The 144,179-nt window shown below is 42.4% G+C and overlaps 3 protein-coding genes across 5 annotated transcripts; 1 reads left to right on the top strand and 2 right to left on the bottom strand.

Annotated features, from left to right (window-relative positions):
• Positions 1-62,832: 62,832 nt before the first annotated feature.
• Positions 62,833-129,874, top strand: LOC147612523 (S-adenosyl-L-methionine-dependent methyltransferases superfamily protein). Of its 3 annotated transcripts, XM_086783157.1 has the most exons (9): positions 62,834-63,162; positions 113,821-113,888; positions 126,381-126,528; positions 127,896-127,976; positions 128,240-128,326; positions 128,695-128,780; positions 128,915-129,035; positions 129,310-129,393; positions 129,498-129,874. In XM_086783157.1, the coding sequence occupies exons 1-8, from the start codon at positions 62,893-62,895 to the stop codon at positions 129,382-129,384; spliced, it is 936 nt and encodes a 311-aa protein (XP_086639283.1). In that variant the 5' UTR covers positions 62,834-62,892; the 3' UTR covers positions 129,385-129,393; positions 129,498-129,874. The 3 variants fall into 3 exon arrangements, with proteins under 3 accessions (XP_086639284.1, XP_086639283.1, XP_086639282.1); XM_086783156.1 differs by having other exon boundaries at positions 62,837-63,162; positions 129,310-129,874; XM_086783158.1 differs by lacking the exon at positions 127,896-127,976 and having other exon boundaries at positions 62,833-63,162; positions 129,310-129,874.
• LOC147612525 (uncharacterized) lies at positions 99,784-104,000 on the bottom strand. The gene is made up of 3 exons (XM_086782866.1): positions 103,922-104,000; positions 100,707-100,901; positions 99,784-100,034 (listed from the first exon to the last, which is right to left on the bottom strand). The coding sequence occupies exons 1-3, from the start codon at positions 103,998-104,000 to the stop codon at positions 99,784-99,786; spliced, it is 525 nt and encodes a 174-aa protein (XP_086638992.1).
• On the bottom strand, positions 106,210-109,825 carry LOC147612524 (uncharacterized). The gene has a single exon (XM_086782810.1). It carries the CDS (start codon positions 107,857-107,859, stop codon positions 106,294-106,296), a length of 1,566 nt encoding a protein of 521 aa, XP_086638936.1. The 5' UTR covers positions 107,860-109,825; the 3' UTR covers positions 106,210-106,293.
• Positions 129,875-144,179: the final 14,305 nt, after the last annotated feature.

The following is a 144,179-nucleotide window of genomic DNA, read 5'->3' as shown; positions in this document are numbered from 1 at the left end:
CTTTTTTCCCCATTCAATTACAGCCGTTGATTCCTATCCATAGAACAATTACTGTCCAGGATTTACTTTATCTATCGTAATAACAAAAGTTGAGTCTCGATTTATGGATCCATCAGTCCAGCCTAACCCCATCCGATCCCATGGGTTAGCCAACCGACCACTGTAGTGATGGGATCCAATTTGGAATTTGGTTAGGTTTTGTCCCGAGTACCAAGGAAAAGAGTTCCAAGGCCCCCTAGCCGGAAGTTCATGCAAACATAAAACTAGCCACACCACTTACACACCCAATATGAAATTGCCTTTTTCTTAGCATCAGCTAACTTTAAAACAATCCTTTAATGAAACCATAGTACCACTAATAACAATCTTCCAATTTATCCGGTTGATTCATAATTTCCCATCATTCCTTCATCAGAGCATCTATGGCATCATTGGCAACTAGAACGCTCACCACCTGTCCACACAGGGGCCTTTTCAATAGTTCCTAGCCCAATGTAATACTCGGCAATATAATCACTTATAAAAATCAAGATGGACTCTCTTTGAAGATCAGCAAGATCAACCACAGATCCATATAAAGAGCCATGGACTCATCCATTGAAGACCAGCAAGGTCAATCAACCAGATCCATGCCCGGTTTCTCTTACTCCTTGTTCCAATATCTTCCTCGACGCACGTGTGGGTATCCTGGGCGACCCAGAGCCCGAGAACCATATGGTCAACACCCTCTAGGATCCTTCACAGGTGACCTAGCGCTTCACTCATAGGCCGCTTCCTTGGTCCCTCATCCACCATACCGGAAGCTCACCATTTTTAATCGAACCGAGGCTGGTCGGTCGACCTTGCTACACGAGACGTCCTCCATTGACTCTCCGTCAGTAGTTGCAACTTTAACAGTTAGGTCTCCACGACCTTAATCACAAGACGTTCAAAATGCTTCCCCAGCATTCTTGACATAAAACAGTCATTTACAAACAGCATTTACAATAGTTTACAAATACAGTTTGTATATTAACTCTCATTTTTCCACATTATCCCTCATTAATCCACATTACTTATTCCACATTCCATTTATATATGTACTCATCTAATCATATCATTTTCCATCTCTTCACTTCAGATTCCTTCACATCACATATCATATATTCACATCCATCCACATCCATACATCCACATCCACATCCACATTCACATCCATACATCCACATCTACATGCTTACCTCCATTTTCACATCCTCATTTATACATCCACATCCCGTATCCACATTCATACATACACATCCATATCCACATCCATACATCCACACCCACATGCATACATCCACTATCACGTCCTCATTCATACATCCACATCCACATACATACATACATCCACATCCACATTCCCATTCACATCTATACATCCACATCTACATCCACATACACACATACATCCACATCCACATTCCACATTCACATCTATACATCCACATCTACATCCACATCCACATTCCCATTCACATCTATACATCCACATCTACATCCACATACATACATACATCCACATCCACATTCCACATTCACATCTATACATCCACATCTACATCCACATTCACATACATCCACATCCACATTCCCATTCACATCTATACATCCACATCTACATCCACATTCACATCTATGCATATACATCCTCATGCATACATCCACATTCACATTCACATCTATGCATATACATCCTCATGCATACATCCACATTCACATTCACATCTATACATCCACATCTACATCCACATTCACATCTATGCATATACATCTTCATGCATACATCTACATCCACATTCACATCTATGCATATACATCTTCATGCATACATTCATTTTCACAATCATACATCCACACTCCCATCTCCACATACATACATCCATTTCCACATTCCCATTCATATAACCCCATATGCCTTCCTATCTAATCTTTTATTACATCACATCCATTCTCGCCTTACCTCATCCCATACACATCTTATCACATCTTAATTCATCTTATCACATCCTAACTCATCTCATATGCATCTTATCACATCTTATCACTTTCCATATCTTTTATGCATACCTCTATGCATGAAATTCAATTATGCTAAAAGTAACACTTTTACAATAAAATAATCATCCTTTATGCATACCTCTATGCATGAAATTCAATTATGTTAAAAATAACTCTTTTTTAATAAAATAATAATCTTTTATGCATACCTCTATGCATGAAATTCAATTATGCTAAAAGTAACACTTTTATAATAAAATATTCATCTCTTATGCATACCTCTATGCATGAATTTCAATTATGCTAAAAGTAACACTTTTATAATAAAATATTCATCTCTTATGCATACCTCTATGCATGAAATTTAAATATGCTAAAAGTAACTCTTTTATAATAAAATATTCATCTCTTATGCATACCTCTATGCATGAAATTCAATTATGATAAAAGTCACTTTTATAATAAAATAATCATCTTTTATGCATAGCTCTATGCATGAAATTTAAATATGCTAAAAGTAACTCTTTTATAATAAAATATTCATCTCTTATGCATACCTCTATGCATGAAATTCAATTATGATAAAAGTCACACTTTTATAATAAAATAATCATCTTTTATGCATACCTCTATGCATGAAATTCAAATATGATAAAAGTAACACTTTATAATAAAATAATCATCTTTTACGCATACCTCTATGCATGAAATTCAATTATGATAAAAGTAACACTTTTATATTAAAATAATAATCTTTTATGCATACCTCTATGCATGAAAACCTAATTATGATAAAAGTAACACTTTTATGTTAAAATAATAATCTTTTATGCATACCTCTATGCATGAAAATCAATTATGCATAATATAAAAATCAATTTCTCTAGGCTTACAATGAATGTCTTTCAATTAATCTAGGATGATAATTCCTAGAATATGGTAGGAAGTCCTCTTTTTATGCTTTGAATGAAATTATTTTATGCGTACTTTTTATAAAAATTTTGCCATAGCTCCGCTGCTATGACTGATAAATCTCAATTTTTCTAAGGGATAAAGCTTATCATTAAGGAAATAATTAGAATATTCTCTAATTGGATCATCAATCCATAATGGATTGAATCATCAATATACATAAACTAAAAGCATAGAAAAAAGCCATTAATTTGGCCTCAAGCATAGCTTAATCTTGGATTAAGGAAAAGCTTTATGAAAAGCTTCATTTGGATTGAGAATGGGTCATGAGTATGACCATTTCTTGAGTGAGAGAGAGAAATTACATAAACCATTAGAATTAAGCATAAATGAAAATTTATGTAATTCTTAACTATCATTAATCAAATTAACTTCAATAGCATTCATCAAATTATGTAACTCTTCACTAACATTCATCAATTAACTTGAATAGCATTCAAAAACCATTCCAATTAAGCTTCTCAAGCTTGAGAGGGGTTGAGAAGAGAGAAACATTGAGAAATTATAGAAAATGATCAAAAATCACTAATTATCTTACAATTTGCTTGATTCTTTGTTCATGGTAGAGGCCCCCAACCAATCAATTGGTTAAGTATGTTGATGGAGCCACCAATGGGGATTGAAGAAAGAGGGAAGCTCCAAAAACTAGTGAATTATTAATGAATTCACAGTTCTTGGCTTAGGTGGAGTAGAGTAACGATGCATAAACACTATCTATTTTTCAACAAGGGGTAGGCTTCTATTTATAGGAAAAATTGAGCTCCTAACCAAACAAACTGATTCTAGAATTTTTCAAATCAGTTTGGTCAATTTTTGACCATTTTTAGGTCAGTTAAGCTAACTTTTTGGAACTAGACTTGAATGAGGAGAGAGGAGAGATGAAATATCTCAATTTTTATGAGTTTAAAACTCCTTCAAGCATGTGAAATATGCACCTCCTTTAAAGAACTCCCCTTCCTTACATATGTGTCATAGTTTTTTTACTAATAAACCTTGTACATTTTCAACTCTTCATCTTATGTGAAATATGCACCTCCTTTAAAGAACTCCCCTTCCTTACATACGTGTCAAAAATAAAATCATTATACCCAAAATATCTCATATTTTTAATATTGCTCATAGTTTTTTACTAACAAACCTTGTACATTTTCAACTCTTCATCTTATGTGAGCATTTACTCATTTTTGGATACCCAAAATATCTCATATTTTTAATATTGCTCATAGTTTTTTACTAATAAACCTTGTACATTTTCAACTCTTCATCTTATGTGAGCATTTACTCATTTTTGGATACCCAAAATATCGCTCATAGTTTTTTACTAATAAACCTTGTACATTTTCAACTCTTCATCTTATGTAAGCATTTACTCATACCCATTTCCAATAAATTCTAATTGCACATTGGAAAGTTCTTTTTGAATTTCTGTTTCAGGGGAACTTATTTTAATAAGATGAGATAATTTTCTATCCAAAAATATTAATAATCTAAATATTCTCTCTCTAGAATATTTTCTCTCTCTAGGTTAAAATAGTTAGAAACAAGGTCTTTATATTTCTGAAGAGAGAAAATATTCTCTCTCTAGAATATTTTCTCTCTAGGTTAAAATAGTTAGAAACAAGGTCTTTATATTTCTGAAGAGGGATTGATTACAGGGGAAGATACTAGACATCAAAAAGGGGGTGGGGGAGGAATCTTACATTCTACCCCACTTAAAAAACGCGAGATGTTCTCATCTCGCAAACTAGGGTAATTTCGCAAGATGCACGAATATAAGACTTAGAGAAAAATTTTAATCAAGATTAACCACCAAGAAAAGTCTCAAGGAGAGCAAGATAAGAACAAGATTTAAACTTTATTCATTCTCGGAACTTATACAGTAAAGATAGAAGAACTCTTTACACTTCCATAAGCCCATCCATCATATGGTCACAAAAGCAGCACTCACAAGCTGCACAAGTATAAGGTAACTCATCTATGGGAATAATTCTGTTGGTTATTGCCGCACCTATCTCAGTGGTATGACGTGATCTAAAAAAAGGACCTCTGAGAGGCAAGCCAAAAACGGGGTAAAGGCATATCTTCTCATGAGGAAGAAAACACGCCAGTAAGAAGACCCGCTCAAAAAACCCAAGATGCCTTGATCTTATGACGCAGTAGTATCGGGGACCCAAACCCAAAGCTTCAATAACCATGGCTAAGCGGACATTGTTACGAAAGTGCTGCTGACCCCAGGGTGTTACCCTAGTTATGTCTTGATAGGTCCGCCATTTGGTCTGAGCTACAGAAGTTCCCAAGTGAGGGAAAAGTGAGCGCTCATACTGTTCTATAAAATCCTTCTTCACAGACTCACTTGCGTCTTGAAGGTGAGAAATCATTATGGATAAAACTAATTCTTGTTGCCAAGCCATGAAGGAGATTAAGAAAGAAAGGAGATCGATGGGAGTAAGATTACTGTGAATGACAAGTAAAAGTTACGACTTATATAAAGGAAGGAGCTAGCGTAACTTAGAAGCCAACGGTAACTTGCCACTGAAGTTTTACCGTCTTTCCATGATTTGGGTTTGGCACATTTTTCTATAGAAGGCATTCAGAACTTTGAGATGAGGAGATAAAAGAAGTTCGTAAGCTAAATCACCTACTTTCTTTGGTCCACAATATCTGGGAGATAACTTCTTATACTTCCCAAGAGATAAAGAACTTCTTTTGGGCCGTACTCGAATGAAGACCAAAACCTTGATATCCAAAACATCGATTCTCACTTCTGAACTCATTGTTCTGAATCCTTAAAACAGGTGGGACTCTTGAGAAGTATTCAGGGAAAAGGTTCTTCCTTTTTTAAACAAAATCTTTCTCTTATTTTAGAGAGAGAATAATTATAAGATCAGAAAGGGAGATTCTTACTCCTGTATACCTCGAAGGCTGGGGGAGAATCTTACATTCTACCCCACTTGAAAAGTGCGAGATGTACTCATCTCTCAAGGTAGAGGACAACTCTTTTTCTTAAGATCCAATTTTTTCCTGGGTTCCTTATATTCTGGTCAACCCAACAGAATACTGGGATAATTATCCCTTAAATGGAACTCATAACAATTCATTCATATCTTTAACATGATAATGGTCCATTAAACCGAAAAATTTCCTTCTGAACATTCCTCCACAGAAATTTCAGTCAAGCAAGTTCTCAATTTGTCATCCCTTAACTTAATCTACCGTCTCAAGTGTTAATAGTAGCAATTTGACAGCACAATCCACTAATCTCATAGTGATTTGTTGAAATCATTATCATCATTCCAGTTATGAATATCATCACAGGGACTCGTCCCATTCATCCTCATTGTGGTTTCGCTCAGCTTATTACATTTCAACTAAATTTCAAAATTCATCATTTTCCAATCAGAATCCAAATCAATTTCATCAGTTCTCAAACAAAATTAAAAATCATATCAACCACATTCGAATTCATCATCTGGATAGCATTAACACTTATAATTTCAAGTCTTAGATTTACTCGTATATACTGTCAGTAAAGAGCTGTAGTATACTCTCAGTATATATGGGTAGTCACGGCCCTTGGAATTGTAAGGTAAATACCATCATGTCTAGGCCTCAAGCAAGTCAGGGATTCTATATAATTGCGGTACTTCCATGTGAAGACCCAATTACCAAATTACGAATTTTAGTTTGAATATCAAATTGTATGACTTATATCACACAATTACAACCTTTTTGTGTTTCTTGAGAAATTTTTGACATATTTGTCTTCTCAGTTGATCTTTATTAACCAAATGCTCTGATACCAACTGTGAGATCCCTGTTCCCATCGAGCAACGGATTCGGGGTACTAGCAGCGGAAGTAGCACTTCTCGCGCGGGACAGGGGCCTCACCCACCACGGATATCCGGATAAGAGACTAATCCGTCGGTTGTTCCAAAATCGAACCCGAAAAAACTTCCTTTACCGGAAAGCACGGGCGATTCCACCAGGATAACTTTTTACTCTAACGTAGTCAAGATCATTTCTGATCAAACTGATCCAATTGCATCTATAAGATATTTGGTCAGATCAAGGAAGAAACTTGCACTTGGATCATTTGGATCAACGCTTTTTTCCCCATTCAAGAGGCACAGCCATTGATTCCTATCCATAGAACAATTATTGTCCAGGATTTACTTTATCTATCGTAATAACAAAAGTTGAGTCTCGATTTATGGATCCATCAGTCCAGCCTAACCCCATCCGATCCCATGGGTTAGCCAACCGCCCAACCACTGTAGTGATGGGATCCAATTTGGAATTTGGTTAGGTTTTGTCCCGGGTACCAAGGAAAAGAGTTCCAAGGCCCCCTAGCCGGAAGTTCATGCAAACATAAAACTAGCCACACCACTTACACACCCAATATGAAATTTCCTTTTTCTTAGCATCAGCTAACTTTAAAACAATCCTTTAATGAAACCATAGTACCACTGATCACAATCTTCCAATTTATCCAGTTGATTCATAATTTCCCATCATTCCTTCATCAGAGTATCTATGGCATCATTGGCAACTAGAACGCTCACCACCTGTCCACACAGGGGCCTTTTCAATAGTTCCTAGCCCATAATACTCGGCAATATAATCACTTATAAAAATCAAGATGGACTCTCATTGAAGATCAGTAAGATCAACCAACAGATCCATATAAAGAGCCATGGACTCATCCATTGAAGACCAGCAAGGTCAATCAACCAGATCCATGCCCGGTTTCTCTTACTCCTTGTTCCAATATCTTCCTCGACGCACGTGTGGGTATCCTGGGCGACCCAGAGCCCGAGCACCGTATGGTCAGCACCCTCTAGGATCCTTCGCAGGTGACCTAGCGCTTCACTCATAGGCCGCTTCCTTGGTCCCTCATCCACCGTACCGAAAGCTCACCATTTTTAATCGAACCGAGGCTCGACCGACCTTGCTACGCGAGACGTCCTCCATTGACTCTCCGTCAGTAGTTGCAACTTTCTCCACGACCTTAATCACAAGACGTTCAAAATGCTTCCCCAGCATTCTTGACATAAAACAGTCATTTACAAACAGCATTTACAATAGTTTACAAATACAGTTTGTATATTAACTCTCATTTTTCCACATTATCCCTCATTAATCCACATTACTTATTCCACATTCCATTTATATATGTACTCATCCAATCACATCATTTTTCATCTCTTCACTTCAGATTCCTTCACATCACATATCATATATTCACATCCATCCACATCCACATTCACATCCATACATCCACATCTACATGCTTACCTCCATTTTCACATCCTCATTTATACATCCACATCCCGTATCCACATTCACATATCCACATCCATACATCCACACCCACATGCATACATCCACTATCACGTCCTCATTCATACATCCACATCCACATACATACATACATCCACATCCACATTCTCATTCACATCTATACATCCACATCTACATCCACATACATACATACATCCACATCCACATTCCACATTCACATCTATACATCCACATCTACATACACATTCACATACATCCACATCCACATTTCCATTCACATCTATACATCCACATCTACATCCACATACATACATACATCCACATCCACATTCCACATTCACATCCATACATCCACATCTACATCCACATTCACATACATCCACATCCACATTCCCATTCACATCTATACATCCACATCTACATCCACATTCACATCTATGCATATACATCCTCATGCATACATCCACATTCACATTCACATCTATACATCCACATCTACATCCACATTCACATCTATGTATATACATCTTCATGCATACATCTACATCCACATTCACATCTATGCATATACATCTTCATGCATACATTCATTTTCACAATTATACATCCACACTCCCATCTCCACATCCACACATCCACATACATACATCCATTTCCACATTCCCATTCATATAACCCCATATGCCTTCACATCTAATCTTTTACATCACATCCATTCTCGCCTTACCTCATCCCATACACATCTTATCACATCTTAATTCATCTTATCACATCCTAACTCATCTCATATGCATCTTATCACATCTTATCACTTCCCATATCTTTTATGCATACCTCTATGCATGAAATTCAATTATGCTAAAAGTAACACTTTTACAATAAAATAATCATCCTTTATGCATACCTCTATGCATGAAATTCAATTATGTTAAAAATAACTCTTTTTTAATAAAATAATAATCTTTTATGCATACCTCTATGCATGAAATTCAATTATGCTAAAAGTAACACTTTTATAATAAAATATTTATCTCTTATGCATACCTCTATGTATGAATTTCAATTATGCTAAAAGTAACACTTTTATAATAAAATATTCATCTCTTATGCATACCTCTATGCATGAAATTCAAATATGCTAAAAGTAACTCTTTTATAATAAAATATTCATCTCTTATGCATACCTCTATGCATGAAATTCAATTATGATAAAAGTCACACTTTTATAATAAAATAATCATCTTTTATGCATAGCTCTATGCATGAAATTTAAATATGCTAAAAGTAACTCTTTTATAATAAAATATTCATCTCTTATGCATACCTCTATGCATGAAATTCAATTATGATAAAAGTCACACTTTTATAATAAAATAATCATCTTTTGTGCATACCTCTATGCATGAAATTCAAATATGATAAAAGTAACACTTTATAATAAAATAATCATCTTTTACGCATACCTCTATGCATGAAATTCAATTATGATAAAAGTAACACTTTTATATTAAAATAATAATCTTTTATGCATACCTCTATGCATGAAAATCTAATTATGATAAAAGTAACACTTTTATGTTAAAATAATAATCTTTTATGCATACCTCTATGCATGAAAATCAATTATGCATAATATAAAAATCAATTTCTCTAGGCTTACAATGAATGTCTTTCAATTAATCTAGGATGATAATTCCTAGAATATGGTAGAAAGTCCTCTTTTTATGCTTTGAATGAAATTATTTTATGCGTAATTTTTATAAAATTTTTGCCATAGCTCCGCTGCTATGACTGATAAATCTCAATTTTTCTAAGGGATAAAGCTTATCATTAAGAAAATAATTAGAATGGTCTCCAATTGGATCATCAATCCATAATGGATTGAATCATCAATATACATAAACTAAAAGCATAGAAAAAAGCCATTAATTTGGCCTCAAGCATAGCTTAATCTTGGATTAAGGAAACGCTTTATGAAAAGCTTCATTTGGATTGAGAATGGGTCATGAGTATGACCATTTCTTGAGTGAGAGAGAGAAATTACATAAAAGCCATTAATTTGGCCTTAAGCATAGCTTAATCTTGGATTAAGAAAAAGCTTTATGAAAAGCTTCATTTGGATTGAGAATGGGTCATGAGTATGACCATTTCTTGAGTGAGAGAGAGAAATTACATAAACCATTAGAATTAAGCATAAATGGAAATTTATGTAATTCTTAACTATCATTAATCAAATTAACTTCAATAGCATTCATCAAATTATGTAACTCTTCACTAACATTCATCAATTAACTTGAATAGCATTCAAAAACCATTCCAATTAAGCTTCTCAAGCTTGAGAGGGGTTGAGAAGAGAGAAACATGGAGAAATTATAGAAAATGATCAAAAATCACTAATTACCTTACAATTTGCTTGATTCTTTGTTCACGGTAGAGGCCCCCAACCAATCAATTGGTTAAGTATGTTGATGGAGCCACCAATGGGGATTGAAGAAAGAGGGAAGCTCCAAAACTAGTGAATTATTAATGAATTCACAGTTCTTGGCTTAGGTGGAGTAGAGTAACGATGCATAAACACTATCTATTTTTCAACAAGGGGTAGGCTTCTATTTATAGGAAAAATTGAGCTCCTAACCAAACAAACTGATTCTAGAATTTTCCAAATCAGTTTGGTCAATTTTTGACCATTTTTAGGTCAGTTAAGCTAACTTTTTGGAACTAGACTTGAATGAGGAGAGAGGAGAGATGAAATATCTCAATTTTTATGAGTTTAAAACTCCTTCAAGCATGTGAAATATACACCTCCTTTAAAGAACTCCCCTTCCTTACATATGTGTCATAGTTTTTTTACTAATAAACCTTATATATTTTCAACTCTTCATCTTATGTGAAATATGCACCTCCTTTAAAGAACTCCCCTTCCTTACATATGTGTCAAAAATGAAATCATTATACCCAAAATATCTCATATTTTTAATATTACTCATAGTTTTTTACTAATAAACCTTGTACATTTTCAACTCTTCATCTTATGTGAGCATTTACTCATTTTTGGATACCCAAAATATCTCATATTTTTAATATTGCTCATAGTTTTTTACTAATAAACCTTGTACATTTTCAACTCTTCATCTTATATGAGCATTTACTCATTTTTGGATACCCAAAATATCTCATATTTTTAATATTGCTCATAGTTTTTTACTAATAAACCTTGTACATTTTCAACTCTTCATCGTATGTAAGCATTTACTCATTTTTGGGTATCTTCTTTTACAAATCGGATTTATCTCCTCCCTACACATGGATTGATGCTATTGGCCCATAGGAACCTTAATTGGCCCATAGGAACCTTAATTGGATTTATCTCCTCCCTACACATGGATTGATACTATTGGCCCATAGGAACCTTAATTAGACCATAATCTAAAAATTTTTGAAAATCTAGACCCTTAGGCTAAGGTCCTTTATACCCATTTCCAATAAATTCTAATTGCACATTGGAAAGTTCTTTTTGAATTTCTGTTTCAGGGGAACTTATTTTAATAAGATGAGATAATTTTCTATCCAAAAATATTAAAAATCTAAATATTCTCTCTCTAGAATATTTTCTCTCTCTAGGTTAAAATAGTTAGAAACAAGGTCTTTATATTTCTGAAGAGAGAAAATATTCTCTCTCTAGAATATTTTCTCTCTAGGTTAAAATAGTTAGAAACAAGGTCTTTATATTTCTGAAGAGGGATTGATTACAGGGGAAGATACTAGACATCAAAAAGGGGGTGGGGGAGGAATCTTACATTCTACCCCACTTAAAAAACGCGAGATGTTCTCATCTCGCAAACTAGGGTAATTTTGCAAGATGCACGAATATAAGACAGAGAAAAATTTTAATCAAGATTAACCACCAAGAAAAGTCTCAAGGAGAGCAAGATAAGAACAAGATTTAAACTTTATTCATTCTCGGAACTTATACAGTAAAGATAGAAGAACTCTTTACACTTCCATATGCCCGTCCATCATATGGTCACAAAAGCAGCACTCACAAGCTGCACAAGTATAAGGTAACTCATCTATGGGAATAATTCTGTTGGTTATTGCCGCACCTATCTCAGTGGTATGACGTGATCTAAAAAAAGGACCTCTGAGAGGCAAGCCAAAAACGGGGTAAAGGCATATCTTCTCATGAGGAAGAAAACACGCCAGTAAGAAGACCCGCTCAAAAAACCCAAGATGCCTTGATCTCATGACGCAGTAGTATCGGGGACCCAAACCCAAAGCTTCAATAACCATGGCTAAGCGGACATTATTACGAAAGTGCTGCTGACCCCAGGGTGTTACCCTAGTTATGTCTTGATAGGTCCGCCATTTGGTCTGAGCTACAGAAGTTCCCAAGTGAGGGAAAAGTGAGCGCTCATACTGTTCTATAAAATCCTTCTTCACTGACTCACTTGCGTCTTGAAGGTGAGAAATCATTATGGATAAAACTAATTCTTGTTGCCAAGCCATGAAGGAGATTAAGAAAGAAAGGAGATCGATGGGAGTAAGATTACTGTGAATGACAAGTAAAAGTTACGACTTATATAAAGGAAGGAGCTAGCGTAACTTAGAAGCCAACGGTAACTTGCCACTGAAGTTTTACCGTCTTTCCATGATTTGGGTTTGGCACATTTTTCTATAGAAGGCATTCAGAACTTTGAGATGAGGAGATAAAAGAAGTTCGTAAGCTAAATCACCTACTTTCTTTGGTCCACAATATCTGGGAGATAACTTCTTATACTTCCCAAGAGATAAAGAACTTCTTTTGGGCCGTACTCGAATGAAGACCAAAACCTTGATATCCAAAACATCGATTCTCACTTCTGAACTCATTGTTCTGAATCCTTAAAACAGGTGGGACTCTTGAGAAGTATTCAGGGAAAAGGTTCTTCCTTTTTTAAACAAAATCTTTCTTTTATTTTAGAGAGAGAATAATTATAAGATCAGAAAGGGAGATTCTTACTCCTGTATACCTCGAAGGCTGGGGGAGAATCTTACATTCTACCCCACTTGAAAAGTGCGAGATGTACTCATCTCGCAAGGTAGAGGACAACTCTTTTTCTTAAGATCCAATTTTTTCCTGGGTTCCTTATATTCTGGTCAACCCAACAGAATACTGGGATAATTATCCCTTAAATGGAACTCATAACAATTCATTCATATCTTTAACATGATAATGGTCCATTAAACCGAAAAATTTCCTTCTGAACATTCCTCCATAGAAATTTCAGTCAAGCAAGTTCTCAATTTGTCATCCCTTAACTTAATCTACCGTCTCAAGTGTTAATAGTAGCAATTTGACAGCACAATCCACTAACCTCATAGTGATTTGTTGAAATCATTATCATCATTCCAGTTATGAATATCATCACAGGGACTCGTCCCATTCATCCTCATTGTGGTTTCGCTCAACTTATTACATTTCAACTAAACTTCAGAATTTATCATTTTCCAATCATAATCCAAATCAATTTCATCAGTTCTCAAACAAAATTAAAAATCATATCAACCACATTCGAATTCATCATCTGGATAGCATTAACACTTATAATTTCAAGTCTTAGATTTACTCGTATATACTGTCAGTAAAGAGCTGCAGTATACTCTCGGTATATACGGGTAGTCACGGCCCTTGGAATTGTAAGGTAAATACCATCATGTCTAGGCCTCAAGCAAGTCAGGGATTCTATATAATTGCGGTACTTCCATGTGAAGACCCAATTACCAAATCACGAATTTTAGTTTGAATATCAAATTGTATGACTTATATCACACAATTACAACCTTTTTGTGTTTCTTGAGAAATTTTTGACATATTTGTCTTCTCAGTTGATCTTTATTAACCAAATGCTCTGATACCAACTGTGAGATCCCTGTTCCCATCGAGCAACGGATTCGGGGTACTAGCAGCGGAAGTAGCACTTCTCGCGCGGGACAAGGGTCCCACACTCGGGGCCTCACCCACCACGGATATCCGGATAAGAGACTAATCCGTCGATTGTTCCAAAACCGAACCCGGAAAAACTTCCTTTACCGGAAAGCACGGGCGATTCCACCAGGATAACTTTTTACTCTAACGTAGTCAAGATCATTTCTGATCAAACTGATCCAATTGCATCTATAAGATATTTGGTCAGATCAAGGAAGAAACTTGCACTTGGATCATTTGGATCAACGCTTTTTTCCCCATTCAAGAGGCACAGCCATTGATTCCTATCCATAGAACAATTACTGTCCAGGATTTACTTTATCTATCGTAATAACAAAAGTTGAGTCTCGATTTATGGATCCATCAGTCCAGCCTAACCCCATCCGATCCCATGGGTTAGCCAACCGCCCAACCACTGTAATGATGGGATCCAATTTTGAATTTGGTTAGGTTTTGTCCCGGGTACCAAGGAAAAGAGTTCCAAGGCCCCCTAACCGGAAGTTCATGCAAACATAAAACTAGCCACACCACTTACACACCCAATATGAAATTACCTTTTTCTTAGCATCAGCTAACTTTAAAACAATCCTTTAATGAAACCATAGTACCACTGATCACAATCTTCCAATTAGCTAACTTTGAAACAATCCTTTAATGAAACCATAGTACCACTGATCACAATCTTCCAATTTATCCGGTTGATTCATAATTTCCCATCATTCCTTCATCAGAGTATCTATGGCATCATTGGCAACTAGAACGCTCACCACCTGTCCACACAGGGGCCTTTTCAATAGTTCCTAGCCCATAATACTCGGCAATATAATCACTTATAAAAATCAAGATGGACTCTCATTGAAGATCAGCAAGATCAACCAACAGATCCATATAAAGAGCCATGGACTCATCCATTGAAGACCAGCAAGGTCAATCAACCAGATCCATGCCCGGTTTCTCTTACTCCTTGTTCCAATATCTTCCTCGACGCACGTGTGGGTATCCTGGGCGACCCAGAGCCCGAGCACCGTATGGTCAGCACCCTCTAGGATCCTTCGCAGGTGACCTAGCGCTTCACTCATAGGCCGCTTCCTTGGTCCCTCATCCACCGTACCGGAAGCTCACCATTTTTAATCGAACCGAGGCTCGACCGACCTTGCTACGCGAGACGTCCTCCATTGACTCTCCGTCAGTAGTTGCAACTTTCTCCACGACCTTAATCACAAGACGTTCAAAATGCTTCCCCAGCATTCTTGACATAAAACAGTCATTTACAAACAGCATTTACAATAGTTTACAAATACAGTTTGTATATTAACTCTCATTTTTCCACATCATCCCTCATTAATCCACATTACTTATTCCACATTCCATTTATATATGTACTCATCCAATCACATCATTTTCCATCTCTTCACTTCAGATTCCTTCACATCACATATCATATATTCACATCCATCCACATGCATACATCCACATCCACATTCACATCCATACATCCACATCTACATGCTTACCTCCATTTTCACATCCTCATTTATACATCCACATCCCGTATCCACATTCACATATCCACATCCATACATCCACACCCACATGCATACATCCACTATCACGTTCTCATTCATACATCCACATCCACATACATACATACATCCACATCCACATTCCCATTCACATCTATACATCCACATCTACATCCACATACATACATACATCCACATCCACATTCCACATTCACATCTATACATCCACATCTACATACACATTCACATACATCCACATCCACATTCCCATTCACATCTATACATCCACATCTACATCCACATACATACATACATCCACATCCACATTTCACATTCACATCTATACATCCACATCTACATCCACATTCACATACATCCACATCCACATTTCCATTCACATCTATACATCCACATCTACATCCACATTCACATCTATGCATATACATCCTCATGCATATATCCACATTCACATTCACATCTATACATCCACATCTACATCCACATTCACATCTATGTATATACATCTTCATGCATACATCTACATCCACATTCACATCTATGCATATACATCTTCATGCATACATTCATTTTCACATTCATACATCCACACTCCCATCTCCACATCCACACATCCACATACATACATCCATTTTCACATTCCCATTCATATAACCCCATATGCCTTCACATCTAATCTTTTACATCACATCCATTCTCGCCTTACCTCATCCCATACACATCTTATCACATCTTAATTCATCTTATCACATCCTAACTCATCTCATATGCATCTTATCACAGCTTATCACTTCCCATATCTTTTATGCATACCTCTATTCATGAAATTCAATTATGCTAAAAGTAACACTTTTACAATAAAATAATCATCCTTTATGCATACCTCTATGCATGAAATTCAATTATGTTAAAAATAACTCTTTTTTAATAAAATAATAATCTTTTATGCATACCTCTATGCATGAAATTCAATTATGCTAAAAGTAACACTTTTATAATAAAATATTCATCTCTTATGCATACCTCTATGCATGAATTTCAATTATGCTAAAAGTAACACTTTTATAATAAAATATTCATCTCTTTTGCATACCTCTATGCATGAAATTCAAATATGCTAAAAGTAACTCTTTTATAATAAAATATTCATCTCTTATGCATACCTCTATGCATGAAATTCAATTATGATAAAAGTCACACTTTTATAATAAAATAATCATCTTTTATGCATAGCTCTATGCATGAAATTTAAATATGCTAAAAGTAACTCTTTTATAATAAAATATTCATCTCTTATGCATACCTCTATGCATGAAATTCAATTATGATAAAAGTCACACTTTTATAATAAAATAATCATCTTTTATGCATACCTCTATGCATGAAATTCAAACATGATAAAAGTAACACTTTATAATAAAATAATCATCTTTTACGCATACCTCTATGCATGAAATTCAATTATGATAAAAGTAACACTTTTATATTAAAATAATAATCTTTTATGCATACCTCTATGCATGAAAATCTAATTATGATAACAGTAACACTTTTATGTTAAAATAATAATCTTTTATGCATACCTCTATGCATGAAAATCAATTATGCATAATATAAAAATCAATTTCTCTAGGCTTACAATGAATGTCTTTCAATTAATCTAGGATGATAATTCCTAGAATATGGTAGGAAGTCCTCTTTTTATGCTTTGAATGAAATTATTTTATGCGTAATTTTTATAAAAATTTTGCCATAGCTCCGCTGCTATGACTGATAAATCTCAATTTTTCTAAGGGATAAAGCTTATCATTAAGGAAATAATTAGAATGGTCTCTAATTGGATCATCAATCCATAATGGATTGAATCATCAATATACATAAACTAAAAGCATAGAAAAAAGCCATTAATTTGGCCTCAAGCATAGATTAATCTTGGATTAAGGAAACGCTTTATGAAAAGCTTCATTTGGATTGAGAATGGGTCATGAGTATGACCATTTCTTGAGTGAGAGAGAGAAATTACATAAAAGCCATTAATTTGGCCTCAAGCATAGCTTAATCTTGGATTAAGGAAAAGCTTTATGAAAAGCTTCATTTGGATTGAGAATGGGTCATGAGTATGACCATTTCTTGAGTGAGAGAGAGAAATTACATAAACCATTAGAATTAAGCATAAATGGAAATTTATGTAATTCTTAACTATCATTAATCAAATTAACTTCAATAGCATTCATCAAATTATGTAACTCTTCACTAACATTCATCAATTAACTTGAATAGCATTCAAAAACCATTCCAATTAAGCTTCTCAAGCTTGAGAGGGGTTGAGAAGAGAGAAACATGGAGAAATTATAGAAAATGATCAAAAATCACTAATTACCTTACAATTTGCTTGATTCTTTGTTCACGGTAGAGGCCCCCAACCAATCAATTGGTTAAGTATGTTGATGGAGCCACCAATGGGGATTGAAGAAAGAGGGAAGCTCCAAAACTAGTGAATTATTAATGAATTCACAGTTCTTGGCTTAGGTGGAGTAGAGTAACGATGCATAAACACTATCTATTTTTCAACAAGGGGTAGGCTTCTATTTATAGGAAAAATTGAGCTCCTAACCAAACAAACTGATTCTAGAATTTTCCAAATCAGTTTGGTCAATTTTTGACCATTTTTAGGTCAGTTAAGCTAACTTTTTGGAACTAGACTTGAATGAGGAGAGAGGAGAGATGAAATATCTCAATTTTTATGAGTTTAAAACTCCTTCAAGCATGTGAAATATGCACCTCCTTTAAAGAACTCCCCTTCCTTACATATGTGTCATAGTTTTTTTACTAATAAACCTTGTACATTTTCAACTCTTCATCTTATGTGAAATATGCACCTCCTTTAAAGAACTCCCCTTCCTTACATATGTGTCAAAAATGAAATCATTATACCCAAAATATCTCATATTTTTAATATTGCTCATAGTTTTTTACTAATAAACCTTGTACATTTTCAACTCTTCATCTTATGTGAGCATTTACTCATTTTTGGATACCCAAAATATCTCATATTTTTAATATTGCTCATAGTTTTTTACTAATAAACCTTGTACATTTTCAACTCTTCATCTTATGTGAGCATTTACTCATTTTTGGATACCCAAAATATCTCATATTTTTAATATTGCTCATAGTTTTTTACTAATAAACCTTGTACATTTTCAACTCTTCATCTTATGTAAGCATTTACTCATTTTTGGGTATCTTCTTTTACAAATCGGATTTATCTCCTCCCTACACATGGATTGATGCTATTGGCCCATAGGAACCTTAATTGGATTTATGTCCTCCCTACACATGGATTGATGCTATTGGCCCATAGGAACCTTAATTGGACCATAATCTAAAAATTTCTGAAAATCTAGACCCTTAGGCTAAGGTCCTTTATACCCATTTCCAATAAATTCTAATTGCACATTGGAAAGTTCTTTTTGAATTTCTGTTTCAGGGGAACTTATTTTAATAAGATGAGATAATGTTCTATCCAAAAATATTAAAAATCTAAATATTCTCTCTCTAGAATATTTTCTCTCTCTAGGTTAAAATAGTTAGAAACAAGGTCTTTATATTTTTGAAGAGAGAAAATATTCTCTCTCTAGAATATTTTCTCTCTAGGTTAAAATAGTTAGAAACAAGGTCTTTATATTTCTGAAGAGGGATTGATTACAGGGGAAGATACTAGACATCAAAAAGGGGGTGGGGGAGGAATCTTACACCCCCGCTATTCAAGAAAACTTTTTGTAGCATGCATTAAGTTTCTTAAGTTTGATAGGTTTTGATTTGATATGTAGCATTTAAATCCATTTTTTTCTAAGGTTTTGAAACTTTTTGTGCTTCACAGGAATGGAAGCTAGCAATGGAAACTTTTTTTCGAATGAAGGTCATGGCTTCCATGAGAGAGATGGTGTGGGTGCAAAAAGTAAGTGTGAGAGGCTGGCTGGTTGGCTGGCTGGCCAGCCAAAGAGAAACGGTGGTGGGATGCTGCCCAGACACATAGGTGGTAGGGTTTTTGTAAGCCTTGGGAGGCTTTTCACATTCGCCTTGCAAAATAATCACAATCCCTCCCTTCCCATTAGGACTCCTTTCTAAAGGCCTCGAGATGTTAGGAAACTTGGGAAAATCACAAATCCCACCTTGTAAAGATTTTTGGATTACCTACAATGGTACGTGTCTGCACACCAAGTGCCCATGGTGGATGCATTTTGTTACTCGAGTTAAGGGTCTCTGTATCATTTTGATGAGCTTGGCTTCCACCTAGATTAAGAATGAGACGTTGTTGGTTTTTAAGCCATCTTGTGCTGGGACAATCTTCACACTACTGTGCTCATCATCAGAGACTTCATCGAATTATAGGGAAGTTGGGATTCCATGCAAGGCTGAAGAAGAGGGTAGTTCTTGGATTTTCTTTTGAAGCTGCTCTTGCTCTTCTATAGTCCGTGTGTGCTCTATCTTAGCTTTTCCCTTATCTTGCTTTTTGCATACCTGTTTTGGTGTGATTTGTTGATGCAAGATTCTTGAGCGTGATGATGATATTGTTAACTTTTCTTTCCTCGCTCTAGGAGGGTTGCATCTTTTAATCCCACCTTGTAAAGAGTGAGAGACAGCTAGGTAAGCCCAGGGATCCCTGTTTGCACCTCTGTTAGAACTTGGTGCTACCCAGAGTTTCGCTCAACTTTTTGCTCAACTGTTGGTTTCTGTTCGAAGAAGAAGACCTGCAGAGGTGGTTGTAGGGTCCATCAATCAGGTTTGGAGCTCTAGAGGCACTCTCATTTTTCAGGCACTCTCATTTTTCATCTTTTTTTCTTTTATTTAAGCCCAAAGTCTTAGGGTTGTTGAAACTAATTTGGTTTTATCTATATGCATAGGACAGTGAATTTGGGTTTGAATCCTTTGTAAGTGGATGATAAAGTTTGTTGGCATTTTTGGGATACTCTCCTTTGGAATCCACAACTATTTAGGCCTTTTTTTCTTGGGCTTTAGCTATTTGGTTGGCTCACAATTAGGTTTCCTTGGTGTCTTCGATACCCACACTTGCTTCATCCTGTTTATTGGGGCTTTTTGAGAAATTGAGGTAGCAAGATTGGATGTATTGGCATTTGGTTTCTTTTATGGAGCCCCCTTGATTTTTGATGAAGATTTAATCCTTTGGTTGGGATTTTAACTCCTTTACTTTTGTTTTTAAGGATGTTGTGGGGGTTGATTAGAGGCTTTGAGTTTACAAATAATTGCACTTACCGAATGAATGGGACCTACTTGTAGTAATGTTAGTAACTTTTGTATGTCAGTACAGATCTCTATCCCAACTCTTTTGTGCTAACTTGATTGTGGTTGTCCTCATGGTCAAATCTATGTTGCAGTCATGTTTAACAATCCATCCCCTTCCAGGGATGATCTCTTTTCAGGTATTATCCCTACAGTTATAACATAAAAACTACCTTTACCAATGGGATAAAAATTGATGTGGAACTTAATCTTTCACATCCCTTTACATTCATTATAAAAACTTGAGACTATTTGTACCAAAGCTTTGGTCAGATCAAGGGCAGGTTTCCCATATGAGGCCCAAGTCTCATATAACTAAGTTTTTTCCAACAAAGCAAGTTTGGCTATGTTTTTTTTGTTCACGAGGAAATCTAAGCACCTCACCAACATGCCAATGTGCTACTCCTTTGCAAGGCTCATATAAGGAGAGACTTTCTCATGAATTTAAGGATCACCAACCTAAGCAAATCATCAAAGAGCTTAGTGTTTAGGGACATGGTGGATAAGGTTGGCTTTTGCAATAAGAAAAATCAGCCACATCTGCTATAATCCATGGAAAATTGGCATCACTAATAAATGCATTCTTTATCTCCAAAAACTCTAAATATCCTTCTAAATAATTTCTAAATCAATCTAGGGTATTTTCTTTCACCTAAAGTTATTTTCTCTCTCTATAACCCTAATCCCTTTTTCTCTCTCTAGGCTTTCCCTAAAATAATTGGAAAGCATCCTATTTTGGATGATTATTCCTTTGATGGCATCAATGGCCCTCCTCTTTATGAGAATCTCTACAAGAACACCCCTCTCTAACTAGATAGATCAAGGATGTACGACAACTTGTGGATGGATCGAGGATGGATAACAACTCATGGACGGACGAGGGATCATGGACGAACAATGGCATGATGGATTGTAAACCATTCGATAACTTCATCTAAGATCAAGCTGTGAGGCTTGCCTGCATGGGGTATTGTTGCACTCCTATTAAGAATGTACATAACTTAATCCAAAAGGATTTAAGTAGATTCGTGTTTTTAAGCATACTCCTTGCCATCTCAACATTAGCACAATTCTTGTGCTATGCAACACCATTTTGCTGCAAAGTGTGAGAGGTAGTGAGTTTTCCCCATAAAGATGTTCTAGATGACTGTGTAGCAGTTTCCCCACCTCCAACGCCCATCCAGGCTCATCTTGCCCCCCCCCCAATGTCTAGACAATTGAAATAAATCATGAAGATCTCAACGATGCACGACTATTGTTTCATGTACCCTTTTCACATAAATACTAAAACAACCTCACGGGTTTTTGACCTCTTCCTCCTCATGATTGTTATGCATTTCAGCCATGTGGATAGGTATAATACCTTTCCTTTGCTTTTCTTTTTTTGCCTCAGCTTTAGCTTCCCGTTGGGATCGTCTCTTCATCTTAGTCTCATGTTTTCTCTTTTTTTTGAGCCTTTGTGAATGGCTTAAATTTATTCATAAGACTGTAAGATTCCTCCCCAGCCTCTCAGGATGTCCAGTATCTTCCCGTGTAGTCAAATCCCTCTTCAGAAATATCAAAGATCTTGTTTCTACCTGGCCTAGAGAGAGAAAATATTTTAGAGAGAGATTATTTAGATTTTGAATATTTTTGGATGGAAAAATTTCTCATCCTATTAATATAAGTTCCCCTGAAACAGAAGTTCAAAAAGATTTCCAGAAGGTGCATTAGAAATCAAGTATAATCCGCTGAAGAGGCATTATCCTGAGGGTCAAGATTTTTTTGAAATTTTAAATTAAGGTTCCTACGGGCCAATAAATCAATCCATGTGTGGGGAGGAGATAAATCTAATATGTAAAAGAAATTACCCAAAAATGAGTAAATGCTCACATAAGATGAAGAGTTGACTATGTACAAGGGTTATTAGTAAAAAACTATGAGTATTACTAAAAAATGAGATATTTTGGGTATAATCATTCCATTTTGACACATATGTAAGGAAGGGGAGTCCCTTCAAGGAGGTGCATACTTCACATGCTTGAATGAGTTTTAAACTAAAAAATAATGTGATATTTTTATCTCTCCTCTCTCTTGGATCAAACCGAATCAAAAAGGAACCAAACTAGGTCCAAATCTAGTCCAAATTCAACCAAACTAAAATCTAAAAAATTCTAGAAATCGGTTGGTCTTGGTTAGAGCCTCCCTTTCCTATAAATAGAACCTGAGTCTTTGTAAAAAAATAGGAGAATTATACTATGCCAAAATTATGTTGAAATAATGCTAGTTTTTACTATTCTCTAAAATTCTCTCCAAATTGAAGAAATTGGAGCTTCCCTCTTTCTTCAATCTCCATTGGTGACTCCATTAGCACACCAAACCAATTGATTGGTTGGGGACCTCTACCGTGAACAAAGAATCAAGCAATTTGTAAGGTAAATAGTGAATTTTGATCTTTTCTATAAATTCTCAATGTTTCTCTCTTCTCAACCCCTCTCAAGCTTGAGAAGCTTAATTGGAATGGTTTTTGAATGCTATTGAAGTTAATTGATGAATGGTAGTAAAGAATTACATAAATTTTTATTTATGCTTAATTTTAATGGTTTTTATGTAATTTCTCTCTCTCTCACTCAAAGAATGGTCACTCTCATGACCTATTCTCAATCCAAATGAAGCTTTTCATAAAGCTTTTCCTTAATCCAAGATTAATCTATGCTTGAGGCCAAATTAATGGCTTTTTTCTATGCTTTTAGTTTATGTATTCCATGAATATTGATGATTCAATCCATTATGGGTTAATGATCTAATTAGGGATCATTCTAATCATTTCCTTAATGATAAGCTTTATCCTTTAAAATAATTGAGATTTAACAGTCATAGCAACGGAGCTATGGCAAAATTTTTGTAAAAATTACACATAAAATAATTTTTGATTTTATGCATAGAAAGATACATAAAGAATTTTATTTTTAATTCAAAAGAGTTATTCTTATCAATTTTGATTTTATGCATAGATAGATGCATAAAAGATTTATTCTAAAAGTGTTAATTTCATTAAGATGGAAATTTATGCATAGAAAGATGTATAAAAGAATTTTTATTTTAAAAGTATTATTCTCATTAAATTGGAATTTATGCATAGTAAAATGCATAAAAGGATTATTATAAAAGTGTTATTCCTACTAAAGTTATCTTTATGCCTAATAAGATGCGTATGAGATGTGTTAGGATGTGATAAGATGTGTATGAGAAGTGATAGGATGTGATAAGATGCGTATGAGATGTGCTAGGATGTGATAAGATGTGTATGAGAAGTGATAGGACGTAATAAGATGCGTATGGGAAGTGATAGGATGTAATAAGATGCGTATGGGAAGTGATAGGATGTAATAAGATGTGTATGAGAAGTGATAGGATGTGATAAGATGCATATGGGATGAGTTAGGATGTGATAAGATGTGTATGGGATGAGGTAAGAAGTGTATCTGATGGGATAAGATGTATATGGGTTGTGATACGACGAGAATGGATATGATGTAAAAGAATAGATGTGAAGGCGTATGTGGTTATATGAATGGGAATGTAGAAATGGATGTATGGATGTGGATGTATGAATGTGAACGTGGATGTGAATGTATGATATAGATGTATGGATGTGGATGTATGGATGTAGATGTGAATGTGGATGTATGAATGTGGATGTAGATGTGAAAATGGATGTATGGGTGTAGATGTGGATGTGGATGTACGGATGTGGATGTGGATATGGATGTGTATGTATGGAAGTGGATGTATGAATGTAGATATGGAATGTGGATAAGGATATGGATGTGGATATGGATGTAAGAATGTGGATGTATATGAATGTGAATGTGGATGTGTGAATGTGGATATGGATGTGGATATAGATGTATGGATGTGGATGTATGAATGTGAACGTGGATGTGAATGTATGATATAGATGTATGGATGTGGATATGGATGTGGATGTATGGATGTAGATGTGGATGTGGATGTGGATGTGGATGTATGAATGTGGATGTGGATGTGGATGTATGAATATAGATGTGGATGTATGGATGTGGATATAGATGTGTATGTATGAATGTAGATGTGAATGTGGATGTAAGAATGTGGATGTAGATGTGAAAATGGATGTATGGATGTAGATATGGATGTGGATGTATGGATGTGGAGGTGGATGTATGAATATGGATGTGGAAATGGATGTATGGATGTGGATGTGGATGTGGATGTGGATGTATGAATGTGAATGGCGATGTGGATGTATGAATGTGGATGTGGATATGGATGTATGAATGTGAATGGCGATGTGGATGTATGAATGTAGATGTGGATATGGATGTATGAATGTGGATGTGGATGTGAATGTATGAATATAGATGTGGATGTATGGATGTGGATAAAGATGTGTATGTATGAATGTAGATGTGAATGTGGATGTAAGAATGTGGCTGTAGGTGTGAAAATGGATGTATGGATGTAGATGTGGATGTGGATGTATGGATGTGGAGGTGGATGTATGAATATAGATGTGGAAATGGATGTATCGATGTGGATGTATGAAATGTGGGTGTGAAAATGGATGTATGGATGTAGATGTGAATGTGGATGTATGAATGTGGATGTGGATGTGGATGTATGAATGTGGATGTGAAAATGGATGTATGGATGTAGATGTGAATGTGGATGTACGAATGTGGATGTGTATGTGGAATAATGAATGCAAAAATGATTCAACTTGAGAACACTCCGAGAGGAAAGGAGAAAATCGTTGAAGACAAGCACTCGTTGAAGCTCCCGCACTCCCCCCGCTCGCGTTGCCTGCACGCCTCTCCCCTCACCCACCCTCACACCCCCCTGCCCTTGCTTCTGCGCCACCCCTCCGCCTGCCTCTTTCGCGCTGAAGCTCGCCCCCTTCTTCTTGCCATCGCGTTCCCCTCCCCTCTTCATTGCCCCGTCCCCCCCCCTTCGCCAGCCCTCTCTTTCCCCCCTCCTCTCCTTTCGCTTTGCTTCCCCCCCCCAGGGTTTTTCCCCCCCTCTGCCAGCCCTCTCTTTCCCCCTTCCTCTCCTTTCTTCGCCACCTTATCCCCCCCTCCCCTTTTTTTTTCTGGTTTTTTCCGCCCCTAGGGGGTTCTATCCTTTTTGTTTAACCTTCCGCTTTCCCCCCTCCGCCCTTTGTGTGCAGCTAGCTTCTTGCAGGTCTCTCCGCATTCACTCTGCCTTCGCCATAGCTTTAGACTCTGATGGAGGCGCTCCTCCCGCCCCACCACAGAGGGACTCTTCCGCAGCCCCCTCGACCGCCCCTGAGGATACCCCCATCAAGCTTTCTCTTTTGCCAGAAGAGGAAGCGAGCCTCACGCAGAGGTGGAACGCCTCCAGCAGAGGGGAGATCCAGGATCTTCTCCAGGCCCGTGCCTTCTTGCAGATGTGGGCAAGATCCTGGATGTTCAGCTACTACTACTGGGCCGTGGACACTACCAGATCGAGTTCGAGACCCAGGTCCTAGCCATGAGTCCCCTTGACATCAGGGGTGCTCGGGCATTCTTCAGACCTTGGCAGCATGGCTTTGACCCAGTAGCGGCCGAGCAGGGAGAGCACCTTTTCCATGTTACAGTTTGCTTCCCTGGACTCTGCCGCGAGTACCTTTCGCTCCTTTCAAGGCTAGGAGCACTAGTGGGCTCAGTGCTCGAGACTGGCCCCACTGCCGCTTCAGTGGGGGCTAGAGTAGCTAGGCTACCTTCGGTCAGAGTGTTGGTTTCTAACATCTCTTCCCTTCCGAAGGTCATTCAGCTAACTCGGATAGGGGGGGATGGATTGATCAGAGAGTGGAGTTCTCGGGGCTCCCGAACCAGTGCTTTATTTGCAGACAGGTCGGCCACCTGCCCTCGCAGGAGACCCCGACCTGTACTGCAGCAGCAGGCCCCTGATGGCCCGCCCACAGATGCGGCTCGGGCGGCAGGCAGCCTCCGGGACACCTGCTCAACCCACAAAGACCTCGGAGTGGCAGCCTGGTCAAGGGCGCCGTCGAGGGAGATAGCCCCAGCAGCACGCCTAGAGACCGATGCAGCAGAAGCAGCCACAGTCTCAGCATCACTGGGTTCCCGTGAGGAACAGTTTTGCTCCCCTCCAGGAGGAGACACCAGCGCCGACTGAGGACCAGGAGATGCTAGCACCCCCTCCTTCGCCCCACCCCCTTCCGCCTCGCTTCCACCTTCGCCTCCACCCGTCCCCGCTCCTTCCCCACCCCCTTCTCCCCCCCTCCTCCCCCCCGCTCGCCTCAGCTACTCGGGAGGCCTTGGCAGTCCCCTGGTGTTCACCTGTAGTCCAGAGGGCTCTGAGCACCGACCTTGCTCGAGCATTGCAGAGGAGACTTACCATGCCAAGTCGGGCTTCACGGATATCCTCTATCCGCAGTCGGCTGAGTCATCTCGACACTAGACAGCGCTCGGAGGCTTTTGATTACTCCTTCAGACGACGTTTTGGAGCAGAGGGCCCCCATGAGCCAGCACCCATCAGAGTGCATGTAGTGATACCTACGGCCCGCGGGGAGGAGGCACTTGATTCAGCAGTGGCCTTCTCGTTCCCTCTCTCTGTGGCCCCATGCGACCGAGAGTGGACTCTCGAGCTCGCTCTTAGCACTTCGAAGACTCAGGCAGTTGAGTTTTCTCATCATGTGAGCGATCTGGAGGTGACAGATGTGATAGGCTGACTATGGGAGTTGGCTCATTTTTTCATTGATCCCGGGAGTGTGGACGCCTCAAGGATTCGACATTTGGTCATTCGCATAGTGGCAGACTTAGCACGGGACCCTGTATATGTATGCATACACGAGGGTGCTCTGTCTGAGTGGGAGGCAGTCGCCATGGGACACAGCCAACCACTGGTGCCTGATTCGAGATTCTTGCAGCACACCGGGTGGGTAGATTCGTAGCCGCTCGGATGGGGACTATTCTCCATCCAAGCAGCTTGCGAAGGCCCGCTGTACGGCTGAGACAGCATCCACCTCACCAGGTCATCCATAAGGATCATCTCATGGAATGTATAAGGCCTTGGCAGTGCACACTATATACGTTATCGTGGTTGCTTGAGGCAGGAGCTTCAGAGATGCCTGGTTGGGGGCAGTATTGATATTTTGATGATGCAAGAACACCATTTGGGTGAGAGCAAGATCCAGAGATATGGTTCGGTGATGCCTGGTAGTAGATGGGACACATTTTGGTCTGCAGGGTTTGGCCCCTTGGGTGGGCAGCAGGGAGGAGTATGTATGGTCATTGCGGATGTATGGCGGCAGGCCATTGTGGATCGCGGGATCATTGTGCCTGGTAGAGCACAGTATGACATTCTGAGGATGCATGATGAGCTCTTTGGCATCCTCAATGTCTATGCGCCCAACCATGCTAGTGCCAGAGCAGAGTTCTGGACCCAGGTTATGGATGCATTGCCAGAGGTCGCACATTGGTGTGTCGGGGGGGACTTCAACATGCTTGAGGACCCGGCCGATAGGGTGGGAGGCAGTCATGTTACAGTGCACGGTACAGAGATTGCAGCTTGGGAGCGATTTTGCATGACACTGAGGACCACTAATGCATGGCAGCATGAGGCCTTCTCCCGCTCTCAGGACAGTCTTAGTTTCTCTCGGTCGGATCGCCCGGCAGGGAGGGACTAATCTATCACGGATTGACCGCTTTTACGTGGGCAACAGGTTAGGGGAGCGAGGGGGGTCTATTGGCATTCTTGCTGGCACCTCTTTTTCAGACCATGTGCCAGTTATTTTGACACTTGAGGAGAGGACACGGGAGACCAGCTTGCAGTTGAGGATCCCAGAGAGGGTACTTAACGATCCTAGTCTCGCTGAGGACAATGAGAGGATATGGCATGATAGTCAGAGCTCTAACCAGGATGCTGCAGGCCAGTGTGCTCAGCTCTTTTTTTGCGCTACAGCCTTGACACGGTTGGCAGAGGCTCGCGGGAGCGTCGGCGCGGCTGAGATGTAGCCTTGCTTCGCTTCAGCGCCTTTAGGAGCAGCAGCCTACATGTGAGAAAGATATTGTAAGAAATCACTCAAAACTGGTTGGGCGAAAACTTTTGTAAAGCCTAATTTCAAAAATCAAGAAAATTTCTAGAAATCAAGATCAAGAACTTCAAGAAATCAAGTAATAAAATGGATTAGGGTTTTGAAAAACTATGATTTATACAAATTTAACTTTTCCCTTTTCACATTTTGGATCTTTCACATTTCTTTTCCCACATTTGGGCCGACCCATTTGACCACCCAAGCCTTCCACACTCCACCATTTTCTTAAGGCCTTTATCTTCATCATTGTTCCTTATAGTTGTGAGTGTTCTTGGAGGACATTGACACTTTTTGGTTATTTTAGTGAGTGTTCTTGGAGGACATTGACACTTTTTGGTTATTTTAGTGAGTTTTACATTCACTTTGGGCATGTTCACATGATATGTCTGGGACATTGGGGATTGTTCACACGCTTGGGATGATGGTGAGTTTATTCATGCATGACTAGAGTTTGGGCATTATTTGGGCTTGTTCATGGGCGATGTGCATTTTGTGCATTATTAGCCTTGATTCACACACATTTTGGTATTGCTAGCATTTTCTCACACTATTTGTGCTTTTATAACTTGATCACATGTGTTAGCACATTTTGGGCTTGTATCACACATTTGGGAGATTTTGTGAGTTCATATACACACCTTAGGCCTTATTGGTGCTTGTTCACCACACGTCATACTTCGGGAATTTTAGATGTTTGTGTGGCACTGAGGTGTAGCATTGCATATGTATGCTATGCAAGCGAGCTATATGCATATCATGATTATCAGATGTTAAGTTCGAATGAAAAGGCAACATTATTATGCTATTTTGATGAGCGCATAGCTATGTACATGTGTGCATCTAAATATTCTTTTGTATGGGATCAAATGAGGAAATATGATGCTTACTTAGATTCATTGGTCGATTTGGGACCCTTTACACACATACTAGCACTTCTAGGAGGAGTGGTATGCATGCAAGTATGGGTTTGATCCATATCATTCCGTCGAGGATGATGATGATGTTCGTGATACAGCTATGGATAATTATATGGGTGATGATGATCATGATGGTCATTCATGGGGAGCATTCATAAAGTCTTGTCATGATAGTATTAGATACTTGGAGGACATTGTGTGGTGGCTGGGGGTGATGGCCTCTAATACACCACCAGCAAGCACACAAGAAGAAGACATAGCGGGATCAGAACTTGGGGACATTGGAATCCCAGCTCCAAGGGCACCTACCAACTTAGAAACTATCCCAGCCCTCTAGTTGACTCAATGGGACACCGTAAAACCCCCCAAACATCCCTCTTAGTCTCAATAGCCTCCTCTGAATGTCCTCTCACATCAGCACTATCCTCCAAAAAGCTTTGATCAGCCACTTAAGATCCTCTTCTGAACCACAGATGATCACCAAATGACCAAACCAAGCCCCACCAACTGACCCCTCGAATTATGACTTATAACATGCTTTAAAAGTTTTCTCACCATAGAAAGAAACCCATAAACCAGACTCATAGATTGTCCTCCATTGTCCCACACCCAACCTCGAAAACTTACTCCAGAGCTCCACTGGGCCTGTCAGTTCTTCCCCTATTGACTCCCTATTGACCTTTTGACCCAGTTGTACACCTTTTCCACCACAAACAAGCTCATGTGATTCTTGTAATCATCCGCTCACATCAACCCAGGGCTCCTATGACCTTGACCTTGACCTTCACTTCTCACACAACCCAGGGCTCCTATGACCTTGACCTTCACTTCTCACACAACACAACTGATCCTCCTCTGATCATCCCACAGTTAACATAAATAGCTTTAGTTAATCCTGAACAAACTAAAATTTGACACAAAAATCATAGTTAACATAAATAGCTTTAGTTAATCCTGAACAAACTAAAATTTGACACAAAAATTCTCCCCTTTGCCACAGTCAAAAGAATTTCCTCCAATCTCTCTAACCTTTATCAATCATCATCTACACTCAAAGTGCTGACCCTTATAGCTTTTCAGAACATGCTAGCTGCTCTCTATTGACACAGAACAAGCTCAAACTTGACCTAGCTGACTCTTGACACTCAGAATTGATCTAGAAATCTTCCCTCTGTATCCTTTGACATCTCTAAACCTTTATACACCTTAGATCTCACCAAGATCCAATACAACCAGCCCCTCTGCTAACTGCTGCTGACAACTTGCTACCATAAAAACACTTTCAGCCCACTAGTTCTAACTACTGACAACAACTGACAGTCCCAGACTGTTAGACTGTTAGACCAAACCTCAAATAGGCTCCAATCAACCCAGATAGACCAATACACATCCTCTCTACACATAGCTAATAAGATTTTATACTTATCTGACTCAATCTGACTCCAACTTCTCAATTAGCACTGACTAACTCAAAACCGACCAGCATATAATAAATATGTCCTCACAGGGATTCCTCCTTCATATTCTCCACCAATACAACACAAATAAAGCGCTATAGCCTCATAAACGCATCAAACCACATAGGACTCAAACACACAACTATATTCTTCATTGAAACTTTCATTATCTCTACCTCTTCTTTCTCCTCCATCTTCTTGTGAATTTGATAGAGCATGTCATGGGTGAGAGATCCTTAGTAGCATTTCAATTTTTGAATTTGATAGAGCATGTCATAGGTGAGAGGTCCTTTATAGCGTTTTATTTTGTTACCATTGAAAAAATCATCCATCTTAATCCCATCTAGGCTATCTATTTCTTTTGTGCCTTGAGTAACAATTTCTATGACTCGGTAGGGACCTTGGCCTTAGTACTTGAGTTTTCATTTAGTGTTCTTGACACTATACATGAGTACCATGTCTCATACCTTCTCCATTTATCTTCTAATTGGTCATCAAATCAATTGCTTGCACTATAGTTAACATAAATATGTAACGAGATTGCAATATTTGCTGACTTAGTTGATCTAAGGCAACTAACCTTGCAAAAGAGTTTCTCTTAAGATTATGCCTCAATGTAATTTGATGACTTGGGACCAAAGTGTTTGATTTGGCATTACTATGTTAAGCCGAAATGTAGAAAGGTGTGCTACTATATAGTCACCTTGGTAGTATAGTAGGCCCATAGAGTGAGAATATTCACCTTGGTAGCTATCTATTTCTTTTGTGCCTTTAACATCTTCGTGAGAATGGTATGTCAGGCGTTTTTCTGAAAGGTGTTTTGGGCTTGTGTACATATGGAATGCATGGTATGCAATAAAACTTGGCCTTGAGGGCGTTGGCAGATGTACAGGGTGGATGGTTTAGTTGTGGGCTTGTGCAGGTTTGTTCGGAACGTGGTCTACTGGAGGTCTGCTGGAGATCAGCTGTTTGGCCGCTTGAAATGTGTGCGCGTCCCTTTAAATTGGAGTGGAAGCATGGAGGGCAATTAAATATTGATGCGGCCAAGGTTGCCTTGAACATGGTGTGAAAAGGAGGGTGATTGTGGCCATCTTCTAGGCCTTAGAAAAAATTAAAAAAAATTATATTAACGTGGCCAACAAAGCAATGACCACGTGGAGGTTTGTTTTAACTGCCAACACCTTGCCAGCACATAGTCCAGAAGGTTGGCGAATCGTGGAGGTGGAGTCGGGGTCGTAAGGTTAAATGTTTTTGCCTCGTTGTGAAAGAGCGACTCTGGTGATTCTGCAAAGATAGATGCAAGGGGAGTGTAGTTGCCGCCTGGCGAGTACAAGAAAGGCGGCCTCTCTTGTGAGCGTGCAAAGCTATAGAGAGGAGAGCTGCAGCAGCGGCTACTGGTCTCAACACATAGAGAAGCTTAGCAACGTGGAGGAGCTTTGTCTATTGCCTCTTGCAACCAACCTACACTTGTCTTTAAAGTCTTCAACATAACAACCATTAGGGTTAAATCGGACTTGCAAACCCTACTCAATCATCTGGCCAACTAAAACCAGATCCTTTGTTATGTTCGGAACATGAAGTACATCTGCAAGGTACTTCACTTTGCCATCCTGCATAGACAATGGCACATCTCCAACATGGGCAATTGGATGAGCAGTGTCATTCTCCCTGTTTCCCCATAAAACCTAGTCTTTCAAGGTTTTTCATCTCCTTGAACCACTCCCCATGACTTGTCATGTGGTTCGAAGCACCTGAATCAACGTACCATACATCATCTTTATGTGCTGCTTTAACATTTTCAGACATGGCATTAACAACATGCTGCATAACAAACAACCTTTCATTATCCTCATTGTTTTTGCTCAAGGATGCATAGTTGTTTTGCTGTAATTTTCCATTTTGCATGTCAACATGCTTCTTATAACAATCTGCCTGCTCTGCAGATGTCCAGGCTTACCACAATAAAAGCATCCACGTGTATCATTATACTACCTTTGTCAATTTCCATGACCTCTTTGACTCCCCCTGCCTCCTCTGAATTGGCCTCTTCCACCTGTATGTGTTGTTGTTGTGAATTCTGGGACTGTTGTTGTTGTTGCGGCTAGCCATAATTCTGATTACTTGTTCGGCCACCTCCTTGGCTGCGTCCACGGCCTCCTCTACCTCGTCCTCTTCCTGAACTTGTGTAGAAGGCCTATTTCTCTGAACTATTTTTGTTTTGTGAAGATTGTTGGTCTTCACCTAAGATCTTCTTGTAAGATTCCTCCCTCCGGCTTTTGAGGTATGCAGGTGTAAGAACCTCCCCTTCTGATCTTAAAATTATTCCCCTCTCTGAAATAAAAGAAAGATCCTTTTATCCTGTTTGACCTAGAGAGAGAAAATATTCTAGAGAGAGATTATTTAATTTTTAGATATTTTTGGATGGAAAAATTATCTCTTCTTATTAAAATAAATTCCCCCGAAACAAAAGTTCAAAAAGATTTTTAGAAGGTGCATTAGAAATCAATTATAATCTATTCAAAAGGCCTTATCCTAGGGGTCCACATTTTTGAAAAATTTTAGATTAAGGTTCTGAGGAGCCAATTAGATTAATCCAAATGTAGGGAGGAGATAAATTGAAGAAATAAAGAAAATCCCCCCAAAAATGAGTAAATACTCACGTAAGATGAAGAGTTGACTAAGGACAAGGATATTAGATAAAAAAGAAGAAGAGATATTTAGAAGAAATGATGCATTTTTGATACCTCAGTGTGGGGGAATTCCCCTCATGAAGGAGGTGCCTATTTCACATGTGTGGTTGAGTTTTAAACTCACAAATAATGAGATATTTTCATCGCTCCTGCTTCAACTAGATCCAAAATGTAAGCTAAACTGACCTAAAAATGGTCAAAAATTGACCAAACTGATCTGGAAAATTCTAGAATCAGTTTGGTTAGAGGTTCAGTTTTTCCTATAAATGAAGCCTCTCCCTTTGTAAATGGTTAATAGTGTTTTATGCACTTTTACTCTACTTCTCCCCAAAGTCAAAAAACTATGAATTTATTAATAATTCATTAGTTTTTGACCATTCCCTCTTTTAAGGAATTGGTGGCCACTCTTGTTGCAAACAAAAGTAGATCCCTCAAACCATCAAGCCAACGGAAAGCTCCCAGAAATTCATGTAAGTTAGAAATCCTACTTTTTCTTATTTCTTTTAATGGTTTTCTAATTTTTTGTTATCTTTAAAATGATAATCTGATACTATGCCTTACTGGAAAGGCTTTCCCCCTCTCTCATTCTTAAATTCAGCCCTTCTTTATCCTAGTTAAGTAATCAAATTGTTTGAATTAAACTTTTCATATTGTTTCTCTTTTAAAAAGTGGAATTTGATTAGTTTAGAATGCTTTAAACAAATTGGGGATAAATTCTAAGTAAATTAAGAATAGGAAAAATTAAAAAATGGTCAGCCATACAAAGGAGGTTATGCCAAACTTTTCTTAAATTTTGTGAAATAAGTATTACCTTTTATTATTCAAAAAGAGTAATCTCCATCGTTTGTGTATTCTAAAAGTATTATTTTCATTCTATGCATAGGAAAATGCATAGTAGAAATATTTTTATCACAAAAGTGTTATTTCTATTAATTTAAATTCTATGCATAAAAAGATGCATATTGATTTTTTTATTATTATAAAAGAGTGATTTTCATTAGATTTAAATTCTATGCATAGAAAGATGCATATTGATTATTTTTTTATTATAAAAGAGTGATTTTCATTAGATTTAAATTCTATGCATAGAAAGATGCATATTGAATTTCTTTTATTATAAAAGTGTTACTTTCAACAATTTTGATTTTATGCATATAAACATGCATAAAGAATTTATTTTTATTTCAAAAGAGTCATTCTTATCAATTTTGATTTTATGCACAGAAAGATGCATAAAGAATTTATTTTTATTTCAAAAGAGTCATTCTCATCAATTTTGATTTTATGCATAGAAAGATGCATAAAGAAATTTATTTTTATTTCAAAAGAGTTATTCTCATTAAAATTTAAATTCATGCATAGAAAGATGCATAAAAGTCTTATTTTTATTTCAAAAGTGTTATTCTCCTTAAAATTGAATTTATGCATAAACAGATTTTTATAAAAGTTTTATTTCCCATTGAAGTTGTTCTTATGCATAAATAGATGTGTAAAGAATCTTTATATCAAAAATAAAAATTCTCTTACATTCTATAAATAGAAGTGGATGTATGTGATAGAATGGATGTGGATGTGTGTATGTGAAAGGATGGATGTGGATGTATGTGAAGAATAGAAGTGGATGTATGTGAAGAATAGAAGTGGATGTATGTGAAAGAATGGATGTGGATGTATGTGAAAGGATAGATGCGGATGTGTATGTGATAAGTATGGATGTGGATGTATGTGAAAGGATAGATGTGGATATGTATGTGATAAGTATGGATGTGGATGTATGTGGGAGAATACATGTGGATGTATGTGGGAGAATACATGTGGATGTAAATGTGATGGATATGAACGAGAATTGAGGCGATGAATGTGGATGGATGTGATGTAAATTGGATAGATATGAATGATATAGGAAGTGAATGAATGTGTTAGCATGTGAATCGGGATTTGAACAAATGATATAGGATGTAAATGAATGTGTTAGTATGTGAATAGGGATGTGAATGAATGATAAGGGATGTGAATGGATGTGATGTGATGTGAATCGGGATGTGAATGAACGATAAGTGGTGAAGTGATGAGATGTATGGGTAGATACAAGTGGATGAGACCTGATGAGGATAAATGAGAAAATAAGTGATGAGATAGAAAAAGATGTGATTAGATGAGAATGGGAATGCTTATGAAATGAATGTGGATGGATGTGTGGATAATGTGGATTGATGTGGATGGATGTATGAATGATGTGGATGGATGTATGAATGATGTGGATTGATGAATGATGTGGATTGATGTATGGATGATGTGGATTGATTAGTGGATGATATAAATTGATGTGGATTGATGTGGATAGATGTTTGGATGATGTGGATTGATGAGTGGATGATATAAATTGATGTGGATGGATGTGTGGATAATGTGGATTGATGTGGATGGATGTATGAATGATGTGGATTGATGTATGAATGATGTGGGTTGATGTATGGATGATGTGGATTGATGAGTGGATGATATAAATTGATGTGGATGAATGTGGATGGATGTGTGGATAATGTGGATTGATGTGGATAGATGTCTGAATGATGTGGATTGATGTATGAATGATGTGGGTTGATGTATGGATGATGTGGATTGATGTGGATGATGTGGATTGATGAGTGGATGATATAAATTGATGTGGAATTAATGTGGATGGATGTGTGGATAATGTGGATTGATGTGGATGGATGTATGAATGATATGGATTGATGTATGAATGATGTGGATTGATGTATGAATGATGTGATTGGATGTGATTTGATGTGGGAATGATGTGATGCGATAGGGATTGATGAAGAAAATAAAATTGTGGTAAGATGAGAAAAGATGGGGTCTAATGTGAAAGGATGTGGAGTAATGAGAAAAGATAGAAATATTATTGGAATTGTATTGTATGTGAAATCTGTTTTTAAATGACTGTTTTATGTCAAGAATGCTGGGAAAGCATTTTGACCGTCTTGTGAATGAGGTTATGGAGACCCATATGTTAAAGTTGCAACTGCCGGAGAGTCATCGAAGGACGTCTCGCGTAGCAAGGTCGGCCGAGGTCTTGACCAGCCTCGGTTTGATTTAAATGGTGAGCTTCCGGTATAGTGGATGAGGGACCAAGGAAGCGGCCTATAAGTGAAGTGCTAGGTGACCTGCGAAGGATCCTAGAGGGTGCTGACCATACGGTGCTTCGGCTCTGGGTCACTGAAGATACCCACAAGTACATCAGGGAAGATTTTGGAACAAGGAGTAAGAGTTGTTTTCTTAATTCGAGCATGGATCTGGTTGGTTGACCTTGCTAGTCCTCAACGGATGAGTCCATGGCTCTTTTATATGGATCCGTTAGTTGATCTTGCTGATCTTCAATGGAGATTCCATTTTGATATGTGAATATATTTCCGGTTACTATGAGCTAGGAACTATCGAAAAGGCCCCTGAGTGAACAGGTGTTGAGCGTTGTGGTTGCCAATGATGCCATAGGTACACCGATGAAGGGATGTTTGGAAATAAGGATTCAACTGGATAATTAAAGGTTTCATTAAATAATTGTTTTAAAGATTGTTAAATCTATGAAAAGGGAAAGTTCATATTGGGTGTGTAAGTGGTGTGACTAGTTTTATGTTTGCATGAATATCCGGCTAGGGGGCCTGGGAACTCTTTTCCCTGGTACCTGGGACAAAACCTAACCAAATTCCTAATTGGATCCCATCACTAACCCATGGGACTAGATGGGGTTAGGCTAGACTGATGGATCCGTAATTCGAAACTCAATTTTTGTTTAGCACAGTAGATGAGGTAAATCCTGGATAAAAATTGTTCTATGGAAAAGAATCAACATCTGTGCCTCTCAATGAGGAAGAAAGCGTTGTTCTCTATGATCCAAGTACAATCTTTTCCCTGATCTCTAACTATGGGACTTACGGGTTCGATCAGATCAGTTCAGTTAGTTCAGGCTTTTGACTACATTAGAGAAAAGTTATCCTAGAGGAATCACCCGTGCTTTCTCGGCAAGGGAAGTTTTTTCGAGTTCGGTTTTTGGAAGAACCAATGGATTAATCTCTTGTCTGGATATCCGTGGGTGAGGCCCCGAGTATGGGACCCTGCCCCGCGCAAGAAGTGCTACTTTCGCTGCTAGCTCCCCCAAATTCATTGCGCAGTGGGGTCAGAGATCTTACACAGCTGGTATCAGAGCGAATTGGCTAATGAGGATCAACTGAGAAGCCAAAAATGTCAAAAATTTATGAAGAAGCAGTAAAGGGTTGCAATTGTGTGATAAAATTCATACAAATTGATATTCAAACTGAAATTCATAAATTGGTAATTGGGTCTTCAAATGGAAGTACTACAATTGTATGGAATCCTTGACTTGCTTAAAGCCTAGACATGATGGTATTTACCTTATAGTTCCAAGGACCGTGACTACTATTAAGGGACTAAGGTTATGTAGAAGGGGAAGAGAAGGGTGTGAGTGTGAATGGACTTAAGGTCCACTAGCTCACCTACTTCGCGGAGGCCTATGACCAGTTTGACCGCTCGGACCTCCAGTCACCCGAGATACTCCGCCAGGCCCAGCTCCTGGAGAGGGCCCTGGTTGCCCCAATGATCTTTTCAACTGCCGACCACGGTGAGGATGACTCTACAGCTATGGTACTGCAATACGTGAGAATACCTGAGGCAGATAGAAAGGCGCGGCAGCGGGACCCTAAGCAGCGTGGGAAGGTCGTGCCCATCCATTTCTCGGCTGCCTTCTGCATGGGATTCCATTAATTGGACGACCGGGCAGAGGTGACTCACTGAGGTAACTAAAGGAGGTAACTAGCAGAATCAGATTATGATTAAGAGTGTAAGAAAGGGATATCTGCCGGCTTTGTACCTAATACCGCTGTCGGCTCTCGAGTTTGAGTTGGTTTGTGATCTCCTGAGCTGCGGGTGCCACCTGTTTTTTCAGAAGGGAAAACAGCGCCTCCCGGTGGACAAGGAGCAGAGGGTTCTTCTTGGCGACTTAGTGGAGGATTGTGCGCGCGCGGTTAGGGCCCCACATCCCAGAGGATCCATAGGGCTAAATGTGGAATCACTTCCCTCGGGGATCAGTCTGATTGATGTAGAAGGGGAAGAGAAGGGTGTGAGTGTGAATGGACTTAAGGTCCACTAGCTCACCTACTTAAAAGTAGGTGAGCTAGTGGACCTTAAGTCCATTCACACTCACACCCTTCTCTTCCCCTTCTACATAACCTTAGTCCCTTAATAATAGCTTCTCCCCTGACTAACCTTCTCAAAAAGAATACCCCATTTCAGGGGTCTGCCAGGTGCCAGAGAGTGCTTTTGATAAGCTGAAGACCGCCTTGGTAACTAGTCCCGTTCTGAAGCTGCCAAATTTCTCTCTACCTTTTGAGGTAGTAACTAATGCAAGTGGTTTTTCCCTGGGAGGTGCATTCATGCAAGAAGGTCATGCAGTGGCCTATGAATCCCGAAAGCTCAGAACGCATGAGAGGAATTATGCTGTCCACGACCTGGAATTACTTTCAGTAGTCTATGCCTTAAAGTTGTGGAGACATCACCTACTGGGAAAAAGATTCACTTTGATGACAGATCATCAAGAGCTTAAAGTGGATCTTTACTCAGAAGGACCTCAACATGCGCCAAAGAAGGTGGATGCAGACCTTACAGGAGTTTGATTTTGAAATCAAGTACCGCCCAGGCAAAGAAAATGTGGTAGCATATGCCCTCAGCAGAAAAGCCTCCTTGCTTGCAATTATTGTAGTATCAAATCCTTTGATTATTGAAACAAGAGAGAAGATCATGCAGGATAGATTCTTTGGCCCTATTGCTACCCTACTTATGCAGGAAAGCAAAACTCCTTAGGAGTTGAACAGAGTTCAAGGGTATAGCTTGGATGATGGCATTATGTATTATAATCGCAAGCTATGCATTCCCAATGATGAGGGAACCAAGAGTCAAATTTTGAATGAAGCCCACCATGATATAGCCTTATAGTAGGACATCCAGGTTTCATCAAAACCTACATGTCTGTAAAGAAAAGCTTCTTTTGGCCTAGTCTAAAAAAGGATGTATTGAATCATGTACATCAATGTCTGACATGCCAGAAAGTCAAAGCTGAAAGAATAAAAATGCCTGGGAAGTTACATCCATTAGACATCCCTCAGATGAAGTGGGAATGTATCAGTATGGACTTATTACCTTCAGTGCAATCAGGTTACAACTCCATTTTTGTGGTAGTTGACAGACTAACCAAAGTTGCCCATCTAATCCCAGTAAAAGAAACCTACACTGCAGTGGATGTGGCCAGAGTGTTCCTCAAAGAAATCTTCAGATTGTATGGCCTACCCAAGAGAATAGTAAGTGATCGAGATCCCAAGTTTACTTCAAGGTTCTGGACTGCATTTTTCGAAGCAGTGGAAACTTTCTTGGATCTGAGCACAGCTTATCACCCTGAGACTGATGGTCAAACTGAAAGGGTAAACCAATTAATCGAAGATATACTTCGGTCATGCTGTGGCAGAAGTGGCTAAGCTATCTGCACCTAGTCGAGTTCGCCTACAATGCTTCTTATCACCAAAGTATCGGGATGAGCCCTTTTAAAGCTCTGTATGGACAAGACTGCTTAACTCCATTAACTTGGTCTGACCCATTGATTAGGGGGTTGAGATGTCTAGACAAATGCTTGAGGACATGGAGCAGTAGATGCAGTCAATTTGTAAAGATATTAAAGCTGCCCAGGATCGACAGAAGCGGTATGCAAATAAGAAGAGGACAGACAGAAAGTTTAAAGAAGCAGATATGGTCTTCATTAGAGTATGGCCCAAAAGAAGTTCTCTATCTCTTGGGAAGTACAAGAAGTTATCCCCTAGATATTGTGGGCCATATCTGATTACAAAGAAGGTAGGTGACTTAGCCTAAGAGCTTCTTCTGCCTCCTCATCTCAAAGTTTATAATGTATTTCATGTAAGCCTTCTAAAGAAATATGTGCCAAGCCCAAATCATGTACTTGATGATGAAATCCTAACCTCTTCAATCCAAGGGCAGATGGAACTCCAACCTGAAGAAATTCTTGATGTACGAGAAAAGATTCTCAGGAACAAAATTCTCAAAGAATTATTGGTAAATATGGAAGTTCTATCCTTTTGAAGATGCCACCTAGGTGAATGAAGCCAATCTATTTGCGAGATTACTCCAAGTTTGCGAGATGAGGGCATCTCGCGTTTTTCAAGTGGGAGAGAATGTAAGATTCCTCCCCAGCCTCTCAAGATGTCCAGCATCTTCCCCTGTAATCAAATCCCTCTTCAGAAATATAAAAGATCTTGTTTCTACCAGTTTTGGCCTAGAGAGAGAAAATCTTCTAGAGAGTTGTAATTTAGTTTTTAAATATTTTTGGATAAAAAAATACCTCATCTTATTAAAATAAGCTCCCTTGAAACAGAAGTTCAAAAAGATTTTCAGAAGGTGCATTAGAAATTAAGTATAATCTGTTCAAGAGGCATTATCCTGGGAGTCAAGATTTTTTCAAAATTTTAAATTAAGGTTCCTATGGACCAATAAGATTCATCCAAATGTAGGGAGGAGACAAATAGAAGAATAAAAGAGAAATCTCCCAAAAATGAGTAAATACTCACATAAGATGAAGAGTTGACTAAGGACAAGGTTAATAGTTGAAAAAGAGAGATATTTAGATGAAATGATGCATTTTTGACACCTCAGTATGGGGGAATTCCCCTCATGAAGGAGGCGCCTATTTCACATGTGTGGGAGAGTTTTAAACTCCCAAATAATGAGATATTTTTATCTCTCCTCTCTCCTATTTCAACTAGATCCAAAAAGTGGACTAAACTGACCCTTAAAAATTGACCAAACTGATCTGGAAAATTCTAGAATCAGTTGGCTTGGTTAGAAGCTCACTCTTTTCTATAAATAGAAGCCTTCCCCTTTGTTGAGGCTTAATAGTGTTTTTGCACTGTTACCCTACTTCTCCCAAGAACCAGAAAACTATGAATTTACTCATAATTCATTAGTTTTTTTGACCTTCCCTCTTCTAAAGATTGGTGGCCACTCTTGTTTCAAACAAGAGTAGAACCCTCAAACCATCAAGCCAAAGGAAAGCTCTCAAATTCCTTCGTAAGTTGGAGATTCTTCCTTTTTCTATTCATTTTATGGTTTTTTATGATTTTTTTCTTCTCTAAATTGAATATGATGTTATGCCTCATTGAAAAAAGGCATTCCCCTCTCTTCTTTAGTAAATCCAACCATTATTATCCTAGATGAATGATTAATGGATAAAATCAAGTTTTCCATAATGTTTCTCTTTGATAAAGTAGAAAATGTTTACATTAGAATGATTTAAATACTCTTGGTGAACTTATAATTAATTTTAGAGAGTTAAAAATTGAAAAATGGTCAGCCATACAAAGGAGGTTATGGCAAAAAATTTCTAAAATTGTGAAAAATAAGTTTTACTTTTTTATTCAAAAAGAGTAATTCCCATCGTATATGTATTCATAAAGTGTTATTTTTCATCCAAGGTATAGAAAAATGCATACTAAAAATATTTCATTAAAAAAATGTTACTCTCTTTAGAATTAAATTCTATGTATAGAAGAAAGCATATTGAAATTTTTATTTGGATTATAAAAGAGTGATTTTTATCATAAATGATTTGTATACATAAACATATGCATGAAAGATATTTTTTTATATTAAAAGTGTGATTTTCATCATAAATGATTTTTATGCATAAATGGATGCATAAAAGAAATTCTTTTATATTAAAAGAGTGATTTTTATCATAAATGATTTGTATGCATAAACATATGCATAAAAGATATTTTTATATATATATTAAAAGTGTGATATTCATCATAAATGATTTTTATGCATAAATGGATGCATAAAAGAAATTCTTTTATATTAAAAGAATTTTTATGCATAAATGGATGCATAAAAGAAATTCTTTTATATTAAAAGAGTGATTTTTATCATAAATGATTTGTATGCATAAACATATGCATAAAAGATATTTTTTTATATTAAAAGTGTGATTTTCATCATAAATGATTTTTATGCATAAATGGATGCATAAAAGAAATTCTTTTATATTAAAAGAGTGATTTTTATCATAAATGATTTGTATGCATAAAAGATTTTTTTTATATTAAAAGTGTGATTTTCATCATAAATAATTTTTATGCATAAATGGATGCATAAAAGAAATTCTTTTATATTAAAAGAGTGATTTTTATCATAAATGATTCGTATGCATAAACATATGCATAAAAGATTTTTTTTTATAAAGTGTGATTTTCATCATTAATGATTTTTATGCATAAATGGATGCATAAAAGAAATTCTTTTATATTAAAAGAGTGATTTTTATCATAAATGATTTGTATGCATAAACATATGCATAAAAGATATTTTTATATTAAAAGTGTGATTTTCATCATAAATGATTTTTATGCATAAATGGATGCATAAAAGAAATTTTTTCATATTAAAAGAGTGATTTTCATCTTTATGATGATAAAAGTGTGACTTTCATCAGAATTAGACTTTATGCATAAATAGATGCATATAGAATGATTATATTTAAATAAGGATTCTCTTAATCCTCTGTTTAATTTTTACAAAAACTGGAAAAATGAATAAGTAGATAATCTGTGAGAAGAACTGCTACCGTTTCATATTCACTAAGATGGTAATGAGAAAATTCAATTAAACTATCGAAGTCGGAGATCGAGATATATGATTATTTTATTCCTCATAAGAAATTCATGTTTTAGAAATCTGTAAGCAAATATTCGTCGAACGAAATTTAGAAGAAGAGAAATTGAAATAGTACCTTTCGAGTTAGATAGTTTAGGAGGAAGAACCTTCCAGACCCAAACTCTGATTCAGACTATTGACCAAGACCTAATTCCTTCGTCAATTTCAATCAATGACGAGGTGCGCAGTTCAGCAAAAATGTACTCAAATCCCCCACCGAATCTGAAACTAAGTTAAGACTTTTGATTTTGATCTGAGGATCAAGTTAACAGAACTCGAGGAATTCTGTTTGGAATTCAGACCTGGATCTAAAAGTATTGGGATACGGATTTAAGATTATTCATGGTTTTCAAACAAAATCAAAACTGAAAAGTTGCATAAAAACCCTGTTTTCTTAAAGGACTGTCTTACGCCAGAATGTTGGAGGGAGCATTTGGCATATATCTTTATCTAAGGGAAGTTTGGTTGCAACAGCTGGCCGGGAGTGTTCGAGGGACAGATCACGCGGCAAAAACCTGCCCAAGTCTTGACCAACCTGGGTATGGTGAAAAATGGTGTGCTTCTGGTACGATGGACGAGGGCCGACGAAGCAGTCCCTGAGTGAAGTACTAGGATCCTGGAGGGTTCTGACCAGGCAATGCACAGGCTCATGGTGCTTAGGACACCCATACGTATGTCGAGGAAGATTTATATATATGTATGTTGACGAAATGATTATTGTAATTTGTTACTGGATCTCGTTTGCTGACCAGCTCATCCCAACGGAGAGTCCAGAGTGGTACTGTTTTTGTGAAACAAGGGATTGAATGGAAATTGTGAGTTATGAAATCTGTGATCATATCTGTTTTGTCAATGGATTATTTTTTTATATTAAAGTTTTAAAGAGGAGTGTGTGCGTATCTGTTTTCTAAAGCTAAAGTTAAGAAAGGCATTTCAATTATCGGTGGGTGAGTACTTGTTTGGTTCTACCGATTCTAGTGGTAGGGTGGTGGCTAACCCATGGGCCAGATGGGGTTAGGCTGGAATCAGTGGAGTTTTAATAATCAAACTTAAAAATCTTAGGATTACGCTAGGATTCAAGTAGCTAGTTAATTCCCTGATAAATTTCTCAATTGAGTGGATCAACGGCTGTGCCTGATCTTGATTAGAAAAAAAGCATTGAATTTACTCATATGATCAAATTATATCAGTGATAGTTTCCTTCTATCTGGTTTATTCAGGTGAAGGATAGTTTAGAATTGATCTCGTTTTAGAAAAATTCGTTAAGAAAGGTGGAATCGTCCCCGCTTTTTGAGCATGGGAAATTTTCTCGGTTTCGTTTTTGGAGTGACCACCAGCCTAGTCTCGTGCCCGGACATTCGTGGGCGAGGCCCCGAGTGAGAAACCCTGCCCCGTGCATGAGGGGGCTGCTTCTTTTAAGGCCCTCTCTGTCCAATTCGTATGTGCTATAAGCTGGGAGGTGTTGCATTCATTGGGAGAACCCTTAGCTCCGTCTCCTCACCTGTCACCAAGTTCCATAGTCCTTTGCCTTTAAGGAAGTTTGTCATGTGTGGTACTTCCAAATTTGGAAGTTGTGTATATCAAGTTTTTCCCCAACAATATTGTCTGGACTGTCACTCATTTTGCTATGTGCAACCAATCAACTCAAACACACATACACACATATACTTCATCACCAATGCTGTCCACACATTCCAAAATTTTTATGGAGACAAAATCTAGGACTCAAAACCACTATTTGCATAAGCTGAAACCAACTTGGCGCCACTCACAAAATCTGAGAAACGTATCCAAAACAGTCTTCCACTTTTTGAAACACTCCAATGAGCTCACACTTTGCATAAAAATTCACCCAAGTAGCATTTGATCTCAACTATGTATGAACATTTTATGCCCTATTATGACAAGTTTTGCGAGCCTTCCAATCCTTGAAATCACTAAGAAATGATCAAATCAAGTGTAGGCCATATATATTGACATCCATACATCCTCCACGTTGCATATAAATATCATAAGAACTCATTACATGCCAAACACTTGCCAAAAATTATTCTCTGTTTTGATAAAAAGTTATTAACAGTCACTAATCTTATTCTAATCATTTCAAATGAGATCCAAGTTCGACCAAGAATTCATTAGCTTTGTATAAATGTCCTCTAACTCTGTATGCGAGGAATTAGCCTGATTATGAAAGTGGAGAGAGTAAATAGTGTTTTAGTGATGCTCTGTTCATCACTAATTACAGGTTAATATCTCTGTTAATCTGCTCCAAATCAACTTTGTATTGCTCAATGTACTCAACCGATTGCTATAAAATCTTCTCCACATCAATGTTCACACATTTTCTAAGCTCCATGTGAATTCAAACACTTCATATGACTTCAAGAGGTATCAACCATGTATAAAACCACACAAAACTGCTCCAATGCACTGAAAAATCAGCGCCGCCTGCTGTATAGGGGGTTTGAGAAGTTTGTAATCATCATTGATGGTATATATGACTTACCTTTGATGCAAACCTAAGCTCCCAACACTTCAATGCTTCCGATTTGTGCAATAAACACCTCTAATGGCATCAATTTGTGGCATATGTCCTCTGTTTTTGTGAGGCTTCCAAAACAATGATTTTTGACTTCCACAAATGCAAAGATTTACTTCAAAATCAATTTAGGGTTTGCATTTGAAATGCTATTGCATTCACCAATGCCACATACATATGTCCTTCACCTATCACATGCATTTTCCTCTTTGTATTCAATCTCTCAAGCTTTCCATTAAAGCTTGCAAAAATAGAGTTTTCCACTTGCTTTGGGCAACTCAAATCTTCATTTGCTTGTGTCAAATCACCTGCAATCCGCTTGAGGGTGTTTAGCTTTGCAATCTCTCAAGCTTTCCATTAAAGCTTGCAAAAATAGAGTTTTCCACTTGCTTTGGGCAACTCAAATCTTCATTTGCTTGTGTCAAATCACCTGCAATCCGCTCGAGGGTGTTAAGCTTTGCTTACCCGTGGTCCTTAGCTTGAGATCTTTTGAGTAGGTGTGTGATCCAAGCTTCTCTTTGCTCCAAGCTCCAAGTTCCAAGCTCCAAACTCCAAGCTCCAAGAACAAAATTTTCCTCCAAGAACAAATTTTTTTCGATAGCTCCAAAAACAAAATTTTCCTCTTCTTCACTCACTCACAAGACCCTAATAGAGAGCACCAAGATCTGATACCATGAAAAGAGAGATTAAATAGACACAAGTATAGAAAGGCAAACCCTAATTAGCTCTCATTATCTCAAAACCATCAACGTCTACATGATAGAGAATCTCCATAGCTTTCCTTCATTGCACACCACAAAACACAGCACACTATACTAGTGAAGTTCACACTGAAAATAACCTAAGTCTAATGTCCACACACTTGGCCAGGTGGATGCGGACATTATTGTCCACACACACACACATACTGCTAGACTGGTGTCCACATGCTACTGCTATCCACCAGATCCTGATGAGCTTGCATCCCCCACAAATGGAGTGAGAATGCGGATGATTGGCTAGCCACCCACAAGACAAGGTTGCAGATTATCACCACCTACGATTCTTTGGCAAAGTTCCCTATGACAAGTTAATGAATGGAAGACAAGGTGAGTGCTTCTAATTAACACATTTGGTGCCACTACCAGGGAATAACCATAGGGATTATTCTCAATTTCCGTCCATTCCAAGCATTGGGTACACCTAATATTGCCCATTGTTGATTAGGAGATCACACTTTGAAAACCAATGGTATTAGAGAATTGAAAGTTATTTTGATGTTGTTCATATATGTGTTTTTTATTTGGGTTAATTTGTATTGCATTAGAGTAGAGAATTCGCAAGAAAAAGAGCATTTAGGAAGAGGTTTTATGCTTGAAAAGAGAGAGAAATCTATGTTTTTTGCATTAATCTGGTGTTTTTTATTTATTTTACTTGCATTAATATGATGTTTTTTGACCATTTATCCATATTTGAAGTTGCAAGCTCTTTGTTACTGGGTTTTGCATTGTCTATTAAAGGAATGGTGTGTTTTACCACTTCTGGAGGAATTCCCTTTATATTCGTGTATTTCCAAGCAAAAACGTTTCGATATTCCTTGAGTAAGGATACCAATTCTTCTTCTTGACCTGGGGTTAGATCTTTTGCAATGAATATTGGCTTTGGTTCTTCTTCTGGGTGAGCAAGATTTATATCTTTAACCTTGGCGGCAAGACCATCATAAGATGTAGGAGGCTCTGCGCTAGGTGTTCTCTAAGCTTTCTCACTTCGTATTAACATGTCCCCAGTCATGTGGGACTTGAAATACTATGGCACTTGTCTTAAATCTTTTTCATGAGAATCGGCAAGTGATTTAAGTTTAGCCTCCTTTTTTGCCTCATCTTTCACTTTGTTAAGCTTACGTCGAGAGAGCGGAGCGACATAGTTTAGCATGTTCAAGTTCTAGAAGCTTTTCTTCTTCCTTTGTGGCCTCTATCTTGGTTGGTATGGTAATCTTGTTTAGATTATCTTTCCATTGGCACATATAAGTTTCATGGGAGTTTATCGCTTTAACGTAGTGTAGCCAAAGAAGGTAGATCTCCATAGGAAAGGCGTATTTCCTTGGCTTTTCATGTGACTTTCTTTTTCTTGTCGAATGAGAACTTGTGGATAATCTAGAATCTAGTTCTTCAAATGAGGAACCTTCTTTTGAAGTTTCACGTACTATCCTTGGCTTAAAATTATCGATAGCTCCTAAGATGGATGTTGCAGTTAGCATGTTTAGGGATATTATTTTAGTTCCTTCCAATTGTGCAAATTGTGTCCCTAACTTTTGATGTGAATCAAATCCTCGGAATCTTCAAGATTTGGAAGTGGCTCATATTATGGATTCTCATTTGTACCATCTCGTAATTAGTTGCATGATCAGCACGTGCTGATAGTTATGGTGTTAGTTGTTGTGTTGCATGCCCTACACATGTCAATTAAAGTGGTTATGGCAGTGGTGTCAGACTCATTTGCAGTATTCCTCAACCCATAGGGTGTGTTTTCCAATAATTGAGGTCTACCTTTAATTTTTGACCTCCTTTTCGGATGTGATGTGATTGGTGCACTAATCGGGCTTCTCTCATGTATGGTCTTCCAAGGATCATTGTGTACAACCCTTTTCTTTGAAATTTCCTTACCACAAATGTGTGGCTAAATGTGATACCAAAGCTCTTGATCTTCACATTTGAAAGTATACCCATTGGTTGCACTGCATTACTATCATACTAGTGTCGTCGATGAGTGGTGGGCTTCCCCAAGTCTCCCTGGTGATTATGCTGACACCAATACCACCATCCAAGGTGGTTGTGACTTTCTTCTCGTTATACATGATAGGTAATACGGCATTTATATCATCACTCTCAAAGTATTATCCCAATTTGTTCATGGGAACTTTTGGATATTCATTGGACTGTTTCTTTTTATGACCCATGGTTTCTGCTCCATTAGGTTTTTGTTGGTTTTCTATTGTTTTTGGTGCTTGGGGTTCATCATTATTAGCGACTTGTTTTTTTGAAGTTGAGGCTTGATATTTCTATTTTTTAGCAGCCTTCGATGTTTCCTTGGCTATTGCCCTTGATTTGGCTTGGAGCCTAGTTATTGTTATATTTCATGGTGGATTGTAGATTAAAAACATCATCATAAGTGGATTAAGCCTAAGTGTACATAGCATTGAAATATTAACATTAACCAAAGTACTCAACAAAAGACCAGCATAATGATATAAAATAGAGGTGATACGTTTCCATTCTTGTCCCTGAAATAGGTGCAAGTACAATGTTTCTTACATCAGTGATGATGAATTCAAGAATCCTCCTCCAAAATCATCTCCACCTTCCCATAATTATCTCCTTGATTAGCTCACTAAATTCTAGCCTAAAGAATCTCCTCCTATGCCCAGTTTCTCCACCTTCCCATAATTATCTCCTTGATTAGCTCACTAAATTCTAGCCTAAAGAATCTCCTCCTACGCCCAGTTGAGGAGCTCGCATCTTCTCAAGAATCTTTGCTATTTAAAACCATACTATTCATCCCATGTCTTAGGTCAAGCTATCAAATGCACCAAATATATGTGCTTTTAATGATTGTGGAGTAGGCCATGGATGAACCATCTTCCAACACTCCCCTATGGTCAATCATGGCCAATACACAAATAAAAATAATTTGGCCAAGCCTTAAAAGGCTCATTCTGCATCAAAAATTTTGTCTCTATACTAGAAGCACTCTGAGGTTGGTTTCATTGGCTATTTGCATTGCAGCTTGGGCTTATTTTTGTACCTACAATCTTTCATTACATGACCAAATTTACCAAAATGAGTGTAGCTAGCCTTTTTCTGCCGTTATTGTTGTTTTGACAAAGAAGGCTCCATCTTCAAGAACATCGTTCTCTTGATTTTTCTTGAACTCTTTGAATAAGGTAGCTTTAATGACTTCCAAGGTAGGTTATGGAAGATTTTAAAAGGTTGAAATTAGGTGACCATATTCCTCATTGGGCATGCTCTTGAGAAGCACTGTAATAGCATTCTCTTCTTCTATGGGAGCTTCAACTGCTCAGCTAATTGTGCCATCAGACTTTTCATATAGTTGAGGTGTGTGGGAAAATTATCTATAGGCTTCATTTTTAACTCAAAAAGTTTGATTTTTAACCCAATTTTAGAGTGCTTACCCCTAGCCCCAAATATTTTATCTAGTGTGTTCCATGCATCAGCAGCATCCTGAGCATCAGTATATAGTTGCACAAAGTCCTAAAGGCATAATAGCTATATATTTTTTATCTTTTAGCAACCATGCTCCCTCTACTTCTCTAGTGGAAGTTTCTTTTCTTTACCATTTACAATTGACCATAAGCTCTTTTAAGGTGAATTTTATCTTAACTTGCCACGTGTGAAATCTCGTGCCGTTGAATTTATCTGTTTGAAGTGTGGCCATGGGTGGTCTTACTGCTTGGCTTTGAAGCACAAGGGAAGTGTGTAAAACCCCTTAATAGAAGCAGACGTAGCAGAAGCAAGTCATTGAATGATTCAAATAGCTGATTTGGACAACTAATTCAAAAATCCAACTCAGGTAGTTGACTTAAAAACCCCTTAATAGAAGCAGACGTAGTAGAAGCAAGTCATTGAATGATTCAAATAGCTGATTTGGACAACTAATTCAAAAATCCAACTCAGGTAGTTGACTTAAATAGCTGACTCTAGACTCTGATTCAAATAGCTGATTTGGACAGCTAATTCAAAAATCCAACTCAGGTAGTTGACTTAAATAGCCGACTCTAGACTCTGACTCAAGCATCTAACTCCAAAATATGACTCAAGTAGAGCTAACTCCGTTAGTCAAAAGTTGATGTGGCATTAGTAGGTCAGCAAGTGATAGGGCATCAAACAGGTCATGACAACTGATGTGGCATCAACAGGTTGAAAAGCTCACATGGCAGTAATAAAGTAGCAACTGACATGGAATCAATAGGTCAGAAGATGTAACTTAGTAAACCCTTCAAAAAAAATAGTAATGTGGTACAAGCCCTTGCAACAATAAAAACATTGAAGAGGTGTCCTACATGCCATATTATTGAGTTCTTGTGCTCTTTGTTGTACCATAGCTTCAAACAAAGAAGCATAGTCAACCTCTTAAGTCGGTTTTGGATGTTCGTATGGATCTTATTGTGACTGTATGGATCATGTGAGTTATATGACTTGTAGGTCTCCTCCTATGGAGTCCATATGTCTGTAGGTAACATCACCGAGTATTGTTGTATTGGTGTTGTCCTAGGAGGAAAATTTGAGGTGGGAATACCAAAGGTGGCAATGGCATTTATGGTTGTCTATACATTCCTCTTGGTAAGTGGTTTTGTGCATGTTGTTGTTGGTTATTTTCTGAAGCAGTAAGGCTAGGATTTGCCTTGGTGTAGGTAGTGCAGGACCCTGGCTACCTATACTAATGGAGTTTTTCTTTTCTATTAAATAAACAAATAAACTCACATATGAAACAAATAAACTAATATTAAAACTAAAACTATTTTAATTAATATTTAATTAAATATTTATTATTATTATCTTATATTTTAAATAAGTAATCAAATATAAATAAAGCAAGAAATAATACTAAAAATAGTAGTAATTAAAAAATTAAACTAATAAAATAATACTAAAAAGAAATTTTAAAATTTTAAAAAAAATGTGGAAGGTGGTGAAGGGTGGTGGCGAGGCCAGGGTTGCCACCGGGTCATGTGCAATGAGGTGGGAACACGGTGGGGTCAAGTGCAGGTGCATGGACATGGGAGTGGAGGGGGGCCGTGTGCACAAAGGTGACCGGGAACAGCTGTCTGTAGGAGGTGTGGAGGCATGTGGAGCACTGGGGCTCAGACGCAGGAACACGTGGAGCGAGCGCAATTGGTAGGGCCAACTGCTAGAGGCATGGACGCGGCCATTTTTTTTAGGGCATGCAGCTGGTGCAACGTGCAAGTAGGTGTGGATTAAAGGAGTGGCAGGGCCCCAATGCAGGACACACAAAGGGCGGGAGGCCAGCATAGTTGGTAGGCATAGGTGGCGTGGAAGCACATTGGCAAGTGATGGGTGGGGTCATGGAGTAGGCGGGGGAGTGGAGCCCATGTCATTTAAATCCAATGAGAATAACACTTTTGAATTAAAAATAAATCTTTTATACATCTTTCTATGCATAAATCAATTTTAATGAGAATAACTCTTTTGAATTAAAAATAAATCTTTTATGCAGCATTCCATGCATAGAAATTAAATATAATGAAAATAACACTTTTATAATAAAAATTTCTATTATGCATCTTTCCATGCATAGAATTTAAATCCAATGAGAATAACACTTTTGAATTAAAAATAAATCTTTTACACATCTTACACTTTTGAAATAAAAATTAAATCTTTTATGCATCTTTCCATGCATAGAAATTGAAAAAAATACTTTTATAATAAAAAATATCCAATATGCATCTTTCTATGCATAGAAATTGAATCTAATGAAAATAACACTTTTATAATAAAAAATATCCAATATGCATCTTTCTATGCATAGAAATTGAATCTAATGAAGATAACACTTTTATAATTAAAAAAATATCCAATATGAATCTTTCTATGCATAGAAATTGAATGTAATGAAGATAACACTTTTATAATAAAAAAATATCCAATATGCATCTTTCTATGCATAGAAATTGAATCTAATGAAGATAACACTTTTATAATAAAAAATATTCAATATGCATCTTTCTATGCATAGAAATTGAATCTAATGAAGATAACACTTTTATAATAATAAAAATATCCAATATGCATCTTTCTATGCATAGAAATTGAATCTAATGAAGATAACACTTTTATAATAATAAAAATAATCCAATATGCATCTTTCTATGCATAGAAATTGAATCTAATGAAAATAACACTTTTATAATAAAAGAAAATCATGTTATACATCTATTATGCATAAAATAGGAATAACACTTTTAAAATAAAAAGAATTTCTTTTAGAATGCACAAACGATGGGGATTATTCTTTTGGAATAACATAAAGATAAAACTTATTTCCACAAAATTTAAGAAAATTTTGCCATAACCTCCTTTGTATGACTGACCATTTCTCAATTTTTACATTCTAAATTTACTTTAAAATTTATCCCAAGATGAAATAAAGCACTCTAATTTAATCAATTTACTTCTAAAGAGTAATCTTAATAGGAAAAGTTTAACTCAATTTATTTGTTACTCATTTTAGGATAAAGAAAGGTTGAAATTCTTAATGAAGAGAAGGGGGAAGCATTTTCATCAAGGCGGCTTAACATCCATATTCACATTAAAAAGCAAAAAAAAATCAGAAAACCATAGATTAGAATTAAAAAAAAGTAGAATTAATAACTTACATGGAGTTTTGTGAGGTTTCCTTTGGCTTGAGGGATTGAGGGTTCTACTCTTGTTTGGATCAAGAGTGGCCACCAATTCTTTGTAGAGAAATTAGTCAAAAACAAGTGAATTATCAAGTGAATTCAATGTTTTTGGCTCTGGGGAGGAGTAGAGTAACATTGCATAAACACTATTAAGATTTTACAAAGGGGGAGGCTTCTATTTATAGAAAAAAGTGAGCCTTAAACCAAGCAAACTAATTCTAAAATTTTCTAGATCAGTTTGGTCAGTTTTTGACCATTTTTGGGTCAGTTCAGCTTACTTTTTGGAACTAGACTTGAATTAGGAGAGAGGAGAGATGAAATATCTCATTTTATTTTATTTATTATAATGGAAAGCAATGATGAGAAAAAGGTGCCTCCTTCATGAGGGGGAATCCCCATTTTGAGGTGTCAAAATTCAGTTTTTTAACTATTTTCCTTGGTCCTTAGTCCACTCTTCATCTTATGTGAGTATTTACTCATTTTTGGGAGGTTTTTCTTTATTTCTTCAATTTATCTCCTCCCTACATTTGGATTAATCTTATTGGTCCCTCAGAACCTTAATCTAAATTTTTCAGAAAATCTGGACCCTTAGGCTAAGGCCTTTTGAGTAGATTATAATTTATTTCTAATGCACCTTAGGAAATTCTTTTTAAACTTCTTTTTCGGGGGAATTTAGTTTAATGTGAAAGGATATTTTTCCATCCAAAGATATCTAAAAATTGAGTTACCTCTCTCTAGAATATTTTCTCTCTCTAGGCCCAAAACAGGTAAAAACAAGGTCTTTTATTATTCTGAAAAGGGGATTGATTACAGGGGAAGAACTGGCCATCTTGGGGGGCTGGGGAGGAATCTTACAATGCCACATAATCATCCACCATACATCTCAAGTGGCATAGAATGCACCATACATCTCAAGTGGCATATAATGCACCCAAAGATGAATATCCTAGCTCCATAGAACATAGGATCATGTAGACACCCATGGGAGCCAAATGAACTCATCTCGAGGTTGGCCTCATGTAGGATCAAATGGAATCCCATGCCATCATCATCCCACATAGGTCCACTCGAAAAGTCAAAGGCATGATTCATTGCATCTATATATGCATGAGTGCGATCTTACCCATGAACTATATCCTCATGTACAAGAACCCCTATGTGTGTATGATAATCTAGGATATCAATATAATCAGCATCATCATCATAGTCATCCTGAAAAATGAAGAGGTATCCTCACATGAAAGATAAATGTGAAAGATAAATGGTATCGTCTCCTAAATCATCATCTATTGCATCCCTAAGGCCTCCAAGGTCATCCTCATAAACACGCTCTATCTCCATCAATGATGCAAACTATATCCCATGATAAATCTTTCTCCAATAGTATCCTCATAAACACGGTCTATCTCCATCAATGATGCAAACTATATCCCATGATAAATCTTTCTCCAATAGTATAGGATCTAAGGAGATGTCTAGATTAAATCCAATCTCTAAAGATCTATGCCATCATACGATCTACTCTATGGATATGCTCATCATCCAAATCTCTAAAGATCTATGCCATAAGATCTACTATGGATATAATGATCATCATCCATCAAATCATTGGCTATGTCATCCTCACACTCTCTAAAATCATCATCTCATGATCATGGTCTGTGTCCATTAAGGGAATCCTTGTATAACCTATATCCAAAGATAGGTCAACCTCTCTAATCACTCAATCTAGGAAAATGTCCAAATCAAATAAAAAGCTATCTAGATCCATATGCACAATCCTACCTCTCCTATGAGATCTACCTGAGAAAAACCATCAATACTCTCATGCACTATCCATGATTGCTCAAATACATGAACTCTATCCACACAAACACTTCCAAGAATGCTATGAATACTAGGAGTAGTGGTCATATCATCGATATCTCCACAAATAGAAATCCTAGAAGAATAGCTTGATGCATCTAACACTAGGAACTCACGACTATGCTCATAGGTATCTCTTTCACTCATATGCATAGTATCACTATCCTTAAGTGTGCTAATAATTAATACACCCATCCGGTGGATGTGTCACTAATCAAATGCACACTATCCTATCATCGATATCTCCACAAATAGAAATCCTAGAAGAATAGCTTGATGCATCTAACACTAGGAACTCACGACTATGCTCATAGGTATCTCTTTCACTCATATGCATAGTATCACTAATGAATACACCCATCCCAAATGTGCTAATGGTGGATGTGTCACTAATCAAATGCACACTATCCTCTAGAATGTCACCACGATCAACTAGAGTGCCCTCATAATCCGTAAGGATAGAAGTGTTTGGTATGCTCACTGCCATCTCTACCCTCGAGATCATGTCCACATGATCTAACTCACACACATCACTATCATATACATCATCATCATGTGCATATGTATCAGTGGCATCGTGCGCACGTATCATTATGATCATGTGCATATGTGTGCAATACATCAATATCATCATGTGTGTGTGTGTGTATGTGTGTGTGTGTGTGTGTACAATGCATCATCATCCCCATCATAATACAATGAATGAGTCTGGCTAAGTAAATGAGAATCAATGAGATAAAAGCTAGTCGATGTTGTGGGTGAGGTATAGAATCTATCAAGGCCCATGTGACACCACTGTGATAGTGCCAAAAAGAGTAAGAAAACTAGAAACACATTGTGAGGGGAATCCCAAACCCCTTCCAAATACAATGTGTAGGTAGGAGTAAATATATAATGGTGTTGGTGTGAATCCAAGGTGGCAAGAGATGTGTGGCAGCCGGGAGAAAAAGCGCAAATACACAATTGAAAATAGAAACCGCATGGGCAGTCTCAAGAGAACCGAGCAACACTACTTTCTAGATGGGAGGAAAAGGAAGCGAGGGGGTTCAAGAAGGGGAATTGAGATCTTTTGAGGGGACTCTCTAAGAAGTAGTGGTTCGTGTTACCACAAGAGAGAGGGGAGAGCATCAGCTGCTGCTGCAATGGAGTGGGCTCCTACAGTTCTATTTTCTTGATTGCAGTTTGCAGGTGAGAGAACCTACAATTTGTGAAGATTGTGAAGGATGAGGAGCAGAACAGTGTGAAGTTTTTATTGGATTAGAGCATAGGGAGGAAGTAGACCAGAGAATTAGCTAAGGTGGTGTGACCCCTGGGTTCTCTAAGCAGAACCTCTGTTGAGACTTGGTCTGGATTAGAATTGTTTGACTGCACAAGACTTTCATGATTTTAAAGCCCTTAAGGCTTTTGATTTTGTTGCATTGACTCAAGAAATATATTAGTAATTATGATTAGGAGTGTATTCCACTTTAAAAACATAGGCATTGAGCTCCATTTGGTTATGGATTAGAGTGAAAAAGTTGTTCATGCAGTATTAGAGTTGTTAGCTTAGAAGCATCTTATATCAAACAAAAACAATCAAAAAAATTTAAACACATGAATGAACACCATTAGGAACCTTAATCCCCCCATCAATCTCAAAAAAATCCAAAAACTAGACCCGACCATCTCCACAGCCTTATGAAAGGAATACATGAGTATAGCTAAATGCGAGCTTGGATGTAAAATGTGACCCTAAAGGTATGCGTTTTTACATAGCCATGTGAAAAGAAGACGAGAAATATATTAGTAATTATGATTAGGAGTGTATTCCACTTTAAAAACATAAGCATTGAGCTCCATTTGGTTATGGATTAGAGTGAAAAAGTTGTTCATGCATTATTAGAGTTGTTAGCTTAGAAGCATCTTATATCAAACAAAAACAATCAAAAAAATTTAAACGCATGAATGAACACCATTAGGAACCTTAATCCCCCCATCAATCTCAAAAAAATCCAAAAACTAGACCCGACCATCTGCACAGCCTTATGAAAGGAATACATGAGTATAGCTAAATGCGAGCTTGGATGTAAGATGTGACCCTAGAGGTATGCGTTTTACATAGCCATGTGAAAAGAAGACATGAGTATAGCTAGATGTGAGCTTGGATGTAAGACGTGAGCCTAGAGGTATGAGCCGCCTATAGACATGAGTCAGGAGTCTAGAGGTAGGTCTTTTCCAGTCATATAATCTATACCAGAAAAAATCCAAGGAAAATTCTTGTCCTTTACAATTATTGGAGCATTAACTATAATTTTGTCCAACCAGTCTTGTCATAGGTGCGAAGTCCCATGCACTACTTGGAATCCATGCACCCAAGTAGGCTACTTCATAAAAATGAAAAACCATGAGTTTTCTTAGAGCACAACTAGACATAAGCCGTGAGTCTAAATATGTAAGTCTATAAGACATGAGCTAATGGACATGAGTCCACAAGACGTGTGCCTACCAGGCATGGCACAAGTCTAACTCACCAAACCAGTGCGAGCCTATTTCATATAAAAAAGCGATGAGTCCCCTAGATGTGAGCTAAGATGTATGAGTCCACAAGATGTGTCTAGAGGCTTGATTCCACCAATAGATGTGAGTCTAGAAGCATGAGGCCACTTGTTATGTAAGTCTGAAGCATGATTTTACCAAGGCAAGTATGGAGGAATGAGCTTGGAGATGTGAACCTACAAGCATGAGCTTAGAGACATGAGCCTAGCAAAAAAAAAGGTTCAAAAAACCATAAAACTCAAACTCAAAAAAACATTTATCTTTAGCAACTTGGGAAGAACAAATGAGTCAAATTTTATTTAGGCATCATGCACACTAGAGACTAATTTACAAAGAGATACCTTTTGATTGTGAACTAATTTTGAAGTTATTGAAAATGATAATCATTTGAGTCAACTATAGTGCATTAAACCATACCTTCTCAAACCCACCCAGCCTTTGGTCCCAGTTAAACCAGCACTCAACAAAGTGCTCCCCTGTTATTAAGAAGGAAAGACTCCTTTGAATCTACCTCAAGCGCGAGGAGCTTTGGGGAAAGAAATGAGTTAAGTAAATGTAGATGTGAGGGGAAACCTTGGAAACAGGAGACGCTACAGTCCTTGGAGATCCAAATTCACCAAATGGCTCAATAAACAGTGTTATAAACTTCATGAAAAGGACATTAAACTGCCCTATCTTTGGGAAAAGCTCTAGTGAAGGAGAAAAAGTAGGACTAGGAACCTTAAGTAAGTGCTCAAACCATATCGAATGCCTTCAAACATTTGGCGCCGATCCTGAGCTAAGTTTGTCCCAAAGTGGCCATGGAAAAGCAACCCAGCAACCACAGAGTTACATGACATGTCTCTTTTGGAGTACCATTAGGGATGAACATTCCATAAAACACTTAGCAAACATACGCACTACACAAGTAGGAGTCCCACCTTCTCAAGGATCCCATTATAGAAGCTTCACCCCACCATAAAAACCAAGTTCTTGTTTTTGTTCATTTTTGAATTAGGAGTAGAGAACAACACGTGGAAGGGTAGAGAGAAAATGATAGGGACTACCTCAAACCCAAGGGCTTCACAAGAGAAATTACATAACATATCCGCAGTCGTCTCGTAGCCTATAGCCTGCAGCCTAGCCTCAGGGAATTCACTTTCCATAGAAAGGGGACGTCACCTACGTGCATGAAACTCATAAAATCCCCCTATTTAAGTTTCTCTAAAAAATAAACTATACTCCTTTCTAAGCATATGAGTCCCAATTATAAAATTCAAGTACCCCCTATAAAAGCGTTAAAAATAAAATATTAATGTTATACATGTGACAAGTTGCAACCCATGTAAGTAGCATGGATGTAAGTGCTAGAACCATAAAGACCTACATGTATGGTCTAGAAAATTTTCCATGTGTGGTTAGCTTAAAAGAGTAGTAAGCTAATCAAGTTTTCAAACTACACCACTAGATCACATATTGTAAACTACAAGAAGAAAGAAACCCCTACTTTCATTCTCCCTGCTCCCTCATCCCCCGCCACCATAAATCCCTCTCAACCCCTAACTTAGAAGCTTAAGCCCCCCTCCCCCCCCCTCCCTTACACTCACATAATACCATAAGATATGGCTTGTGAATCCCCCAGGAGCCTGGCCAAGAAAAAGATTTATGGGGATCCACCTATCCCTTAGTGTAGAAGAGAATGGACCCAAGACCCTACCTGTGAAACTCGTATACCTATAAAACCCCTATCCAAGTAGCTTCCACAAGTCCTTTGAGAAATTAAAGAGGACTATGACAAAGAAAAAATGGAAAAACATGTAATGACTGGTTTTTGTTGTTGGAGGCTACACACCTTTGTGAGGCTAAAGCCGCTCAAGTAAGAAGCTACAAGCAAAAATGGAGAAACAACACAACAAGGGGTAGCAATACTTAAATAGGAAAGAATTGGCAAATAACTTTATTCAAAAGCTCTTGTCACATCATGTGTTGAGTATGAGGTTTATAGTGCTACTTAGCTCCTTGTATATTTCCAAAGTCAAACTAGAGCCTCTTGCCTATCCGTAATTAAAGAAGAACAAACAAGAATGACCCCACCCATTGTCAAAAGAATGGCATGCCCAATACTATAAGAGGCTTCTCCACTAAGATGCTCCACTAAGATGCTCCACTAAGGTGGTTCTCGGCCACTTTGTTTGGGTTTAGACTAGGCTTTAGACACAAAGTCCAAGGTAGAGGCACAAATGGCTATAAATTTACCTAAGCCATTAACTAGCACCACCAAACACTTATAGAAGTACACAAAGCCCGATGGCGCTATTATACCTCCTATTTAAGGAAGATTCAATGCACATCTCTTACATGGTAAAAGGTCCAAGTCCACCATCTCTGAGTGAAGTGAACCAAGTACAAATATCACACGCATGGGATATAACAGACCTCACAACCTCCTTGACATCAGAAGTCTAAGTTCCCGGATAAGTTCTCTTTTGTAAGGAAATTCACAACTTTGGAGATACTTGTTTGACTAGATGAATGGAAGCTAAGAGCCCACATAATTGAAATCGAAGCGGAAGAGAATGATCTATAACACATTAAGTGCTCTCCTTCTATACCTAAAACCAAAGTACCAATAGCCAAAAGTGCCACATGTGAGTGCTCTTCTTCCATACCCAAGTCCAACTTTTTGGTGCCTCTCTACTTGTAATGCAACTAAAGGGATGGTTGTGTTATTGGTTTTTGCCTTGAAATACATATGGGGTTTCAAAATTTGACTCCACTCCGATGCAATTACTATAATATAATTATATTCATTGGAATAATATAAGATATGTGATTTGGTGCGTAACTAGCCTAAACTAGGTCTTTGACCCTAGCCACCAACACACCGCTCGTTCGCTTGTGGGTTTTCGCTCGGAAAATGGAAGTTCTTTGTATAATATCTAAAGGACCTTAATCATCAAGGTAATTGGATTGAATTTCCTAAATTTAAAAGGTGGGAAGGTAGACACTAAAGGTAGACACTAATTGACACAAGATGTGTAGGAATGGTGATATTCTGAGACACATGGATTGACTGACTAAATCTAGGGATTTGATGGAGAACCAAGTAGATGGTTGAGGATCTAGATGCTTCTCTTTGGAGCTATATCATGGATGGAGCTATACCACGAATGTAGTTAGAACTCTTGAATCATCAATAACTTTTATGAATAGTTTGATGAGTCTCTTAAGTTCATTATCTTATTAATTTCTTTTTAATTAATAAGATAATGAATTAAGCTTTAATTATCCTTGATTGATAAGTCTCTTAAGATTGATAACTTTTAGATTGATGAGTCTCTTAAGTTCGTTATCTTAATAATTTCTTTTTGATTAAGCTTTAATTATCCTTGATTTCCTATCGTGAATTTAATCATTTTCTTTGATCCTCCCTTGCTTGTTTGAATTTGCACATGGCATCAAAGCCTCCTAAAGTGGGTTCAAGGCAATGGTGTTGATATAGGATAAGACTAAATAGTAAATAGATCTTTTAAATGATATAGGATATGACTAAGTAGTAAATAGATCTTTTAAATGATAGAGAACTATTTACTTATTTAAAATGAAGGGGGAGAGAGAGAGAGAGAGAGTAATATCCTATCCTATCCTTCATTAATTGGACAAATCAATGGAGTGTGCAAATTCTCTTCTAGAACTCTTTGCTAGAGCTAGTTTCAACCATAAAAAAACAATTACACCACTTTGTGCTGAGCTTCAACCTCCTTCTCTAAGCATTGATACACTCATGTGTGCAATCGGTGGATAGTAGTAGCATCAGCGAAACGAGCATATCAATTGAATTCTTCATGCGGATAACAGTTCATGTACTAGTAATCTTTGTCTTGGGCAAAAAGATAGAACAATAGGTGTAGCCCAAGGCTTACTTTCCTACAGTAAGTGAGCTCAACGTTAGCTGAGCAACTGTGCAGCACAATCTTCCTCTTCATAGTGATATTAAATCATTTTTTTCTTGTTAGGGTTAACGACTCTGAAGGCTTTAAGTTTTTGGGGCACTACACACATTCGATGTTCTATCCAACATTGTTTTTGGCTTGCAATTTACGCATCACACTCCTGAGTGAGAGATTTGAAGTTCTAGTCCCATCATGCACCTAATTGAGAGATATGAACTTCTAGTCCCATTCCTTGCACTTTGATCCTCCATATATCCTTTGGCTCACATTAAAGGACTCCTCTCTCTCTCTCTCTCTCTCTCTCTCTCTCTCACGCGCACACACACACACACTATTGGTCGTATATGCCCACTGTTCAAGTCCCACTGTTGGTTGTATATGCCCTTGTGTTACATTCTACCGACGTTCGTACCCCTCTCTCTCTCACACACAGAAAGGTGACGTGCCAACTTTGAAGACGTGGCTCTTTCCTCGCTTGGCATTTTCTGATTGAGGATAGAAAGTTGCCAACAGTTGGAATCTTTATGTTTAATTTTGATTTCAAGTGGGCTGAAGAGGGCGCCATATGGCACTCTCTACCGTCTGCCAATTTGTCCATCTGTGCCATCGCCTTGCACCTTCTGGCCTCACTTTCTACAACAGTAACAGCAGCAGCAGCAGCAGCAGGAGGAAGGGCTCCACAGAATTTGGGTTGTCTTGCTCTCCTTCGCACTACCGCTTCATCAGCCCCCGCAGGAGCTTCTTGGGCTCCGTTGTTTTCCAAAGCTTGATGTTGGGTGCTGGAGCTTCTCCGCCTTCTGTCTCTGCAAGGTCTAAGGTTTCCGAGGCTGAACAGGTGCTTAGACAGTACAGATTCTTTTTGATTTAAATAAATGTTTTAACTCTGATCAGGCCTCTAGAGCTTTACATGACCATGTATGTGTGTATAATTGCTCCCAAGGGGAAGGAAGTCAAGCGTCCTTTCGCTGGAGGAGAAGAGGCGATGGGGGCAGCCGGGAGCCGCCTGACATCCTTTCCCGGTCTTCAAGGAACGGGTAAGGGGGGAGTCAGAGCGTTGTCCAATTGTATGATGCCTAGTCAGCAATTGCAGAAACGATTCTTGATGGGTAAATGACAGGCAGCTCGAGCAGATTAATACCAGTCAGCATTCTCCATTCAATAGCGACAGGCAAGTGCAGCAGATTTCGACAAGTCGATTTTATGAGTTGATGAGCAAGTGCAGGAGATTTCAATTCCGTCATGGCCGCCGGTCAAGGGAGAGCACATCCTTGCCATACAATCAACAGGCTTTATTTTGCAGAATGCTCACCTGATTTCTGCAAACTCAGCAGGCAGAATCCATTCCACAGAATGCTGATGTGTGTCGAGGGAGAGCATTCCTTGCTGTACAATCAACAGGCTTTATTTTTCAGAATGCTCACCTGATTTCCACTAACTCAGCAGGCAGAATCCATTCTGCAGAATGCTGGTGTGTCAAAAAAACCGTGTGATCTCCAATCCTTTTCTGGCTGCTGACGCATCCATCCCCTGCTGCTGCCTCTTCTCCCGGCAGCCATGATGGACGGGAAAGGTCACTCGTCTGCCTTTCCCATGGGAAGATGGTTTGCCAGCTAGTGCTGGCTCCCCATCTTCCTCCTGGGAAAGGCCTCCCCATGGCCTTTCCCTACTCCGGAAACATGGCCTGCTGATTGTAGGTTTCAGTTTCAGATTCAGATTCAGCCTCTGCTGACCCATCCGACTTACATAGAAGTGAGGGGATGGGCACTACTTTTTTGTGTACAAGCAAGCTTGACAAGAGGAAAATCTTAGATACGAAAGTGAAAGGTCTGAATATGTCCCATCCTACAGCTGACCTTTACTGGCTTCTTCAAAGGTCTCCATCACTTAGTCTTGTGTATCCATCCACTCAGAGAGATGCTTTTATGGGGTTTTGCCAGTTGCTGAAGAAAAAGAATCATTTAGAGTAGTGGCCTGAAAATCGGCCAAATTTCTCGTTCTTTGAGTAGCTCACCAGGGGTGAAAAAAGATGTCGAAATTGGTCAATTCAGCTGAATGGAAAATAGAGTAGGGGGAGAGTAAACAGTAGACAGCGGCCTGCTGTCTCCCCCTCCATCTTGCCTGGAGTATGCGCTTTTTTGAATATAGGTGAAAGTAAAGAATTTGCTGAAAAGCTAAGTGTCAGATGACTCACTATGCCCTTCAAGAGAAGAGAATGTAAAAGAAGCATGAAAATTGTATTTCCTTTCCAGAGGGTTGGGTTTCCGCTGCCAAGACCCAAAAGCAGACCTATAGATTTGCAGAGTAGGATTTGGTGTTAGTCCACCCCCACAACCCACCCTGCAGGACTTTGCCATGGAGAGAAGTTCCCCCTGCCAGAATCAAGAAGCCCAAATGTCTGACGTGTTGCACAAAGCAGGCTCATCAGTAAAGTTATGCTCCGAGACTCACACGTGGGGGTGGAACCACACCACCCAGAGGAAAGCAGATAGAGAACCACTGCCGGATGGTCTGAGGTGGTAGTACCTAGAGCAGTACAAATTGTGCCTCCTCTATCAAGGGACCACTCATCAACATAGATCCTGTTGATCCTGGCATGAATTCCACTCACAGTCCTCTAGTTGGACCAAGAGAATTAAAAGTTTATGTGGTGTCTCTAGAGCTCATCCAAAGGTGATCTCTCTACAGGGTATACACCCCCCTCTCTTCCTCTTACCTGTGGGTTGCTCAACCATATTAAAGTCACTGCAAGTAACTCATGCATTTGCTGGCTGATTTGTTGCTCCTACCCTCCTGAATGTACGTGCATAGAGGCTGAGAAAGCTGGCCTTCATATCACCATCCTCACCAGTAGTCCAGTGTGCTCTTGCACGAAGGAGAATGCCAAAGCCAACCACCAAAAGCTATTCCTGACTTGCCAAAGGGCAAGTGTCGAGGGGATGATGGCCTTACCTCTCTTATGTTTTGCCTTCTGGTCTTCTTTTGGACTAGATAACACAAGGATTTTGGAGCAGATTTGTGATACATGAGAGATGCCTTCTATACTTTGAGATGGCGGTATCCTCAAAGGACAATATAGAACTCTGGTAACCACATGGAGGTCGATTACCTTGAGGTTCCAGCCTTTCTTGCAGGATCGGTTACATGATATCTATACTGGTTTCTTTTCAGGGCAGGAGTATTTTTGGGTAATGTCTTATCTTTTTTTGGAGGCAGTGGAATGGGATGAGGACAGCAATTAGCTAGTAGCCATTGTGTGTGGATTTTGAGAAGGCATATGATTGAGTAAGATGGATTTCTTGGAATGCACTCTTAGGGTAGGCATTTTGTAGTCTTGGAACATGGATCAAAAGGGTTTCTTTGTTACATGGTACTTCTCACACTGCCTGATGTATACAGGGGAGTAGAAGTGAGACTTTTTAAATGTCTAGGTCAGTAAGATAGGGTTGCTCCCTTGCTCCTTTCCTATAGTTATTTGTGGTTGGTAGAAGCCATGAGCATCTTAAGAGCTGGAATACCCTTTGGAATTGCAAACAATACGGTTGTCGGTGAAGATAAAAAAACTCACACCACCCTCTCAAGTGCCCATGTTCCCTACCATCTGCTCTCTATTGTTCCACCAACACATGGTAGTAACAGTTTGCAAGAGAGCACGTAGGACAAGAGAACACTACACAAGGTATGTGAGCATGGAGTCCTACTCCCACTTGCTGCTTGCTTCCATAATTAAACATTAAAGCTTACCAATTGCAAGTAGAATCGATGACAACAAATGTAACCAGCGGAAGCTTCGGGGGAGATTGGTAACTCCAATGCTCATAAATCAACACACTTGTCGTGACGAAATTAACGCACAAAACTGAATGTAGATGTGCAGAAAAATAGAGAGAGAGAGAGAGGGAGAAGAGGACATAGTATTGGGTCCCGAATATCCTCTGTAGGGCCCCCACCACGAATGGTGTATTTGCTTTTATTAGAATGATGCAAATCTGAAAATAAAAAGATTGAACCTGAACCTTCTTGGCTGAGGAGAATCCTCTGCCCTTGACCTTCAATCCTTCACCCCTTTGCGTTAGCTTCTCCTTGGCTGTCCTAGCCCTTTGATTGGCTTCAGCACCTGGTGAAATATGAGATGAATGGACTGAATTTATGCTATGGGTATTTATACCCCTTCAGGGTGCTGGTCGGTTGGTATAAATCCAGGCGGTTGTTTTAAAAGCCTCACGACTGCATTAAATTATATTTAATGCTGAAAAAAACTTGCGCATCACACCTATGGAGGGCTGGCCACCTATGCGCATGGCCTTTGGCTGCTGGGCAGCCTGTGTGGGCTGCCCCACACCTGGCCGACAGGCCTCTAAGGGCTGGATGCCCTGTCGGCTGCGTGTCCAGAGACCCTAGGGTTGGTCTCTACAGCCCTTCTAACCCAAACTAGAGCAAGTGGGCACAACATGGGGCCCTCTTGGCCCCTTGGGGTGGCTCAAAACCTCCCCATGCCCATGACACGAGCCTTAGGCTTGGCTCTGGGGTAGCCCTATGGGCTGGCCCCTATTCTACATGCAAACCTACATGTCTAGACTCTACACAGAGGTCTGGCATCCAGTATCATACCAGATACACAGAACCACTGACATCATTCCATAGGGAGACTCACAATGCGGACTTGCACTGTTTCATGTGCAAGACAATGCACACCTGACCTCGGACGACTGGAGTGGAACCCTGGCTGACTTGTCCCGGACTGGGCTCACATGGGACCAGTTTTCCATCCCAGGTCCTGCACCTTCTGTGTACAGATGTCTACGTGGCATCCAAGTGCGGGATACACGTGACATCTCCTTCTGCCTAACTAGACGGAAGCTGCATAGCCTCCAAATAATCCGTCAATAACGCCGGATAGTCGTCGAAAAACTCTTTGTCAAGCCATACCGCTTTGTGGGTCCCTTGGTCCTGAAACTTTGTGAGGAATTGTCTTTGTCTTTGGCCTGAGCTATGCTTGAAGCGATGCAAAAGGATCTATTCTGGAACCATAACTTCAGCTTCATCAGTGATATCTGGTTCCGCCTTGTCTTTAACTTCTGAAGGGATCAGACCTGCATATGGTTTTAACCAACTGACGTGGAACACATTGTGCATAGTCCAACTCGTAGGTAGCTTCAACTTCATTGAAACCTTGTTAATCTTTCTCTGGATGGGAAAAGGTCCAAAGCTCCTGAATGACAACTTTGGGCATCGCTTGCCCACCTATTTCAACCTTTGCTTCATAATCCGAAGATAAACCCAATCACCTTCCGAAAACTTCATATCCCTTCGGTCTTTATTGGCCTGTCGAGTGTAGGCCTCTTGCGCTTTAGCCAACCTGTCTTTTACCGACTCTAAAATCTCCTGGTAAGACTCCGTCAATCTGTTCGCTTCAGGTATTGAAGACGAGGTTCTGGTCAATAGTGACTGGAATGGTCTTCCAAACGCTGCCTCATATGAAGTCGTGCCAATAGTTGAAGAAAAAGAATCATTCAAAATAGCTTGAACTAAAGGCAAATATGATTCCCACTTACCTTCCTGATCGTGGATATAACACTTTAGCACATCAAAGGCCAACTAGTTGTAGATTTCTGTCTGGCCGTCCGTGTGTGGGTGAAATGCACTAAAAAATTCATTTTAGTATCAAAGTTATCAAACAATGCTCTCCAAAAATGACTAGTAAACTTGGCATCTCGGTTTGACAGTATGGTCCTGCTAGGAATCCCGCCAATCAGATACCAATGGCGAATGAACAACTGGGCAACATCTTCGGTGGTCGCATTGGCCTTGCATGGAATAAGCATAACAAATTTGCTAAATCTATCAACTATAGTTAAGCACTGAGTATTACGCTTACCCGGACTGGGAGATAGATTCATGACAAAATCCATCGAAATATCTTGGAAAGGTCTCTCGGGGATCGGCAAGGGCTGTAACAACCCTATCTTCTTTCCACGAGGAGCTTTCACCTTTTGACAAATATCACAGTGTTGTACATATGAAAACACATCTCACCTCATCTTTGGCCAATAATATTGCCGTTCCAACTTCTCCAAAGTTAAATTCATGCCCCTATGACCACCAGTAATGGCGTCATGGAGAAGAGCTGCCCTGAACGACTTCATGACACACAGTCGGCCTTTGTAAAAAAGCCAACCATTGCGTATAAAAAAGTGGCATGGTCCTGTGGCATCCAATGCCTGTTCCCACTGTGTACCGAATTCCTCGGAATCCGCGTAAGTGTGCTTCACGTCTAGTCTCGTACCAACAAGGTCGAGTCTAGTGGTCTGAATCAAAGTCACTTGTCTCTTCCTGCTCAAAGCATCAACCGCTGGATTGGCCTTTCCTGGAAGGTACTCAATCATACCACCAAATTGCTGGAATATCTGGCTCCAGCGGTGTTGTTGGTCACTCCATTGTGTACTTGGCATTGTTTGAATCCAGCGAATGCTTGATGGTCAGTGCTAACCTCAAAGTCACGGCCATAAAGAAAATTTTTCCAATGTTTCAAGGCATGCATAACTGTGAGGAGTTCACAATCGTAGATTGAGTAATTCTTTTCCGCGGGCAGTAACTTACGAGGCATGTAAGCTACTGGATAACCATTCTGTTGTAATACACCTCTAATTGTGATGTTACTCGCATCGGTGATCACCTGAAATGGCTCGTCGCACGAGGCAAGTGCTAAACAAGGCGCTTCTGATAAAGCCTCCTTGAGGTTCTTGAATGCCTCCAATGCTCGTGGAGTCATTCGAATCCGTTGCCTTCTTGTCTTGACACCTTTTAGTAGATTCGTGAGATCCGCCGAGAGGTCAGAAAACTTGTCTATGTGGGTGGAGTATGCCTGGCATATTCCCACATAGGATCTGATGTCATATGCAATCTGTGGTACTTCCCAATTGACAATCTCAGCCACCTTGGCCGGATCAAGTCGAATGCCTTCTGCACTAATTATATATCCAAGGTAATGAACCTCGAACAAATAAAATTCCGACTTCTTCTCATTGACGTTAGAGCTCGTTGCTTTCCAGCAACTTCAGGACTTTCTCCACATCAATGTCATGCTACTGAACCGTAGCTGAAAATACTAGTATGTCGTCCAGAAATATGAACACACACTTTCCAATTAATTCCCGGAACACCCGCATCATCATGCGGTTGAATGTGGTTGGGGCGTTCGTCAAGACAAAAGACATGACCACAAATTCATAGTGGGCCTGTTCTGTACGGAAGGCTGTGTTGGAGATGTCCCCCTCAACAATCCTCACCTGGTGGTATCCACTCTTCAAATCGAGTTTCGAGAACACCTTAGCCCCATTCAGCCTCTCGAGAATATAATCTATTCGAGGCATCGGGAATCTACTCTTGATAGTCAGCTTATTGAGTGCACGATAATTGACACACAAATGAGAAGACCCATCTTTCTTCTTGACAAATAGGATCGGTGTTGCAAATGGCGACACGCTGGGACAGATGAAGCCAGATTGCAACAATTCTCGGAGTTGGCGGTCTAACTCTGATTCCATTGCCTTGGAAAGGCGATAGGAAAACTTGTTCGGGGGTTCTGAGCCTGGGAGGAGATTGATCTTGTGGTTCTCCGGTCTAGACGGGGAGAGCTGGGAAGGGAGATTGTCCCGAAGAAAAATCTTTTGGAACTTTTTATGGAGAGCCAAATACTTCTTGGAAGCACCGGCCATTGTCTGGGCAGTCTGGATGTATATCATCGCACAATGTGCGTCTTTCCTGATTGCTCATTTAGCCTGCAAGTGGCTTATGAGCGGAAAGTTTGGAATTCCTGGCTCACACTTAATGGTCACTGGGGCGTTTGACACATTCCGACTAATCTAGAAAGTGTGCTTGTCCCACTTGACATCAGGAAGGAACTTGAGAAACCACTGAATGCCCAATATTATGTCTGCTCCCACAAGAGGGGCAACCACAAAATCACGCATAAACTCTGTCCTGAATAACTAATGTAGCACCCAGAGCTTCATACTTGACGCTCGTTGTCATGCCTGTGCTAAAACCCTCAACTTGCTTGTCCACCGAAGTCGGGACGAAACGGGCACGCCGAGCGGCCTGTTCTGTGACCACGTCCTCCATGCTACCGCTGTAAATAAGACAATGACTATCTGGCCACCTATGTAGCCAAAGGTCTTGAGCAATTCGTTCGCTCATACTCTTGGTCATGGGCGCCCTTCTGCTTATCTTCGAGCTCCCGGCTAATGATTGCTCCAACTGAAGCATTGGGATTTGAAGAACTAGAGGCAGCCATTGGGGTCTGTGTGGGAGCTGGGCTCACCACGGAAGCTGTGGAGGCTGAGGCGGCAGTCTTTGGAGCGGTTGTCTTCTTAGGACACTCCCGAGAAGTGTGTCCTTCTGTATGACAAGAGAAACACCTACCCTTCTTGTACTGAGCAATCTCTTTAGCACTCAACTTGCCACCAATCCTGCCTACCTCTGCTTTTTGGTCTGGAGCAAGCTTGGACGCATTGGTCGAGTTCTTGGAGCCAGAGGCTCCCGTGTTCTGTCCTGGGGAAGACCCCGTATGGTTCTGGCCTTTTCTCCCCGAGGTGGTAGCCTTGGGATTAGCCGGCTGGGAAGTCTTGGGCTTGCCACCTTTGTGCTTCATTTCAGCGCTCTGTGCAAGCGAGAGTGCGTCTTCAAAGGTGGCTGGCCTCAACATATGCACCTCCCACTGGATTTGCGTGTCAAGGCCATACAGAAATTGCCCTTTCTTGTCCATATCAGATAAGCCTAATTGCAAACATAAGTTCGAAATTCTATTGGTAAACTGAAGGATTGGTTGCGCGTTCTGACGCGCTCCCTTGAACTTGTCTTCAAGTCACTCAAGGTAATGGGGCGGTAGAAACCGTTATTTAAGGTCGCGGACAAACTCTTCCCAAACATAAGCTGCCATACCTAATCTGGTGTGGGCATGAGCCCACTGGGTTCACCAAGGAATGGCCTCATCCTCCAAGTACCAACTGGCTAAGATCACTCTGTTAGTATCATTCTTTCTAACTATGGCAAAGTAAGCTTCAAATTGATGCAACCATGAATAAACAGTTGTGGGGTTGAGTTTACCATTATACTTATTGAAATTCATTTTCTCGGGAAAATGATTTGAGGAAGCCGCTGCTGTCAGTCTTGCGTCCAAAGCTGAAAGGTATCGCTATGTTCCACGCGTTGCATGGCTTCGTCGTCACGTTGTCGGATCTCCAATGCACGCATCTGTAACTCAAGCATCGAACTCGGCTGCGGTCGTGACCCTTCGAGAGGGTCCCTGTGTAGAGGATTTGGAATCTGGGATATACAGAAGGAGAGAGAGGAGGAGACGGAAAACGCGGTGCTGGAGAACGGGTGCGCTCTTCTAGAGCCAGTATCTGTGCCTTCTGCTCTTCCAACTTGGTACTCTGGTTTGCGATTGCTCGCATCATCTGTTGGAGATGCCCTAGCTGGGCTACCTGGCGCACTTTGGTACAAAGGTTCTTGGTCTCTCTCGTCGTCGAAGCTCGCCATGGCAGGAAAATGCACCTCCTTTCCGGAGTGCAATCTGACCACTATGTGTGCGGGAGACTTCCGGAGGCTGAAAACCAACCGTCCTTCGAGGGACAGGAGTAACTCCGAAAGGGGTGGTCCACCGGAGTCTGAAAACCAACCACACGAGCGAGAAAAAATTTCTGGTTTCTTGCTGAATCTTTACACTTGATTCTTGAAGTAGGCTTTGATACCACTGTAACACGCGGAAGCTTCGGGGGAGATCGGTAACTCCAATGCTCAGAAATCAGCTCACTTGTCACGATGAAATTAACGCACAAAACTGAATGTAGATGTGCAGAAAAATAGAGAGAGAGAGAGAGGGAGAAGAGGACACAGTATTGGGTCCCGAATACCCTCTGTAGGGCCCCCACCACGAATGATGTACTTGCTTTTATTAGAATGATGCAAATCTGAAAATAAAATGACTAAACCTGAACCTTCTTGGCTGAGGAGAATCCTCTGCCCTTGACCTTCAATCCTTCACCCCTTTGCATTAGCTTCGCCTTGGCTGTCCTGGCCCTTTGATTGGCTTCAGAACTTGGCGAAATATGAGATGAATGGACTGAATTTATGCTATGAGTATTTATACCCCTTCAGGGTGCTGGTCTGCTGGCATAAATCCAGGCGGCTGTTTTAAAAGCCTCACGACTGCATTAAATAATATTTAATGCTGAAAAAACCTGCGCATCACACCTATGGAGGGCTGGCCACCTATGCGCATGGCCTTTGGCTGCTGGGCAGCCTGTGTAAGCTGCCTGTCCAGAGGCCCTAGGGCTGGTCTACAGCCCTTCCAGCCCAAACTAGAGCAAGTGGGCACAACATGGAGCCCTCTTGGCCCCTTGGGGTGGCTCTAAACCTCCCCTTGCCCACTACATGAGCCTTAGGCTTGGCTCTGGGGTAGCCCTATGGGCTGGCCCCTATTCTACATGCAAACCTACATGTCTACACAGAGGTCTGGCATCCAGTATCATACCAGATACACAGAAGCACTGACATCATTCCAGAGGGAGACTCACAATGTGGATTGGCACTATTTCATGTGCAGGACAATGCACACCTGACTTTGGATGCATATGCAGGACAATGCACACCTGACCTCGAACGACTGGAGTGGAACCCTGGCTGACTTGTCCCGGCTTGGGCTCACATGGGACTAGTTTTCCACCCCAGGTCTTGCACCTTCTGTACAGATATGTCTACATGGCATCCAAGTGCGGGATGCACGTGACAGTGGAAGTCTTCGTGATGGAAGCGTCTGCATTGTTGAAATCTTATGTGTGTGTGTGTGTGAGAGCATATCTTGATACATAGTTCTACACCCACTATTGGGCATTGATGACGTTAGTGGGGATGTTGTAGTATCTAGTCCATACTATGCATAATGGAGTTGATAGTTATATAGTCTTGTGGGTTGACTACCATGAGTATATAACATGCACGTTCCTAAAAGGTGAATTTGGACATGTTCCTAGATTCATCTAGGTATATAAATCTTCAATCTGTCGCGATGGAAGTCTTCAAGAGGATGAAGGGAACCCTAGGGAAGCTTCTCCTATGGTTCAACTTGAGAAAGGAATGCTGAAAATGAAAGAATGGATACTATGCTGTGATACCCACAAAGAAATGCTACAAGAACTGTACAACACTGTATATGGACAGCAAGCATAAAGGAGAAAAGAAGATCACTGCTGAATATCACGAGAAAAGGTATTACATCACGTGGAGCAGCATGAGGGAGGTCCCGTAGATGCTGCCTATCACTGCAAAAGCTAAAAAGAGAGATGATAATGATGCTAAGCCTAGCCACCTTTATATAGGTGGGAGAGGAGCTGGTCGGCCAGTAGCAAATCAGAGGACTGGCCAATAATGCATAAAAAAATCTGAAATAATGTCTAAAAATAGGCAAAAAATATGTTATGAAATAATTTTCAACAGAAAATAGGGTTTTCACCCAAAAGACCAAAAATTACAGCAAAAGAAAGGACTGTTTTGCTGAATTTCAATCATTGGGAGTGTGTAAGAGAGTGAATACCACTTGGAAACACTCCTGGAAGCTTGGAAAACACACCAGCAAGCTTGGATATGGAGTTGGAAAGGAGAAACTGCAGAAAATACTGCCAAAAGGCCTCATGAAGGGAGGCGCCTATATCTAGAGAGGGAGAGAAAAGAGATGATGAGATGTCCACCCTGGGTGTCAGGCAGAGAGGACAAGTGACTTGTGGTGGAAATTGGGATGTACACATGGTTGGTTACTCTCTGAGCAAAGGGTATAAGGTCTAGGCGGAGGGCATTGAGTTTTGTCCACCTCGGGACATTAGTGTATGCGAACACAGGGCTGGTCATAATTTATAAGTGAGTTTTGGTCGCCCCAAAATAAAGTGTACACACTCACTTATAAATGAGTGCTAGTTTCTAAGGCTAGGTTTTGATCAATACTTACCACTTGTCACATGCCACATAACCATTCCATTGGGCCAGGGTCTAGACCCAATGGAACATCAATCCTCCAGGCATTTCCGGGCATGTACACACAGGCACAAGTTCCAACGGAAAGCCAAGTCCATAGTATCACATGAGTGGTATCAATCCTCGGCATATGCAACTGCCATGGATGCCAGTCCAATGTACATACATGATGAGAAAGCACGGGTGGACCAATTGGATGGCCAAATGGTGACACCCCCCTCGGCTTTTAAAGAGTTGTCCACAAGTAAAAAGCATCCAAATACGTCTGAGGCAAGTGCGGGCAATCTCTAAAGAACTCTTCATCTACCCATGTCGCATCAATGGGAAGATAGTTCTTGAACTTCACAAGGTAATGCTTGACAACTTTGCCTACAGAGCAAGCTTGCGTTCCCTGTGATACACAATCTGTTTTGGTTGCAAAATCTCCTCAAGCTCATCCACATCCTCAATGACCGGTTCACAAGGCTTTGACCCTACATACTGCGAAGGAGACTCACGTGAAAAACAATTTTTTTGTATGTGCTAATGACTAGGCAATGCCAACCTGAAAGCCACTTCATTGATCTTGTAGATCACTTGAAAAGGCCCGTAGTACCTGGTTGCAAGCTTAGGGTATGCACCCTCTTTGCAACGTCTCTTTGCAAGTCTTGCTTTCTCGAATTTCAGCAATACCCAATCATTCTCTTTGACATCAAATTGCCTTCTATGCTTATTGGAAGCCTTCCAAACAGAGCTTTGAGATACATTAGAAGAAACCACAATAAAATAACGACACTGCACTGAGCCTGCTGCCCCCCCTAGGAACTTCTTTATTCAGATAGAAGCTTTTACAAGAAACCAAGGTGCAGGTGCAGACTTGCACTGGATTTTCCACAAAGCATTAGCAAAAACTCTCTTGTTCAGATCTCTGTCTAGAGCCAAGATAAAAACAACACTAAAAGCTGTCCAAAATAGTTTGCATCAAAACAGAGTGAATTGTAGCAGCCGACCAGCCCTGAGGAGATAGAAACAACAGTGTACGGCCAATAATCGATTGCCTGCTGGCAACTGCTGTGTATGGCCAACGCAAGGAACACCTGCAATAAGCTGTACGGCCAGCGCACCCAGACACGTGTAGTTAGTAGCCGTATGGCCAACTTTGAGAGAGAGAGAAATGAAATGAAATGAAATGTTATATTAACGTCCTCAAAAGGCCAAAGTGACCTATGAGACCAAAGTTACAACCATGTGACATCTGATACACTGTATGGAAAAGAAAAGAAAGAACTGAAGGTAAGTATCTAGCCCTACAATACATCAGTAGGGAGCATCCGTCTCTATGTGGTAGAGGGTCGTGATGCTTTGGGTCGGGGATGTCTGGCTCGCAGAATGGATCGAGCTCTCTCACTAAGAACTCCTCTGGGGCGTGGGACATGTGGTGGGCGGAGAACCTCACGAATCCGTCTCTATGTGGTAGAGGGTCGTGATGCTTTGGGTCGGGGACGTCTGGCTCGCAGAATGGATCGAGCTCTCTCACTAAGAACTCCTCTAGGGCGTGGAGCTAGAGCGTGGGTACGGGTGGTGGGCTTTGATGTTGTAGTAGAGGAACTGTTGTGGGCAGTAGTGAGGTGTCCTGTTGGAGCCGGGGCTGTCTCTCCTTAGCATGTTGCCTCAACACTGTTAGAAGTTATCTCCTGTCTATATTCATACACCAGGGCCTCTGTTGTGGGTGTGCCCGCCCTGTATAAGGTGTTTTATCATTTTTCCACACTCCCCATATTTTTCCCTATTTTTTCCCATTTTTCCTAGTGGTGGGAGGGTTGCCAGAGGATGCCAGGAGCACTCCAGTGCTGGCCAACTGCATGTTTATTAGTCGTGGGCTATTGGGCTGCTGGCCGACTAGAGTTTCTCAGTCGTGGGCATTCATCTGCTGGCCGACTGCATTTATGCAGTCGTGGGACCATTTTCAGCAGTCGTGGGCACTTCATATGCTGGCCGACTGCTCTTCCAGGGATGTATATATAGGCCCCTTGCCCCCACCACTTCCTCATTCAGTTTTCTCGGGATCTTGTGTATAGAGAAGAGTTTACACACCTATCTCTCTGTGTTTCTTGTGCTGTTTATTTTTTGCAGTCTACTTGCTCTTGTCTACCCAAGTTTGGTTATCATTTTCGCTGCATATTCTGACATGGTATCAGAGCCATAGGCTCTAGACAGATCTTGGGTGTTTTTCTGAGCAAGAGGGGGAGCGTTAGGCTGCTGAGATTGGTGGACTGTTTTGGGCTGAACGGGAAGAGAAGGTGCAAGAGGAAGGCGGGCAAAGGTGCTGGATAGCCACTTGTAGGTTTTCAGATTTTTTTTCCCCACACACCCACCCTTTTCAGGTTACTCTCCGCGATGGCAGATTTACTAGAGATGGCTGAGAAGCACGTGAAGATTCCAACTCTCCCCACGTTCCCAGTGGATCGTCAGTTGGACGGGTCCAATTACGGCATCTGGAAGGTCATGATGGAGTCGGTTCTGGAGTCATATGACCTTGCTGATTTTATTATCATCGGGGTGCCACGGCCGGAAGCTGAGGAAGGGGAGTTATTATCGACGAGGAAGGACCGAGAGGCACAGGCACACATGTGGGATCGTGTCAACGCCAGGGTCCGGTCGTTTATTTTCCTCAATTGCACACCACAAGTGATCAATCATGTGAAGCACATGACGCTGGCGAGAGGCATATGGGAGCACTTGGCTTCTTTGTATAACAGGGTGTCACCTATAAAACGGATCTCCTTGGAAGTGCAGATGCGGGTTATGAACCCTGCAAAGTCTTCGACGATGCGGGAACACATTAACAAGCTGCAGGCCCTTCAGCAGGAAGTCCTACAAGCTGGGAAAGAGATATCATCTGAAGATATGGCCATCACTTTGCTTTCCCACTTGCCTGGTCAGTATTCTACTTTCTATTCCTCGTTGATCACGAGTGGCAGGCTCAGCACCATTGCTTGGAAGGAGCTTGTGCCAATGGTCTTGGACCAGGAGGAACGTTTCACGAATCCTCCTCACGGCGGAGGTTCGGAGGCCTTAACTGGCCAACGGTCGAAAGGCCGGAATACCAACAAGGGCAAAGGGAAGGCTTCACCGGAGAAGTCTTCTGAGAAGAAGCCTGATCCAGAACGAGAGAAGCTGAAGGCCGAAAGATCTTGTAATGATTGTGGCGAGAAAGGCCACTACTGGAGGAAGTGCCCTAAGCGGACAGGGAAGAGTGCTGATTCCTCAGCCTCAGCTGCGAAGACTCCGGCATTTGTGCACTTAGAGATGGTGGACTCCGATGCTTCATCATCTTCGAGCGAGGAGGCAGTTGGCTTCACCACGAAGGATACCCGGGAATGGATTCTCGACAGTGGTGCTTCCAGGCACATGACTCCATCCCGTGACTTCTTTCTGGATCTGAAACGGCAGTCAGGTCGTATCTTTATTGGCGATAACTCCACTATTCTGATACATAGTGAGGGCCGGATGGAGATTATTCCCGACGGCAAGGGGGGCAAGCATGCTTCCCGTGTTCTTTATGTCCCTGCTCTGGGTTTTCATCTTCTGTCAGTGCATGAGGTATGCAAGACTGGCTTTCGGGTGGAATTTGAGGAGCATTTAGTTGCTCTAAGGGACCGTGAGACAGGCAAAGTTGTTTGGGAAGGCGGTGTGGAGAATGGCATCTACAAGCTCTCTGCACTCTCCTCATTGTGACAGGCTCTCAGGTCGGAGATTTGTGGCACTTTCGTTTTGGCCACTTAAATGTGGATGCTTTGCGGCGCGCCTTCCGGGACCAGATGGTGGTTGGCTTGCCAGATGTTGGTAGTAGGCAAGGACGCTGCAGTTCTTGCATATGTGGTAAGCAGCATAGGGAATCCTTTCCGAAGCAGGCTTCCAGGCGGGCTTCGAAACCATTGGAGTTGATTCACACTGACTTGTGTGGACCACAGCAGATACCATCCTTGGGAGGATCTCTCTACTTCATGCTGCTTGTTGATGATTGTACCAGATTCACGTGGGTCTACTTTCTTTCCCAGAAGGACCAGGCTTTTGCTCGGTTCAAGGATTGGCACGTGATGGTGGAGAAAGAGTCTGGATATCAGGTTAAGACTCTCAGGGCTGATAAAGGAGGTGAATTCTCCTCGATTGTATTTTTCAGGTTTTGTGCAGATCATGGCATCAAAAGGGAATTGGCCAATGCCGGATCGCCTTCGGAGAATGGAGTTGTTGAACGAAAGAACAGGATTGTGGTGGAGATGGCGAGGACCATGCTGGAGCATCGTGATCTTCCTCGTCCACTTTGGGGTGAGGCTGTGGCAACGGCTGTCCATACCATTAACCGCTCTCCGACGACTTCTGTACCCCATATGACTCCATTTGAGGCATATTTTGGCAGGAAACCCGATGTCTCGCACTTCCGTGTCTTTGGGAGTGACGCGTATGTACATATTCCGAAGAAGCAGAGGGGGAAGCTTGACTCCAAGTCCCGCAAGCTGGTCTTTGTGGGGTATAACTCTCTTTCCAAGGGATACAGGTTGTATGATCCAGAGAGGAACGAGATTGTTGTCAGTCGGGATGTGGTCTTTGACGAGCATGTTCCAGCATCCACTGTCGAGGAGCCGCCACTTCTTGGAGATCCAGAGGAGTCTGATGATGATTCCCAGTCTATCACTCGAGTTGATCCACCTCAATCATCAAAGAAGGTTGAGCCCGCAGCTGGAGTTGAGCCCCCGCGACCACAGGAGGCTCCACGATCTGTTCGAGTACCTAGGTGGTTGTTAGACACCCTTCGGGAGTCAGGTGTCACGGAGCTACCCTCCGAGTGGACCACAGAGGACGGCCCTCGAAGATCACATCGAGTCCGAGATAAAAGCAACACGGCGGAGCTTCTTCAGGTGAACTATGCTTTGATGTCTCGTATCATGTGGGACAAAGAGCCCAGTTCCGTAAAGGAAGCCCTTTCACAGGATACTTGGAGGAAAGCCATGCAGGTGGAACTTGATGCCATCGAGAAGAACAACACTTGGGAGTTGGTTCCGAGGCCGTCGAAGCGGTCTGTCATTGGTGTCAAATGGGTCTTTAAGACCAAATACGCGTCTGATGGGTCGGTGGACAAACACAAAGCCAGGCTTGTGGCTAAAGGTTATGCTCAGCGGCCAGGCATCGACTACGAGGATACCTTTGCACCGACAGCGCGGATGACCACGATTCGGACCGTTCTAGCCCTTGCTTCTTCTCAGAGGTGGCCCGTGTATCAAATGGATGTAAAATCTGCGTTCCTTAATGGTGACCTGCAGGAGGAGGTGTACGTTGAGCAGTCTCCCGGCTTTATTGTTCCAGGATCGGAGGGGATGGTTTACAGGTTACGTAAGGCCTTGTATGGTCTTAAGCAGGCTCCCAGGGCTTGGAATCAGAAGATTGATTCCTTCTTTATTCGGACTGGATTTCAGAGATCGGTTGCAGATACGAACCTGTATCTCTTTCGGGAACACGGCATGGTCACGCTTATCATCCTTTATGTGGATGATCTCATTCTCACCGGCGGTCATGTGGAGCACATTGGAGTGACGAAGGCTGCCTTGTCAAAGGAGTTTGAGATGACCGACTTAGGCTTACTCCACTTCTTCTTGGGATTGGAGATCTGGCAGACCCAGAGGGGGTTTTTCGTCTCTCAGCAGCGGTATGTTCATGAGTTGCTTGAGGCCTTTGGGATGGAGAACTGCACGCCTATTACTTCGCCGATGGACCCGAACACAAAGTTAACCGTTACAGATCCTTGTGAGCCAGTTGATGCCTCGTAGTACCGGAATTTGGTTGGTTCATTGATCTGGTTGCTGAACACCAGATTGGACTTGAGCTTCTCCGTGGGGCTGTTGAGCTCTTTACGCAGGAGTGCGGATCTTGCGGTATCTGCAGAGTACGAAGGATCTGGGACTCTTTTACACAGGAGGGAATGGAGTCAAGCTCCAAGGTTGGAGTGACTCAGATTGGGGAGGAGATTCAGACACGATTTACCCTCGGCTCAGGAGCAGTTTCTTGGAGCAGCAAGAGGCAGCCAACTATTGCCCTTTCTTCGACAGAGGTAGAGTATCGGGCTGCTTGTGGTGCTGCTTGTGAGGTTGTATGGCTGCGGAGGCTGCTAGGCGAGATTGGGTTTCCACAGAGGGAGCCCACAGTCATCCAGTGCGATAACCAGAGTTGTATAGCTATTGCTCGGAACCCGGTTTTCCATGCCCGGACCAAGCATATAGAGATACAGTATCACTTTGTACGTGAGAAGATCTTGGCTGGTGACATCTTGCTACTTTATTGTTCGACGGAGGACAATCCGGCGGACCTCTTCACGAAGTTTCTACCTCAGGCTACGCTCAGGCGGCACTCCAGCTCCCTTGGGTTGGTTTCACAGCCAGGAGCTGAGAGGGGGTGTTAGAAGTCATCTCCTGTCTATATTCATACACCAGGGCCTCTGTTGTGGGTGTGCCCGCCCTGTATAAGGTGTTTTATCATTTTTCCACACTCCCCGTATTTTTCCCTATTTTTTTCCATTTTTCCTAGTGGTGGGAGGGTTGCCACAGGATGCCAGGAGCACTCCAGTGCTGGCCGACTGCATGTTTATTAGTCATGGGCTACTGGGCTGCTGGCCGATTGGAGTTTCTCAGTCGTGGGCATTCATCTGTTGGCGGACTGCATTTATGCAGTCGTGGGACCATTTTCAGCAGTCGTGGGCACTTCATATGCTGGCCGACTGCTCTTCCAGGGATGTATATATAGGCCCCTTGCCCCCACCACTTCCTCATTCAGTTTTCTCGGGATCTTGTGTATAGAGAAGAGTTTACACACCTATCTCTCTGTGTTTCTTGTGCTGTTTATTTTCTGCAGTCTACTTGCTCTTGTCTACCCAAGTTTGGTTATCATTTCCGCTGCATATTCTGACAAACACTACATCCCTGTGTCGTCTGAGCTCCATCAAGTACATGCCCAAGCACCTCTGATCCTCAAACTGTATCACCCGTGAGTGGTCTGAATCCCGCTCGGAAGAGGCAATGGAATCTCCCCCGTATCTCATAGTAAGCCGGGCAACTGAGCATATAATGGGCCTCATCCTCTACTGCTCCTATGATGCATATTGTGCATGTCCTCTCCTCATGTGGGATATCCTTAGCTCTACCAGTCTCTACTCTGAGGTGGTGGGAGGATACCTTGCGTTGGCTGATCGTGATACGCATCGCATGTGACATGTGTATCTATATGTATCCCGGGATCTCAAAGAATCCATCCTCGGAGAGTCTCAAGAAGTGATCTCTGTAGAACTCACACTTCTTACCAATCTTTGACGGAGACACCCATGTCTGGTGTATGTGTAGCCCGAGTAGATCTAACCGGATAATCCGGTTGATCTCCTGACGTGAGAGATCAAGGTATGGGGAATCCAGGCTATACTGAAACAGGGGGAGATGGTCCATCTGTATGCCATGTGCATGAAACCACTCGACTACCTCAGAGTACCATGCATGTGTCGGTAATGGTGGTGGCCATGTCGTTGAGGAGGAGGGCAGTCCAGCTCGTCTCAATCGCTCCCTCTCCCGCTCGCCGTATAATTGCATAGAGGACTCTAGTGCTAGTCGTGGGAGGCGATCTCTGTCAAGCGTGTATACATGCTGAATATAAGTGACAGTTTGAAAAAGGGCATCTGTAACCAGTGGGGCCACCCCAAACTCTGCATGTAGAATGTCATGTGGTACAGATGGCTTACTCCTGATCATGTCTGACAACATCACTTGTAGCCTCTCTATGCTCCTCCAGTGATCCTTCAGGCTTGGCCCCCAAAGGGCTGCACCATACATAGCCGCCGCTGGTCGTACTAGAGTATCAAAGAGCCAGCACTTAGTGCGGGGTTCTTGGAAATGTGCCTGGAAACACTCTCTCTCCATATGGGCTAGGGAGGCGTGCTCCCTTGCAGGTCGGTCAGTGGTAGCTGTGGTCATGCAAAACAAAGGGCTTGTAAAAGTGACTCTTAGATACACATACTTCTGCACAATCTCCACTCAGGCAGCTTTGTATATGAAAGAATCGTGAGGCGACTGCATAAGATGTGTTGAAGACCATAACCTTGGTTTTGCACAAATTGACCCACAAATTGACCGTAAGGTCTCTCCCCCTGCAAAATCTGTCCAAGTGTTTCTGTAAACCCTCGGCTGAATCTGAGATCAAGACAATGTCATTAGCATATAGCAATATGGGCACTACTGTTTGAGCCAATGGTGAACCTCTACCTCCGAAACTATCCACAAATACTGCGATCTCATCAATGTGTAGGCCAAAGAGTGTAGGTGAGAGTGGGGAGCCCTGCTTAACCCCAATAGTGCTACATATATCTACCGAGGTCCCACCGGGTGCACTGCCTCATATAGTGCCATCACACCCCATATCATCTCACGTGAGAATTGGAGCTCTTGCAAGCGTCTTATCAGACAAGATCGAGGGATGGAGTCAAAGGCTTTGCGGAAATCCACAAAGCAGCAATACACATGTCTCTTTGAGGACATCGCCTTCTCTATGATAGCCCGTAAAGCAAAGATATGGTCCAGCGTGGAGAAGTTTCTCCTAAAGCTTGCCCGGCCTGATGCTTTGTTTCCCATCCTCTCTGCCATAGAGCTTATCATGTCCTCTAGTACTGCCCCATAGATTTTGGCCATTGTGTGACCAATCATGATAGTCTTGTAGTTACCTAGGTCCGTGGGATCTCCTGCTTTGTGGATGGGGACATTAGTGTGTTGGAAGGTTGGCGATTTCGAGCTTGTGATCTTATGGCTAGAAGGTGCCTTGGATTATCCCATAAGTGTTAGCATGGGAAGTTGAAGAGCCATATATAAGGCTAGAGTGGCACCTTGTCATAATCATCTCCTCCGGCCGGTGTTTTGGGAGGCAGCTCATCGAGAGATGGGAGCTCGGTGGAGGGATGCTGCAGTGCCCGTTGGGGGTGTTCATGGTGCTCAATGGTGATGCGTTTCCTACGCGCGTTAGTCTTCCATTGCGCATTCTGACATGGTATCAGAGCTCCAAGTTTTGGCGTTTTTCTGGAGCTAATCTTGGCGTTTTCTGCTGGAGGATGGAGAAGGAGAAGATCTGCGTTTTTGGAGCTACTGTTCGCGTGCAGAAGGGCGGTTGCTCAGGCTTCGTTTTTGTTGGGGGTTTGGACTTGATTTGGTAGGGGTGCTCAGCCTTGCAGCGTATTTGGAGGGTGCGTGCACTCAGAGGCGGCTGTTGTCCTAGACGGGGATGGAGGAGGTGGGGTCCTGTGGGGATGCTCTGGAGAGGGTACAGGCAGGTACCTCGTGGCCCATGTCCCACCCACCCTACTTCATGCCACAAAGGCAGCCCATCCCGTAGGGTCTAGAAGAGTTTCTTGAGAGTACAGGTTTACCAGAGATTGATATGGGTAATGTCATTCCATGGCAGACAGGTACTTGCACAGTTTCCAGATGCAGGTTCAGGTTTTTAGGTTCCAAAGGTTGGCGAGAGGTTGTAGCGACAGTTTGGAGATGTGATGCATGGCCTCGGAGTTTTCTCACGTAGAGGATGCAGGTAGATGCCTCTGAGATTTCTTGGGATGCTGGAGCAGTTTTTCATTGCAGTTGGTGCATCGGGGTGCTGTGATGGTTGATTTCTTCGAGACGGTGACCGGTTGGTTGGGAGCTTGTCAGCTGGGGGGTGCCTTTGTTAACACCAAAGAGCTTTCGTTGATGGCAGGTGGTTGGATGACTCATGGGGTGTGTGAGCAGTAGTTCCATCACCGTAAGGGCAGACTTTGGATACAGGTTCTGCATAGTTCTTGGGATTTGTGTGAGCAAGAGGGGGACTGTTGTGTTGTTGATTAGTGGACTGTTCGGGAAGAGGAGAAGCAAGAGGACGGCGGGCTGATTAGCTGGACAGCTACTTGCAGGTGTAAGTTCTTCTTTGTTCCCACCCACCCACCCTTTTTTCAGAGTACATTCCCGCAATGGCAGATCTGTTAGAGATGGCCAAGAGGCATGTGAAGATCCCTACACTCCCCACGTTCTCGGTGGACCGTCAGTTGGACGGGAACAACTACGGCATATGGAAGGTTATGATGGAATATGTTGTGGAGTCCGACGACCTCATTGATTTCGTTGTTGTTGGGGTTCCACGGCCGGAAGTAGAGGAAGGGGTGTTAAACCGTCGATCCGAAAGGACTGGGAGGCACAGGCACAGATGTGGGTTCGTGTCAACGCCAGGGTCCGTTCGTTTATCTTCCTTAACTGCACACCACAGCAGGTAATCAATCATGTAAAGCATATGACGTTGGCCAGAGGTATATGGCAGCATTTGGCTTCTCTTTACAACAGGGTATCGCCCATGAAGAGGATTTCCTTGGAAGTACAGATGCGGGTTATGAGCCCTGCAAAGTTGTTGACGATGCGGGAGCATATTAACAAGCTGTAGGCTCTTCAGCAGGAAGTTCTTCAGGCTGGGAAGGAGATATCATCAGAGGACATGGCCATAACGTTGCTGTCGCATTTGCCCTCTCAGTACTCAGCATTTTACTCGTCTTTGATTACCAGTGGGGCAGGCTCAGCACCATCACGTGTGGGAGGAGCTTGTGCCCATGGTCTTGGACCAGGAGGAACGATTCACGAACCCTCCTCAGGGTGGAGGTTTGGAGGCCTTAACTGGCCAACGGTCGAAAGGCCGTAACACGGGCAAAGGGAAGGCTTCATTGGAGAAGTCTTCTGAGAAGAAGTCCGTTACTGACCACGAGAAACTAAAGGCAGAGAGGACCTGTAATGATTGTGGCAAGAAAGGGCACTATTGGAGGCAGTGTCCCAAGCGGAAGACCGCGAAGGGTGAAGATTCCTCAGCAGCAATCATGAAGACTCTGGCTTTTGTGCACCTGGAGGTGATGGACACCGATGTTTCATTCTCTTCAGGCAGGGAGGAGGTTGGAGGATTCTCTGCAACGGATACTCGGGAGTGGATTCTAGACAGTGGTGCTTCTAGGCACATGACTCCTTCCCGTACAGATTTACAGGATCTCTGCAGGTATTCTGGTTACATTCTTACTGGGGATACATCTACTATCCCAGTTCGCAGTGAGGGCAGGTTGGAGATAGTTCCCAATGACAGAGGGGGAAGCATTTCTCCTAGGTGTTGTATGTTCCGTCACTTGGGAATCATGGCTTTATACAGGACAGTTGTGGGGCAAGTACGTACTACTCAGGGTATATCTGAGATGGTTCACTCCACTATTGGGGTGAAACAGGGCTGCCCCATTTCTCCCACCTTATTTGGGATGTATGTGGATGAGGTTTCGGACTATGTAGAGCGGGAGGGTGACAGAGGAACACAGCTAGCAAGGACATGGATTCCGCTGTTATTGTATGCTGATGATATTGTTCTGATCTCAGATTCTCCAGAGGGGATGGATGCAACGTCATTTGGATGCATTGCACACGTTTGCGCAGGACAGTGGATTGTCAGTTAACCTTGGTAAAACCAAAGTGATGGTGTTTAACACCACATCACAGTGGGTTAGGAGGTCAGTACCCACCTTTACATATGGTCAGGAGACAATGGAGTATACAGATGCATATACTTACCTTTGTGTGGTTTTTAGTGGCCCACTATTTTCCTTGAGGAGAACAGACGGAGACTAGATTGACTAGAGCTTATGCAGCATTGGGGAGACTAGAGAGGATGTGTTCGTAGGTTCAGTTTCAGGAACCTCGAACAAAGCTCTGGCTCTTTGACACTTTGGTCACTTCGGCCATGCTGTATGGAGTGGAGATATGGGGACCCTCAGTGGATCACCACAGTTGAGCTGGTAGCACTGATGGATGGAGATGTATGGAGAGGCCCTTGGTTTCTATGATTTCCCGGATGATTAGGGCCAAGGCCTCAGTACCACATGATATTATCCGTGCAGAGATGGCTGCCCCTAGTAGAGGCACTCACTCGATCAGTCTCCTTTATACATAGCACTTGGGCTCTCCCTAGAGACAGATATGCTCGCTTAGCCCTGGAGTCTTCACGACAGTTAGCATCACAGGGAGACGGATCATGTTGGTATGCACAGATGACAGCTTGGTTCCAACTGCATGGCTTTAGTATGGACAGGCTACCTCCATTTCAGTACTCCCTGGATGCACCCTCCCTCCCTCTCACACGGCCAGAGATTACCAGACTTATGAGGCAGGACTTGACCCAGCTGGACACTAGGAGGACATGGATACAGCCGACACACGAGCTTGGTATGAAGATGGCTTTCTATAGAGATCATCTTCTCCAGCTCACGGAGGATGGGTTTGTGATTAGATCGAGCTACATGGATACTCATCTTTCTCATGGGGTACGGTGTGCTATTGGTCAGATGCGCACATCCTCACACCAGCTAGAGATTGAGACTGGCAGATTCAGAGGAGTACCAGCTGAGGCCAGGATTTGTCAGTTATGCCAGATGGAGCCAGAGACAGAGTTACATTACATATGTCACTGTCCAGTATATTATGAGATACGAGGCCGTTTTCACTGCTTGTTCAGAGAGGGTTTCGGACCACTTTCGAGAGTCATGAGATACCAAGATCAGAGATGCCTCGGATTATACTTGCTGGAGCTGCGTAGACACAGAGAGGGTCTCTTGAGAGGGAGGGGATTAGAGAGCGAGAGACGCCTACAGAGGCAGATTACAGACTTCTTTCGACCAGAGATTGAGCAGTCAGGCCAGCAGGCATTGCAGCTAGCCCCAGAGTATAGCCGCACCAGAGGTACACTGATTGATCGGGCTATAGAGCTAGGGCGGTCCAGGCGCCCCAAGATGAGAGGCCCATCCCGACACCGGCGGAGACTACAACAGAGGATCAGGACCATACTAGCACGGTATGGGAGATGTCCAGTCAGAGTACTCACCATGGAGGACATTGAGGATATCCGCCATCGACCGATGAGAGACATCTTTGGATAGTGATGTATATGATGCTTACCTTTGTTGCTGGAGTTTTCCTTCCAAGATGTTATCCATTAGGAGCTCCTAGTACCTTACTTTTCCTCATAGTTGTTGTTTCAGTTTCAGTTAGTTGTTTAGTTGTTTTAGCTTTTCTTGCATAGACATTGTATCAGATCCACCAATTGTTGTAACCTTTTTGGTCTCATAGGTCATTTTGGCCTTTTGAGGACGTTAATATATCATTTCATTTCTCTCTTGTGCTGTTATTTTCTGCATTGCGTTTTGCTCGTGTTCCCAGATCTGGTCATCATCTCCGCTGTGTATTTTGACATGGTATCAGAGCCGGGGCGTGTGTGGTCCTGGGCGGCCCCCTCGCGCCTCGGTGGCTTGCGGAGCTCGAATCGAGGGAGGGTGTTGGAAGGTTGGCGATTTTGAGCTTGTGATCTTATGGCTAGAAGGTGCCTTGGATTATCCCATTAGTGGAAGCATGGGAAGTTGAAGAGCCATATATAAGGCTAGAGTGGCACCTTGTCATAATTATCTCCTCCCGCCGGTGTTTTGGGAGGCAACTCACCGGGAGATGGGAGCCCGGTGGAGGGATGCTGTAGTGCCCGTTGGGGGTGTTCGTGGTGCTCGATGGTGATGTGTCTCCTACGTGCCTTAGTCTTCCGCTGCGCATTCTGACATAGTGTTGGTGGTCTAGGGGGGTGGGAAGCCTTCATAGAGTGCTCTGTTAAAAAGACTGGCAAGAATGGGAGCCGATACGTGGTGCCTGTGGGCGAAATGTTCTGCGCGTAGATCCTCATGATCTTTTGCTCTCTCATTATGCAGCTTTTTAAGAGCCCTAGTGACATTGGGGGAATCAAAGAGAGAAGATGATGTAGGCCTAGGGATGTGTGACATTTGTGGTATAGGCTGGTTTGGCACATCATACAGCTGTTGTGCATAGGCTTCCCAAAGGTTAGGATCTGTGATAGGTGTAGGTGCTCTTTTTTCTTCCAGAATGTGCCAAGCTTTTGAGCTGTCCTCGCTCAAAAAGAGCTGGTATAACTCTTGTTCTCGTTCTGGTGAGAAATGCCCGTTTCTTTTGGCGAGTGAATGTACGGAAGATGTGTTGCATCTTATGTGCTGAAATCAGCCCATGTTCCCTCTTGCATAAGAGGCGAAGCTTGGTGGTTTTGCACTCTTCATCATACCATCCATTCTGGGGTTGGGATCCCACTGGCAAACTTGCTGTGGAGCATGTGGTATAGGGGAAGCTGGCGTGGGCGGAGTCATGGATGATGGAGGAAAGTTGGGATGTGATGGTGGAGATAGGGAGGGATAAGTCGAGAGCTGAAATGTGGCGGGAGAGGTGGTCCTCATAGATGTGGTCATGATCATGATGGAAATGAATCCGGGCGAAGGTGGTGACAGGGGGTGTGGGTGTGGGCGATACGATGGGGGGTTCGGAGGGTGGCCCTCTTCTGCAAGAAAGCCAAACGGGACTCCGTATCTTTGAACTTGAGGAGGAGAGGCCTCTCCCTCGTCAAGTCCTTCCCGGCTCACCAAGCATCTACAAAAGGTGTGTCAGTGAGGCCCATCTGTCTACATAAAGTCTCACCATCCTCTTTTGGAGAGAGAGAGAGAGAGAGAGAGAGAGAGAGAGAGATATTAAGCGTCTACTAAAGACCCAATGGGCCTATGAGACCAAAGTGATACAATAATGTCCATGGCATATCTCATCATGGAATGGAAAATAAAATAGAAAGAAAACATAAACATAGCTATCTCACTGGGGTGATACAAAACTTGTTGGGTTTTATGCTGTGTATGCACCCAGGGGAGTGCTAGTGATCATCAGTAGGTTACTGGGGCACTTTTTACTTCAGTTAGTGGAGGTTTTTTCCCCCAATTTAGCTTAGTTTCACTTATAGTGGTTTATAAGTGGTTTGGTCCACCTGGCACAGTTTATGGCCGGACCATGTGAACACACTTTAGGTCACATCTTTTATATGTGGCTATTGTACTCCTTTTATTATCATCATCATATGAGCAAACGTGTTCCTCTCTCTCTCTCTCACACACGCTTCCTGTTGGTGTATCTTCCAAAACCCTAACCCTAACCACTCTTCCCTGCATTTTGGTATTAGAGCAGGTTCGCCTGCCCTGTCCGTACAGGCCCTCGCCATTAGCTGTCCGTACAGCTCGCCATCAGCTGCCCGTACAGCTCGCCACTCATTTGTGGTATAGTCCTGCACAGACAGCCGTCCAGCCCACGTACAGTCCTGCACAGACAGCCGTACAGTCAGTACAGGCCTGCTGTCTGTCCATACAGGCGCCGGCTGTTCCGTACAGCAGACAGCAGTCGACCAGCACCTGCTGCGTATACCTGCAGCAATATAGTCGCCGCTTCTCCTCCGTACACTGCTCTAGACAGTTGTTCCGTACAGCCTACAGCCGACCAATACTTGCAAAATCACATGGGTAAAGTTTAAAAGCTTTACATGTTTTGAAATTTGGGCGTTTTTTCTGTGAAAGTTTTTCTGGCAGATACAGGGAGGTTTTCTTGCAAAGAAACCTCTACAGGCTTTTGCAAGGCTTTGGGTGCAGAAATTTTGGGCATTTTTGGGCATTTTGGCACTGTGTGAGCCACTTTTGTTGCTCTACTCAGTCAGTGGTGCATTGTTTTGCACATTTAGAGGATTGAGAGTGCAAGCATATTTGGGTCAGTTGTATTCAGTGGAGTACAGTTGCTTTCAGGGTTGTTGTTTTTGGGTTTTTTGATACACAGGTACAACATTGTGCACTGGCATAATGGCAAATCAACAGCAGAGTGATGTGTTCACGTACTTGTCTAAGGAAGACAAGCTGGATGGCATGAATTACTCCTTGTGGAGTTTCATGCTGAGAAATGTGCTCGTGGCAAAAGGTCTTTGGGATTTTGTTAGTGGTGATGAACCACGTCCAGGTCCATTGGCTCCAGAGACTCCTCCCCAAGGGGGTGCTCGTGGAAGAGGACAACAGGCACAGGCACCGGTTCAGCCACAGCTTGTTCAAAGAACAAATGCCCAGAAGACATGGGATGCCAAAGATGCACAAGCCTTATCACTTATTGCATTGTCAGTACAGAGGTCTATTACACCTCATATTCGTTCAGCTGGCTCTTCACGGAATGCATGGGTGACTTTGGAGCAGATGTATGCTGCTCGTAATGAGGCACGGATCTCATTTTTGAAAAGAGAGCTGGAAAACCAGAAGATGCATGAAGGAGATGATATGTCTAGCCACTTGAACAAGCTGCAGGATTTTAGAGAGCAACTCATCAATGTGGATGAGATTATTCCTGAGACACAGCTTGTATCCACCATCTTAAACTCTTTGCCAAGATCCTACTTGGCTTTTCATACCTCTTTGAACCTTAGCATGAGGAAGGCAAGTTTCAGCCAAAGAGTTCAAATCAGAATTCAGGTGATGGTGGTTCATCTTAGGATACCAAGAAAGGTGATGGACAGCCCAAGAAGAAGGGCAAATGCCATTACTGTAAGAAGCCAGGTCACTACATCACAGAGTGTAGGAAGAGGATTGCCAAAGAGGAGGAGGAGTCTGGGTTGTCTATAAAAGATACCTCTAAAGCTCCTCCGGAGACTGCTTCCTTTGTTGAAGACAGGGATTACTGTTTCTACACATACAGTTATGATGCCTCTTGGTCTTCACAGGCACTCAGTGCATAGTCACAAGGGACGGGGGACGGTGACGGGGGACGGGGACGGGGACTGGACGGGGGACGGCCATAAGTAGGGAACGGGGACGGGGGAGGGAACGGCACTCAAAAAATACTTTTTTTTTAAATTTTCTACTCTGCACTTATTCTACTTTGGAAGCACATCAAAATGAGCACAAATTTACACTAAAATGCTAAGATTTTGAGTCATATTAATAATTAAGTAGATACAAAATGAGTCATGACTCAAGAGTCAGGACTCAGGAGCCTTAAGGAGGCAAAATACAAGGACGGACTCAAATGAGTCAATGACAAAAAAGTGCTGAAGACTAGAGGCTAGAGGCTAGAGCTAAGTAGTAAGGCCCATGAATCATGATCCATGAATGATCATCCACGTGAAGTGCTCGCCTCATGGTCATGGGTAGCTTGTGCGGCTGCCAAAGAAGCATCAAGCTCATCCTCAGTCTCATCCTCACTGGCATGCTGCTCCTGCACCTCATCCTCCCGTTGCTCTTCTTGTTGACTCATCTCCCACTCGGTGAAGGAATCTGCCTTCTTGGTCATGCTCTTGCAAAGCATTCGCAAGTTCGCGCTGACGAAGACAAGGTCATTGGCACGCTCTACCCCGAGTCGGTTCCTCTTCCTAGAGGCAATGTGGCTGTAGGTACTCCAAAGTTGCTCCAAGCAAGAGGAGCTGACGGCCTGGCTAAGTATGCGGATGGCAAGCTGCTGCAGCTCCGGTCCATCTGAACCAAAGTCCTCCCACCATAGAGCAGCACCAACTTTGGAGCGGTCAACCTGTGCATCATGACAGCCATAGGAGCCATGAAACGACCTGTACATCGAAAGCTGGTCCCTGATCTTGCGCCTAACCGATGCATCAGGCACAAGACGATCCAAGATGATCCTCCATCCAGCGCTCACCTCTCGGTCGCTCTCCTGCTTGTTGCCTTGGAATTCTAGGTCCACCACATAAGCTGCTGCATGCAATGGAGAGTAGTAGGAATTCCACCTTCCTAGACACAAGGCATGGATCTCCTCGTATCTGTCTTCGTCAGGCACGAAGTCTTTCAACTTCTCTATCATGCGATCCATGGCTTCGTAGACCTTGCCTATGCATGGCTGCATAGCGTCTACAATCCTCAACAGGTGGACTATGGGCCTCACCATAGCATCTGTGGTCTTCACACGCTCCCACCAAGAGGCGTCATCCGCCCGTAGCCTACACTCTTGGCCAGTGTTTGTATGGGACTCTTGCATGGCGACAAACTCGTCGCTAAGGAAAAGCCCCCTCAAAGCACCACTACAATCCTTCAACCGGCCCAACATGAGAAAGTTGTAGGCGAACCGGGTGTCGGAATATTTGAGAAGAGAGAGACAGGACCTCTTGTTGAACTCATGCCGAAGTCTTTGGTGGTTGAGGACAAAGGAGACCATGGTGTTGGCCTTCTCAATGAGCGGGCTGATCCATGGTAATGCCCCGATGTCCTTGAGGAGGTTGTTTAGGCAATGAGCCATACAAAAGGACACCGTGACATGTCCATACATACCTTGGAGAATAGCTCCCGCCGCCCTATTGGAAGGCTCCCCATCCGCAACAAAGCCCACTACATGCTCGGGGCCAACGATCTCCATGGTGGTAGCCCACTCCGCCGCAAGCACATCCGCGCTCTTCCCAGTGCCGGATGCATCATGAGATGAGATGAAGTACATCTCTCCACGGGAATATGCAACCATGCCGTGAATACTCCTCTTGCGGGTGTCACTCCATCCATCCACAATGAGGGAGACTCCGTTCCTCTCCCATTGCCGCTTTGTGTTGTCGGCCGCTTGCTCTACAATGCGCTTCTCCTTGTCGAGCAACGTAGTGCGCAAGCTCTCGGGGCGTATAGGTTGAGCCATACTCCCCAATCTTCTTAACCATTACCTTGAAGTATTCCGACCTATTCAAGAAAGTAATTTACTAATGAGAAGGAGACTAGGATGATGAAAACATGAATGATGAATTGGCAATGATCGATTGCACTTACCTAGCCGCTTGAAAGGCAATGTGGTCGTGGAAGAAGAAGCGGGCCACCGCCATATCCACCTCCTCCTTCAACTTGGGGTTCCACAATTCTCCCCAAGTGTAGATTGTCGCCGTGGGCCACGTAATGATTGAGAGGCCGTGGAGATGGAGGGTGCCGGTGTCGTGGATGGAGTAACATTCCGACTTGATGGCGAAGGTGATGGTGTGCATGATCCCGATCCACCACATGACTCCATGGTAGAGGCTTGAGTTCCTCTCCCCATCGTCGCGGGATCCACGGCCACTCGTGGTGTCCTTCTTGTCGCTTCGACCGCTTCGTAGACGCTAAGCTTGTCAAGAAGTTCCCGTCTCTTCTCGGGCGTGACATTCGTGCAAAACCTCACCTCATGCCCACTCTCATGCAAGAGGTGGGCTCGCACTTTGTCGGCGCCACCCGTTCGCCGGTACGGGCAAAGCTTGCATACCCATGGCCGAGAACCGCCTCCATGAACGGATGTGGTGTAGTTTACCTCCTCCCACCATGTCCATCCCGTTGTCCTTCTACGAGAAGCCCCGGCACGTGAGGAGGATGCCATGGTTGAAGATGGCTTGCCGCTTGACTCTTGAGCCTTGAGGAGAGAGAGAGAGAGAGAGAGAGAGAGAGAGAGAGAGAGAGAGAGAGAGAGAGAGAGAGGGAGCCTAGAGGCTTGGAAGTTGGAAGAGTCAAGACTCAAGAGGCTTGAGGGAGAGGTGAGAGCCTAGGCCCTAGAGCTTGGAACTTGGAAGTTGGAAGAGACTCGAGAGAACTTGAGAAGATTCAAGAAGCTTGAGCAATGAGCAATGAACTTGTGTGTGGCAGCTTGTAGCCTTGTAGAGGTGGGCTCTTATATAGATAGGCAAGAGAGAGAGAGGGCCAAGGCCCAACAGCCATAAACGGCTAGTAGAGCCCAAGCCCAACAGCCATAAACGGCTACAGTGGCAGGCACGCGGCAGGTAGGCGCAACGGCCAGAAACGGACGCAGGCGCAACGGCTATCTGCCGTCCCCGCACAGGCCGTCCCCAACAGCCGTCCCCCGTCCCTGCGCCGTCCCCTGCGCCGTCCCCGGTTTGAAACGCCAGTCAGGGGACGTCCGTCCGTCCCCGTCCGTCCCCGTCCCTGCGCCGTCCCGTGTCGGCGTCCCCGCGTTCCTAGGCGCCGTCCCCGCCGTCCCCTGTGACTATGACTCAGTGTGACTGAGCATGCATGTACTTGGTATTTTGATAGTGGTGCTTCAAAGCATATTACATCTCGCAGGGATTTGTTTTGTAATGTATGCCCTGCTTGAAACCGATCCCGTCAAGTGGGAAAGACTCCGTTGGACACCCACACGCGTAATAGCACAACTTAATACCACAATTTGAAATGGACAACGTAATAACAACTTGAAATTGAAATGAAATGAAATGAGATAAATGGACACCAGCACTGGGCCGGGAACGGGCCGACCCCCCCTCAATATATGATACATTTATTGGGAGTATTTAACAAATACAATGCTCCATGGGTTCCAGGAACCAGATGAAGTCCATGTACAAATGAATACAGTACCAAACAAATATGCTCGAAGTAGATATTCGAAGCAGAACGACCACTAGCGTGGTCCTATCTCTACGGTCCTGTGCTTTCACTGGACTCCGCGGAGAGCGCCCAACTGGTGTTCCAGGACCACGCACAAATAGGCGCTCCCGTACTAACGCCTGGCTCTCCCGATCTCAGCACCTTTGGACCGAGGTTCTCCAATAGCTTGGACTACCCGGGGTGTTGCCGCCGTGGAGAGAGCCCCTTAGCAGATTTATCACAAAAATACTTTATTTAAATCTGAAAATTCACTTACTTGTGGATGGTGGATGGAAGACCAATACCCGGTTGTGTCCGTGTAGAAGGTGTAGCCACCTAGGAGGGGTAAAGTCCTCTTGTAGCCGCCAATGGACAAGAAGTGCAACCTCTTGCAAAGAAGGAAATGGAGCAGCCGCCTTAGGAGAAGTAGCTCCTTGCCGTCTGCTGGAGAAGTCTGCCGCCTAGTGGAGGTGGGCGCACAGTAGTCTTGTTGATGATGGAGCGCCAGCCGCTTGCTGGAGGGTGGCACACAGCCGTCTATAAGTGTGGACAGCAGGCTGGTATACAGGCGCAAAACTCCTGCTGAGTGCACAGTCGCCTATGAGGATGGAGAGGCGCCTGGCTGCAGCCTTGTGCCGTCTGTAGCACAGTGGATAGGGCAGCCTGTTCAGTAGCCGCCTGGAAAAAAGCATGCGCAGCAATTCCATGGCCGCCTGGGGAAGTATGCGCTGCAATTCAGTGGGAGATGGCAGCCGACTTAGGAGGATTAGCGCAGCCACCTGTAGCATGTGCAGCCGCCAGCAGCGATGGAGGAGATAGCACCACTCAAGAGTATGCGCCGGCTGTATGCAGAGCACAGCCGCCTTTGAAATGGCTCAGCCATCAGCAAAGCGATGGAGCGCAGCAATGCTAAGGGTGATGGAGGCGCACAAAATCGTATCCCCAAGGGTGGTCGTGGAGCTTCTTTTATTAAGGTTGGAGAGGGAGTAAACAAATAGTGATTTGGCTGGCCCCCCCCACGATTGCATGTGGGTGGCCAGTTCTATGGGGGTGTGGGTAGGTGTCCATGCACCCACCCCCACACACACACAACTAAAGTGTGGTTCCCCACCTTGGCCCCTAAGTGGGTGCCTAAAGGGGGTGCCCACTTTTAAGTGAGTGTGAATATAAAACCTTATAAACCAAAGGGTTAGAAATTAAAGTATTAAACTAACATGTGCAATATACTTACCACCTGTTCACATGCACCAAAACTCGTCAGAAGACAGAGCAGACTTCACGACTCACTGGCAGGTGTCCCCGCTCAGTAAGTGACACGTCAAGCAGGCAAACACAAAAATACAAGTCATGCGAAAACAGTTTCAGACAAGCAAAATATGAGTGCATGTGCAAATAGTATCATGGACATATCTCCCGTTCATGGAACAAGTACAACATATCTGTCGGCACAAAACTGGCACGACGTAAAACATAAAAACCTGGTCTTCCTATGGAGTGACAGTCCCATAGGTAAGACACAGTTCCAGGCACGAGCCTCCCTATGGAGTGACAGTCGCATAGGTAAGACACGGCACAAATACTGGCTCTTCCATGGCGTGACAATCCTATGGGTCGAACACAGTCCAAGTCATACACGGGTGGCACCAATCTGGCTCCCGTCCATACGACACCATCCTGCTAACACACGGGTGGCACCAGTCTGGCTCCCGTCCATGTCAGCAAAATACTGGCCTCTTCACGTGAGACACCTGCCTGGCCTCAAGTGAACGAGACACAAAAACTGGAGATGGACCAAATGGTCGGCCAATTGGTGACATCCCCCGGGGCTTCTAAAGAGTTGTCCTCAACTGAAAAGCCTCAAGATATGCCTGCAACAACTGTGGGTAATCAATAAAATAGTCCTCATTTACCCACTTGGCATCAATAGGCAAATAATTCTTAAACTTTACAAGGTATCTCCTGGAAAGCTTCCCTGCAGGTAGCTTTCGCTCCTTCTGAAAAACAATCTGTTCTGGTTGGAGGATCTCCTCAAGCTCATCAATCTCTGGCGGATCTTCTGTGAGACAGGCTCGTCAGGATCTGGGCCCACATATTTCCGAAATAGACTCACATGAAATGCATTGTGAATCTTCCAGTGACTAGGCAAAGCAAGCCTGTATGACACTTCATTGATTTTTTGAATCACCTTGAAGGGTCCATAATAGCGAGGAGAAAGCTTAGGATATGATCCTTCTCGTCCTGGCCTCTTCCGAAGCCTAGCCTTCTCAAATTTCAACAAAACCCAATCACCTTCTTTGAGTTTCATGTTGCTTCTATGCTCGTCAGCAGCCATTTTATGCTTATCTTGTGATCTTGCAATGGCTGTCCGTACCTGACCAAAGGCTACATCCAAGTCACGAACATATTCATCAGCTGCAAAAATCTCATCCTTTGTACGAAGGATGGGTGGCAATACCACTCTGCCATAAATAATCTCAAAGGGAGCCTTTCCCGTGGAGGCATGGATTGTATTGTTGTAGGCAAACTCAACAAGTGGAAGATACTTCTCCCATGCAGTCTTTTGATCTGCCACATAACATTTCAACAAATCCAACACGGCTGAATTTGCAGCTTCACTTTGGCCATCCGTTTGGGGATGATAAGCTGATGAAAACTCAAGTTTAGTATCCATGTTATCAAATAAAGCTCTCCAAAAGAGGCTCGTACTCCTGGGATCTCTATCCCCAACAATGGATTTAGGCATACCATGATGCTTGAAAATATTAGCAAGAAAAAGCTTTACCATATGATCAGCTTTAATGGTTTTCTTGACGGGAGCAAGAAATGAGCTTGCTTGCTAAATTTGTCCACAATGGTCCAAATAGCATCATTCCCATGTTGGGATCTAGGCAAATCCATAATAAAATCCATAGTAATACTTTCCCAAGGTTGCGAGGGAATAGGCAATGGCTGAAGCAAACCTGGAGGTTTTTGCCTGTCAAATTTCACCTTTTGGTAAGTAATACATGCACGTACATAAGCCGCAATGTCTTTACGCATGCTTGGCCAAAAGAAATATCTCTGAATCATGCGTGTAGTGGGCATAATACCTCTATGACCAGCATAAGGTGGAGCGTGACATACGTCCATATTCTTTGAACGCAAATCCTTCACCACACATAGGCAATTATCCTTCATAAGATAACCCTCGTTGATAACATAAGAGGCATGTGAATGACCAGCCATCAAATCAGTCCATATATAGTAAAAATCAGCATCCAAATGGTACAAATCTCGCATAGCAGATAAGTCTCCATGAGAGGCCACTGAGACTGCAGCTACATAAGGCCTCCTGGATAATGCATCGGCCACTACATTTTTCTTTCCTGGAGTATGCACAATCTGAAAATGAAACATGGAAAGAAAGTTTACCATTCTCATCTGCTTCTTTGAAAGCTTTGTTTGAGATAGAAAATATCTCAAGCTTTGATGATCTGTCTTGACTACAAATTCAGCCCCAAGAAGATAACGTTTCCGTTTCTTTAAGGCATGAATTACAGCCAAGAGCTCTTTCTCATAGATATCCATATGAAGCTCGGCATCATGAAAACGACGGCTCTCGTATGCAACTGCATGCCCTTCTTGATTTAGGACAGCTCCTATGCAATCACCACAAGCATCACATTCAACTACGAATGACTTGTGCAAGTCAGGAACAATCAATACTGGACCACATATGATAGCATGCTTGAGCTGCAAGAAAGCATCCTGTTCTTTTGAAGTCCATTTGAAAGTGATTTTCTTCTTTGTGAGATCATGTAGAGGAGTGGCAATCATAGCGAAATGCCTTATGAAACGCCTGTAATACGAACATAATCCCAGAAAACTACGTACTTGATGTACGTTTTGCAATTCGGGCCAATTCCGAATGGTCTCTATCTTTGCAGGATCCATTGTAACTCCATCTTTGGATACAATATGACCCAGATAATGAATCTCTGAAAGGAAGAACTCACTTTTCTTGGCATTAATGAAAAGTTTATGCTTCCGCAACTCTTCGAACACTGTGACCAAATGAGTTCTATGTTCCTGCTCATTCTTGGAGAAAACCAAGATATCATCAAAGAATACTCCTGTGAATTTGCGATGGGGTCGGAAAATCCTATCCATCATACGATTAAACGTAGCAGGAGCATTGGTGAGACCAAAAGGCATTACCAAAAATTCATATAATCCGAAGGTTGTCCTGAATGCAGTTTTATGGACATCTTGTGGCACCACTCGTATCTGGTGATAACCACTCTTCAAATCAAGTCTGCTAAAACAAGCTGAGCCATCAAGCTTATCCAAAATATCATCAATTCGTGAAATTGGGAATCTGTTCTTGATGGTAAGCTTGTTCAAAGCGCTATAGTCCACACACATACGGAATGATCCGTCCTTCTTTTGAACAAGAAGCACAGGGGAGCAGTAAGGTGAGGAACTGGGCTGAACCAAACCTTTCTCTAAAAGCTCATTTACTTGCTTCATGATTTCTTCTTGTTGTGCCGCACTCACTCGGTATGCGGGTTTGTTGGGTGGAGAACTACCTGGCACAAGATCTATGGGGTGATCTTCGGGCCTTTGGGGAGGTAATTCTCCTGGCAAAGTATCAGCAAAACAGTCATTGAATGCAAGCCTTTCATTAGTCATAGCATCCACATTTTGATGATTTGGCACAAGGCTATCACGAGCAAAAACCAAGTACGCAGAAAGACTCTTTTTCATTGCTTTATTAATTTGGATGTGTGATACAAGTGGGATGGAATCCCCTTCTTTGCTAGCATCAATAAAATGCATGCGGCCTTTATGCATAAAAGAAATCATATTGGACTTGTAGTCTTTGCGGGGCTCAACCCTATGGTGCCACGGCTTGCCCAACAATACATCACATCCATTTAGTTGAGCAACTAGGTAATGTTTATTATCAAGGTAGCCCTGGATATGGATGCACAACTTCCCTATCAATGGGGTAACCTGCACCTCTTTACCAATAAATGTAGCTTCGGCTTCAATCTGAGGTCCCATATTCTCAACCTCAATACCCAATGCAGCTGCCGTTTGCATAGAGATGAAGTTATCGGTTGCACAGTCATCGAAGATGAATAATGCGTCCTGATCCTTGATTTGCCCCCAAGCTTAGCATACCATTCGCTCTTTTGCATCATGACTTGTATTTCCTTGCACATCAAGAACTGCATGTACATTAGCCTTGTTCTGCTTGTCCTTGTGCTTTGGTTTACGATCTGGGCATTGTCGAAACATGTGGTCTTTGCTACCACAAGAAAAGCATTTTCCATCCTTGGCATATTGCTCTCTTTGCTCCGGGGTTAAGCCGAATTTGTTCTTCCTTGGGCCCTGATCTTTAGATGTGGTATTTTCAGCTTTACCTGTCATGTGCATCACAGATGCCATGGACATTCTCTGGGCTAGATCCAGAAGAGGCAAACAGATAAAGACCATGAACCAGTAGAAGATAGGTAGAACCACAATGATAGAGCACAGATCACCTTTGGCAGTGAAGACTGGAGACAGGCGTGGAGAGCAAAACTATAGACCAGATGGCTGTCGGTTGCAGGAAGAAGATGGCTGGCTGCACACAAGGTGGTCGGCTGCACACTGGAGTGGTCGGCTGTACCAGAAGACAAGGCGACTGTAAAACACATGCATTAACTCCAGTCGGGCTGCGTTAAAAGGATAATAATAAAGTTATGACTGGCCGACCAGCAGTCGGCCAGTTCCCCATAGATTTCAAGGGCTATAAATAGCCCAAGCGCTCATAGATTTAGTCATTCTCTCCCACTAGGGGATTGGATCATTAGAGGTCCCATAGGGGACAGAATTTAGGGTTAACCACCTTTTTATGAAGGCAGCCAAGGGCTGCAAGATATGTACCTTTTTGTACCATAGTATATACTGAATTTCCAGCACTTCTCTCTCTCTCTCTCTACTCTCTCTCTACCTGCGTTTTTGCATCAGATGGTGCGTTTTTGCATCAGAAGGTTTCCAAGAGTGTTTAGGGCTGAAAGAAGATTACCCAGAGCTTCCGCGCGTTACATTACCACCCTTGTGGGTCTCCCGGAAGTTCTTTTTAGGTGGCTGTCCACCCTTTTGCAGATTTGGGACAGCCTTGTCTTTCCCCTTTGAACCTCCTTGATCCTGTTTAATCTTGAGCACCAATTGCTCTGTAGCAAGAGCAGAAGCTGTGAGCTGTTGCAAAGTATGTTTCAGGTGCAATTCAATGTCCGAACGATATGCTGGTTGCAGTCCAGAGCGAAACTTCCTTTTTCTTTCATCCTCAGTGATTTGCATAAAGGGAGTTACTTCCAGCAACACTTTCCAAAACTTGTTGACATATTGTTGCATGCTTTCATTATCTCTTTGCTCCAGCCTGTCCCACTTTTGGGCAAGAGTTTGCTCCGCATTTGGTGGCAAACACTGAGCATAGAATCGGTCCTTAAATTCCTTCCAGGTGCAAATGGCATCCTTGGTGATCTTTTCAGTGATCCACCAATGAGTGATATTAATGAAACCCGTCAAGTGGGAAAGACTCCGTTGGACACCCACACGCGTAATAGCACAACTTAATACCACAATTTGAAATGGACAACTTAATAACAACTTGAAATTGAAATGAAATGAAATGAGATAAATGGACACCAGCACTGGGGCCGGAACGGGCCGACCCCCCCCCTCAATATATGATATATTTATTGGGAGTTTTTAACAAATACAATGCTCCATGGGTTCCAAGAACCAGATGATGTCCATGTACAAATGAATACAGTACCAAACAAATATGCTCGAAGTAGATATTCGAAGCAGAACGACCACTAGTGTGGTCCAATCTCTACGGTCGTGTGCTTTCACTGGACTCCGCAGAGAGCGCCCAACTGGTGTTCCAGGACCACGCACAAACAGGGGTGGCACCAATCTGGCTCCCGTCCATACGACACCATCCTGCTAACACACGGGTGGCACCAGTCTGGCTCCCGTCCATGTCAGCAAAATACTGGCCTCTTCACATGAGACACTTGCCTGGCCTCAAGTGAACGAGACACAAAAACTGGAGATGGACCAAATGGTCGGCCAATTGGTGACACTGTCCCTGTTGGCAAGACCGTTCAGTGTGCCAATAATGCTTCGTATCCAGTTCGTGGCATTGGGGAGATTCAGCTCACAGGCATTGATGGCTTTATTCTTCGCCTTACAGATGCCTTATATGTACCAGGGATAAAGAAGAATCTGTTGTCCATTTCTTCTTTAGCACAGTGTGGTATGCAAGTCAACTTTGATGATGACAAATGCATGGTCAGAGATAAAGCTAATGCTTTGACCTTGATGGTTACTGGTACATTATGTCATGGACTCTATCAGTTGGATTCATTTCAGCCAGTGGATCAGTCCGCTTATCATGCATTCACTCTTACTCCAGCTATCGTTGATGCGGAGTTATGGCATGCTCGCATGGGGCATATAAATTTTGGTAGTCTTATGCTTATGCAGCGACATAACATGTTGACAGACCTACCTCTTATGGAGAAGCCTCCAGATCACATATGTGAAGGATGTATTTTGGGAAAAATGCATCGGTTTTCCTTTCCACGTGATCAGGCTCTACGAGCAACTGCAAAGTTGCAGCTTATACACAGTGATCTTTGTGGTCCCATGCAGACGAAGTCATTAGGAGGTTGCTTCTATTTTGCTACATTTATTGATGACTTCTCTCGTATATGCTGGGTCTATCCGTTGACACGGAAATCACAGGTATATGATGCATTTTTGGCCTTTGTAGCACTTGCTGAAACAGAGTCAAGATGCAAGGTTAAGACCCTCCGTTCTGATCGAACGAGGGGGGGAATATGTGTCACACATGTTGAATTCCTTTCTTGAGAGTAGAGGTATCAAGCATCAGTATACTACTCCTTATACTCCACAGCAAAATGGGGTTGCAGAGAGGAAGAATCAGTCACTCATGGAGATGGCCAGATGTATGTTAAAGGCAAAGAAGCTACCACATGTCTTTGGGGTGGAAGTTGTTATGTGTGCTTGTCATATTTTGAATCGATGTCCCACAAAGGCATTGGTTTCCATTACTCCTTTTGAGGCTTGGCATGGCCGCAAGCCTTCGGTATCACACTTTCGTACTTTTGGGTGTCTTGCATATGCACACATACCCAAAGAGTTGAGGAGGAAGTTGGATGATAAAGCCACAAAATGAATTTTTGTTGGGTATAGCCGTGAAAGCAAGGGCTACCAGTTATATGACCCACTGTCCAAGAAGATATTCACTAGTCGGGATGTGATTTTTGATGAAAAAGCAGAAATATCCATGGCTAGTTATGATGCAAATCAAGCTGAAAATGATGTGTTTGAAGGTCTACTACCTATGGAGTTTCATTCCACAGTTGGTGATTCAACCCATGAGGGTGCAGGGCGGTGGAAGGCTTGCCAGATGTTGGCAGCAGGCATGTATACGTCTGATGGGTCGGTGGACAAGCACAAGGCCAGAACTCGTGGCTACATGCTATGCTCAGCGGCTTGGCATCGATTATGAGGACACTTTTGCACCGACCGCTAGGATGACCACAATTCGGACAGTTCTTGCCCTTGCCTCTTCTCAGCAGTGGCCGGTGTATGAGATGAATGTAAAATCTGCATTCCTAAATGGTGACTTGCAGGAGGAGATGTATGTTGAGAAACCTCCAGGATTTGAGGTTCCGAGATCAAGACGTATGGTTTACAGGTTACAGAAGGCCTTGTATGGTCTTAAACAGGCTCCCAGGCTTGGAACCAGAAGATTGATCCTTTCTTTCTTAGAAAGGGTTTCTAGAGATCAGTTGTAGATCCGAACTTGTATCTCTTTCGGGAACACGGTATGGTCACCTCGATTATCCTCTATGTGGGTGATCTTATTCTTAAACAGGCTCCCAGGCTTGGAACCAAAAGATTGATCCTTTCTTTCTTAGAAAGGGTTTCTAGAGATCAGTTGTAGATCCGAACTTGTATCTCTTTCGGGAACACGGTATGGTCACCTCGATTATCCTCTATGTGGGTGATCTTATTCTCACTAGCAAAGCAAAAATGTAGCCTTGAAAAAATTGTCTTAACAAATAAAAAGACTATTAAACAGGCTTGAAGCGTGGTCTCTCAAGCATGTTGAGAGGAAGAAGAATGAGGAAGCTCATGCGGCAGCTCAGCAAAGTATTTCATAAGTGTTTATTATTAGGATGTGAGGGGACGCAAACAGCAATCAGTCTTTGTCTCTACAGCTTACCTCTGTTAGACTCCCAACCCTGAAAAACATACTCGAGGAGAATTCTATGAGTCTTTGCTAAACACCAATCCCTAATCATGACAATCCTAGGCTAAACAACATACACTTTTGAAGAGACTTGCACAATAACCTTTTCGTCCCAAGAAGTTGATATGGTAATCTTGCTAGATATTGGGTTAACACACACCCAACTAACAAGCAAAGCCACTAACACACTTCAATGGAAAACAATCCCATTGCCTCACATATGAGTTTCCAGAAAAAACCCAATACCTAAACATAACCATCACAAGGAAAAAAACACTACTGATATGTGGCAAGGGATGTGTCAACAGACTTGATACATGGTTATGTTTAACAAAAAGGAAAATTGATATTCACATAGAGTCAATTACAGTCCATGTCTTCTTCTCGCACTATCTCTCCATCAATTACCCATTCTGGTAGATCCCAGGAAATTTGCACATCACACAACCCTGTTGGTAGTTGGAGTAAGATGAACCATTCATAATCCGTGCGCAAGGAACATAAAATATCTAGTGGAAAATAAAACGGGTCTATGGACACATAAAGCGGTAATTCATTCACAAATAACCTGGACTTACTCAGACACACAATCACAGAATCCTCGCTCCCTCGCTCAACAACACATTGGCCCCGAAGTCCGGCGCCCCTTGCGGTATTTCTTTATTGTTAAAAAGTTGGAAAATACAAAGCACGAGTGCAACAGAGCACTCTACTTGCACCAGCTGAGTTTTACAAATTCTGGGAGAAATTTGCCAGCATAACTGCACTAAAACTGTTCCATAACATCCCAGAATGAGTCCCAACTGACAGGCTCACTTCCATAGGCATCAGACTACCACCCAATGGAGTCCAAAACATCACAATTCAGCTTGCTGTAATTTTCTGCACAGACCTGTTTTCAGCTCTGTTTTCAGCCCAAATTAACCCTTGTACTGTCTTGGAAGACTTTAGCAAAGTCCTACTGCATGCTGGCATCAACCGGGCAACATAACAGCCCAAAAACAGCACCTAAACAGTGCTGAAACAGTGTTGTATTGAAGAGGTTATTACCCTCTTCCGTCCCTGCTTTGGTGTAGGAACTAACTACACCGGTTCCTGTTCAAGGAGGCAACTAACCTCTGCATATAAGCATGAAATTCACACAACTGTACCTGATTTTATCTGATGAGAGCATTACCATAGTCTGCAAGAGAGAGAGAGAGAGAGAGAGAGAGAGAGAGAGAGAGAGAGAGAGGCTGTGGGGAGCAAGCTCAACCCTCAATACATGAGTTGCAGGGCAAGGGAGTGCACCACAATAGCTCTTAACCTGCAACAATCCACCATAATGGCTGCAAATGAGCCTCATTCAGTCCAAAATCCCTCGCTTCCCCCTTCCCAGTGTGGAAATTGCACATAAATTTGACACTTGGCACATTTTTAAGCCTTTTCCACATGCAATCTTCCAAGCTAAAAATCTCCTGACTGGTTCACACTCTCACAACAGTCCTTTGCCAGCTTTTGGTCCCCTTGACATTCTGCACAAACTGACGCGAACACTTTTCAATTCCGACACTGCCAAAAATAGCAGTTCCCTAGATTTTAGGGATGATGTCATCTGCATTCCTTTTGGTCTCCTGACCATCTTTGACCACTATGGTCACTTCAGAATTTGCTTAGAATTCAAGATACATTCACATTTCGGTGGCGGCCACTTACTAGTGTAAACCGGCCTATGCCCTCATTCAGTGGCCACGTCTTGGACACTGTCATTCATCTTTCAGTGCAGTTCTCAGGCTTAGCCAACCACTGGTCCAAAGTCCCACTGGCTGACCCATTCTGACATTGCAATGGCCCAAGCCCTTCCAAGAGATCCCGGGGGAAAACAACAGTAACCAAAGAGAAAGAAAAGAAAAATATATATTTATAAAGAAATGTAAATAAAGAAAACAACTGCAAAAAGTTTCATCTCTTGGTGACATACCCCCCTCTTGAAAGAAGCAAGCGACCTCGATTACAAGTCCACATGCAACCGGATGACATAGGACGATCACAAGATTCCCCAGGTGATTAGTGTCATCGCATGTACCTCCTGCCAATGGATGACACGGGGCGATGATAGGAATTCCCACTACCATTTGTGCCATCGCAGGTTCAAGCCTTTCAAATACATGTTTCCGGATGCAACACAGGGCGATAGCATATATCTTGTACTATTAGTGTCACAACATGTAAATCATTTCATTGAAGTGTAACAGATACAACTTCAAAGCACTGAAAGTCCATTCATTCATTTATTGACAAGAAATGTCAAAACTGTACATTGCCAAACATATGATACAAGTTAACAGGTCATTCAAAATTCAGGTTCAAAAAGGAGAAATAACTGGGACAGACTCTCCTTTCAGCTTCACATCCAGAACATGAGTCTTGTCCCTATGTACAATTGTGATTTTCCTGTTGAAAGCATCCAACACTGCATGTTTCCTATGACACCATGGAATTCCCAACAGGACATCACATCCTTCCAAGGGCATGATAAGAAACTCCTCTGTGTCGACATAACTCTGTATATGCATGCGAAGTTTGCCAAGTATAGGAGTGACAGGAACTGAATGCCCAGGGCATGCCAAATCAGCCTGTCCAACTGGTCCCATCTCTTCAGCACAAATTCCCAACTTGGCTGCCAATGCCGGTGAAATAAAGTTGGCTCGAGCACCAGGGTCAAAGAAAATCAGCACTGTAGCATCTTTGATTTTACCCCATGCTCTGCACAATTCTGTCGCATCATCACATGGCTGGTCACCAACCATGTCAGGTATCAATCCTGCACTCGGCATTGTCTTCTTCTTGGGTGGCCCTTGTTTATCCTCCGCATCTTTTGCTCGCTGTTGTGGACATTTTGCAGCCATATGCCCTTTCTGTTCACAGATGAAACATTTCCCAGCTTGCATCAATGCCTTTCTCTCTTCAAATGACTTGCCATACAGTGGCCTCTTTTGTCCTTTGCCTTGAGGTTCCTTCTTCACTGTGCTCTTGAAACCACCTGAACCTCCCTGAAGCAGTGCATTAGCCATGTTTGCATTCTCAATTAGTTGAGTCATGTTGGAAACATTGGTCTTAATGCAGTAATCCCTGATCTCTTTGGGCAAACCACAGCAGTACTTCTCTATTTGCTCTGACAATGGCACTGTCCTGTAAGAAGTTACTGGCAAGAGTGCATCCCAAAACTTCTTATTGTACTCTTCCAGATTTGCACAATTAGCTGCATCCAGTTTGTGCCATGCTGTCATCACATCCACTTCAAAGGTGTTTGTCAGCCATGCAAAAGAGAACTGCTGCTTGAATTGGACCCATGTAGCAGGTGCCTGTCCTTGCATCAACAGTGAGGTCCACCACTGCAATGCGTTAGCTTTCAAGAAAGTAGCAGCCTTCCGCACCTTAGAAGACTCTGTGAAGTTGCCTCCAGTGAATGCTGCATCAAACTGCTGAATGAAAGTCAGTGCTTTCAATTTGTCCTGCATCCCACTGAAAGTCTCAAACTTCACTGCTTGACCACCTTCTTTGTAATCCTTTTGCTTACTGCTCTTGGGGGTCAAGTAATCATAGACTGGCGGCTGTAAGAATGGTAAATCCTTCTGCACTTTCTCTGCACCAGTCCTTGCTGCCCTTTGTCCACTAGGCTGAGAAAATTTAGCCACATTAACAGGTGCTGCAGGCATCAAAACTGGACTGAAATGTGTCTGAAGTCCAGGCTGCACACCTATGTTGGCATAAAGAGGGTTCACAGATTCTGGAGGCATCAGTCCTGGTGACCCTCTTGGCATCAAACCTGGCAAAGCTGTGGGCGGTCTAGCCATGGCTTGGAAAATAGACCCACTACCAAAATAACCAGGTTGGGCAGCAACCCAAGGAGGAATGGTCGGCAGAACCATTTGTGCATTACTGCCTGACCATTAACTGCCTGATCCTGTGCCTGTGTAACATGCTGCACTGGATCAGCGCTCTACATGCTGTGGCATCCTAGGCACTTGTTCCTGTGCCCTCTCAACTACATGCTGAGATGATTCAGCCTTGGAATCCCCTGTCCTTGACTGCAAATATCTCTTCATCTTGGGATTCTTCACCAGCTCTTCAAAGGTACCAACCATGCTCAGGAGCTGTGCATGAAATAAATCCTCTTGTTCCTATTCTTCTACTGACGTGGCTGGCTGTGACAATGGCTGTGTCCGCTCAGATGCTGACACCCTGGCACCTGTCATCTCTCTACGGTGTCGGCGGGTAGAAGAGGAACTCTCTTCTGCCGGGAGCTTTCCTTTTCCCTTATCTGCCATGCTGTCTACTGAGCCCTCAAAGGAATCCTGTATCCAAAGAAAGATCTCGTAATCTTTCTCACATGTAATCAGCTGTACCTCTCTATGTGTGTCTCTTGTTCACCCAATCCAATCCGTGTCCGGGCTCTTGCAGAAAAGAGGACCCTATCCCGGCAATGGAACCATAAAACCGGTCTATGGACACATAAAGCGGTAATTCATTCACAAATAATCTGGACTTACTTAGACACACAATCACAGAATCCTCGCTCCCTCGCTCAACAACACATTGGCCCCGAAGTCCGGTGCCCCTTGCGGTATTTCTTTATTGTTAAAAAGTTGGAAAATACAAAGCACGAGTGCAACAGAGCACTCTACTCGCACCAGCTGAGTTTTACAAATTCTGGGAGAAATTTGCCAGCATAACTGCACTAAAACTGTTCCATAACATCTCAGAATGAGTCCCAACTGACAGGCTCACTTCCATAGGCATCAGACTACCCAATGGAGTCCAAAACATCACAATTCAGCTTGCTGTAATTTTCTGCACAGACCTGTTTTCAGCTCTGTTTTCAGCCCAAATTAACCCTTGTACTGTCCTGGAGGACTTTAGCAAAGTCCTACTGCATTTTGGCATCAACCGGGCAACATAACAGCCCAAAAACAGCACCTAAACAGTGCTGAAACAGCGTTGTATTGAAGAGGTTATTACCCTCTTCTGTCCCTGCTTTGGTGTAGGAACTAACTACACCGGTTCCTGTTCAAGGAGGCAACTAACCTCTGCATATAAGCATGAAATTCACACAACTGTACCTGATTTTATCTGATGAGAGCATTACCATAGTCTGCAAGAGAGAGAGAGAGAGAGAGAGAGAGAGAGAGAGAGAGAGAGAGAGGCTGTGGGGAGCAAGCTCAACCCTCAATACATGAGTTGCAGGGCAAGGGAGTGCACCACAATAGCTCTTAACCTGCAACAATCCACCATAATGGCTGCAAATGAGCCTCATTCAGTCCAAAATCCCTCGCTTCCCCCTTCCCAGTGTGGAAATTGCACATAAATTTGACACTTGGCACATTTTTAAGCCTTTTCCACATGCAATCTTCCAAGCTAAAAATCTCCTGACTGGTTCACACTCTCACAACAGTCCTTTGCCAGCTTTTGGTCCCCTTGACATTCTGCACAAATTGACGCGAACACTTTTCAATTCCGACACTGCCAAAAATAGCAGTTCCCTAGATTTTAGGGATGATGTCATCTACATTCCTTCTGGTCTCCTGACCATCTTTGACCACTATGGTCACTTCAGAATTTGCTTAGAATTCAAGATACATTCACATTTCGGTGGCGGCCACTTACTAGTGTAAACCGGCCTATGCCCTCATTCAGTGGCCATGTCCTGGACACTGTCATTCATCTTTCAGTGCAGTTCTCAGGCTTAGCCAACCACTGGTCCAAAGTCCCACTGGCTGACCCATTCTGACATTGCAATGGCCCAAGCCCTTCCAAGAGATCCCGGGGGAAAACAACAGCAACCAAAGAGAAAGAAAAGAAAAATATATATTTATAAAGAAATGTAAATAAAGAAAACAACTGCAAAAAGTTTGACCTCCTGGTGACATAAAACCATCTGTTGAGATATGTTGTATCCATGGCTCTAATACAAGGGATAAGATCATGATACAAACACTTTCGTCACTACCACACACCCATGCAGTATATGAGATTTCAATCGTTACAAGATGAAAAAATGAGTTGTATGTAAATTCAGTTTGTGTGCAAGATTACCTTTGTCCTCTTACTTCCACATTGATAACACATGCATAGCACATTGACTCAAACCCAACACATCACACACCCCAAACACATTCACACACCATCAACACCAACCAACAATTGTCAAACCCCACACGCCCAAAACGAGCCTTGGCTTTATTGGCCCGCAATGACCCAAGTACAATGATTGGGAATGATCAGATGAGGAGAGCACACTCTCCTCAACACCACGCAACACACCACAACTTAGCAGCCAAAAAAAAATTTACAACCAAATGATCGAGTTGAAAGAGATCGCTTGCAATTTCACACACACACTCGTCATAGCAAACACACAACATGAAATGACCATGCTCAGGATCAGACTCATGGTTTTTTGTCAACAGGCTGATAAACTCAATCAGGAAGAAAGCCTTCAATAATGACCTTCACCACTTGAAAGAAGAACTCGTGAGAATGAGTATAGAGGAGACTCAATAATGACCTTCACCACTTGGAAGAAGAACTCGTGAGAATGAGTATAGAGGAGGCTCAATCACACAAGCTATATCACGCTCTTTAAGGAGCTTGAGTAGAATCTTCAAAACAAAATAGCACGAAGCAGTTTCATGCTACTCTGGTCCTCCACACTATGAGCTACTCAACTCTCTACTCAAAAAAATCAGCAACATCTCCTCGTCATTAACAGTCAAAAGCTCTGTAAGCTCCCTCGTATCCTTATATATTGATCCGACTTCAATCCCCTCAGAAGTGACTATGTCCACTGTCTACGTTGTACCCATGTGATTTCTAATTGACGCCTTTCAACAGTCGGGACCCTTCCGCTATGCTGCCATGCCCTCTTATCATTCTCGTCATCAGCTGCCCCATCTTCCACACACCCATGCCTTGCTTCCTTTGACTATCTTTGATCACCCCTCAGAAGCGACCGGCTCACTGCCCACATTGTACCGATGTGATTTCTAATTGATGCCTTTTTCCCACCTTTCAACAGTTGGAACCCTTCTGAATTGACTGTGTCCACTGCTCACGTCAGCCTAGACTTGTTGTACTATGCCGTTCTGGGCCTCCACGTCAGCCGTCAGCCCTTCAAGCTTCCGACTAAGGCTTTTAAAAAACGTTCTAATTATTCTAAGCCCCTGGTCACATGTGAGCCCAAATTTGCTACGGCTATGTTTGGCACCAAGAATCTAAGGTGTTCCGGCCACCACACACATTACCCATTAGCCATTAGTCCTTGGCTACCACATCACCATTAGAAGAGCTTCAAGCACTAAGTTCTATCCGATAACCAGACACTTCTTCATGATGCCCATGATTCTCTTGTTGGAAGGTCATTGAGGTATCAACAGTACCTTGGAGAAGTTGGAGTGATTATTCTATTGGGCAAAGATGAGAAGGGACGTCTATCTCCAGGCATGCTAGATTTGCTAAAAATTGAAGGCTCCACGCTCAAAGTAGGCTGGTTTGTTACAGTCTTTGCTTGTTCCCAAGGAACCTTTTTAGGATACTAGTATGGACTTCGTAGGCCCTCTTCCACTAGCTATGGGAACCAAGAATACAGTGTTTGACCATTGTTGATCGGTTTAGTAAGTTTTGCATGCTTGTTCCATGCAATCAAACGGCCACAATAGAAGATATTACTTGCTTGTTTATTCGACTTGGGTATTCCGTTTGTGGTTTACCATAGACAATTACCTAGTCAGAGATCCCAAGTTTACTTCCCATTTTGGAGGGCATTATTTGATAACTTTGGGACTTAGTTGCAATTGTCTACTACTGCATTTCATCCACAGATAGATGGTCGGACCAAAATATACAATCAGATGGCCTTTGATGTTCTCAAATCTGATTGCCATGACAAGCAATCGAAGTGGGAATATTATCTTCCTTTGGTGCCGGCTATCCTAAATGACACTCATTCATCTAGTATTAGTAGGATTCCATATGAGGCAGCATTTGATTGCCTTTTCTCGCCTCTACATGGACCTAGGTCGACTACGTCGACTAACCCATGATTTGGTCCAAAATGACCATCCAGTTGATTAATGTAATTGGGACCATATTAGACTATAACCAAGTCCTATAGCGAAGATGCATAGGTCCTATAGCCATTGAGACTGTTTGAACTCCCCTCAAATGGGCCCCCGCAAGAGGTGAACAGTGTGTCCTTGATTTGTTATCCAGTGTTCACAAATGCGGTCACATAGCCCATATAAGCATGTATCTTACTTGGCAGAGTGCCATGTCTCCTTATGTAGACTTGCAGAGTGCCAAGTCTACATGAGCCATCTCCCAACCATCTGGCCACATTTAGCCACCATTCAGTGTCTAAATTCTTATGAGGATGGTGTTGCCATCATTGGAGGCCAACAAGGCCATATAAACATTCTCAGAGATTATTGACTCCGTGAAGGAGCGCCTAGGCAAACCACAGGAAGCATACACTAGGAAAGCCAACAAATCTAGACAAGACGTCAACTACAAGGAGGGACTCACGAAGCAATGGTTAAAGCAAGTTTACAAGCATTGTCCCAAGCTCTCTTTCCGAAGCTTTGGTCCATTCCCTATTGTAAAGAAGCTCAGTGATGTCTCCATGAACCAATAACTCACTTACATAGGCTTGGTGCTAATAATGAAGTAGGAAAGCACACTTCTTAAAATTATAGATAAATATAGGCTTTCACATTAGCCCACACCAATAGGCACCTATAAGTCACATATTCCAACTGCGTCCCTTGTTGGGCTGACCTAGGTATAAGCCTAGCCTAAAATTACATGCTAGCATTATGGCCAATTGGCTAAAACCTGCCCAAAACTGTTCAGCATGTCTATGTGGCACCCAATTATGGGTATGCATGTAGCGTCTACCTTCTATAAGCAATTGAAGTGCTCTTTTTGTTGTAAATGCATTTGGGCTGCAAGAATCGATGTGGAAAAGCTCATGGGCAGTCTTTATTGTGATGTTAAAGCCATGAGGTCTTAAACCATGGCTGACATAGTTTGTGCTAGCATTAACATCAAGCAAATAGGCAAGCCATTAGAGATAAAAGCTCTAAAGGCTGAGTCTATATAAAAGAGCCTCCATATGAAAAGTGTACATGGGCAAATAGGCAAGCCATTAGAAATAAAAGCTTTAAAGGTTGAGTCTATATAAAAGAGCCTCCATATGAAAAGTGTACATAGGCAAATAGGCAAGCCGTTAGAGATAAAAACTCTAAAGGCTGAGTCTATATAAAGGAGCCTCCATATGAAAACAACCTTCATTTAATCTTCTTCAAAGCTAGACCTTGATGGCCATTTTCATTTGAACATCAAGAGTTCAGGTCCGCTTTGTCACCTTTTTCTTGCCTTTCCTTCTTCTTTCCCTTCCCCCCTCTCTATGTTGTTCTCTCCTCCCTCTTTGCCTATCTCTGCCATGCTTAGCCCTGTCCTTTTCACTTGGTAACCTTACTGCCTTATCTCCTTCCTGTTGATGCAGTGAGCTTGTTGACAGCCGCTGCACTCCACCCCGTTGTGCTTTTCTTGTTGCTTTGTTGCTGCCCTGTTTGACCCCCTTGGACTTCTACCTCGCCTCCCAAGGTAGCAACCTGGGTACCTTGGAACTTAGGTATGGCTGGTAAATGGATTGTTGACATGGCTTGAGCAGGGTTGAGGAGTTCATTTTAAGGTAAAAAGGTTTCTTTGATGCTTAATTGCCGTTGTCATGTTGCTATATGTCCTGTGCTTGGCTCTTGCAAGTACTTGTCTATCCTTGTGGGGTGCAATTTTGACATGGCCATTTTTTTCTCTACATATGCTTTATACAGATTTTGAAGAATGTTGATTGGCCGGAGCAGTTTCCTTTCAAGAAAGAGGATTTTCAGCGGTTTGATGAGTATGCACACTACCCTTCATATTATTTTTCCAAAAGAAAATAGACAGTATAAATAAGCGTGGGGGCTTAAACTCATGTGCCTATCAAAGTATGGTGGCAGCTTGAAGAATTACTTTAAATTACATGTGCTTTTTTATTTTATGAGGGGATGAAAATTGATTTTAGAAGAACAAATTATATGCAATTTTATTGTGTTGAAAGGAATTGCCAGTATTTTTTCTTAAGACTTCTAATAAGGCTTCTGAATAGCCAATGGTTCTACCCCAAGGGTGGAGGCATTGAGGAGATTCCAAGCTCAAGCCCTAGCCATAGTCACATGAAAACCTATTTTGTCCCTACGAAACACGAAAAGCCGAAATGTTTTGAAACAAAACGAAACATTCCCAACCAAAAAACCATTTTGCCCTAATTTGTAAAAAAAATAAAGCTTCTATTCCTTTACTTTTCCTGTCCATGTCAATTTTCTTAAAAAACTCGTGAAGACAAAATGATGAAATCGACGAAATGTTTCTTGTAACTATATGTAATAATTCCCAAATTTGACTGCTTAGTCAATTCCACCTATTTCACATCCAATTGTTGAAACTTCTTAAAAAATTTCTTTAGCTCTTCAATTTCTCACTTTCCTACAATTTATAAATCCTAATTTCATACTTTCAACCTCAATGGTCGAAACACCTTTTGCTTTGATTCGACAATCTACTTGTTGGTCAATGTCACCGAATTTCACACCCAATTGTTGAAATTTTCTACAAATGTTTCACTAGCTACTTTTCAATTTCTCACTTCCCAATTTCATACTTCAGCCTCAATTGCACCTAAGTTCACACCCAATTGTTGTTTTTTCCTATAGTTTCTTCAATTTCTCACTTTCCCCAATTTATAAATCCCAATTTTATACTTTCAACCTCAATCATACATCTAATTTCACACCCAATTTTCTATGTTTTTCTTTATTTCTCACTTTTTCCCAATTTATTTGACTAGTGTCACTTCGAAATCTGGCTATATGGTTCTAGTTGGCATAGAGGTACTCTACACACTGCTTTTTGAGTAGGCTTCCTATATTGCCCTTGGGTGGGTCCATATATTGACTTACAGAAGGATCGAATACCCAAAAAAAGGCTTCTCAATGCACACCCCCCCCCCCCCACCCCCCATCCCAAAAAAAAAAAAAAACGGGGACCCGGTACGATAGACCAACACTTCAAATACCAGAGAGCATGGAAAACACAGCGGAAGAACCATAAACAATATAAAAACACTGCATTGAGCCGGAACGGCCAGCCCCCGTAGGAACTTCTTTATTGAGAGAGAAGCTTTTACAATAAACTAAGATGCGGGTGCATATAGCACTGGATTCTCCACAAAGTGTCAACAAATCTCTTGCCCCAGATTTCTATCCAGTGCTAAGATAAAACACAACACCAAAAGCCATCCGAAAACTGTCTCAAAATAGTCCCATGAATCAGCTCATAAACAATCCATGAAACAGCCCAGTACGGAGCCAAAAAACAGCCTTGAACTCCGCGACAAACAGCCCCAAAACAGAGCCTCAAATCATCCCCAGAAGAGCTCTCAAAACCGTTCCAAATGCCTCCGAAACAGTTCGAGAAACAGCCCCAAATCTTCCCATGACATGGCCAACATTGTGAGTGAAGAACACTAGAAGAAAACGAGCTTCAAAACAGGGCAAAAGAGAGAGAAAAGGTGGCTGCTGTCGGTTGTGTGCATCCTAAGGATTTCTGCTGCTGTATAGCTAGCGCAGAAGAGGAGGAGGGATCTCAATTGCAGTCAGCCAGAAGACAAAGAGGCAAAAAGCAAGTGACTGCCTGCTGTACGGCCAGTGCAAGCAACACCACCAAGAAATTGCTGTACGGTCAGCATTGAGAGAAGAGAGAGGGAAAACTGCAACTGGTCATGAGAGATGAGTGCTTGATGATGAAAATAGTCCCAAGCCTTGCTTTAATAGAGTCGACTAGCTCTAAAATTGAAGTGTTTTTCCCTTTTTGCCCAAAATAGGTGAGCTTGCCCAAAAATATCAACTTTATGCTTTTCCCAAAGCTTGCTTCCCAAGTTTCATGTAGGCACCTCCCTTTGTCCACTTGTCCATGCCCAAAATAATAATAAGTCCAGCACGTCTTTAATGATGTGTGAACACACCAACTTATAAGTCACTTTATTGATAAAAATCCCATGGTGCCATGCTGTGTGGCCATCTTTCAACACGACTCTGTATCGCGCTGCTATCCCACAGAAAGCTGCGGATCAAACGCTGAACCTAACCAATGCAGGCCTCTGAGAAGGCCTAGCAAGAAGTGATATACCACATGGTGGCAAGAAGAACCCGGTTCGCCACCACTACCTGGTCGGCTAAGGAAAGCCTGGCTGAACTCTAGTATAGTAGCTTCTTCCGAATGCTCAGAAGAAGAGGGGCTAACTACTGCTTTGGGGAGATATCGATGCCCACCTAGCATCCAAGATAACGGACTGGAGTGCCTCTCGAGATTCACTAGAAAGTATCAACACCAAGTCAGGGCGGGCAATTAGCCAACCCAAAATCCACACGACTTGTGCTAGTTGATCTGTCACCACATTGCATGTACGTCCTCCTCCGCCTCCAGCAGCACCCGACTCCATCTCCCTCTTCTTTTAGATGGGACAACAAAGGAGAGAGGATGAGGCCTGAAGGAAATAAGAAAAAGTAGAAAGACGGGACTATGAGGAAGCCCAATGCAGGATCAACGAAGACCGGCGTCAGACTGAACTTGCCGCCGCTCGGGAACACCAACGTGAGCTTGATCGAGAACGTATGTTACTCGAGCACCAACGGGAAAAGGAGGCCATACACTTGAGGTATCAGCAGCTCTCCTCAGTATCCCCAGCCATAGGTGTCACCAGCCCGTAGTCCGCAGCAGCATCAACCACCGTCATTCGCAGTCAACCAAACTTCAGTAAGTATGATGGTAAGTGTGATCATTCATCAGTTAATCAATTTATTCATCAGTTTAATGCTCATTTTCCATTAGCTAGGATCATAGACCCACAAGATAAAGTCCACTTAGCGGCTCCCCATCTCATTGGTGAGGCAGTCACTTGGTGGCAGCATTGGTCTAGTATTCATACAGACCAGGCCACAGGTGTCACAGCCTTTGACCGGGACATCTTTGTCCATGACCTGAAGACTAGATTTCTCCCGTCCCAAGACATGACCGGTCTGCAAGATGAGTTCTATGGACTCAGACAGAACGGATCCCCAGTGCTTCAGTTTCCGGAAAGGTTATTACTTTAGCACAACAGTTAGGGCTATCTGCGCAGGCCAAGATGGAGCAATTCATTCATGGATTGGATCCTAACATTTGGTTCACAGTTCGTAACTTTGAACCTAGTACATATGACCGGGCTTTGACTCTCGCTCAGAATGAAGAAATGAAGATGAATGGAGGCAAGCCCAAGTAGTCATCACAGTCCAGTACCAAACTCCAACAGGGGAAGGGTAATTCGTCTTCTAAAGACACTAAGATAGACAACAGTCCTAGCTCTAGTTCAGGGAGTAAGGAAACCAAGCCTAAGAAGACCCCTGAGGAAAAGGCTCAAGCAGGCATCACTGGAGGCTATCTTCCTCCAGAGGAGCAAAGACAATATCAGTTAGAAAACCGATGTTTTTCCTGTCATACCATTGTGCATGGTAAGAAGGATTGTCAAGCAGAAGCCGCAGCGGAGCATTGGTGGCTACAGGGACTCTCACAGGAGTTCCTGGAGGATTTTTGGGCCAGGCTCTGGGCTAGTCGACAGGCACGCAGGATCTCGACTTTTCAGTGGCTGGTTGCCCTCAGGGGCTCTGCAGTTGGCACCTGGCTTGTCTACAGTGGTCTTCCGGCGGCCTGTGTCTGATGCGGCCACCCTTTGGAGACACAGACACTGCCTATGGGACTGTCCACAGGCGCAGCAGATTTGGCTGAGGATGCTGCGCATTTTGGCCCCCCTCTCTCCAGAGGGCATGTGTACGTGGGGTGCCGCTGCTTGGTCGACATCGTCAGGGCCTGCTCTGGGATACGAGACGGAGCAGGACAGCCAGGCCATCAGATTCATTAGGGGCTAGCCTCGCCTTGTTCCTTCACCGGATTTCTTGTCCGCCGTTTGGACATAGGAGAGGGATTTACGATGGAAGCTCCTCAGCAGCCTCACCATCTGGTTCACCTGGAGAGCGTGGTGTTTCAGGGCCTTTGAGGGGAGACTGGAGCCACCAGCAGAGACTGTTCGAGGATTTGGTAGGAGCTGATCCACACCTTGCGAGGACAGTATGACCGCATCCAGGGCGACTCGGATGCGGCGATCTTGCGGCGCCAGGCCTTCCACACCACTTGGCGCAGTGGTTCCTTCTATACACTACACGCGGGAATCCCCTGCTGGCATTACAGGCCACTTGTTTGGCTTTTCCCCCCTCCTATTGTATGATATAGCTCTCAGTTATTTGTACTGATCTTTGTACCTTTTGGCACCTAGGGAGAGTCTCCCTAGTTGCTTTGATTGGATCTCTGCTCTGCCTTCTTATGAGCAGGAGAGTTTTTGTAGCCCAGTGGGCGTTTTTTTTTCTCGAAAAAAAAAAGAAAGGATTGTCAAGCGGAGCAAGCCTCCAAAGAGCCTTCTGCCACAGTTGCCACAGTATCCCCCGCTCCTCTAGACCCGCCTGCTACCACCAATGCGGTTTAGATCTTACCTTCTATGCATTCCATGCCATCCGTGGTACTTGATGCTAAGCAGGAGGGTGAGGCAACAACCACACAGAAAAGCCTAATTCGAGCTTATGGCTCTGCCAAGGGCCGATAGTTCATCATTCTTTTTGACATGGGCAGTTCTGAGGACGCCATCTCTCCCCAGTTGGCTACCAACATGAGCTGTACCTTAGTGCCCTATCATTTGGAGGTAAACGGGTTCACACTTGGCCTCCGCACCCACATTTCCCAGAAGGCACAACAATTTGCCTTTGAAGTTCAAAAGGCCTCATTTCATCGAGATTTCATTGTCGCTCCTCTTTTGGGATGTGACATGATCTTAGGAATCCAGTGGTTTCGTCGAACCTATTCCCAATTGGGAGCAGGACACTTTTATCATCTCTAAAGGTTTTCCTGAGCCTGTCATGATTCGGGGGGATAGGAGCATTCTTGGCGTTCCTATGATTTCTCATCTCCAGGTCCGACGAGCTATGTGCAAGGGAGCAGAAGAAGGAGCATTGATTTATGCTCAGACAGCTTCTATCTCATTGATAACTGCCGTCTTATCATCTTCAATCCCTCAGTTGGGAGATCTCTTTTCTCATTCAAACATTTTTAAGGATGATCTCCCACCCAGTATCCCACAGTTAGCAAAACTTCCTAGCAAGTTTCCCTCTTGTCTTTCCAAGACTTTCAAGGGCAAGCTAGAACAGCAGTCAGTTCTCAAACATTTCGAACCTGTTCCTTCTGGACACATTTTCATAGTCACCACAGACCACCAAGCACTTAAGTGGCTCCTGAGGATGCCAAGTGCCCGGTGGACTGCTCAGCACACTAGACATGGTTAGCTCTTCCACCAGGTTGGAGGAATGATTAAGTACATCCGTGGTCAGCATAACCCAGTAGCAGATGTTCTTAGTAGAAAGACCAGCATCCAGACCAGTCAGGAGTCTACCATTCTCAACCTCCTTGGAAAAGACTTAGAAGATCATTATGTCGATTCCGTAGAGTTTGGTACACAACCCAGTTTGGCCCTCAATTTTGAGCTTGGCCATTATTCAGCTCACAAAGAGGCAAGTAAGTTTAGACGAGGTATCCACTTCAAGGAAGGGGATTGGGTCTATTTGCGTACATTCCGTAGTTTTGGCCCTTTTCCAATAGTCAAAAAGTTAAGTGATGTCTCCATGAAGTTCAGTTGGACAATGCATGATGTTTTCCATGTTTCTTGGCTAAACCATATGTTGGTCTAGAAGTGTTTGATGTTTCAGATGAACAGCAGACGTGGTAGACGAACCAGAAGTTATTGAGCCGGAGCAGATCCTTCTTCATCGATGGAAGCATGGTTCCGGTCGACGGATACGTCAGTTCTATACGAAATTCCGAGATCGAGGTACCCACAAAGCCGTATGGCTCGACGAGGAGTTCTTTGAGGAGTACCCCCAGTTGTTGGCGGACTACTTGGAAGCCATGAACTTGCCGCCAAGCTAAGCAAGAGGGAATGTCACATGCACTCTGCACTCAGTGCATGATGGTGACAGATGGCTCATCATCAGCAGTGCAACATTTGTACATTATTAGAACCCAGTAGGATGATATTTGTCGTATGCCATGACTCCATTGTATATCCTCAATCCAGGATAAGTCAAGCACGAGCTACATAGGTCATTCCTCAGCCTTAGCGGGTCAGTCAGTCAGTCAAGTCCCTTAACCCACTTGGAGAGAATCATTCATGCATGTAGAGTCAGTAGAAGCCTTAGGGTTTGCATCAAAAAGCACTCTGCATCTTGCATAATATGCATTCATATGCCTGTGCATCATTTAGAACATCCCAGAAGCCTTAGGAAATTTACTAGGATTTATCTGGTATTTTTCCCATATTTTATGGTATTTATTTAGCATTTATTGTCATTTATAAATATAAACTTTATTAAATAAATGACCAGCCAACTTGACCAGCCCCTAGTTAGTTCATCATTCAGTCCTCAGAATCCAGGCGCCTTATATCCTCAGCCCACAGGAGCATCCCCGCCTGCAGCCATAGTCTCATCTAGCCATTGGAGCTTCTGCGTTTGCTTCTCCAGTCCCTTGAGAACCTGCGTTTCTGCTTCAGTCAGCCCTGGCAGTCCAACGCAGCAGTACAACATCCCTTGTACGCCAACGTAGCAGATTCAGCAGTGCCATACAACAGTACAGTCCCTACAGACCATAGGCGCAGCCATACAGTCGTCCACAGGCCCAATTCAGCAATCATATCTGCGTTTTTCTGCATACCTCTTAGCCAGCTTGTGTATCGTTCTCTACAGCCCTGCGTTTACAGTTCTACAGCAGCCCAGCCTTGCGTTTACAGTTCTACAGCAGCCCAGTCAGCCCTGGCAGTCCAACGCAGCAGTACAACATCCCTTGTACTCCAACACAGCAGATTCAGCAGTGCCATACAACAGTACAGTCCCTACAGACCATAGGCGCAGCCATACAGTACGTCCACATGCCCAATTCAGCAATCATATCTGCGTTTTTCTGCATACCTCTTAGCCAGCTTGTGTATCATTCTCTACAGCCCTGCGTTTACAGTTCTACAGCAGCCCAGTCTTGCATTTACAGTTCTTCAGCAGCCCAGCCTTGCGTTTTCAGTTGTACAGCAGTCCTACAGTAGTATACCGCCTTATGTGCATCATCCATACATGCTACAGTCATCTGGTGAAGGTAACATATCATTCATAAGCATTTTCAGCATATTCACATAGCTTTGAACAGTCCACCGCAGTCCTTTCTCAGCCTCAGGTGTGCAGCCCTTCCTCATGCCCTTGGGAAGAGTGCATAGGCTCGAGATCAGTTCATTGAGGTGTTTCTACAGCCGTGTACAGTTTAGCCAGGCTTCCGATCCTCCGAGATCTTGCATTTGGCTTATCTACAGTCCACAGTCATTCTCTCTAAAGTAATAAAGCAAATACTATCTCGTTATCGGGATAGGGGGCCCTTTAGTGGGTAATTTGGGACCCAATCTGGTGTACAGTTCTCATATCTCTCTCTCTCATCTCTTTAAAGTTTGAAGTATTAAAGTGGATTGCTAAACTCACGAAACTCAGGATACAGAAGTCGGTGTGAGCATTTGTGTGACAGGATCTTCCAATACAAAGACTTCCGTTGCATATTACATTAATAAAATGTATGTGTGTGAGTTTCCACTTTGGAAAGGTTGAGGATATTTTTTAGTTGCAAAAATGTAAGGTCTCTGGACCTTAGGAAAGATGTACTAAAAAAAATGTAATAAAAAAATCAAGAAGAGGTGGTTGGAGTTGCACGACTCTTTTTAGGTGCATCTTCTTCCTTTTTTCCTTCTCTTGGTTGGCACAACTCGTGCTTTCTCTTTTCTTGGTGTTTCTTGTTCTTGCATTATGGAAGAAGAAGGAGAGAGTGAGGATGGTGAGGATGATGATATCTTTTGTGTGCTAAGTTCTTTGTGAGTGTGTGGACCGTCTTCTTGGCAAGAAGAGCAAATTTGCAAGTTTCATGGTGAGGGGCCAAGCCCTAAGCATAGATTCTACTGCCTTGATCTTGGGTTGTGTGGAAGTTGTGAGCAGGGTGAGAGCATGATCATTTTGGACAAGGCTAGCCATAAAATCTGCAAAGAAATGGGAGAAGGGCTGGTTTCAAGGCTTATAAGAATGAGGACGAAGCAGAAGAAGTGTTTCTGTCGAAGATCTTCCTGAAGTGCAGAATGCATATAATCAAGGGTGATTTCAAGAAGAGGTTCTCAGTGTGGTAAGATAATCTTGAAAGTTTGCATTCGAGATTGTTGCTTTAGCCATGGAGTTGGAAGAGGTGGTGGGAATCACACCCCTAATTTTGGGGCCTTGAAAGAGGAAAATAATATGAAGGGTGTGGCGTTGCTGCAACGCAAGATAATCAATGTCCAACAGCACCATTAGCAAAGGAGGTGGCAGAGCCCAGCAAGGGAGAAGAAGTAGCAGCGCTGCCTGAGGTAGCACGAAAACAAGAAAGAGAGTGGAACACAGAAAGTGGTGGTGCTGTTAACGGAGCTGCCCCTAGTTGAATTCCAGTTAATGTCAAAAATTATTTAGAAAATCTTGATTCAAGAGGCATGCCTCTCCTCATAAGAAATCAGCTTGCGTTGGGCGTTAGGCGGCTTTAGGGACTTGCCGCAAGAGGAGGGCGTAGGCATATGAGGGGACACATGGCGGCTGCAGGGCAACCCTTAGGCGCCAGGCCCTAAGATGAAGAGAGAGAGAGAGAGAGAGAGAGAAAGTTATATTAACGTCTACGGAAGACCCCAAGGGCCTATGAGACCAAAAGTAATACAATGGTACCACGGATATACTGAGCTATGGAAAACTGAAAGAAAAAGTAAAATGAAAACATCTGACAGTACATGTGATCAACAGATGATCCTGTGTGGAGTGAGATATGCTGTGATCAACTAATGTCGATACCCGCCGATCTGATGGTGGAGTGAATGTCAGGCCTCTGTGATGGGAGCGTGACATGTCGGCGGGGAACCTCACGAATCCGTCTTTGTGTGGTGGAGCTATGGCTGCTGCGATTACCTCGGCAGCCTGCAGGCGCCTCGCTTTGCTCACCTTGTCTTCCGTTTCAAAGAAGATTCGAGGTGTGCACATCGAGAGAAAGAAAGATATATTAACGTCTGCAAAAGGCCAAAATTGGCCTATGAGACAAACAAGTAGTACAATGATGTTCCTCTAGTCATCAAGAGGAAAATGTGGAGTGAGAATAAAATGTACAAGTATGACAACACGACCATAGGGGACTCAATGGTGGTGTACAAACCAGAGGGTGTGGATGGAGTACTAGGGCTACTAATGCATCTCTATATGCTGAAGGGGTGAAGCGCAAAGCAAAGCCTGGCAGGCGAAACATAAATGACAAACCAACAAGAATCACTAATAGTACCAATGGGTAAGCACATCGATGATGTGTAGATCATGCAAATGATGAGAGAGCACGACTGCGTGCTTGGATGGCAGTTGACACTGACTCCATATCCCATTCCATCCTTGGTGCTACACTCAAGGGGAAGGAGAAGATCATTGTGCCAATCTTAGGCGTGGAGGGCCTAGAGCGGTGAAACACCACGCAAATCCAAATGGGAGCCACCGTCTCCTCGAACATACCACTTCCTTTGATGGGGATACATTGGAAGAAACTGTAATCCACTGGCTGCCCCAGAACCTGGGGGGGAAGGGGGGACCTAGCGGTTCTAGAGAGAGAGCTCTCACTGGAGAGGCAGCGATGGTCATCTCTATTGACTACGAGAAATGATGAATTAGGCAGTGGTCTGAACTCGCCGGCGGCCTCCGCTCTAGGTCTGGTGCGGCCGGAGGGCAGCGGGAATGCTCGTGAGAGGCGGAAGGGGGGAGAAGAGGGGGTCTGAAGGAGTGAGAGCTCCCTTTGAAGGAGTCAGATCAGAGGAAGTTGCTGAGAGGAGAGCTGAAGCCGAAAAAAGGGGGGGAGGGCAAGGCAGCTGAGGGGTGGGAAAAGGATGAGGAGGAGAGGAATCCGCATGGGAGGGAGGGGGAGGCTGGGGATGTGAGGAAGGGACTGCTGAAGCCTCGGTAGGGCCAGAGGGCCTTGTTGGAATCTGGGAGCTTGGAGAGGGATCTCGGCGAGGTAACGGCCTCCAAAGACGAGAAGTTGACGGAACTTGCCAAAAAGGAGACTACCCGTGAGCAAGAACCTGCGGAGGAGAAGCACTGAAGGGGAGGGCAAGCAAAGGGCGGGAGGAAGGGAGAGGAAGGGCTGCAATGGGAATCAAAGGAGGGGGTGGGACGAAATGAAGGCAAAGGAGGAAACGGGCAACTAGTGGAAAACAGGGAAAACACAGGGGGCGGCAGGGAGGAAGAGGGGCAGGAGGCGGAAAGGAAGAAAACCCCCAGGGGGGGCAGAGTGTGGGACAAGGGGAAGGGAGGGAGAGAGCAGCTGGTGGAAAGCCCAGAAAACAAGGGGCAGGAGGTGGAATTGAAGAAAACGTCCAGGGGGGGCAGCGCACAGGAGAAGGGGAAGGGAGGAAGAGGGCGCAGGCGGGTGGGCGGGCAAAAAGGGGAGAGGCGGGGGCAGCGCGAAGGCGGGCAGGGGGGAGAGGGCACAGGTTCGTGACCAGGGGGGCTGCTCCAGCTCACGCTCGACTCAGTCTAGTGCTGTTGGTTCACCATGTTGGGTTTCTTATAATTCTGGCTCATTAGTTTGTCTGTTAGAGAGAGAAAATGTTTGCTTATGAGAGTGTCCTTCAATTCTTAGGAAGAAGAGAGTGAATTTCTGTGGCTTGCTGCCCAATGAGAGGAAAGTGGGGTTGTTTATTTGCAAAAATAGCGGGCTTGTGTCCATTGAAGAGAGAGTCAGCTTACCGTGCTGGAGTTTTGGGAATCATGCCTAACCCGGCCCAAGAATACAAGCCAAGTGGTCACCCAAGGAGCGCTGGGCCTGAGAGGTGGCCCTGACCTGAGAACAGAGAGCAGCACAGTGCAGCAGAGGGGTCAGGCAACCAATGTCTGGCAAGAAGCCTCATGGTGGCTGACCAGAAAAGGAGCCTGGAAAATCAATAGCAGCAACCCTTCTCCCCTTTGTGTTTGATGCACATGGGATATTTCGTTCACCTCCTTGTGCACATGGCAAACTGCTAGGCATTCAGACCCTTGCGGATTTGCTAAGTCAAAAACCTTGTATGCATTTCTCTTTGCACATGCATGCTTGGAGGCCATCTTGGAGACCTTGCAAACTGCTAGGCTCTTCACAACCCTCGTGGATTTTCCAAGTCATAAAACCTTGTGAGTATTTCTCTTTGCACATGCATTCTTTGAGGTCATCTTGGAGAGGGTCCTTATTTTGAGCTGCAATCTTCTAAGGATTTGTTAGGGAGCATGCCACAATGCTAGGACCCGTCCTATCACATTGGTATGAGTGGTCAAATGCATGCCAAAGGGGGAAATGGAATTGATTATGGGGGATGGATAGATGTCCTGTTTGTTAATGTGTGTACGTGGTGGTTATTGAATAAGTCTATGGGGGAAAAAATGGCCAGGAGGCAAAGCAGTTAGAATTGATGGGGCATTGGTGAGCAATGGAGTTGTGAGTGTTGTTTGGTTGGTGTTTTGGGTATGGGGGCAAGTCGGAGGCCATGTGGGGGGGGGGGGGGGGGGTGGGGGGAGTTTTGCAGTTCAACACCAGCTATATTCTGTGTAATTGTCATCATCATTTGAGTGTATGTACTTCTTTGATGGTATTTGGCACACGTATGTGATTTCCTGATTCTATTAGTCCTTGGCTTATGATGGGTAGCCTGCCTTTTCCCAAAATGAATGTTTTTTTAAATGTTTCAGTTATTGCTATGTTATGCACTATCTTCTGTTGTGTCTTGATGACTCGGTATTGGGCTTTGCTTCTGTGAACAATTTTACCCATTTTGAAAACGTCTTGGGTGTGTCCATTTCTTTCCGTTGGGTTGTGTTAACATCTATTCAAAGGGGTAAGTCACGTCTCAAAATAAAGGCTTGTGCAAGTTGCTTGAGGTCTTGTTTTTTATGCAATCAATTGTATGATCTTATGGCGTGGTTCTGTTTCTTCTGTTTTCTCCAGTCCAAGCAAAGGGACATAGCCCAAATTAAGCATGTGCCCAAACTAATCAATCTAGCAAGAATAGAAGCTGCATTCAAAGCACATTCTAGGTTAAGCTTAGTCTAGGTTGGGGTGGGAGGTTTGTTGATGTTATGAATTTTTGATTGACTTGGTTTTTTTGTTGCTGCAGATCACCAGATACATTCTTTTATAGCTCTCCACGATTTGTTACGCATATCGATGATCCAGCAATACAAGCCTTGACAAAATACTATGCTTCTGTTTTCCCTCCTAGTAATAGCCCGGGGGTTGCTTTGCTTGACATGTGTAGCAGTTGGGTAGGCATTTAACTCTCTCCTACATATCTCCTTGTGCTTGTTTGTGTGCATGCACACCCCCACACACGGGTGATCAGACATAATAAAAGTGAAAAAGTATGACCTTAGATTGAATATAATTATCGAGATTGAGAAACAAAAACTTTATTTTTTAAAGTGGTTCTTTTTTATTATTTTTCTTTAGAAACCATATATTTCTATCAGTGCATTTGCACTAGTGGCTTCACTTGTGCCCACATGCACACAGTATATGTATATGTATATGTATATGTATATCAACACACACACACCTTTTTTTTTAGCGAAACCAGTGTCTCATTAAGAAAAAAGAAATATACATTCATAGCTGTCCCAAATCAGGACAGCTACTACTCAGATCAGAAACAGTCTTCTAATTGCAGGAAGGTTAGTCCCTTGATTTCATGAGAATCTCGAAGGGACTGGAAAAGGGGTCTCTGGAAATAAACAAACAACCGGATAGAATCACTAGAGAAGAGCAACTAATTCCGAGCATGATAGATAGTCCACAATGCTGCGAATCTGGTCCAGTCAAGGAAATCTGTATAGTTTGTTACGGGAGGAGAAAGGCAACCAAAAAGCCAGAACATTCGACCGAAACACCTCCCCGGAAAACGAGCTCGAAGATGTGCAGACAAATCATCACGAAAATCACGAGAGTGCGAACAATATCACAGAAGGTGAGGCACTATCTCTGTAGGATGAGAGCACCGCCTACAAGAAGCAGTTTCAAGGCACCTTCATGCCAAAAGAGATCCAACCGGGAATAGTCCAACCAGACATCTCCACAGAAACGATCGTTACTTGAGGGGCAATCCTATCAACACACACACACACACACACACACACACACATTTATATATACATACATACATATATGTTTGTATACACACATTCGGTGCACATGCCAAGTTCATGTGTGCTCACACCACACACACACACACACACACACATGTATGTATACATGTGCGTGCGCACACGCACACACACACTCATTTAATGTGTGTTTTTATATAGTTTAATACAAATATATATTTATATTTACATACACACATACATATATGCGCATAACAGTGCGCGAGCAGGTGCAGGTGGAGCGATCAACAAAATATATGATTTGTAAGGAAATCTTAATAAAAATGTGTGTGTGTGTGTGTGTGTAGATGTATATTTACACATACGCATGCATGTTGTGCGTATGGATACCCGTATGCGTATGCATATACATATACATATCCATATACATACATACAATTAGTAAGTAAAGAAACCTATATTTGGTCCTTTAAAATATCTAATGAGGTTAATGGTACGCCTTTTATTGTGGACTTGCTTGTACCCAATCACAGATAAGCCATTATCCAAAAGGTTATAAGCAGGAAAGGATTGCTGGATTGGGTCTGAATGACGAAGAGCTTAAACGAAATCCGGTAAAGTCCATGTGTCTCAGCTTTAAAATAATTGGATAGTACACATCTTTGATATTTCAAAAAATTAGTAATCTTGATTTGAATAAACAAAATGAAGAAACAATGTCTTTTAAGCAAAGAAAATACAAAAAAAAAATCCTGTCTTTTTCAAAATACTTGTCAGGCCCAGTTGTAAATTTCTGTCAAAAAGTCTGATAAAAGGGGTGCTAACAATTGATGAATTGGAAGCTGAAGTGTACTCCCCTTTGGGTCTTTGCTTGCAGATACTGACCGAGTATGCGGTTCAGGATCTTAACCAGAACACTGCATTGCCTTATGAGGACAATTCATTCGATGTCATCACGAATGCGGTGAGCTTATTCACAATGTATCTCGTAAAAGAACACACACACACACACACACACACACATGTTGCTTGTGTAGGCTGAGGAGTTGAAACTCCTCACCACCAGTCTAGTATGCTTGTAGGTTTGTAAAAGAACTTAGCATGATCATGCATGTCTAAATGCTTGTGTAAGAAAGACTGGTGATATGTTTGTTTGTAAGTGGAAAGCAAGAGTGTTATGACCTTTAGTTCATGAACTGCAGTAAAGTTATGGGGAAGATTCCAGAGTTGATAAGACTCTTGTACATGTACTATTTGCATGGGTTTTACCTGCATTTTTCAATGCTAAGATGAAAGTAAGGCATGGATGCCAACAGAGTGATATCTTTGTAGGTTAGTGTTGATTACCTGGCAAAACCTTTGGAAGTCTTCAAGGAGATGAGAAGAGTGCTCAAACCGGGGGGGCTTGCTGTCATGAGGTATATGAAGTTTTACATCGCTGCAATGAAGGTAGAAAGATGTGATTCTCTTACGAGCTAGACTACTTTGACAAAGTCTCATCTATACATGAGCCTTCTTTTACTCTGCTTATATGTGGCTGCATGGCTCATAGCTTTTCAAATCGATGCTTTTGGACCAAGGCGATTTCTATATGGACGGGAACTGGAGATGTGGATCATGTCTACATTGTTGGTTCTTACTTCCATTATGCTGGTGGCTATGAGCCGCCCCAGGCAAGTTTATATCCCAACCTTGGTTTCTTGCTGTACAATGCAATGTGACTGGGTTGAAATATCCATGACACCATTGTTTTTCAACTGTTCCCTCGGATTTCATAACATTTATAATGCTTCACTTTAAGTAATCAATTGACTACAGCAAAGAGGGCCAGGTGAACCCTTTCAATCTGTATGGGACAATTCATCCTTAAAACCACAAATCTTCCCATCTCTATCATTGTCGTTCAATGGTTGCATGTAACCCTAATCATTGTTTTTTTGTTTGCAGGCTCTTGACATCTCCCCAAATCCGGGGAGAACGGATCCAATGTATGTGGTGTTTTCAAGAAAGCTTCAGGCCTAGCATCACCAAGTATTCTCTTTGTAAAGTCCACTAATAAAATGTATACTTTTTTCAGTTTTCCAGTTGTATAACATTAGGCTTGATCTTACATATTCTTTAACGACCCCCAACAGAATGACTAGAAAGTTGAAATGTGGCTACGCAAATACATCAATGGCACCACATTTGTTTTGGAGGATGAGAGAATCAGTGGAGCGACTAACCATGCATAGTTGCATGGCCATTACAAATATCCCATGTTACATGCTTACATGTAACTCATTGAGATCCAATCTCACTTTTTGTACAAGCTAATTGTATACAAAGAGGTCAAGATGGTCTACCAATTGACAACAAAGGATCTTCGCCAAACCTCTGAGTAGAGATTAGATGATTTTATCTTCATTAACTTGGCATTGGGTATCTCAGTATTTTTGGGTGGGTGTTGTAAGCGAGGGAGGGGTGTGCGCGTATATTAGAAATCAATGCTCCAAGCTCACAATTTAGTGTTTCAGTGGTATTCAGCTCGTGTTTGTAACCCTCCCGTTATGTGAAGTAGCAATCAATAATACCTCAAATGATTTGGAACTAACCCTAAGTTTGAACACCAGATGGTTTCATATTGATGGTGGATGGTTCGTACATGGGTTTAGAAGATTTGGCAGACTACCAAATAGGCTTACATACTTCTATAAAGTTCTATTTTATGTTTAGGCCATGCATAAGGTTGAGGGAGATCTCCTTAGGAAACCATATCTTTAGAACACAGGGCTTTAAAAGGAGCCCAACAGTTTTAGATGGGTTGAAGATGCAACTTTATTATTGGCTGGCCGGAAGCCAGCAAGATGGCACCAGAAGGATGAAATAGGCAACCTGAAATGCTTCTTTGAGCTATTGAATCGATTTGTTTGATGTGTGACAAAGGTGCAATATTCAAGGTTCTAAATTAGCATCCTATTTAGGAAAAAATATTGATTAAGGGAATCTTTTTAGCCCTAGTTGCTGGTGCAGGAGTGCCTTAGTCTGTGTAGGAACAGGGCTGAGGAAGGTGCACACATAGGGGAGGGAGCGCCCCCGCCCCCCTCACACACACACACACACCCACTCTCTCTCATACAAAAAAGAGTCCTTCTCCCTGCAGAAGATGGATGGATGGATGGAGGGCAGGCACAGTGAGAGCAGGCGGACTCGTACAGCTTGCTTGGCAGAGGGACATCTCGGGGAGGGTGCCGCCATTCTCTGTATAGGTAGAGAGGGGATGCATGCAGGGCTGAAATTTGAAGGCCTCCCCTCGCCTGGCCTTCAAGCCTGAAAACTGCTTCTTTAATTGGTGACCTTCAAAATGCAACCTTAGACTCCATAGCTAACTCTTTGCTCTCTATAGTTCTCTTCTCGCTCACAACCCTTGTCTCGTTCTTTTTTTTTTTTTTTGGGACCAATAGATAGATATATTTATTTAACAAAAAGCAACTTTATATCTTTACATCAAATTTACGATCATTCAGACCCTGTTTGGTAAATTGCAGACGAAAGACCATCTATTATCCTCCAATACAAAAGAAGACTGTTCTCATGAAATATGATACCCTAATTGAATGTAGGCTTCAATCATGGCTTCAGAAGTGCATCCTTTAGGAGTGTTTTGCCAGAACATCACCCTTGTTAGACCCGATTTTAACTAGTGGTCTGATTCCAACCGAGTTCTCTATAAAAGCCACAAAAGTATAATCCATTTGTTTCACTTTGCGATACCATCTTCTAGTCTTTGGGTCAAACTTCACTGGCTTTGACTTCAAATTTAGTCTTGTGATTTCCTGAAAGCATAGAAAACAACTTGTTAGGCTCAGCCCATTATGAATGGAAGTCTCCCTCTCAAGAATAGGAGTCAAGTGATAGCTGTCTGCAAGGCCTGAATCATGTGCATCATCTCATACTTATTTAGTTTGTTTACAAAGTATATAGACCAACAAATGTATATACATTTATGCATCAACTCTGTCACATCTATCCATGTGTCAATTGCTTTTTGAAAGACTATACAATTCCTGGTATTCCATATCTCCCAAAGACAATAGAATCTGATTATATTGAAGATAAAAGTAGCATGTCCATTATTAGTTGACCATCTCCCTTGGTATCTAGTCTCCCCATTGGACTTGTATCCCTCTATTACAATAGACCCATTTCCTTGTGATCCAAGTACCTCTGATAGCAAGGCAATCCCAAAAGGCACGTTTCCCATCCTCAATAGCAGTTTTACACCTAGGACAGCAACCACTGGTAAAATTTCTTTGTAACAGCTTAGTTCCAATAGGCAAGGTCCCCATGCATACTCTCTAGAGGAAAACTAGGGATTTTGTTGTAATATCAATTTCCCATATTTCTTTCCATCTCTTTCTCCAACTATTGGAGCTCTAGCTTACCCTCTAGATTTTATTGCAATAAATTACATTTTCCTCACTTTTTCTCAATTCCTTATACAAATCCTTTGTTGACCCTCTGTCCAGTTTTACTCGATTGTACCAAACCCAATCCTTTATCATTCATCAAAAGCTGTAGAAGTCCATCCCTTTTGTACCTCCTCCAGCACTTGTCTAGCCAACTGCCTTTCCCTAAAGGTCACTCCAAGTTCCTCTTCTGACTGTTCAGGTTCCTTCCATCCCACTCAGGTCACATCCCAACAATTAGACAACCTCCTTAATCCTTTGTTATTCAAGTATTTAGCTATTTCGGGATCTTGAAGAGCTAAGGAAGGGTTAAATTTGTGAGTCCACCAAATCCCCAAGCATAACAGAGAGTTTCGTGAAACTCTAGAACATCCATTCCAAGCCATCACCCCTAAAGTCTCTTTCCATTTACTGCAGAGCATTCTACAAAGAGGGGAGCCTGTAATCTTGAGAGGGGCATAAGAGAATAATTTATCCTTCCATCCTAGTCCTTGCCATCTACCCTCAAAATAAATATAAGAGTCCTCCACAAGATCTTTTAGCATCTTAGCCCATATCTCCTTCTGTTGAAGGCACTTGGGGAGAAGTAAGGCCATCCTTGCTACTGTCTGAGAGGGAAGATGCAAAATACCAATGCCTCCCTCATTCTTTAGTAAGCTTAATCTATCCCATGCAAGCCAGGCTTAGACCTTTTTACTAGAGCTTCCATTTCTCTCCATAAAAAGTCCCTATGGGCCTCATAATTTTCTACTAATGACCCTTTCCAAACTCCAACACAGGGCATAAAAATATAATGTAAGCATTCAACACTGTATTACATATAGCTACCCTGTCTCATGAAATGGGACTATAATGCCTTCCCATTTTTTAAGCTTTAAATAAAATCTGTCCAGGGCCAGTCAGTTAAAGTGTTTGTTAGTTACTTCAACTCCAAAAGGATTCCCTATATGTCTAACAATCTGTCCCCTCTTATCCTAGACAAACTTATTATTTTGGATTTATGTATATTACATTTGGACCCAGAGGCATCTGCAAAATCTTGAATAATGCATAAAGCCTGTATTACATCATCATCATCAGCTTTCAAGAAGAGTAGAGAGTCATCATCAAAACATTGTATATTCAGCTGCTCCCCATTACTTAGCTTCAGGATTGTTACCCTCCCTTCAGCAGAAGCATGTTCCAATGCCACTATCGGGGGATGAGAAGCAATAGAAAATAATAAAGGAGCAAGAGGGCGGCCCTGTCTTACTGACCTGCTTACCTCACCCCCCACCCTCCTATTCAGCATCAGCTTGGAATGTCCACCCAAAGTAAGGGTGTATATGCAAATGGCCATCCTAACTCCAAATCCCAATTTCTTCCATTATCCTAGCCACAAATTACCAGTGCACCCTGTCATAAGCCTTTTCCATGTCAAGTTGTAATAAAATGCACTTCTGATGTGTCCTCAAAGCAAAATCTCTCCCCAACATGGCATCGTAAATATTGTCATAAATTGACCTACCTTTTATGAAGTCATATTGCCTCTTGGAAATGACTTGGACTAGAAAACGGGGGTGATCCTTATGGCAATAATTTTGGCCAAAATTTTGTATATAACAGTCAGCAAGGTAATGGGTCTCTAGTGGTTAAACTTGTTGATAGGCTGCTTGTTTAGGAATGGGTTTCACTAGTTCCTCCTTCAGATCCTTATCCAAGTTTCTTGAAATGAAGACCTTTTTGCAAATTTTCCACACTAATTCCTTTAGTGATGGCAAAAAAGCAATGAAGAACTCTACAGACAATCCATCCCACCGCTCTCTTCCTTGCTTTTGGAGAGCATCCCAACATTCATCAACATCAATATCTCCAACCTTCAAGGTTTGCAAAAGCACTCAACTCACAAACGGAATGGTTTGCAGGAATGCAAAAGCACTCAACAGAATGGTTTGGAAAAGTGCTCAAACGGAATGCAAAAGTTTGCAGAATTCTCCTCTCCAGTCACTTCACCTTGTCAGGATCCACTTTATAGTTAACTAGTCCTAACAGTTTACGAGTCCTAACAGTTTACTCTTAGCTTGAAATCTTTTACTTGAGCAATCCTCTTAAAGACTGAGAATTGAACCCAAAAATTCTACCCATTTTTTAGCAATCAAGCTAATTTCCTCTACCCCTTGTCCATTTTCATCCAATACCCTACCCATAACTTCCTTGCAATTCTTCACCTTAACCATTTTAAAGAGATATCTATCAGGCTTCCTCTTATTATTAAAGGTTTTCCATTTATGTGTTATCCTCTCTCCTAATACCTTTCTCATCTTCACTCTTCAAGCCAGCTAGTCTCCTCATCTGTTAGCTTTCCTATTTGTCTCTTTTTTTGAATAAGTTCACTCCACCTACTTCTTTCCTGTGTTTTTTCCTCAGCTCTCAATTTCCCAACCCCTCTAATTATGTGTCACGTGCATCCCGCACTTGGATGCCACGTAGACATATCTGTACAGAAGGTGCAGGACCAGGGATGGTGAATTGGTCCCATGTGAGCCCAGTCCGGGACAAGTAAGGGATCCATCTACGGCGTTCGAGGTCAAGTGTGCATTGTCCTGCACATGAGTCCAAGGTCAGGTGTGCACTGTCCTTGACATGAATTGATGTCAATGATTCTGTGTATCTGGTATGGTACCGGATGCCAGATCATTGTGTAGTTAGTTAGGGTGGTTTGCTTTTAGATCAAGGGGCCAGCCCATAGGGCTACCCCCTGTCTTAGTGTGGGCATGGGGATGGTGTGAAACCACCCCCATGAGGGCCAGGAAGGCCCTGGCTGAACCCACTAGCCATGGAGGGGCTGTAGGGGACAGCCCGAGAAGCATGCCAGGGGCAGCCAACAGTCCATGAAGCAATTATTGGGTTGTAAGGCAGGTATGGGGCAGCCCATACAGGCTGCCCAACCTCAGGGTACTTGCAGAATCAGTGCCCAGTCCATCTGGAATCAGGCGCATGATGCCCAGCCATCTAGGGAATGATGCGCAACATTTTATGTGATTTTTCTAGCATTTAATGCTGATTATCAGTCGTGGGCAGAAAAGGGAACTGGCCGACTGCTCATCCTGGAGGAGTATAACTAGAGGAGCCCACAATCCCATTGTGGCATCTCAGATTTCACCAAGAGCTCAAGCATACAAGGGCTAGACAAGCCAAGGAGTTGCTAAAAGGGGTGAAGGACTGCAGGTCAAGGGCAGAGTTTTCTCAGCCAAGAAAGGTCAAGATTTTTGTATTTTCTTTCAGATTTACATCATTCTAATAAAGCAAATACACCATCCGTGGTGGGGCCCCTACAGAGGGTATTTGGGACTCAATAATGTGTCCTCTCCATCTCTCCCCCCCTTTCTCTCTCTCTCTCTCTATTTTCAGCACATCTTCATTCAGTTTGTGCGTTAATTTTTGTCGCGAAAAGAGTGCTGATTTCTGAGCCTTGAAGTTACCGATCTTCTCCGAAGCTTCCGCATGTAACAGTGGTATCAGAGCCTACTTCAAGTGCAAAGATTCAACAAAGAAACCAGAATTTTTTCTCGCTCGTGTGATTGGTTTTCAGATGTCGGTGGACTAGCCTTTTTGGAGTGACTTCTGTCCCTCGAAGGACGGTTGGTTTTCAGCCTCCGAAAGCCTCCGGACGTCTCCCACATAGATAGTGGATGGTCAGATTGCGTTCCGGAAAGGAAGTGCATTTTCTTGCTATGGCGAGCTTCGACGCGACGAGAGAGACCAAGAACCATGGGACCAGAGTGCACCAGGCATCCCAGCTAGGGCACCAGGTTTGAGTGTTACAGATATGTTCCAGCAGATGATGCGAGCAATCACAGACCAAATAACCAAGTTGGTCGAGCAGAAGGCACAAATCTTGGCTCTAGAAGAGCGTACCTGTTCTCCAGCGTCGTGTTTTCCATCTCCTCCTCCCTCTCCTTCCGTATCCCAGATTCCAGATCCTCGACACAGGGACCCTCTCGTGGAGTCACGACCGCAGTCGACGAGCTCTTTGCTTGAGTTGCAGATGCATGCATTGGAGATCCGACAAAGTGCCTCCAGCGTTGAGATGTTGGCAAAGTGCCTCTAGCGTTGAGATGTTAACCTCAACATGAGCTGACACTCACGAGGCGCTTGCATGACCCTTCAACATTTATATCACTGGCGGGTTTGGTAGTTGGTACCAACATATCTTCGCCAGAGATTCTATAGCTAGACTACACCGACTAGTCTACACCTATCCACTCCACGTAGCGTGTTCACATTATGGACCGCTTGTATATACTCTATTATGTGTGTTAGTCACTTTATCTTCTTTGTAGAACTCTTTTGTTGTGTGAAGAAGAAGAAGAATTTTCAGCCTCTCACCTTGTCTGTTCTCTTCTAGGATTTGTGTGAGTGTGTGCGCTTGCAAGAGAGCTCAAGCTCTCTTCTCCCTTGCGTCTTTTCATGGTATTAGGGTCTAGTGCATGGTAAGGGCTGAGCAGCAAGCAAGAGTAGCACAAGAAGCGGCACGAGGGTAAGAGCTTCATCGACTCATTTTCCTTTGTGTTGGCTACTACACCCTTGTCGGGAGCTCTTTGGGAGGCATGGGCAAACGAACCTCGATCGAGAAGATTTCTTCACGAGAGAAGAGATAGGGCAACTATACTATTCGTTGGATGACATTTTAGGGCCGAAAACGCGTTTCGGGTGCGTCTGGACTTTCGTTTTTTTAGTTCGCAGGTGTTCAAGGACATTGCGGGTAAGTTTTGATTCTTTGTAGAACTATGTTTTTGGAACTGCAGGAAGGGCGATTGGTTGTGCAGATACTATGTGTACTGCAAATAGGTCTTAAAGTTGCCATTGGGTTTATGTATGCAAATTGAGGTCACCCCTTGTGACAGTTTGGGTGCAATATAGTACCGCCTCTAGAGAACACAACAGTTTGTACAGGTCACACAAGAGTGCTGTTTTTGCTAATTTTGTGTCGTAGATAAGATGTCGAATGATGGAATAAACGAGATTCTTATAGAGAAGCTTGACAAGAACAACTTTCATGCTTGGAGGTTTAGATTGACAAATTTCCTCATGAGAAAAGGTTACTAGGACTACATTGAAGGTGAACATGAGGAGGCACCAAAGATACTGGAGATTAATCCAACTGCTGCAGATGTAAAAGAATTCAAGGATTAGAATCAAGGAGCCAGGAAAGTCATGTATTGGCATTCTATTGAAAAGATGCAGGGGGGAAGAGAGCTTGAGCTCTTGCAAGCACACACACACACTCACAAAACCCTAATAGAGAACACACAAGGTGAGAGGCTGAAATTCTTCTTCTTCTCTACTCAACACTCAACACACCATATACAAGATAAGAGTACACAAAATATGAAAGGTACTTAACCAAATACATACACGGGTTTTCTATCGTGTGAACCCGACTAAATGAGCTGGCGCTATAACTATGCCAGTCTCTAGAATGGCTGTCACATAGCCTGTCATCCCACTGGCTGCATATCACCCAAGATCTCACCAACCATGCCAGTGGTGTAAGTGTGGGGCCTATCCCCCAGGCGGGTCATCAGTGGCCACCGCCTCACTAGACGAGCTCGATATCTCAACACTCCCCCTCGAGCTCAACTCCATCTCATGTACACCAAGCGAAGCCCTGAATCTGCGGAGCTTCTCTGTACCCAATGCTTTGGTGAAGATGTCAGCTACCTGATCCTCTGTGCTGACATAAACAAGGTCAAGGTCTCCTGCTAAGACCTTCTCTCTGACGAAGTGGTAGTGGACCTGTATGTGCTTCGTACGAGCATGAAAGACTGGGTTCCTGGTCAACAATATACTGCTAATGTTGTCACAGAAAATGACAACTTGTCTATCCACTGATAGACCCAAATCTGCAAGTAGCTTCCTCAACCAAGCTACCTCACATGCTGCCATAGCAGCTCCTCTGTACTCGGCCTCCATACTCGATAGAGCAACTGTAGGCTGCTTCTTGCTGCTCCAAGTCACAGCAGCACTCCCCAAAGAAAACATAAAGCCACTGGTAGATCTTCTGTCTGAGATACTACCAGCCCAATCAGCATCTGTGTACCCATGTACACATATTTCTGTCCCAGTCTCATAGAATAGTCCACAATGCAAAGTAGACTTCACATACCTCAGTATGTGTCTCACTGCATCTAAATGCAGTTTCCGTGGAACCTGCATAAACTGACTCACCAACCCAACAACATAGCTCAAATCTGGTCTGGTGATCGTCATATAGATCAAGCTTCCTACTATGCGCCTGTACATACTAGGATCCTCCAAGATCTCTCGTGAATCTGCACTCAACTTGCCATTCTGATCCAATGGCACAAAAATAGGCTTACAACCTGTCATACCATACTTGGACAACATGTCCAAGCCATACTGTCTCTGCAGTAATCCAATACCATGTGGTGACCTAATCACCTCAATGCCCAAGAAATATCTGAGCTCTTCCAGATCCTTCATCTCGAACTTCTGTCTAAGCAAGATCTTTACATCAAAGATCTCTGCATCATGGTCCCCCGTAATGATCAAGTCATCTACATAGATGACAACAAGCACAACCCCTCTATCACCATGTCTCACATACAATGAGAAATCTGCATTGGCTACATGAAAGCCAATAGTAACAAGATATTCAGAAATCTTGTCAGACCATGCTCTTGGTGCTTGTTTTAAGCCATACAAGGCTTTCTTCAACCTGCAAACATGCTCGGGGTAACCCACATCCTCATAACCAGGTGGCTGCAACATATACACCTCTTCTTGCAAATCCCCATGCAAGAATGCATTCTTTACATCCATCTGATGTAAAGACCATTGCTTTGACGCAGCCACTGCTATCACAACTCTCACCGTTGCCATCTTGGCAACTGGGCTGAAAGTTTCCTCATAATCAATCCCATATGTCTGCGCATATCCTTTGGCTACTAATCTAGCCTTGTACCTGTTTATACTTCCATCACTGTTATGTTTAACTTTGTACACCCACTTGCATCCAATGGCTTTCGTGCCTTCAGGCAATCGCACTAAATCCCAAGTCTCATTTCCATATAGTGCATCCATCTCCTCATCCATAGCTTTCTCCCAACACACATTTCCAACAGCCTCATCAATGCATGTGGGCTCTACAACCTGCACAACCTTTGCCATATATACATAGTGATGTGCCATATAACCATCATAGGTAAATCTCTGCACAGGATTTCTCAGTCTCCCAGATCTTCGCAGCTTTTCATTCATGGCTTCCATAGCCTTCTTTACACAAGGTGTTCTCATAGCTGGGATCCCAAGCTCCTCATCAAGGCTCATATTTGAGCCACTAAACTCTCCATCAACATGAGAATGCCCAGCAGAAATGTCAGGCATATCAAGGGGCTCAACCACTTTCTCTTTTCCTTTACGTGATGTACTAATCACATTTGCAGGACTGGTATTATGACGCAACCTGCCACTCCATGGTCTATCAATAGACCCACTAGATGAGGACTCTCCTGGTCCACTCAAAGACTGTGATTGCTGACCTGCATTCTGTGCAACCACACTTCCACTCACATCAGCCCCAACAGCTTCTTTTTCAGCAGCATACCAGCTGCTCATCTCATCAAAGACAACATCCCTGCTTACCCTCAACTCACGTGTAGCAGGGTTATAACACCTGTATCCCTTTTGCTCAAGGGAATATCCAATAAACACACATTTTTCAGCTTTCGGATCCAGCTTAGTTCTCAGCTCATCTGGCACATGCACATATGCAATGCATCCAAAGACTTTCAGATGAGACAAATCTGGTTTTCTGCCAGTAAACCTCTCCTCTGGAGTTACATCATGTATGGCTGCAGTTGGAGTCCTGTTCATGATGTATACTGCTGTAGAAACAGCCTCAGCCCAATAGCAATGCGGCATATTCTTCTCTTCCATCAATGCTCGCGCAATCTCAGCAATGTGCCTGTTTTTCCACTCAGCAACTCCATTTTGCTGCGGAGTGTATCTGCAGGTAAACTGCCTCCGAATACCATTCTTCTTCAAAAATTCAAAGAACTCATTGGAGAAGTACTCTCCCCCTCCATCTGACCTTAGGTACTTTACATATTTCCCTGTTTGCTTTTCAACCAAAACTCTGAAATTCTGAAAGTGAGTGAACACCTCACTCTTCTCCTTCATGAAATATACCCACACTTTCCTTGTGTGGTCATCAATGAAAGTCACATAGTACCTGCAGCCTCCCATAGATATGGTCTTCGTAGGACCCCATACATCTGAATGCACAATATCTAGTGCATTTCTGCTCACATATCTGTTACGTGGAAACACATGCTTTGTTTGCTTCCCAAATTGGCATGCTTCACATATTTTCTGCATACCTTCCACTTTAAATTTTGGCAGCCCTGTCACAATTCCTTTTGTCTGCATAGACTTCAATCTCTGCACATTTACATGTCCAATTCTTTTATGCCATATGTCTGTGTCTGCAACAACTCCTGAACCATTTGCAAACATTGCAGCACTCATTTCAGGCATGTCTACATTCAACGTAAACATTCTGCCCACTCTGTTGCCTTTTGCAACCAACCTGCACTTGTCTTTAAAATCTTCAACATAACACCCATCAGGGTAAACCGCACCTGCAAACCCTGCTCAATCATCTGGCCAACTGAAACCAGATTCTTTGTTATGTTCGATACATGAAGTACATCTGCAAGGTACTTCACTTTGCCATCCTGCATAGACAATGGCACATCTCCAACGTGGGCAATTGGATGAGTAGTGTCATCCCTTGTTTCCACAAAACCTGGTCTTTCCGGGTTTTTCATCTCCTTGAACCACTCCCCATGACTTGTCATGTGGTTCGAAGCGCCTGAATCCACATACCATACATTATCTTTTTGTGCTGCATCAACATTTTCAGACATGGCATTCACGACATGCTGCATAACAAACAACCTTTCATTATCCTCATTATTTCTGCTTGAGGATGAATAGTTGTTTTGCTGCACTTTCCCATTTTGCATGTCAGTCTGCTTCTTATAACATTCTGCCTGCACATGTCCAGGCTTACAACAATAATAGCATTCACGTGCATCATTATATTTCCTTTGCCAATTTCCACGGCCTCTTTGACTCCCCCTGCCTCTGAATTTGCCTCTTCCACCTGCGTGTTGTTGTTGTTGTTGTTGATTCTGGGACTGTTGTTGTTGCTGCTGTTGCTGGCCATAATTTTGATTACCTGTTCGGCCACCTCCTTGACCGCGTCCACGGCCTCCTTTATCTCGTCCTCTTCCTGAACTCGTGTAGAAGACCTGTTGCTCTGAACTATTTTTACTTTGTGAAGACTGTTGGTCTTCACCCAAGTTCTTCTCTTCGATAATCAGCATAGACACCAAATCTGTAAAGTTGGGAATGTTTTCCTGAGTCTGAATGGACGTCTTGAATGCCTTGTATTGTGGCCCGAGACCACGTAGACGACTTCCACCTTGTCATCATCATCTACTGACACACCAATAGATGCAAGGGATTCCACAATACCCTTTATCTTCAACGCATAATCATTCACAGACATGCTCTTTTTCTCCACAGTATGAAGTTCATTCTTCAACTGTATCTTACGTGCCTTGGTATTTATTTCATAGAGCTTTACCAAGGTATCCCACGCCTCCTTGGGGGACTTGGCATCCTGAATGTGCCCAATCATGGTGTCCTGTATACTAATGGATAGCCAATACATAACCTTCATGGCTCTTTGGTTCCAGTCTTTAAACTCTCTTTCACATCTGCAGTAGTCGGATTTATATCCGGTATCTCCGGTACCTCTTCATGCTCACCTTCTATGTAGTCCCAATAGCCTTTTCCCATCAGGAAATTCGTCAACCTGAACCTCCAAGCATGGAAGTTATTCTTATCTAGCTTCTCAGCCACAATCTGTGTTATGCCATCATTAGACATCTTGCCAAACACACAATTTTACCAGAAACTGCACTCTGGGCTTTCCTGCACAAACTGCTGTATTTTTGCACAGCGGTACTGTAGTACTCTCAAATGTTACAACCAGTGACTTCAATGTGCATACATACACCCAATGGCAACTGTAGACCTCTTTGCAGCACCCACAGTGTCTGCACAGTCAATCTGTCTTCCTGCAGTTCTTAAAACAAAGTGCTGCAGAGAATCGATGACTTACCCGCAGTGCTTGAAATCGCCTGCTTTCTGAAAAACGGAGGTCCAGACGAGCCCGAAATGCGTTTTCGGCCCGAAAATTTTAGTCCGATAGGATTGTATAGTTGCCCTATAGCTTTACTCCCGCGAAGAAAGCTCCTCAATCAGAGACCGTTTGCCGGTGCCTACCGTAGAGCTCCCGACAAGGGTGTAGTCACCAACACAATAGGGAAGAGTAGTTGAAGCTCTTACCCTCGTACCGCTTCCTGTGGTTCTCTTGCTTGCAGCTCAGCCCTTAGCACGAACCAGGCTCTGATACCATGAAAAGATGCAGGGGGGAAGAGAGCTTGAGCTCTTGCAAGCACACACACACACTCACAAAACCCTAATAGAGAACACACAAGGTGAGAGGCTGAAATTCTTCTTCTTCTCTACTCAACACTCAACACACCATATACAAGATAAGAGTACACAATAATATGAAAGGTACTCAACCAAATACATACACGGGTTCTCTATAGTGTGAACCCGACTAAATGAGCTGGCGCTATAACTATGCCAGTCTCTAGAATGGCTGTCACACAGCTTGTCATCCCACTGGCCGCATATCACCCAAGATCTCACCAACCATGCCAGTGGTGTAAGTGTGGGGCCTATCCCCCAGGCGGGTCATTAGTGGCCACCGCCTCACTAGACGAGCTCGATATCTCAACATCTATCAGTATACATGACACTATGATTGGGCATATACAAGATGTTAAGTCACCTAAGGAGGCATGGGAAACCTTGGTGAAGCTGTATGAAACTAACACCAAGGCACGAAAGATTCAGTTGAAGAATGAGCTTCATATTGTGGAGAAGAAAAATATATCTGTGAATGATTATGCCTTGAAGATTAAGGGCATTATGGAATCCCTTGAGTCAATTGGTATTTTTGTTATTGATGAGATGATAAGGTGAAAGTGTGTCTATGTGGTCTCGGCCCACAATACAAGGCGTTCAAGACATCTATTCAGACTTAGGAGAACATTCCCAACTTCACAGATTTGGTGTCAATGCTGATCATTGAAGAGAAGAATTTGGATGAAGATCAACAGTCTTCACAAAACAAAAACCGTTCAGAGCAGCAGGCCTTCTACAGAAGTGCAAGTAGAGGACGAGGTAGAGGTCATGGACATGGCCACGGTGGTCGAACAGGTAATTAGAATTATGGTCAACACAACAGCAATAGTCCCAGGATTTGCAACAACAATACACAAGTGGAAGAGGCCAGTTTATAGGCAGGGGAAGTCAACGAGGTGATGGTAATTGGGAAAGGCAACATAATGATACACGAGGTTGTTTTTTCTTTGGTAAGCCTGGACATGTGTTGACAGATTGCTATATAAGAAATAGAGTGACATGCGAAACAGAAAAGTGTAGCAAAATGACTATGCGTCCTTTAGCAGAAATAATGAGGATAATGAGAGGTTGTTTGTTATGCAACATGTAGTTAATACTGTGTCTGGAAATAATGTAGCAGCATGTAAGGATGATGTATGGTATGTTGATTCAGGTGCTTTGAACCACATGACAAGTCATGGTGAGTGGTTCAAGGAAATCAAAAGTCTTGAAAGACCAGGTGTTGTTGAAATAGGGCATGACATTGCTCATCTAATTGTCCATGTTGGAGATGTGCCATTGTCTATGTAGGATGGTAAGATGTACCTTGTAGATATACTTCATGTTTCGAACATTACAAAGAATCTAGTTTCAGTTGGCCAGATGATTGAGCAGGGTTTGCAGGTCCGATTTTACCTTGATGGTTGTTATGTAGAAGACTTTAAAGATAAGTGCAGGTTGGTTGCAAAAGGCAACAGAGTAGGCATAATGTTTACTTTGAATGTAAATATGCCTGAAGTGAGTGTTGTAATGTTTGCAACCGGTTCAGGAGTTGTTGTAGATACATAGCTGTGAGTGAAGACTATGTCTATGGGTGGCTGCAGGTACTACGTAACATTCATTGATGACCACACGAGGAAAGTGTGGGTGTATTTCATAAAGGAGAAGAGTGAAGTGTTCACTCATTTTTAGAATTTCAGAGTGATGGTGGCTGAAAAACAGACAAAAGCATGTCAAGTGTCTAAAGTCATATGGAGGGGGAGGATACTTCTTCAATGAGTTCTTTGAATTCTTGCAAAGAATGGCATTTAGAGA

This window comes from Cibotium barometz, chromosome 45 (genome assembly GCF_041138505.1).
Source record: "Cibotium barometz isolate CiBa-2024 chromosome 45, ASM4113850v1, whole genome shotgun sequence".
NCBI classification, from domain to species: Eukaryota; Viridiplantae; Streptophyta; class Polypodiopsida; order Cyatheales; family Cibotiaceae; genus Cibotium; species Cibotium barometz.
This window is presented reverse-complemented; position numbering and strand designations above follow the sequence as displayed.

What these genes read in the sequence shown, in the direction of transcription:
- LOC147612523 (XM_086783157.1), top strand. Translation starts at nt 62,893, where the DNA reads ATGGCACTCTCTACCGTCTGCCAATTTGTCCATCTGTGCCATCGCCTT. An exon ending in AGGTTTCCGAGGCTGAACAG is followed by an intron (nt 63,163 to 113,820) that starts GTGCTTAGACAG and finishes TGCTTTATACAG; the next exon opens with ATTTTGAAGAATGTTGATTG. An exon ending in GGGGGGCTTGCTGTCATGAG is followed by an intron (nt 128,781 to 128,914) that starts GTATATGAAGTT and finishes CATGGCTCATAG; the next exon opens with CTTTTCAAATCGATGCTTTT.
- LOC147612525 (XM_086782866.1), bottom strand. Translation starts at nt 104,000, where the DNA reads ATGATTAGGGATTGGTGTTTAGCAAAGACTCATAGAATTCTCCTCGAG. An exon ending in GGGTTGGGAGTCTAACAGAG is followed by an intron (nt 100,902 to 103,921) that starts GTAAGCTGTAGA and finishes GACTGCAACCAG; the next exon opens with CATATCGTTCGGACATTGAA. An exon ending in CCGGGAGACCCACAAGGGTG is followed by an intron (nt 100,035 to 100,706) that starts GTAATGTAACGC and finishes TGCACATGACAG; the next exon opens with GTAAAGCTGAAAATACCACA.
- LOC147612524 (XM_086782810.1), bottom strand. Translation starts at nt 107,859, where the DNA reads ATGGTTCTGCCGACCATTCCTCCTTGGGTTGCTGCCCAACCTGGTTAT.